The sequence below is a fragment of the Carex rostrata genome, chromosome 2 (assembly GCF_964058835.1).
Source record: "Carex rostrata chromosome 2, lpCarRost1.2, whole genome shotgun sequence".
Lineage (NCBI taxonomy): Eukaryota > Viridiplantae > Streptophyta > Magnoliopsida > Poales > Cyperaceae > Carex > Carex rostrata.
Genome location: NC_135919.1, coordinates 2528593 through 2668824, shown reverse-complemented (window position 1 = coordinate 2668824; position 140232 = coordinate 2528593). Strand labels below are relative to the sequence as shown.

The following is a 140232-nucleotide window of genomic DNA, read 5'->3' as shown; positions in this document are numbered from 1 at the left end:
AGGTATGTGTATGAAAATGCTTCCACTCGAACCGTATCATACCCATTGACGCCCCTAACTCATATTGTAACAAGATATGTTACATATCTTTGCTGTTTCTCTGTCTCACAGCAGAAAAATTACAGCCATTGAGTTGGGATCACTGGCTCAGATAATCAGCACCATGCATGATTGACCCTAATTAAATGATCTGTCCATCGATCCAATCCAAATTCGCAAATCCAAACTCACCTGACAAATCTTGAAAAGTCAAACATGCTAACTCGATCAAACTTAAACCTGAAAGGATCAGCATTGGAAGACCAGAATCCCTAATTGACCTTTTATAAAGAACATACTTAGTTGACCCTATCTGATATGTTCCTGAAATGTTCCATTTCTGCAACACTACCAGTATCTACATTTGTGGTACTTAATCAAATCATTTTATCATTATAGAGCAAAGAGCAAAACTTGCTTAAAAAAAATTGACCTACTTAGTAGAATTTCAAAGAGATACCATAACGCAGAACTAATCCCAACATAAACACCTGATCCAAAATGTTATGGCATGTGTTCACCTTAATCTGACTGGCCCGTTCTACTCTGGAATAATCCAAGCTCTACCTACTTACAACTTGAAAGTGAACTAACCTGAATTCAACTTGATGAACATTTGCTACCTAGTATCCACTCTTTGAATGTGTTTATCCATCAGTTCATTGCAAATGTTGAATCTTTTTCTTCAGTCCTCATCTATGCAAAATTGCAACAGATAAGTAAACAATTGTTATGTGTTGATTATTTCAATCTCACAAATTTCTTCAGGAGGAAGGAGCAGGCGCCTCATTATCATCATCAGTGTATCAGTGGCATTGCTTATAATTGTCTGCTTCATCATCTTTCTGTTAATCAGAAAAATGAGATATGCAGGTTAATTTTGTTCTTTATACAATTGAACAGTACTTGTCAACATGTACATTTGGATGAAAACTTAGCTAACACTTTATATCTTCTTTAATGATTTAGAAACCGAGATTTCTCAAGAAGAAAAAATGCTCACAACTAACAATGAAGCACTGGATCTATGGAGCAGAGAAAGAAGTTCAGATTTTCCACTATTTGATTTCAATCAAATAGCTGATGCTACAGGTAACTTCTCATTAGACAATAAACTCGGCGAAGGTGGATTTGGACCCGTCTATAAGGTGTTATCTATTTCCTTCAGCCTCCATTCTTCTTTCCTTTTTATATTTCTTATTTATGCTAATTATTATCTTTTTAAGAGAAAGAAAAGCCATCAGTATAATGTGGCCATTAAAGTAAAGGAAGACAGTAAAAGAACCTGACAAAATTTTAAATGCATGAAAATACTTTATGATGAGATTCAAAGAAGAATTAGGTTTTATAGTGATTCAAAGTTCTTTTTCTAGGGGGTGCTACAAGATGGTCTTGAGATAGCTGTCAAGAGGCTTTCTTCATATTCAGGTCAAGGTCTAGTTGAATTTAAAAATGAAATCCAGCTTATCGCAAAGTTGCAACACAGAAACTTAGTCCGACTGGTCGGGTGGTGCATCCAAGGAGTGGAGAAAATATTGATTTATGAGTTTATGCCCAACAAGAGCTTAGACTATTTCATTTTCGGTACGTCTCTAGAGACCTATTATGAAAGGATTTTTGTAATATTATATCCATTTTTCTATATGTTTCCATAAATTACAGTACTAGTTCCATTTTACAAAACTCATTTCTATATAGAAAAGTTTGTTTTTTTTTTCTTAGTACTTGCTGAGTCATCTGTAATATATCACCGGGGTTGTTTTTTTTTTTTTTTTTAGGAAAAATAAGGGTCAAGCCCATATTCCATTGATAATTGCGGTTACAGAGTTTGTGTCCACTATTTTGAAAAGAAAAATGCTCAAGACAATTGAGCTTATAAAGAATATATAAGATGAAAACATAGCCAACCAAAAGAATACAGAATATGGTTCTTTCATTGCTCAATTTGGAGACTTGTATTATATCATCAGCTCCATGTGCCTTTCTCTTCGTACCAGTAATGATTTGTATCAGTCTGTTACAGTTTTTTCTCTCCTACTTCGTTAAGCAATTTTACCAGTGATACTTCTCTTCCCTGACACATGGTAGCCTTCCATGCTCACATGGGTTGTAAGTTATCAAACTAATTTTTAATCATGTAGTAATCTGAATTGGGAGGCCTCTCAGATCACAAGATTTCTCTCTCTTCCATTCTAAGAACCTATTCACCAAATAGTTGCTTTATTATAAAAGTAAACAGTTCAATATTTGACTCCTTATGTTTAAAATTTTAATTAAAAACTAACAATTCAAGACCAATACAAAGGTTAATCCAACTCCTTTGTTTATATATTTGTTGTATCACAGATAAAACAAGAGGAGAACTTGTAAATTGGGAAAGGCGTTTTGAGATAATTGAAGGCATTGCTCAAGGACTCTTATATCTGCACAAACACTCGAGGCTAAGAATTGTTCATAGAGATCTGAAAGCAAGCAACATTCTCTTGGACTCTGAAATGAATCCGAAGATATCAGATTTCGGATTGGCTAGGATTTTTAGCACAAAAGAGCTCCAAGCAAATACCAACAGGGTAGTTGGGACTTAGTGAGTATAGCGTCATATGCAAAATAAAAATTTGATAAATTTATTTTATTGTAAACAAAGAGCATAGTTCAAGTAGAAAACAAATCTACTCAAATTAGAAATTTTATTAATTTAAATAATGATGATCTATAACACCGTGTTGTTTTCTTCTTGTTCTTTTATCAGTGGTTACATGGCTCCAGAGTATGCATCCGAGGGTCTTTTCTCAATCAAAACAGATGTATTTAGTTTTGGTGTGCTGCTTCTGGAGATTGTAAGCAGCAAAAGGAATACAAGTTTTCACCAATACGGAGACTTTCTCAACCTACTTGGATATGTAATGAAACATATATATATCCACAAACTCTTAATTATACAATCATATATATGTTACAAATTAACTTAAAAGTGAATTCCTTTTCTGAACTTTAATTTAATGTTGGTACTCGGTATTGATATTCTTCTTTTGTTTTTCTTTTTTCAGGCTTGGGATAGATGGAAAGGAGGAAACATTGCAGAGCTAATTTCTCCTGTATTAACTGAAGTTCCTTATAGACAGATAGAGAGATGCATTCATGTGGCATTACTGTGTGTACAAGAGAATCCAGCCGATCGACCTACCATGTCTGATGTGATCGTGTTTCTTACCACTGCAAGTATAATTCTACCGGATCCCAAGCAGCCAGCATACTTCAATGTAAGAGTAACAGAGAAAGGAGTACTGGAATCATGCTCAATAAATGATGTCACCTTGACCAACCCAGAAGGTAGGTAATTCTGCAATACCTATTAGCTTAGTTAGGTAATTAATTTTTAAATTTTACGTGTTCATATGCACTTAATCTCATTTTTGTTTGTATATGAATGAGATCAATGTTAATTCAGCATATAAATTTGAAGTGTTGGAGCTTCAATTCTAAATTCTAGTTATGATGCTTGTACGATTGTTCAGTTAATTAGGTGTCAACGATATGATCATAATTGATAGCAAATTAAGTGAGTATTTTTTGGAATTTGTTTACTATTTTGTTAGATAGGTACAAAATTATTTTTTTTTAAATGATTCTGGACCATCCAAAACAATGATTGAGTACCTATCTAAAATAATAGTAAAAAAATTTCATGAAATCTAAAATTGGGTTTTCAAACACATTTTAATATGGAGATCATGTGATCTATACTATCGCTTGATTTATATTTTTCATTTGTATTTTAGTATGTTGTGTTCTAAATTATATAATGTTACTTTTTAATTCTAAAAATAATTATGACAATTTGGCATGTTGTGTTCTAAATTATATAATGATATTTTTTAATTCTAAATATTATCAGTCATATATTTTATGTTTACACAATAGTGATATATCACCAACGTTTAAGAATACGTAAGATTAAACTAACATCTATAATTTTTTAATTTTAAATTATTCTATAATTAAAAAAAACTTGCTAATTGTTATCGAATACATGAGGCAAAATATGAAAATTAAAAGATTCAACTAATTCTATCATATAACTTTAAACCACAACAAAACAAAAACATATTGTATCATCTTATCCTGAAATAAACAACCCATTTCATAATAATTTTAACCCACAACCAAACATGGGCTTTATCAGTTGGTTACATGAAATAACTTAAATCTCAATTGATCTATGCTGTTATAACAAAACTAATATAAATTGGATTAAACAACAACGAAAGGAGCCACAATCTCATAAATAGGGAAACTTGCAACCAGAAAAAAGAAGACAAAACGGAAAAATATCAATGAGACTTGGCAAAAATAGCAACTTCCTCTGCAGGTTTACCTGTCATAAAGCATTTCTTGTCGCCTTCAGGCTGCTCAAAAGGAAAGCATCGTAGTGTCGCACTGGTCTCCTTTTTCACCTTCAGCTCCTCAGCAGCACTGGAAAACAAATTTAATATTTTACTGATAATTAATTGCATTTTTTGATAGCGAAAAACTACTCAAAAGTTAATAAAATCATCCCTATCATTGTGCCAGAGCATGTTGTCATGGGTCAGAAGGAAAAATAAAATGTACAGTTAGTTTTTAATCATAAAATTTTGCATCCGAACGTTGAATATGTAATCTGTAACTTCAACAAATAAAGATATGTAAAGCTATTGGCTGCTAATGGCTTGCACCAAAAAACAATTCATGCAACCTGTAAAGCTATTCCTAGTTCAAAAGATATGTGCTCACTTAAAAAAAAATAAAACGGCCTTATTATAACTAATTCATACCTGGCTGACCAAGGGCCTCTTGCCCACTTTCCTTGAGCAATTGCCTCCTTCAGCTCTCCGTACGAGCTAACATCTACTATGTTACTGCAACACAAAAGTGAAAATTAAGAGCATGCACAATGTATGCATATACTGAGTAAAATTATTATAACGATTAATTGTCAGGTGTAAAAAAAGCACATATATAGAACCAGAAAAGTGAAATTTAATTACAGTGATTATATACCTATCTCGGAATGATATGGCCCTTTGCAAAAGCACATCTTGAATTTCTTCTAATCTTGACTTCACATAATTCACTAGAGTAGAAGCCTCCATAGAAACCCCAAATTCCTTACCTGCTTTTCCTGGTACATTTCTTCTAGAAACTACCACGCTCTTGTTGGTCACATCATGCGGTCCGATTTCAAGCCTTAAAGGTACTCCCTGCAAAATATAGAACGGTAACCAAAAGAATTAATTGTATATGCCAACAATTAATGGTGTAGTACTGACAAATATCAAACTCCATCCCTTTGTTCTTTCTTTTCTGTTTTTGTATCATTTGTTTTTTTCTAATTAAATTTTATTACTTGTGTGTAAGTAACTATTGAAACTCATTTTGTTACTGAATTTCCACAAATTCATGCTCGGATGTAGAAGCATGGCACAGTTCATCTTAAGTGCGGCCAAATACAAAGCTCTTAACAATGTTCAAATTAAAATATAATGGGGAAATTAAACATAACAAATTGCTTACTTTCATCTCCCAAAAGTTGAATTTCCAACCAGGTGTTTCCTGATCCCATTTATCTAACTCGACTCGAATACCTGCTTCAGTCAAAATATTCTCAACAGTTGTTGCTGCCTCTAAAAGTGATGTTTCCTCATAACTCTTATTCCAAATCGGCACGATTACCACCTACATGAATCACAGACGAAACTAAAATCAAGTCACAATATATACAATAATTACCAAATCACTAAATAAATTTAAAGAAAAACAATGAATCAATACCCCAATGGACCATCAAATCTATGTTATATACTTGTCACAACAAACAGGATCATAATGAGAGAAAAGTTGCATTTTTGTAATACTTGTAAAACAAATATATGACCATTTATAATCTATTGAGCTTATTGTATATAATATGTAAATGAAAAATGCTGACCAATAGGCAATAGCATCTTCACTGTCAGCAAGGGAAATACAAATTCCGATTAAAATTACTTGTATAGGAGCAATTCTTGGAGGAAGCATGAGACCGGTATCATCTCCATGTGTCATGATAATGCCACCAATAAGGCGACTGCTGACTGCCGATGAAGTCTGCCAAACATGTTCCATATCTCCATTTTTTTTCATGAACTGCAAAATGAATAAAAACAATGACTAAGTTTCCTTTCTCCCCTCCTCTTTCCAGCTTATAGGAACCTTTTTTTTTATTGGACTAGTTTCATTTATGCTCTCATATATATAACGTCAACATATCATCTAAACCCATAGTAGCAAAGAAAACAGATAGCTCAGTTTCACCAAATGCTAAAGAAAACATTCTTCCTTCCCACAGTAGTAAAGAATAAAGATAACGAGGGTGCGTTTATATTAGATAGATTTCAAGTTTTATGATAGCGTGTATAATACTACTTGTGTTCTACAGGGGATTATGTTATCTTTACTTTTGCAGGGGCATGAAGTTTCCTTTTGTAGGCACTGAGGTAGATATAATTAATTGTGATCAACCAAATGAAACAATTTCATATGATAAAAGGCCAAAAAATATGACCCGAGTCTTGAAGGGACGAGAGAACTTCTGTCCAAGGTTATGACTTGTGCCAGACTGCAATGCTCTCTTGTCACCCATCATAGCCTCAATAGTGTATGTACAGGTGGCACCAGCAAAAGTCTCTTGTTCTGATTTTCTACCAGTAATAACTGGTAGTGCGATTTGCTCATATGCAAAATCCTTATATAAATTAATCATTTGCAATGCCTGTGTGAGATTGAAAACAAAAGAAAAAACTAAACAAGTAACTTATTTGAAATAATGAAAACATAACTCATTAGTAAGATAGTGAATACAAGAAATAAAATAAAAAGAAAATCAAACCTTCTTCTCGGCCTCCTCAAAGGTTGCATGGGCTGTGTGATTCTCTTGCCACAGAAATTCTAGATTTCGCAAAAACGGCTTCGTTCTCTTCTCCCACCTTGTGACATTAACCCACTGGAACAATATACTTGAATATAATTACTGAGCACAATGAAGGCAGAAACATAGAAACCTTACAAATTGAGGAGAGAGAATAACCTGATTAATCATGAGAGGAAGGTCACGGTAACTGTGTATCCATCGATTAAAGTAGTAACTTACAATGGTCTCACTTGTTGGCCTCACCTGTCAGACACAAACTGCTATTGTGGGGAAATAACCTCAAAATTTAATTGTCAACGTCTTTTAACTCTTCATGTATACAGAATTCTTTTTTTTTTTTTTTAAAGGTGAAGAAGGAGACATACGTACCGCAAGAGGTTCGTCAAGCTCTTTTCCTCCCCCTCTAGTAACTATGGCAAGCTCAGGCTTGAAGCCCTCAATATGACTGGCTTCCTTCTCTATAAATTTGATTGGAATTAACTGAAAACAAAGGCATCATAAAATTCGAAGTTATATGATTATTATGCAATGATGTCTGACCACTTAATTAATTTTATAAGCACATTCAGTTATCTACTTGAACCAGACCCAAGGTATCCATTTGGTACACTTACCACCACTTAATGGAAGTAAAGCTCAAGAGCTAATATAGATATAGTACATCCAATCAGAAAAAGAAAGCTCAATATCCGCGTGTGTTCGTTTCAAGATTCTTGCTGATCTAACATGCACAAATTTTGAATTAATTCGGACTGTAGAGGAATCTTTTAAATTCAAATTGAAGTCAGACGGATATTTTATGTTTTGTAATAAAAGGGTAAAATTGGTATTTTTATGAATTTAAATGGTGTTTTAATATAAAAGACAATAAAATTGATAAATATGTGAGTTTTTGAAGTTTAGAGGTGAAAACACGTAATTTTAAAATTTAGAGGGAAGAATATGTAATTTTGAAATTTTTTGAGTGGTATACGTGAAATTCCACAAAAAACATGGACATGTTGAAGGTTGAAATGGTTCAAGATCATAAAAGAGAGGAGATAAAGCACACTGCACACCTGAGGCAGATACATGTTTCTGTGTCTAATCTTCTTGAATTTCACATTCAAATAATTCTACAAACCAAAGAAAAATCACCATTAAGAGCATAATTTTAGGTTTCTTTCAATTCATCAAAGATCAAAAATTTCCACCATATCGTTGCTTCTGATCAGAGATCATCTCTTCTCCATTAAATTAGATAGGCTATATATATATATCTACCTGAATTGCTTCCCAAATTTCGTATCCGTAAGGTTCAAAAATCATAGTGCCTTTGACAGGCCCATCATCTGTTAGTTCAGCTTTATCGATCACATCCTGAAACCACGCGTTAAAATCCACCGACCGGGGAGTCACGGCGAACTCCGGCAACGACGGCGAAGTTGAGATCTTTCCAGCGAACTCTGGCAACGACGGCGAAGTTGAGACCTTCCCGCGGACTCCGAAGAGAGGCGGTAGGCGGCGGCGCGGGGAGAACGTCGGAGAGAGAGCGATCGGAGGCGGCGGACAGCTGGCAACATTGGACGGAATTCTTTTAAAAACCAAAAAAAAAAAATTACTAATAAACAAACTCGATTAATTTTATTTTTACAAAAAATTTAAGTCTGGACACCAAACATTTTTTTTTTCTGTATCAATTTTTCACAATTTTTAGAAAATTAATTTTTTCTTTGTACCGAATTAGCAGTTGGACTCATTTCTGATTTTTCCAATTTTAACTAAAACCCTTTCCAAATATTGAACTTTTTATTACATAAATTGCAAAATTAAAGATGAACGGAAAATTATTAATATAGCAAAAACAAACTACAAAATTAAGTTGTTGAAAATCGAAGCCTCGCTGCTGAACGAAGTGGCACAAATGGCCTAAATAATTAAACAAAACAAATGTAATCATATGCTGAAAAGAATATAAATACACAAACAATGTAATGTAAAGGAAACAATAAGACAAGCATAAACAGGAACACCTTCCTCAAGAGGAGCAACAAAATGATTTTTCACAAACAGATGCTAACATTGATATGTTTTAAATGATCTTATATTGTTGTAAGTTTAATTTATAGTCACAACTAAATTTTATGTTTAGAAGTTTGTCAGTAACAATCAAATTTGTAGAGACAATCACATTTTCATTTTTATGTTGTTCCAGTTTTAATTGCTTCAACATTTATTAATTAATGATTTAATTTATATCTTGTTTTTATGTTATTTCAATTTTAATTATAGTTTCCGATCTCAATTTTGTACGTTTTAAATCCCATGTTCCAAACATATTAAAATATTTAAGCAATTAACAAATAAAAATTCTCAAAACATATTCAAACAATCAAAACATCAACAACAACAACAAAAAGTACGCTGAAAAAACAAAAATAAAAACTTTTCCGCTAAATTATTCAAAGGAAAGCAGATTTCCGTATCTGCCAAATAATTCAGCAGAAAAGCAAAAAATTTCTAGTGAATAATTTGGTGTATTGGTTATTTTCTGAATTTTCTTGAAAATGTGTGTATAATCCAAAATGTGAAATATTTTTTGGGTATTAATAAAAATTTCGGCAGCAGCAACTTGTTAATTGATGAAATTGTTAATTTCTCAAACAGATTCTTATCCCAAAAATATGTTCCATATATAATTTAATAGCTAAAAAAAATTGATTCGATGCAAATAGGAAGTATTGCAATCATAACAAGTTATTGGCACCGTTATCCTAAACCCTAAACCCTAAAACCATCTTCAATTCCCATCGAATTTGAATTACTCCTCTTTTAGTAAACCGAAGAGTGACAAATTGGATTTCTCATCGAGTGAATCCATTGCAGGAGAAAGAAGAGAGCTCCTTACTGTTGCAGTACTTCAGACCTGTATTATGTTTTAAAAAATCATACTTTGTTTTAGCTCCAAAATTTAAATTAAAAAAGATGGATAATTAAGTATTCAATCAGAAAAAAATCTATAAACAAATTGAATATTTTGATATTGGACTAACAATGCATGATACAAGGAAAAGTATTGAATTTTAGGTTTATTAATCTAGACTCGGGAATTCTCTTCTCAAGTAGCCTTCATAATCAATGTGATTTTATGTGAGGTACTTGTTACTTGCTGGAACTAGGTTCAGGCCTCGACCAATTAACCAATTATTTCTACTAAATCAAAGGCCTGTTTTGTAAATCAATTCCTTCCATTTGTCAACAGTACTGACTCGTTGATTTTAGTTTATGGAAGAACTGTCATACTGGCACCCTTTGCTAGTGCCATTCACATGTTCACAGGTACATATAAACACTTTACTCTGCTGTTTAGAATCTGGTACACTAGTCAGTAGTAATCTTTACTGGTAATCAGTGGTAATATGCCTAGCAGAGCCATTAAATACCAATTAAAACAGACAAAGGTAACTTCACCAAGAAGTTGGTAAAGAAAAGGAAAAGAAGAAAAATAAGAATTACCACTTTTTTTACCAGTAGAGGGATAGAAAGTTTTGCCGTTTCTTTTTCATCTTTCTACAGAGCCTGGAGCCTGAAGCGCAGAGACAGGTTTCTTGGTAGACCAACATATCAGTGCTAGAAAAAGAAGCTAAAAAAAACATCCTTTGCATTTTAGTATCAGTCTGTTAACACACTGAAAAAGCTCGCAAAGAGCACGCTCATAGAGCATACATCTGACTTCGACATTTAATTGATTTGCTCATCACAATAAATCCTCTCATTTTATGTGTACTTATAATCCTGTCATTTTGGCAGGTAAATGCTCATCATTTTTCTTCAGAAGCAAAGCAAATACAATACCTTTTTTTCTTTATGTACAAACAAACATTTTATATCAAAGAATTTTATAATTACCTTCAGCAAACAATCCAGGAATTAAACACTAGATTCTCATTCTTTCTTTGAAATCTCTATATCCATTTATAAGTAATCTAAGGGCTCAAAATAGAAAATTATACTTCAACTGTTTCTATTAACATCATACTGTTTTATAATTTTATATATACCATGAATTTAGTCGGATGCCATATGCCTACTGCGCATCATCTGTCATAAGTTTCAAAGGAACGGGTTAGGATGCATGCATGCATGCCAGCTTACTGTCTATTGGCAGTCACAGTTCAGTTTACACATCTTGAAGTAATTTTAATGCCCATCCTCTCTTGTTATCTAAGCCAGCCATGTGCACAATAAAGTCTCCATCCGAATATGCTCCTAAGGGGAAAAAAAATAAAAAGGTTACTTCATATTAAAAAAAACAATTGTCAGGTTAGTTTCAAATCTCAACCATAGTAACAAGATTTGCTGACTTTTTGCAAATGAAAATAATTAATCAGGCAGTCTGCAGCTGGTTCAATTGAAAAAAAAAAACAATTGTGGCTAAGGATCTTTATAAGAATCAATCAAACAATAAAAGGAGACAAGGAAACTAAAGCGACAGCACATAAACCACACATGCAGGTAGGGATGTAAAAAAGTCCCGCCGTAACCACATCCGTCATGGCACGGCACAGTTCCGTCACGGCACAGCACACGGACTGATCTGGTCACAACACACGAACTGGTCCAGTCCCGGCACGGCACGAAGATCGTTAGATCTTGATCGAATGATGAATCTTGAATAAACTAACTTGAATAGCGAACAAAACAGATAAATGTGATCAAACGTGACAAATGTGACCAGTCGCGTTTGGACACGAAACGTGTGGTCACAACGTGACTAACGTGCCATGATCATTCACGTGCCGTGATTGTCCCTCCAAATTTGGTCACGGCACGAATTTACATCCCTACATGCAGATATATCCTGGTAGGGGCACATCCATCCTGTATCTACATGCACTCCTTGTAATTACAAATCACAAAAGAAATTACTAAAGTTAAATAGATACCTTGCCAAGTCTTCCAGGGAGAGATGAGCAGATGGTACGACTTCCAGGACGGGTACCAAGGATAAGAATTAAACAAACATTGCATTGGTGAAATGAGAACATGGAGTTGTAATTCCTCTTGGGGAAGATGATCTATTAGGTGACTCAGAGCGGCATTGTCACCGCTCTTTGTTGAACCAAATTGCACGAAAGAAGTTTGATTCCACCACTTTTCTAGAAATCTCTGACTCCAATCTGATTTGCGTACAAAGAAGACCCCTTGAAAGAACAATACAACAATTATAAGTGACCAGCATGTATATATGAAACAAATCTTGGAAATGTAAAACAAAAACTGGGATCTATAAACATGGAATGATCACTACCCAAGTACATAAATTTCTTCTTTGGAGACTGAGAAAATGAAAATGAAACAACAAATTCCCTATCAGATACTAACAACTGAGTTGAAAAGGGGCACTGTGATTTCAATTTAAGTCAATTTAAGATGAATATATGAGATTTACCAGAATTCACCCCATTGAGATCCTCTGTCACAACAAGATCAGGGCTTGATTGGATATCACCATGTCCAATAAGTCCAAACAATATACTCTCCTACAAGAAAACCTGACAAGTGAGAACAACTTCCAAATGAATTTTTTTTCTAAAATTCACTGGTGCAAATGTTGTGCATATTCTTTATTCAAAATAGGAAATATTTAAATATTTAATTGTCTTGCCTATCTAGAACTTACCAGTGATACATCTGAGTTTGTGATCACAGTATCCTAATAACAAAGGAATAAACTGTTAATTAGAAGAACATTACAAAAACAAAGAAAATGAGAATCACTTCATAGAAAGAAGAATGAATTACTCACTGCGTCATTCCAAAATACCCAGTCGTAAAACCTCAGACTCGATTGAACGGCCAGTACTTTACTCCAGTTAGGTGGACGGCTACGATCAACCAAATTTGTAGCATCAACAAAACCATAACCCATTCTCTCGGCGTACCTCCTTTTGTTTCCCCACACGGCGTTCTTCACCCCGACAAACGACCGCCTCTTCCAACCACCAGGGTAGTAGATCTCAGACTCCTTGGACTCGTCGGAGAGAGTTACAATAGCGATTTTAGAACGGGGAAATGAAGATAATAGGGAAGTGGGAGGTAAAGGAGGAGAGCAACAGCGACCGAGGGAGTTAGCGCGGCGGAGTATGGAGGATGCTAAGTGGAGGATGAGGAGGGAGAGGAAGAGTAAGAAGGAGAGGTAGAGAAAGGGACGGAGGTGGCGGCGCTTCGCGATGGTGCGGCGGAGAGAGCATCGAACGGGGAGGCGCGGAGGCATTGGGTTTTGATTCGTTGTAGAGCCACGGAGTGGTCACTGGCGCAGACACTAAATCTACTGGAATTTTTGGAAATAAATCTTCTGTTATTCACAAGGAATAACAGGAAGCTGTTATTCCCATCTGAACTGTTCGAATTTTCCATGCTCGAATCTCAACAAATATCAACGGTTCCAAAAAGCTGTTATCCGATCTCAACTGTTCGAATTTTCCATGCTCGAATCTAAATTAATATTAACGGTTGGGATTATAATAACAGGTTTCTGTTATTAATTGGAATAACAGCAGATTTATTTCCCTTTTTTACGATAAATGGACGTCTCATCTACAGGTCAAACGGTCAATGCATCAATGGTGCCTACGTTTCGGCGAATTTTCAACCTCTAAGATACCTCATATTTTGCGTGACTTTTAGGAAAATCCCAACTGTTCAAATACGGTATGCACGAATCTCAAATCTCAAATAACACTGACCCCTACGTTACTCGAATAGGCACCTGACACGTCGGTCACGCAAAATATGAGATATCTCAGAGGATACCTGCTCCTTTTCGGTCCCCATGACTTTCACGTCAACGACGAATAAACAGTGTGGAAAACTATTTGTTCGGTCTCAAAACGGAAATTAATTTTAATACATTAAATTCATAATTTTTAATTTTTATTTATATATTAAATTTATACTTTTTAGTTAAGATTGGTATGTACTGTGGATTTGTTATTTTTTTTTTAAAGTTCTAATAGTTTATTCGAATCATTCGATTAAATTTTACATTTTCTATAAATTTTTAATATATATTTTGATAGATAGAAAATCATTGTTTTTAGATGGTTCAGAAATTTTAGATCAAGTAATTTTTATCTATCTGAAAATATAATAAAAAAATATATAATTTTATTTGCAAAATAGATTTTTATATGAAGATCATATTAAACGGTCCATATTAACTATTAGAACTTTAAAAATAAAAATATCATTCCATAAGATGAGCCAATATGAACTATAGATACCATAACCTCACTCTACAAAGTATGTGATACAGATGAGATACTCAACAAAAACTGCTCTGTTAATATCTCTACCCCAATCGAAACGACCCTTTGATCATCCTAACTACCCCTATCATTTTTTTTTTTTTTTTTTTTAGAATATCTATCAATTATTACAGGGGATGTATTAATATGTGGAAAAAGACACAAGGGGAATGGGTATGTGTTAATTTGGTTAGCTACGTACCTACTTTTATATGGTTAGCTACGTAGGGATTTTCTGTGGCAAATCATATACAGTCCAACTAAAAAGGGTCGACTCATTTAATATTATTTCCAAAAAAGATCAGGATTTATCACAGTTTATGCCCCCATGTTCCATAATTTGGGTCAAATATTTGCTTATTAATTTGTACCATTTGTTGAGCTGCATGTTGTCCATATTGCTAATTATGTTTCAATTTTTGTTGTAATATATAACACTGAAAATTGAGTCCACAGATTTTATTACAGAGTAGCAAACGTGCATGGGTCTTATTAAATGAAGCATCTATGTGTCTCATTGTATTTAGAGAAGGGTTCAAATGCCTCCATTTTTTGTGCCTTCATCATGCCTTCATTTTTAAAAATTTTAATAACTTAAAATTTAAATCTTAAAATACAAAATAAAACCGTTGGATATGAACTATATCATTTTATCTATACACATGTAAAAAATTATGGCATTTCAACTTTGTTTTGATTATCATCTTGAGCTTGTAAAAATGTATACAAATGTGGATAATTTCTAGACGTTGATTTTTCAACTTATTAATTCATATAAAAGCAAAATCAAAATGTGATCATTTTTTATGGGCATATAGAGAAAATAACATAGATTACATCTAACGGTTTTATTTTAAAGTTTAAGTTTTTAAAAATAGAGGCATGATGGAGGCATAAAAAATAGAGGCATTTGAACCCTCCTCTTCTATTTATACACATCTTGACATATAACTAATCTTGGAGAGTAGAACTAGGGTGTTTTTAAGTTCATCAAGTCTTTTGGTGAATTCAAGTCTAAAACTCATCAAATCAGCTTTAAATTACGAATTCGAACTATTGAGACTCGCCTATTTTACGAGTGATGCATTTACATGTGAAAATTTTAAACATTCGAATTAATTTAGTATAAAGTCAAATGATCAAAATTAGAAGCTTAATAAATTAGTTTTAATGTATTCATTTTTTGAACTTTTTTGACCGCTTGATTTTATACTAAATTAATTCGAATGTTTAAAATTTTCAAATGTAGACGGATTTTAACGGTTCAGATTCATCATTTAAAGCCGATTTAACGGATTTTAATCAAAAGACTTGGTGAACTCAAAGAACACCCTAGTTCTGCTCAACCTTGAAAGCGAGACAAAATGTTGGTGTACGATTAGATCAGATTGACAATTCAGTTCAATTCAATTGGTTAAAATGAACAAGAGGCGTGTTTGAATAAAATCAATTAGGTAACCTCCTATGGTCACATTTGAAGTTAAGACAACCATGTTAGTCATATTTTTTAAGGAATATTTCTGGAAAATAAAAACCATGCAGCACATCTGTCACATCATATCAGCTGTTTTCTTTTCTTTGTTAAGTCAGCATATATATTCATTGTTGCCATGTTGTTTCACGGAATTATACGGAACATATTTTGATTTCAATTCAACACCAGATTTGAGATTTCATTCTCTCTGCAGATTGTAAGGGCCTGTTCGGTAGAATCAAGGGAATGGGAATAGAAATAAGAATGCAAAATTTTTGAACTGATTTTTACTATTTATGTGGGAAAAAAAAATTCAATCTAAGGGCCTGTTCGGCGGAGGCTTGGGAATAGGAATAGGTATAGGAACGGAAAATTTTGAACTGAAAAATTACTATTTTCGTGGGAAAAAAAAAATTCAATTTGAGTGAATTTGTTTTTTCCCACGTGAACAGTAAATGCCGAACAGGCTCTAAGTGAATTTTTTTTTCTCACGTGAACAGTAACTTCCGAAGAGGCCCTACTGGAGTGAATACAAGTAATCTCTTATTTGTCAATAAATATTATAATTAAATAAATTATGGAATGTACTTATGTACTTGAAATTTTGAATATTATAATTAAATAAATCCGGACCAATCTAACCTAAGTTGGAAAGCATGGGCCTGCTTTAGTAATTGTGTTGAGTTCTGATTGGACGGTCTAATTCCAAATAGAAATATTATGTTACCTTACACCTTGTTTGGATGGAGAGTAGAGGGAGGAATGGAAAGGAACAAAAACTTTCCGTTGAATCGTGTTTGGTTGATAAAATTATGTCGAGGTGAAGAGTACAAGAGGTGAAAGGTTTAACCTTGTATCATGATAATTAATAGAATCGGTTTCCCTTCCAAATTGGGGTGTCACGGATGGAAAGAAATTTTATTACAAATATTTTTAGAAAAAATGACACAAATGTCCAACCCTATATCTTACATATATAATTTTCATACAAATTTTTTTCCTCAAACCTACAACAGTCACCGAATTTCTCATTAACCTCCTAAATTTTAATCAACCAAACAAGAAATAAGACGGAAAAGAAAGTTAAATTTATTTTCTCTCATTAATCATCCAAACATGAAGAGGTTAAATATGTTAATCTTCATTTCTATTCCATTCCATTCCCTTCTATTATTTACCTCCCATTCCTTCCTCTACTCTCCATCCAAACAAGGTGTTAGGTGATATTTGTTATCTGTTGTTTTCCGTTGTTATAAATATATATACGTTTACGTAACTTTCATCTCGTTTAATTAATATTAATTATATTTTAATGTAATTAAATGTATTATTTATAAAGTACATAAGTTTGAATGGACAAATAGTACATTTTAAATTTTTGATTGGTTAATATCTATAATTAGGCATTTTTTATGGGGATATAAATAAGTTTTTCAAATTTCATGTACCCATAAATCATCTTGAAATTATGTATTATTTTCCTCAAAAATTTATAATATCATATTTAACCTTCTTAATTTTAAAACTCACAAATTTACTCAATTTATTAACTTTTCTATTAAAACTCATTTTAAATTTAAAAGTACCAACTTATTTTTTATTAAAATAAATAAATATATGTAACATGTTTAAGAGATATTTAGTCTTCTAATTGGCCGATTGTGGAAGTAAATAGTTTATTTTCTTACTTGTGACCCCACACACAATTGTATGTCGAATGCTATTATGTATCCATCAAAAATAGATAAATCAAACCATCTATCCTTGAAAACTGACTAGTTGGAAGAAGACTACATACTTTTAATTTTATCTAAAAGGTAAAATGGTTACTTTATAAATTGAAAATGAGTTTTTAAAATTAAAATAGGGGTACGGCTAGTATGACATAAGTGTCATATGATACTAACTATAAAATTTATTGGATAGACTTCAAACGACTAATCTAAACCGTTCAATCCGATTTAATTTATGAGTGATGCATTTACATGCAAAAAAATTATTTTTTCGAGTTATTTTAGTAACAAGTCAAGCTGTCAAAAATGTTAAAAAAAATAAATGTATTAAAATTAACTTAAAAACTCTCCAATTTGACTGTTTGACTCAATACTAAACAAATCTGAAAAATTATAAATTTTGCATATAAATACACAACTAACAAAGAAGATCGGTTTGAACGGTTTATATTCACCGTTTGAAGTTTATTTAGATTTTGAAGTTAATGTTATATAAACTGAAATAACGCTGATATCATATTAGCCAGACTCATTAAATCCAATTTGTGATGAGTTTTTAAAATTTTAAAGGGTACATAATTTAAAGGTTTTTTAGGGTATACATAAAATTCCCCAAATAAAATCTGCTATAAGGTACTAGTCTACCACCAGTTAGCTTAGCTACCCTCTCTTCCAATTGCATCACAATACAACAAATAAAAAACCAATGCCACCACGCCTGCCGGTTCGATGCTCCCTCCGCCGCACCATCGCCAAGCGCCGCCACCTCCGTCATTTCCTCTACTTCTCCTTCCTACTCTTCCTCTCCTTCCTCATCCTCCACTTAACATCCTCCATTCTTCGCCGCGCTAACTCCCTTGGTCGCTGTTGCTCTCCTCCTTCACCTCCCACTTTCCTATCATCTTCATTTCCCTGTTCTAAAATCGCCATTGTAACTCTCTCCGACGAGTCCAAGGAGTCTGAAATCTACTACCCCGGTGCTTGGAAGAGACGGTCGTTTGTCGGGGTGAGAAACGCCGTGTGGGGAAACAAAAAGACGTACGCCGAGAAAATGGGCTATGGTTTTGTTGATGCTACAACTCTGGTTGATCGTAGCCGTCCACCTAACTGGAGCAAAATACTGGCCATTCAATCGAGTCTGAGGTTTTACGACTGGGTATTTTGGAATGATGCAGTAAGTAATTCATTCATTCTTCTTTCTATGAAGTGATTCTCATAATTTTCTTTGTTTTTTTAATGTTCTTCTAATTAACAGTTTATTCCTTTGTTATTAGGATACAGTGATCACAAACTTGGACGTATCACTGGTAAGTTCTAAATACGCAAGGCAATTATATATTTAAATATTTCTTATTTTGAATAAAGAATATATATGCACAAAACTTGCACCAGTGAATTTTAGAAAAAAAATCATTTGGAAGTTGTTCTCACTTGTGAGGTTTTCTTGTAGGAGAGTATATTGTTTGGACTTATTGGACATGGTGATATCCAATCAAGCCCTGATCTTGTTGTGACAGAGGATCTCAATGGGGTGAATTCTGGTAAATCTCATACGTTCATTTTAAATTGACTGGAAGTGAAATCACAGTGCCCCGTTTCAATTCATGAATTGTTAGTATCTGATAGGAACTTGTTCTTCCATTTTCATTTTCTCAAATTGGGTACTTGGTAGTGACCGTTTCATGCTTAGGGGTCCCACTTTTATTTACATTTCCAAGATTTGTTTCTCGTACTATGCATAGCGTATATTGACCCATACTATGGATCAATAGTTTTATTTTTAAAGTCCAAACAATTGATCTGAACTGTTTCACATGATCTCTATAGATCAAGTTTACATTTTTTTTAGAATTTTATTTTGTATATTTCTATAAAAATAGTAAAATAATTCTAAAAAAATGTAAAACTTTGTTTTCAAGTACATATTCATATATATAGAGATCATGTACATTGAACGGTTCAGATCAACTGTTTGGATTCTATAAACGCAGATATTAATCCATAGTATAGATTAATCTGCGCTATGCATAGTACCATAGTCTTCCTCCATGCCAGTTAATTATAATTGTTGCCTTGTTCTTTCAAGGGGTCTTCTTTATACGCAAATCAGAATGGAGTCAGAGATTTCTAGAAAAGTGGTGGAATCAAACTTCTTTCGTGCAATTTGGTTCAACAAAGAGTGGTGACAATGCTGCTCTGAGTCACCTAATAGATCATCTTCCCCAAGAGGAATTACAACGCCATGTTATCATTTCACCAATGCAATGTTTGTTTAATTCTTACCCTTGGTACCCATCCTGGAAGTCGTACCATCTGCTCCTCTCTCCCATGAAGACTTGGCAAGGTATCTATTTAACTTTTAGTAATTTCTTTTTGTGATTTTGTAATTACAAAGAGTGCATGCATACATGATGGATGTGCTCCTACCAGGAGATACATGTATGTAGGGATGTAAATTTGTGTTGTGCTGTGTCGTACTGTGATGTGATCAAATTAGAAGAGATAATCATGTACGGCATGTGAATAGTCACAGCTTGTTAGTTACGCCACAACCACATGTGTTGTGTCAAACGCAACTGGTCATATATATGTATCTATTTTTTTCGTAATTTAAGTTAGTTTATTCAAGATTCATCATTCGATCAAGATCTAACGGTACTTCTGCCCACGTGTGACCACGTGCAATGACGTGACCAAACCAATTCATGTGATGTGTCGTACCACGTCATTTTTTTAAATAATGATCATGTCATGCGAATGATCACGGCACATGACCGGTATATGTGCCGTGTTGTGACAGATCTGTACTGTATCATGATGTATCCAACTACAGCATGACTTTTTTACATCCCTACCTGCATGTGTGGTTTATGAGCTGTCACTTTATTTTTCTTCTCTCTTTCTATTGTTTGATTGATTCTTATAAACATCTCTAGTCACAATTTTTTTTTTTTTTAAATTGAACTTGTTGCAGATTGGCTAATAAATTATATTCATTTGCAAAAAGTAATTAAATATTGTTACTATGGTTGAGATTTGAAACTAACCTGACAAATTCTTTTTTGCCCCTTTAGGAGTATATTCGGATGGAGACTTCATGGTGCACTTGGCTGGCTTAGATAACAAAAGTGGATGGGCATTAAAATTTCTTCAAAATGTGTAAACTGAACTGTAACTACCAATAGACAGTAAGCTGATCGACATGCATGCATGCATCTATTTTGAGCCCTTCGATTACTTGTAAATGCATATAGATATTTCAACAAATTAAGAATGAGAATCTAGTGTTTAATTCCTGGATTGTTTGCTGAAGGTATTTATAAAATTATTTGATATAAGATGTTTATTTGTACATAAAGAAAAATGGTACTTACTTGGCTTTGCTTCTGAAGAAAAATGATGAGCATTTACTAGACATAAAACGAGTAGCCTCTAAAATAGTGCTATATTTAAATCCAGTATATATATGTTATGTAAATCTTTGATATTTTATTATAAATTAAGATGTACAACAAGAATCATCGTTTTTAATGGCAAGAAATTTTGGGTTAGCGATCGATGCAAAATATTATAAAAAACGTAGTATCCAAATCGTTTTTCATATATAAAAACAAAATTTCAAGAGACGCATATTAAAACACGCTACGTATTTTTTTCCTTTTTCAAAAAAGAATAAAATAGATATTTTGTAAATTTAAATAAGTTTTATATAGAAAAGACAATAAAATGAGTAAATTTGAGAGTTTTTGAAATTTAGAAAAGTAAATATGATATTATAAACTTTAGAAGGGCGAATACGAAAATTTCAAAAAATTTGAAGGGTGTATATACATAAAATCTCCCCAAAAAGTGGAGAACAATTGTTGCTTCCATGAAGTATGCATTGACTATTGACTCTTCTAAAAGAAAAGTGGAACAAAAGGGGAAAAAAAGGGGAAAAAACAAAAAGGACTTTAAATATCACATTGACTCAAACGAGCGACGTATTTTTTTTCCTTTTTCAAAAAAGAATAAAATAAATATTTTGTAAATTTAAATAAGTTTTATATAGAAAAGACAATAAAATGGATAAATTTGAGAGTTTTTTGAAATTTAGAAAAGTAAATATGATATTATAAACTTTAGAAGGGAGAATACGACAATTTCAAAAAAATTGAAGGGTACATATATAAAATTCCCCCAAAAAGTGGTGAACAATTGTTGCTTCCATGAAGTATGCATTGACTATTGACTCTTCTAGAAGAACTTTCCGCATTAAACTTGTACCTTACATTCATCATTAATTGTCAATTCTTCTAGATCAAATATATGAATCACATTTTTCACGCAAACAAAATTAAGGAGAAAAAAAAAACAAAAAGGACTTTAAATATCAAAGAAAAGTGGAACTCTAGGTTCTAGAGAGATCATATATACATTTTCTCTGTCTTTCTATTGACTAATTATATTAGATATTTATTAGAAGATACATCGACGAAAGAATTAATATTGAGAGGCAAAATAATCATTGATGATTGTTGATTATATATACCTAACATACTCGATTTTATGAAAAACAAAACTAAATAGAGCATATATATATATTATTCGCTTTTTAGATAGGTTACAACGAGGGATATGAATCTGTTGTCATCCTTCAATATTATGAAATCTCTGTTTTTCTCAATCCAGCTATCGAATTGTTTCGAGATACGTACGTGCACAGAGAAACCAACTATTTTGAAATATGTGCATAGAAAATATTGAACGGCTCGATTCGGAAAAACAAGAATTTCAGAGTTACTGTTCTCAAATTTCGGATCGTAGCAGATTTATTCCTACAACGAGAATATTGCATTGGATGTTTGTATCAACAAATATTGTAATATTATAAGATTACATTAAGTAAACAAGTTGACGGCACTTATTTGAATCCAATGGTTGAAGCGTGGAAAACCTGAGTAACCCAAAATAAGCTCCAAGCCACACCAAAGAAATTTAAATTCAACAATTCAACTATTTGGTCGGAATATGCTAGCATGCTATGCATAGCATAGAGCCCCTCCATACAATATCTTGGATTTCGACTTTTTAAAATTCTAACGGTCGATCCGAACCGTTCATCTTGTTCTTCATATTAATATGTGTTTGGTAAAAAGTAGTGCGGATTGGTTCATACTATGAATTATTATTTTGTTTTTAAAATTCTAACGGTCGATCCGAATTATTCAGCATGATCTCGATATGAATATGTATTTGCAACCAAATTTTACATTTTTAGAATTTTTTAATTATTTAAATAGATAAAAAAATTCATTATTTTTGAATGATCCAAAATTCTTTAGATCAAGTGATTTTTTAACTATTTAAAAAAAATATATATATTTTTTCATATAAAAATCATATTAAATAATTTAGATTAATCATTAAATTTTTCAAATTAAAAATATCAATCCAGCATGATCTAATATGCACTACGCAGAATAATAATACCATAGCCCGACTCTACAAAATAAAATATGTGAATAACTGAATAGGATAGAAATGACTAAATGAGATAGTTAATCTATGTTACCTCGATACTTCTATATTAGAGTCATACCCGTATCGGACATCGATATGCATCTGATACGGCACCAATACGTATCCGATACGCCAGCTGACGTATAAGCTTACGTGGTGTATCTCTAACTTCTTGATACGTCTCCGATACATGCTAATAACTGTGCGATACGGCTATTTGAGTTCGGAATACGGCAGGGATACGTTTCTGCTAACTGCTTTACTGCTGCGCTGCTTTTTGCAGTAATTTCTATTTTAAAGGACGGCCCAACAGATTGATTGACTTTTCGGTCCAAGATACCCTTCTAAATAAATGAATTAAGCTTGTTTCGTGCGTCATTCGAACTCACACCATCTGATTGAGTGCCACCATACCAAATCCTCTTATGCGGTAAACATCAGTAACAATTATATTTACTTTCTACTTCAAGTTAAGTTTTTAGTTTCTTTTTACAATTTTTATTAAAATTATTATTATGATTAATCTAAATAATATAATTAAAATATTATATATAATAGCCGTATCGTATTCTTAATTTTTAAAAATTGCCGTAACGCAGTATCCGTATCATATCCGATACGATACCCGTACTCGTATTCATGCAACATAGTAGTCAATAAAAAAAACTGCTCTGTCAATATCATGAACCCAATTCGAACGATCACTAGCTATTAAACCGGTTCCGGTTCGCTCCCCCTTGAATCTAAAGCGCCTGATTAGCCAAGTCTAAGTTTCTCCTTCTTCCTAAATCAAAAACCCTGGCAACGCGAGAGAGGCAACTGAGTGAATTTGACAAGGTTTAAAGGAGGCGCTGAAATTTTTGGATACAAACTGGGTTTAGAAAATAGTAGTTGGGTTTAGGAAATAATAAAAGGTGGGCTGAGTTAACGGGCCGAAGATAAGAATTAGAAGTTACAGTAATTAGTATGAATTAGAAGCATAATTTACTTTACTAAATTGCTAGGCGGTGATCCCTGTTTTGGTTTTATATAGAATTGGATACATCTGTTTCTACATGAGAAATATTATTAAAAGGTTTGTCGGTTGTTCTTTTATCTTTCTTCTTTCTCTTCTATTTGTTTTTATTTTCTTTACCTTTGCACTTCTTTTGATCAAAACAAGTTCCACTTAGGTGAGATATTATAGAATTAGGTTCATTTTTGGCAATGATTCCGAACAAGAAGAGTTCCCGAGTGAATTGGGCAGAGTTAAATCCCGATCTGCTGCATATCATCTCCAAAAAGCTTTTCGACATCTCCAGCTTCATCTGCTTTCGTGCCGTTTGCAAGAGGTGGCGTTCAGCCACCAGTCTTTCTGATCCTCCTCTGCAATTCCCATGGCTTATTGATTGGCCTTGTTCTAAAGGCAAACTAGACTTCACTTTCAGATTTTATTCCATTAACACTCAGAAAACTCACACCTTTGAGGTCCCTGATGCTCACATCTATGGACCGTCTGATGGCCGTGTGATGCTTTATGAATGCTATCGATGTTCCCGAGAGTGTCAGTCGTTTCTCAACCCTCTTTCCTGGGAAGAGCAATTTCTTCCAGTTGAGGTGCCAGTGGATTATGTGAGACCCATTTCTCTATCGTGTAAAAACTTAAAACCTTCTGTATTTTATTACCAGGAGGAGAATTCACGTTATAGGTTTTGCTCGTGGCATTCTGAGAAGAGCAAATGGACAAAGACGAGATTTCCCCGTACAAGGATGGTTGCATTCTATGATGACAAGTTCTTCGTTGCTGAGCCTAGCAGTAAGAGAATTACGGTAATTGTCGAAGCAAGTGGAGTTGTGTTACCTGACATACCGCATCCTAGTAGAGATTTTAATCTCTACAATGGGTACCTGATTGCAACTGATGATGGTTTGTTGGCTGTGGAAATCTCCATACTTGTTTCATCGGCTCGAGAACAGTGCGAGTTTGATGTGTACCGGCTCGAGAATTATCCCCAGAATCCGCATTGGAACAAATTGAATGGAATTGGGAACTTGATGGTGTTTGTGGACAAGAACAGTGGGTTCAGCTTGAAAGCCAGTGACTTTGGTGGGGGATGTAGAGGTAATTGCATCTATTTTATCACTAAAGAAAATAAGTCTAATCGGTATGGTAGTGAACATGTGATAGGTAGGTTTGACATAGGGTTAAACAAAACCGAAAAGATGTTAACACCACACTGGTTCGGCAATAGGACCTGGGAAAGACAGGCTGCTTGGTTTATGCCTACACTCAACTAAAGCTTCAAAACATATATCAGTGATGTATTTTGAGTACTGGTGAGTAGTCACTGACTCTCTACTGTTATTATAATGTAATAGGCCATCTAGTTAGTTAGTTGGAGATTTGAGGGTTTTTTGTTCTCTCCAATTTCTGTTTCATATGAACATGTTAGAACATAGAAGAACTATGTTGATGTATGTACTTAATCGTGTTTGCTCATTTGATTTTTGAGATAAGAAGGATGACATTTATGACTAAATTGTACTAGTATTATATTATGGTTGTGCTTGTGCTGTTTTCCAAATTATTTTATTGATCTTGTCTGGAACATTCAATTTGCTAATTTCACAACATTAACATATCTTTATTGGAAACATATCTGGAATGATGGTTAAATTGAAGAGGGAATTGCATACATCTCCCTTAAAAGTTTCAATATTATGCATTTCTTCTCCAAAATCAGTAATTACCTCTTCTTCTTTTTTTCTCTTTTTTTTTAATTTGTGACAACTCACATGTTTGTCTTGTATAACTCTATAGAGGAGGGTTCAAATGCCTCCATGTTTTTGTGCCTCCATCATGCCTCCATCTCTCTCCATCATTTTCAAAGTTCAAACAGTCGATCCGAACTGCTCAACCTAACTTCCATACTAAAATATGTTTGGAGACCAAATTTTATATTTTTAGGAATTTTTTTACTATTTTTTTAGATAGGTACAAAAATACTGTTTTTAGATGGTTCAGATTTACTGATTTTGTACCTATCTAAAAAAATAGTAAAAAAATTTCTAAAAATATAAAATTTGGTCTCCAAATATATTTTAGTATGGAGGTTAGGTTGAGCGGTTCGGATCGACTGTTTGAACTTTGAAAATGATGGAAAGAGATGGAGGCAAGATGGAGGCACAAAAACATGGAGGCATTTGAACCCTCCTCAACTCTATAATATATCAAATATATCCAAAAAGAATTAAACAATGATATTTAAAACTCTAGAATTCACTTATGGACCATTATACTGTTTTCTTTCTTTCTTTCCTCTCTCTTTCTCACCGTTGAGTGGCTGCTCCTGTAATACTATAATTTAATATCATGAAACAAAATCGGAAGGAAACATAATGAATTTGTGATGTCCATTTTCAAGTGTTGCTTGCACTGGTACCCAAAAAAAAAAAAAAAAGTTAGAAAACCACAATTCATAACATAAAACTTGCAACAAGAAAAGGGACACCACACCAATCAGTTGAAGCAGCAGTTTGACGGACACTAATTAAATGGAGCAAGCTGTAATTTTTTTTTTTTTTTTTATAAATGAAGGAAGCAAGTTGTTTTACACATTTGATTACACATATCATTAGACATCAGGGAATAAGAATATAAGCGGAGCAGGCTGTCAAAAGCAAGAAGGGTAAAATGGGAATTTATAAAAAGTATGATGGATAGGATAAATATATTAGTTTTCAAAATTTTAAAAGATAAATATATAATTATTGATTTTGGAAGAAAAAATACGTAATATTGAAACTTTTGAGGGGATACATGAAATCTCCCCTTCTATAAAATATACATAAAATTCCATCTTCAATAAATGGTCCAAAAAGTATATTTGGACGGTCTAGTCCAAAAGGCTTTAGAGCCCAACTTGCATTAAAACCCATAAAGTACAGTGATTAGCAAATATCAAAAGGAAAACCACAAAACAAATGACAAAAATCTTCACTCAAAAATTATGATAAGAACTTTCTTTAACAAATATTTTTTTTGTTAATTAGAAAACGCTATTGCCAGTAGCAAGGTTCAAGTCAGCTATCCATCTTTAGTTTGGAAATATGTTCGCAAAAACATGAAATAAATCTCATCTTATCTAATCAAGAAAATTGATAAGAGCTCTAATCATATGTGGTTTCTGAAGGGCATGCTTCATAAATCATAATCGCCTGCATACAAAGAGAGAATAGAGAAAAAAAAGGAGAAATATAACAGAGCAATTTAACGGAGCTTTTCCTTTTTCTATCTCAGTGTCAACTTTTCTGGATACTATAACGGGTAAATTTGATAGTATCCAACTATCCATTATTGAGAAAGAACTAAATCCATTAACTTCCAAAACAAGAAAAAAGAACTACCGGTGCTATATAGAGCCACCAGTGCTATATTAAAATATGGAAATACAAACAGGAGTTCATATTTAATCTCCTTTTATACCATTAAATGAGGAAAAAGAAAAGAATGAGAAAGAATTGAAAGATACAGCAAAAGACAAATAAACCACAAAATAACAAGCATAACCAAAGTAGATAAAAATTTAAAAATAATAAACACCCTTTTATACAAATCCCCTTCCCAATGTTTATTTTATCCTCAACACTGCTCTTTTGCAAATCTCAACCTTGACGCGTTTAATTAGTCGCTCTATCTACAAAACACAAACATGAAAGATATATAAATAAGCATTGTAGTACTGAACTTGTTATGTGTTGAAATTTGATACTAAAATCCTTGGGTTTTCTTCGTTATGGAAGAAATCATGTGCTGAACATAAAATCTGTAAAATTTGTACAATTTGTGAATGCAATACATGATGCAAATTCGTATCATCTCAATCTGTTTTGACTTTCATATTTGAAAATAAATAATCTGTCCATATTTTTTTTATATAAAGACAGATAGTCATCAATTAAGGTGCTTAGAAAGACCAAATTCTCAGTTTTGTTAAACATCTAACAATTTGTTACATTGTTAATTAAAAAACAAGAATTGCACAAACAAAACATGGCTATTACTTTTCTAATTTTATATAATGTGAAGACAATCAGGTTTCATTAATTCGTAGGAATTAAAAGTTGATTAATGGGCGGGTGGGTGGGTCCCATGTGGATGTGGTGCATTATTTGGAAGTTTTGGGCACGGGATTCTACTATTTATATTTTACTCAATTAATTCTTCATTCACTTCTTTTAGTATTGAATAAGTGACACGCTGTTTGAGGATTGCAAAGGGTTTTTGATAACAAAAAATAAAATAAAAATAAATGACACTCTTGAAAAGACAGTCGCTGAAACTAGAAGTCTTCTCTGCTACAGTATTCAATTGATATATAAGTTTGTTTTGAAACTACAAGTCTTCGCTGCTAACATAAGAGAAAAGGCTCGGAACATTTTATTATAAGTTTGTTTTGATTCAATTGATATACCTTGCTTTTATTTATTTGCCTATTCATAGAAAACAGCTAATTTTATTCATTTGCAGTGTTTATGTTAAGACCTTGAGAGATCACAAATTTCGTGATTTCTCGAGTTTACCAGTTCACCATTCTCTTGAATTTTCACTAAATTGACAGTGATGAAGCACTTACAATGACAATCACATTACTGACTTCCATCTTCAGTCAGTGTAATCACTCTTTATTTGCTGTCAAATGTTAATTTAAATAAAATGCTAAATTACAATGAACATCACTGAATGAAGGTTATGTACAATGACAAGTGGTGCACGATTCAGTAAATGAGCATCTGAAATTTGTTTCCTTGCTCATCTTTTTTTCTAAAAAAAGAAAAAAGTAGAAATAGAAATGTACAGTTGGGACAGCCAATTGACTATCAGTTAACCTGTTCTAGAGATCCGGGTTACCGACAACTTGCTCATCACCCGACTCCGACCTGTCTTCACTCATCTCATCATCGCTCAACTCTTCATCATCAACCGCACCAACGTCTTCAGGTTTTGCATATCTTTGGCAATATTCTAACATAAAAGAAAAAGTGAAACCTGAGTGTTAAATGAAGAACTAAACAAAATTAAGGAGTGATTTACAAAATGACCCTCCTTCTATACAGTAACCACAAAAGTGACCTCTTTAAAACTGATACGCAAAAGTGGGCCCTCTGTCTGATTACAATTTTTTTTTGTGAGGGCCTTTTCAAAAAAAGTTCCTTTGTTCAATGGATGCTAACAGCAGGGGCGGATCTAGGTGTATATTGAAATTTACTTGATTTTTCATTTTTTAATGAACATTTAGTGATTGTGGAGACCTCATCTAAATTTTCTAGTTCTATCCCTGGTTGACAGTAATCAAAAGGACACAAAATATAACATTATTTGTCTTCAAAATTGACAGTGAAAACCTGATCAATAACAAGTAGTTAACGTAAAAATTTTAAAAAAAATCACCTTTCACTTTCTGTTCATATGCAGCTCGATCACGCATCAATAGTGCGGCTGCCTCTCCATTTAACGGGTCTGACGGGTTCGGGTACAGTAGTAGTTGAGGGAGGAAAACTTCGAATACATTCACAAGGTCTAGAACATGTACAGATCAAATTTCATCATAATAACTGTACACTTGAAAAAATGTATGTTTTCTAAAAAGTAAGGCTTCATCACTGGAATCATTTTTTTTTCTGTTCTATAATTTATTTTTTAAATGGCTGTTCTTTAATTGTCTGAAAAAAAAAATTAATCAGATTTCGATGTGTCAACTAAGTTTTCTTAAACCTTAGTTAATCGATTTCCATCATAAATTGGTGCTGTCTGGTCTTCATATAAAATGGTAACATTCATCCGATAAAGTAAAAAATACAGCCATAAAGTAAAAAAAATTAACTAATACCAAACATGGGGCTCCAAGTTTGATTGATAACATCCAAGCAGACAGATCCAGACCTAAGTATTAATTACAGAAAAAAAAAAAGTCAAATAATTAGCATTTATGTAACTTCAACAAGCTAATCAGGGACAAAGAAAACAGCATATACCTTACTGTCTCAATTGACTACACACAGCCTAGATGGTACCAAACCAGCTATACACATTTAATCAAAGAAAAACCAAACTTCAATAAAAACTTGTACCAAACTTATATTTGGTTGAGGTCTAAAGTTATATCCCATGGCTTAATTTATTAAGAAATAGTTTCGACTAACAAAGAGAGGCGAAAAAATTGGATAGTTGGTGACAGTGGGACCGTACCTGGACTAACTCTTAAGCCACTTGGAGAGGTGGTTTAAATTTAGAGACTTAATTTTAGATTACGTCTAGTTAGGCCGGCTTAATTTCATTGTGTTTGGTGGAATAACCGAGGCATAAACCCCTTATTCCGTGGTTTAGCCCTCAACTAAACATCACCTCAGTATAGACCTGGATTTTAGATCCGGACCGTCAGATCTGTTTTGGCACAAATATTTAAGGAATTGGCCCGGGTTCTGATCGGAAGGTCTGGATCTAAACTCAAATTTGAGTTACTTGAAAGGATCCGAACTCCTCAGAAAATGGATACTGAGTACTGACAGAGAAAAGGCCAGCAAAGAAGTACCATATAAAACTTTTCAACCTCTGTATCAATCATTTACAAACAACTACAATAATTTTTGAAAAATTAATAAGAGCTCACATTTCATCGACATTGGGGTGATACATCTTATTTAAAAAACCAATGGATGGAGATTTGTAGGGATAAGCATCTGGCAATTCAACTTTAATTCTCCATACACCCTCTTGGTATAGACCTGGAATTGAAGTTTCAGTAGAAACCAAGGCAAAATTTAAAAATATAATCTATTATTATGACTTCTAAGAGGTCTTGAATTCAAATTTCAGAATTGTGAGCAAACTAAAACAAATTTCTCAGGAACAGAATTGGCACAAATGAATAATATCTACAAAACTGAACATATCAGTAAAGAAAAAAAAATGTAATAAAAACGCACCCAAATTTAGTAAATTGTATTTATCAAAGTATTAAAGTAATTGAAAATTATATATATATATATTTTTTAATATAAAACATACTCTCTTTGGGGCCATGAAAATCTACAATAAATTCGTGTATTCCATCATTCACCATCTCAACTTTATAATCGCTCATCATCCTGAAAATACAAAGAATAAAATAAATAATCAGTAAACTAAAATTCTAAAAAGAAATAAACTTGGAGAAAAAAAAAAAAGATTTTGAGTTTAAACAGCATTTTATTACAGTTTCATAAGATCCATTTCACGACGTTTGCTTGGAGACGACATCTTAAAAAGCTTTTTGCTTTTTCTTCTCTCTATAGATTGGGGAAGATAAGAGGTGAGAAGAAGATAAAAAATAAAAAATGTTCTCTTCTTGTCTCTTCTCTTCCTCCTCTTGTCAGAAAACTTTGAAGAGAAAGCCAGAAAGGTACGTGTAAAGTGGACAAACGCTACAGTATATTAGAACCTTCCCCTCCATTTTACCATAAACTGGAGAGAATTAAGATATGTTACAAGTACTGAATATTCGTTTGATATATTTTGTAAAACTGGAGAAGTCGGTTAAGAAAAGAAGATGCCACAAGCAATCAACCATTGCTCTTATTATATTTAAATTTTGGGCTTCGGTGCATTTGTACCATTGCAATTTGCAAATGCCGCTTGGTTTGGGTGCGTATCCTCTGAGATATCTCAACTTTTGCGTGATCGACGTGTCCGGTGCCTATTTGGGGTGATGTAGGGGTCAGAAATTATGTGTGCTTTGAGATTCGTGCAGAACGTATTTAAACGGTTGGGATTTACCATAAAGTCACGCAAAGTTTGAGATATCTCAGAGAATATGAATTCGCTTGGTTTTGTGGTCCAGGCGTCCAGCTCTCTGACAGTTTACCAAAATGCACCTTCTAAGTTATTATTATTACGAAAGTTTAGAGCCAAAACTGCTAAACACTGAAATCCTACAGGACTGGAGAGATCCTAAGCAACTTGGACGGGAGATGAAATGATTATAGGAAAAATGTAGAGTGAGAGACGGAAAGAAGCGAACCAATGAGCTGACGTCAAAAGTTGCGAATCTGAGTAAAGTGCACGTCTACCTCGTTGAGTTTGGGGATATTGTCTCTTATACCCTCCATAAGATTAACAATATCAACTTCATAATTAACACCTCTTAAAAGACCAAAGACAGATATATTTCTCCGATTTTTTCTTATAGCCTCCATAAATTAAAAAAAAATTCTAAACATGCCCTCCATTTTTTTAATTTGTGGAGGATATTGAAAATAAATAAAAAATTTAATTTGACGGTTGGGGCAGTTTTAAAAATAAAAAAAATTGAGAGCATATTTGGAATTTTTTTATTTGTGGATGATATAAAAAAATCGGTATATTTTTCATACTTATTATTGATTTATAACAATTCACATAATATATTTGCATTGACATGACATGTGAAGTTGTTATGTATACAAATTAATTAAAATTTTCTAATGGTGGAGATTGCTCAAATGTGTTTAAATATTTTGCGTCAAGTTTTCCTTGATCCGAACATAACATAGATTAGAAATATATATATTTAAGTGTAATGGTTCTGATCATTGCCCTCTCTTAGTTCATACTAACTCTTATGTTGCACCACCCCCTCCGATCTTTCGATTTGATCCAATCTGGACTGGACAGGAGGAGTTTGTGAATCTGGTCACTAAATGGTGGCTAGAAACACCACTTAAATTACCTGATATAGCCAAAAGCTGGTCCCATAAGCTGAAAAAGCTTAGGCAAAAAATAAAAGGTTGGGCAAAAAAATTTTATGGACAAAGGAGAAGAGAAAAAATCCTCCTTCAAAATAGATTACATGATCTCCAAAAAATAAAAGAAGAAAGAGAATACACCCCTCAAGAGGAAGTTATTTGGATTCAGAGTAATAATAGATTAGAGGAACTGTTACAAGAAGAGGAGGATCATTGGAGATTGAGATCCAAACAATTATGGTTGGAAGGGGGTGATGCCAATACTAAGTATTTCCATACAATTGCCTCCCATAGATCTAAGAAAAACCACATTAGTAGTTTAGTGATAGACAATACTCTTACTCATAATATGGTTGATATTAGACAGCATATAGTTGCATATTATAAAGATTTATTAGGGTCTTCTGGTCTTAAATATGGTCATTTAGATGCAAATTTTTGGGAGGGGAGGGACAAACTTACTAGTTTAGAACAATGGGAGTTAGAATAGCCTTTTAGTGCATCTGATCTTAAGGAAGCTGTGTTTGCATCTGATCCAAATGGGGCACCGGGCCCTGATGGTTTCACGTTTAAATTCTATCAATTTTTTTGGGATTTAGTAAAGGATGATCTTATGACTCTCACTCATTTTTTCTATGAAAACAACTTAAATCTGCATAGTATTAATAAGTCATGTATATGCCTCATACCAAAGGAAAAAGATGCCAATAATGTTAAGAAATTTAGACCCATTAGTCTAGTTAATTGTAGCTTTAAGATTCTCTCTAAATTACTTACTAATAGATTAGACCTAGTGATGGATAGACTTATAGATAATAGCCAATCTGCCTTTATTAAGAATAGATACATTTTAGATAATGTCATTCTGAGTCAGGAAATCTTGCACTCCTGTCATACTAATAAGCAAGTTGGGGTAGTTATTAAAATAGACTTTGAAAAAGCTTATGATAAGATTAACTGGGAATATCTGTTAGAAATTCTTCATGGTAGAAATTTTGGTAGTCGATGGATCCAATGGATCACTCAATGGTTGCATAGCTCCCAATCATGTCTGGCTATTAATGGGGAACTTAGTCCATATTTCTACTGTAAAAGAGGAGTTCGACAAGGGGACCCCTTATCTCCCTTTTTATATATCTTAGTTGCCGATACATTGAGTAAAATATTCTCTAAAGGTAGAATTGCTAATGTGATACAAGGTTTAGGACCCCAATGTGTCGAAGGTAAAGCCATTACCAATTGTCACTATGCAGATGACACAATTCTTTTTTTGACAGCCCAAGAAACTAATGTGGAAGCTGCATGGTGGGCCATGCTAGCCTTTGAATCCATCTCTGGGATCAAAGTTAACTATGATAAAACAGAAATGTTCCCCTTACATATAGATCGTAATTCAGCTCTTAATTGCTTGTTTAGGTGCTCTTGGGGGGAGTTTCCAATGAAATACTTAGGACTTCCATTACATTATAAAAAATTACAAATTTCTGATTGGTCTTTCCTAGTTGATAAAGTAGAAAGTAGGCTTCAATTGTGGAAAAGCAATATGTTATCTATAGGTGGTAGACTTACATTATTAAATTCAGTTCTTTCTGCTATTCCATTTTATGCTCTCTCAGTTTATAAAATACCTCTTACTATTATTAAAATGATAGACAAAATTAGAAGAAGGTTTATGTGGCAAGGTAACTCAAGGAAGAAAAAATACATCCTTTTAGATTGGTATACATGTAGGTTAGACAAAAATTTTGGAGGATTAGATATTCTAGACCTTAGACAAATGAACATTTCCCTTATGCTTAAGTGGTGGTGGAAACTTAAAAATAATGACTATGTTGCCCTTTGGAAAACCCTTATTCTACACAAATATAATAGTAACCATTCAGTTTCCACTTCCCCTTTCTGGTCTTCTTTGAATAAAATTAGTCATATTGGGGATATGAGTACTACGTATACTCCTGGTTTACAAACTCAAGTTAGGTTTTGGTTAGATCAATGGTACCAAAATTGTTCCCTTTCTATTAAATACTATTCCTTGTTCTCTAAATGCACCAATAAAATAGTATTGTTAGCTGATGTCATACACACTCAAGGTCAGGTTTTGAAATTTCGAATAGAATTGGTAGGCGTAGATTATAGGGAATGGTTAGAATTGCTTGCTATTATTAGCTCTATTTCATTCACTTTGCCGCATGACAAGATAGATTGGAGATGGGAAAATTCAGGTAAGTTCTCCACTCACTCTATTTACACTATTTTAAACTTTGGTGGGTACCAACCAACCAATGCTATGATTTGGTGGCATTTACCAATTCCCCCCAAAATAAGAATATTCATGTGGTTAGTGACACATAATCTCATTTTGACCAAAGATAATCTTAATAAAAAAGGCTGGATCGGTAACACTCAATGTCACATTTGTGGTCAACATGAAACAGTAGATCATTTATTTCTTAATTGTGATTTAGCTCAAAAGGTTTGGTTCTGGTTAGGAAAAAGTCAAGAGGTAATGCATCTCTGGCACAATTGGGATAGTTTGATTCAGTTTGCTTACTCTCTTAGTCTTGCTGATCGCACAGGTTTTCTAATTGTCCTCGGTGCTGTCACTTGGACACTTTGGAAAAATCATAATGACATGTGTTTTAATAATACTCAAGTTAAAACAGCTAGAACATTGATTACTATGATAAAATCTCTTTGTTTGTATTGGATAGGTGTGCTGAAAAAGAAGACCAAGGACTCTGTTGAAGAGTGGTTGCCAGTGGTGGAGGATGCGATTCCTATTAGCCAGTTCATGCCGTTACATATGGTGATACACCAGCACACTGACCCAGCTGAGGGCTCTGAGGCCCCTTGATGGATGATGAAGACAGTCTCACCTTTTTGCTCTGACTACTTAGCTCTGACTACCTAGTCTATCCTAGCCCTTATGAGTGGCTTAGTAGTAGACAATCTATATTACTTTTGGATATAATCTAGATTACTTTTGACTTAGTGGTAGCCCTTATGAGTGGCTTAGTAGTATGAATTTACTACTTTTTCTGGTAGTTTTGATATATTATGGTGCTTTTTCTGGTGGATGATGAGACTAGTGTTTTGTAATTATTCAATTTCAGTAATATGAAATGGGCTAATGCCTCTTTTTAAAAAAATATATATATATTTAAGTGTAATGTCACTATATTTCATTAACATTTTCCAGGTTTTTAATTTTGAAAAATAAAAGAGTATAAAATTCAAGCTCACCGTGGTGTTTTAATTAACCTTATTAATTATTTATAGAGAACGATTACAATATCTTTGAATTTTGTCATTCTTATTAAACTTGTGCTCTCTAAACTTCTAATGTCCTTTGTTTTGTGTCTCTTACAATAACAATAAATATTAAATCATAATGTAATTGATTTTATCATTGGTAATATTGAAAAGCTTCCTTCTTGTTTTAAGAATATTTGAGAAACGAATTATTCCAGAAGGAAAAAAAAATGTACACAAATGAATACTTGTTCAAATTTAGAAATAATAGTTATTGTGCAAGTAATATATTAATTTGAGTCTAAATTTGAAAAACAAATAGTATAAAATGGTAAGAATCGGAATATATATGTTCGAACTACATAAGATTTGTGATGGTTTATCCACAGTTCCACACAAATTTTAAAGTTATTTGTGCACATTTATTTTTTGTGTCATAAGTTCATGTTGTAAATTCGTGAAACTCTTCGGTGCCGAATAGACTCCGAAAAAAAAAGTAAATGGTCAGTGTCAAATAGCCTATTTGTACTTGTGGTTTTTGTAAAAAATCAACCTATCAAATTAGTTCTTTAAAAATCTGTATTTTATTTTATTTATAAGAAAATTTTCCAAAGGTGTCATAGTGTTAGAATGCGTGTTCTCTGAGATGTCTCGTATTTTGCGTGACCAACGTGGTGTCTATTTGAAAATAGCGCAGGGGCCAGTAATATTTGAGCTTTGAGATTTGCACCGAAGGTATTTTAACGGTTGGGATCTTCCAAAAGTTACGCAAAATATGAGATATCTCAGATGATGCGAATTCATAGTTTTACCTTATAAGTCCCAAATGTGAATCGAAATCTCTTTGTTTCAACCAAAAAAAGAAGAAGAGAAAAGTCTCCTGTTTCAATTGTTTGCAGATGTTGGATTACTTTACTTTATAGAATGATAATGATCTTCTGTTAATTCTTTTGTGTGTGTTCTGTGTTGCTCCTTTTTCGAACCTTAATTCCAACTCGCTGTGCAGAAGCGCGCTAGTTCGCGTATCAGTAGTTATGACTGGATATATCCATTCTTTGTGAGTCGCTGACAGAAACGGAGAGGATAGAATTAAAATATGATTCCTTCTGCACTAGATGCGGGTCCAACTAAGATGGATCTTGAAGCCAACAATTGGTTGGTAATTATCTAATTCATTATTCATCTCTCTCTCTTCATCTCTCAATTTCTTTTCATTTATTCGACAACGACTTGAGAAAGCGTCACCAGAAATATATAAATAATAAACTAAACCACACTTACGACAACAAAATTAAAATCTAGTTTCATACTCTTTTTTCTAGAATGCACTAAATTAGCAAAATTAAGGTACCTTTCTGCTTATGCGACTGACATCATTTCCCGGTTGAATAGAAACCATTCATTAATTGAGACATGGTAAGTTGGCTATATATGTTAGTTGGAGCATTGTAATCATCAATCCTTATCAATTATAACAATTAATTAATTCAAAGTAAAAGTCCCACACGATTCCATTTCATATTAAAAGTTAGATACATGAATATCTCTATCTATTCAAAGAAGCAAAATCATGATCCATTACTTCTCTCTAAATATTGTCAAAGTACTAATATTTCTAATTGTTTTTCTTTTTCTTTTGCTCGGTATCCTACAAGAATATTATAAAAATCAAAGATCTAATCAGACAAGTTTGCAAAAAAAAAAAAAAGTAACCGAGTAAATTACACAAATAATCTTTAAGTATCATTTATTTTGTATATATGGTTCTTAAATTTTCAAAATAATCACTTTAGTCCTTAAAAATTTTAATGTATACTGAATTGGTATACTTTTAACATTCATTAAAGTAAGAAAAATTATATTTTAATCAAAAATAGGATCAGTTCATGCCACATTAAAAATGAATTAAAAATAATAGTTAAGTACTGCTAATTATGTAATTAATGTCGTATCGTATTTTTTTATCTTTATTATCTTTTTTAGGAAAAAAAAATGATGTCAATCTCGCCATAAAATATATCTTCTTTTTTTTTTTAATTCTGATAGTGCCTATCAGGTATTACAACTGTATCAACTATTACTGTATTACAAATACATCATTTATACAACAAAATTAAAATATAAATAACAACATAATCCTAATCTAATTCTCAACAAAATAGAAGCCAAAGTTTTGCATCTCAAATAGCACGATCAGCTTGATCCCAAAATAGGATCAATGTTCTTCCCTTCAAGGTTATCATTATATGTTATTAATATTCTAATTAAAATTAATTTTTGGTTTTCTTCAACATTTTATTCATCTTGTAAAACTTTCTATATTTTAATAAAGGTTTTTAAGGAAAGAAATTCTTGAAAAACAAATTAGGTTTTGTTCAAAAGATAAGATGGTATATATAAATGATAAAAATTGTGAATAGCATGATTCAACAATATTTTCACATGAAAGATACTATGAAATGAGCACTTTATATATGAGTCGACAATATTTTTTGTATGAACATTTAATATAATGAGCATGAAAAATATTATGTTTGAGCCAACCTAAACTGTAATGAGCATTTTATACACGAACCAACAATATTTTTTAAATGAAAGGTTTCATGTGCCTCTTTTTTTTTAACGGGTATCTAATTAATTAACTAATAGTTATACAAAAAGTTTTAATTAAACTATCTAATTTACTTGTATGGGACCGAAATTTGGAATTCCATCTCTTTCTATTAATTATGTTCCATACATTATTTTTCTAATATATTTAATAAAAGAATATCTCTTCCTGCTCAAATATGTACAAATAATATCAGTGATATACAATATGCATACTATATATGATGCTTGATTGATCACGAGATTTAAAAAAAAAAATACATATTGTTAAAAAAATTTAAACATTGTTGCTGGGTATTTTCTTTTATAAATGATTACTTGTATTTAATGTTAAGGTTATTTTTTCATGGATGCACCTAGGACTTATTCACTAATAACCTTGAAATTATCACTAAAGAATGGTACAAGTTCTTAATAATTACTAACAAATTTATTCTTTTTTTTTCAAAAAAATAATATATAAATCTAATTAATTGACCTAAGTATAATAAATCTGATTTTTTTTTTTTTTTACTTCTGGGTATCCAATTTGTTAATTTAACAATAGAAAATAAAATAACAATAGAAGAGAGATGAGATGGGAGAAATCAGAATCGAAGAAGAAACATCGACGAAAGACGGAAGGAGATAAGAGAAAAGGCGGAATCGAAAAATATAATGTTAATCACTTTAGTCCTTACAAATTTGAATGTATATTGAATTGGTATACTTTTAACATTAATTAATTGGATAGTTTATTTTTGTACGAGGGGTTTTAAATGCTTTCATTTTTTGTGCCTCCATTATGCCTTCATTTAAAAAAAAAATGTAACTAAAAATTTACTTAAAAGTCAAAATAAAACTGTTGGATATGATTTACATTATGATATCTATGCATGTGTAAAAAATTATGACATTTCAACTTTATTTTGGTTGTCATCAAGAACTTCAAAAAACGTACTAATGTAGATAATTTCTAAGCGTTGATTTTTCAACTTATTGATTCACATATTAACAAAATCGAAATGTGATAATTTTTTATGAGCACATAAAAAAATAAATAGATTACATCTAACGGTTTTATTTTGATGTTTATGATTTAAATTTTGAGTTATTAATGTTTTAAAAATGAAGGCATGGTGGTAGCACAAAAAAATGATATTTGAATCCTCCTTTTTTTTATATGTTTATATTGAGGTATGTGGCATGCCTCATTGTTTATTATTAATTGGAGAAAACGATATAAAACAACACAGTTGAAATCTAAAATCTATCAGCATTATTATTGTACATTTTATTACATTAATGAAGGATGAAACGATAAAACAACACAGTTGGAATAGCCGCAAACTTTACTTAACAAGAAAAACCGCAATAAATAATAACGTCTAGCTACAGTGTCCTGGATTTTACAAATTATAACGTTCTTTCTATTTTTTGAAATCTAACAAAATTGTTCCCCATCCATTATCGATATTTTTGTTTTGTTTTTTTCTATTAATAAAAAAATCAGGCAAACTTTACTTAACAAGAAAAACCACAATAAATAATAACAAGCTGCTATAAAATATAAGAATGAGTTATAAAAAATGTGATTTATAATAATACAATGTTCTATGCACACAGTATAGAAAGATGAAAAATATTTAAGAACTTAAATAATTTGCTAAATTCTTGAGTTTGATTTCAATGCCTTTTAAGTGTAATATTGGTCAGAGATTTTATCTGGTAGACACCAGAGGGCCCATTTTTGCATATCAGTAACCTTTTGTGGTTACTGCATGAAAGGAGGCTCATTCTATAAATCAGTTCTTAGTTTTGTTTAGTTCTTCATTCACTCAGGTTTTACTTTTTTAATGTTAATATTGTCAAAGATATGCAAAACCCGAAGACGGTGGCGCGGTTGACGATGAAGAGTTGAGCGATGATGCGAAGACGGGTCGGAGTCGGGTGATGAGCAAGTTGTCGGTAACCCGGATCTCTAGAACAGTTTAACTGATAGTCAATTGGCTGTCCAACTCCTGTACATTTCTATTTCTACTTTTTCTTTCTTTCTTTTTTTTATAAAAAAGATGAGCAAGGAAACAAATTTCTGGTGCTCATTTGCTGAATCATGCACCACTTGTCATTGTACATAACTTTTATTCAGTGAAGTTCATTATGATTTAGCATTTTATTTAAATCAACAATCATTTGACAGCATATAAAGAGAGATTACAGTACACTGACTAAAGATGGAACTCAGTAATGTGATTGTCAATTTAGTGAAAATTCAGGAGAATGGTGAACTGGTAAACTCAAGAAATTACGAAATTTGTGATCTCTCACGGTCTAACCTAAACACTGCAAATAAATAAAATTAGTTGATTCCTATGAATAGGCAAATAAATAAAAGCAAGTACGTCAATTGAATTAATCCAAACTTACAATAAAATGCGTGTACCAAATTAAAGCAATCAGAAAACAAAGAGAACTTCATGTCATTTAATTAAACATCATTCCAGATATGTTTCCAATAAAGATATGTTAATGTTGTGAAACTAGCAAATTGAACATTCCAGACAAGATAAATAGAATTATCTGGAAAACCGCACAAGCACAACCATATATAATATAAAACTAGTACAATTTAGTCATAAATGCCATCCTGCTTGTCTCAAAAATCAAATAAGTAAACATGATTAAGTACATATATCAACATAGTTCTTCTATGTTCTAACATGTTCATATGAAATAAAAATTGGAGAGAACAAAAACCCGCAAATCTCCAACTAACTAACTAACTAACTAGATAGCCTATTACATTATAATAACGGTAGAGAGTCAGTCACTACTGACTAGTACTCAAAATACATCACTGATACATGTTTTCAAGCTTTAGTTGAGTGTAGGCATAAACCAAGCAGCCTGTCTTTCCCAGGTCCTGTTGCCGAGCCAACGTGGTGTTAACATCTTTTCGGTTTTGTTTAACCCTATGTCAAACCTACCTATCACATGTTCACTACCATACCGATTAGGCTTATTTCCTTTAGTGATAAAATAGATGCAATTACCTCTAAATCCCCCACCAAAGTCACTGGCTTTCAAGCTGAACCCACTATTCTTGTCCACAAACACCATCAAGTCCCCAATTCCATTCAATTTGTTCCAATGCGAATTCTGAGGATAATTCTCGAGCCGGTACACATCAAACTCGCACTTTTGCAAGTCGTCAACCATAAGAAACGGTGAAACAAGTATGGAGATTTCCACAGCTAGCAAACCATCATCAGTTGCAATCAGGTATCCATTATAAAAATCTCTACTAGGATGCGGTATGTCAGGTAACACAACTCCACTTGCTTCATCAATTACCGTAATTCTCTTACTGCTAGGCTCGGCAACGAAGAACTTGTGATCGTAGAATGCAACCGTCCTTGTACGGGGAAATCTCGTCTTTGTCCATTTGTCCTTCTCAGAATTCCACGAGCAAAATATATAACATGAATCCTCCTCCTCCTCCTCCTCCTCCTCCTCCTGGTTATAAACCACAGAAGGGTTTAAGTTTTTACGCCATAGAGAAATGGGTCTCACATAATCCACTGGCACCTCCAATGGAAGAAATTGCTCTTCCCAGGAAAGAGGGTTGAGAAACGACTGACACTCTTCGGAAGATCGATAGCATTCATAAAGCATCACACGGCCATCAGACGGTCCATAGATGTGAGCATCAGGGACCTCAAAGGTGTGAGTTTTGTGAGTGTTAATGGAATAAAATCTGAAAGTGAAATCTAGTTTGCCTTTACAACGAGGCCAATCAATAAGCCATGGGAATTGCAGAGGAGGGTCAGAGAGACTGGTTGCTGAACGCCACCTCTTGCAAACAGCACGAAAGCAGATGAAGCTGGAGATGTCGAAAAGCTTCTTGGAGATGATATGGAGCAAATCGGGATTTAGCTTTGCCCAATTCACTCGGGAACTCTTCTTGTTCGGAATCATTGCCAAAATGAACCTAATTCACTCAGTTGCCTCTCTCGCGTTGCCAGGGTTTTTGATTTGGGAAGGAGAAATTTAGACTTGGTTATGGCGCTTTGGATTCTAGGGGGAGCGAACCGGAACCGGTTTAATAGCTAGTGATCGCTTTGGATCAGGATATTTTTTTTCTATTTACTAACAAATAATTTTCGAATCCGAATCAATAACTTAAATTCAATTTTTTTTTTCCTAATAACATATCAAGAAATATTAAAAAAAAAAATTTAGCCGCAAAAGATTATACTTAAAAAATTTGCTTCGAATTATTTATCGAAGCCTTTTTAGTAAATTTAATTCTTTAGTACTTCATCTATTTTTCAAGAAATATAAAAATATTTCTAATATTTTAATAAAAAATTATAACATCTTCTATTTAATTAAAAATAAAAAATAGAAATATTATTTCCGTTGAATAATCCAACAAAAATAGAAAATTTATTTCTGCTGGATTATCCAGCGAATTGGTTATTTCTGAAAATTTCTAGAAATATATGTATTTTTTGAAATTTGAATTTTTAATAGTTATTAATAAAAAAAATCAGTAAAAACTTTAAACAAACGAAAATTTAATTAATAAGTGAAGCCTTTATTCACCTTTTTTGCACAACCAAAGCCTGTATAATCAAATTAATTTCAAATAATCTCCTGATAGCTACTATCCGGCTTTCAAAAAAAAAAAATTCAAATAATCACTAAGTGACAATTACAACAATGAATATATGTTGCCCATAAAAGAAGAGAAGAAGGTTGGATAATACCTTAATTATGTATGAACATCTCTGTCGCCTTATTTCATTAATTAACAACTTCATTTAATTTCTTGGATAAATCATTGTCGAATTGCTGTAATATATACAAGCTGCAAGAATAAGAGTAGAATCTAGTTAAATATACATCACGCATACACAAAATTCGACAATTTTCCAAAGGATATTTGTCATGAAAATTCGTTAAATTGTCATGAAAATGACCATTTTACCAAGAAACCCAGCATGAAATAAACCTTTATTCAACAAAAATGATGTCTTCTCTAAATAATAATAATTCTCCTATGCAATACCAAAAATTGTTTTTGTTTTTCTGTAAATTAATAAGTTGAAAATCATCACATTCTGATTTTGTTTTTTGTGTAAATTAATAAGTTGAAAAATCAACGTCTAGGAATTATTTACATTGGTACATTTTTATGAGCCCTTAATGAGAATTAAAGCAAAGTTAAAATATAATCACAATTTACAGTATTTGCATATCAAGTTTATAAAATATAATGAGATTTGATGTATGTTAATTTTACATGCGTCAAGTGGTTTAAAATTTTAACGGTCCTTGATACATCATTAAATAGTACACACATTCTATTAAATTTGATTATTTGGCTACTTTTATTTGATGTTTAAAATAAAAATATATATAATCAAAATTGTCAAAATGATCACTATATTATCGAGGGATCCATGGGGGTGTCCGATGGGCATCGGACCAAATTCTGTTCGATGGGCTGCTGGAACCGTCGGATCTGCTTTAAGATTCGTGTATACAGATTTTAAAGCAGACATGAAATTACGGGCACGAATCCTAAAGCAGATCCGACAGTTCTAACAGCCCATCGAACAGGATTTGGTCCGATGCCCATCGGAAACCCCCCTCTCCCATTATCGAGGGATCCATCCTCATGAAAAGAACGGTTGTTAAAAGCTCACATGAGGATTAATTTTCATGCAATGTATTGTATTTTTTATAAGTACTTAATACCTTTTAGTCTCCTTATAAAATAAAAATAATACCAATAATTTTTTATAGTTCTTTTAATCTCAATTTTCTAGTTCAAGTACCCTGTAGACTTCATTGACACTTCATACAATTATCATTTTTTCATGAAATTAAGTTTCCGTCTTTTTTTCTTTTTCTTTTTTATTTAAAACCCAAACTTGCATACTGTATTGAAATCCATTTAATTGTCTTCTCTTCTATTTACCTCAAATGACAATTCAATTCCATATTTCCATGAACTTTTGTGCCTTGTCAATCCATAAAGGCAACACCGTGTTTACATTTATTTTTTATTATTTTATCATTTAATTTGCAAAATATTATCATTTAATTTACTTTTGTGCCTCTTGTCAATCCTATTTTTTATACTATTTTGAATATTTTCTAAAACCAGCGTCCCCTCCTTTAATTAATTAATTAATTAATTAAATCTACAAAGATAGATCCATTACACCGAGGTATGATCTCTCAGTTGGCCTGTTTTCAAAAGGTTATTACTTGGATCATATAATATTATATGGGCTAAAAAATTAATTTACAACTACATGCATGGACTGAAAGAAACCTCAATTGCTCAATCTCTATTTTCCTCTCATGGTCTAAAATAGTAACATCCACCAAATATAGAATGTATATTTAATTTTTGTCATTACACAGCCATGCACTGCAGTAATTATTAGTTCCATATTTTTTACCATTTCAGAATTAGATTTGCACTCCAATAATAAATTTCTATATATGTTATTATTCCACAAATATATTTGCACAAGTCAATTTTATCATTCCACAAATAGATTTGCATATTATAAATATAATGCTGTAAACTCTCCAGAAACAAATACATTTTCAACCATAACCAATCTTCAAACAACAAGTTTTCTGCAATAATCAAACAAGACGAAAATGGAAGGTTGCATTAATTATCTCCCAGAGGGTTGTCTTTATGAAGTGATGCGTCGTACCTTGCCGGATGGTGCTCACAATTTTTCGCTCACCTCCACTAGCTTCCGATCAATGGCAGACTCCGACTTCTTGTGGAAAGATTTTCTCCCATCAGATTATGCCACCATTCTATCTCGAACTGTTGATCCGGTCGTGTTCACCTCTAAGAAGGATCTCTTCTTTCAGCTTTCCAACCGCCATGTGCTTATCGACGGAGGCAAAATGGTACTTTTATTTGATTTTCTTTGACATACGAAAAATTAATATATACTTGTCAAATATGTAGTTTCTAATGAAATAATGATTGATTGCTTACTTTTGTCTGTAGAGTTTTGGACTCGATAGAGGCAATGGAGCCAAATGCTACATGCTATCCACAAGCATGTTAGACATAGATTTTGCTGATGCTCCTCATTTTTATTGGAGGCGCATATCTCTTGACGATTCAAGGTATAATTTTATTTGAATAGGGAAAAATAGTTTCTTTTTGTCAAGAAGAGAGGAAGGTATATCTTTTATAGAATTTATCTCACTGGAGAAGTCATTTTTAACAACTTTTAAGTTGCATGAATTTAGTGCATAGTACTAAGTTAGAAATAATAAATAATCTAATAAATTTCTAAATTCGTAAATATAGTATGATATATTTCGAAAGTTTATTAGGGATTTATTTGGATATTATAAAGTTTACGAATTTATTCGGGTATATTTCCAATCCGGGTAATATAAGGTTTGCGAATTTATTAGGGAATGAATCATAAAAAATACCGATATCATTTATAAAATTTGTAAAATCCTCTAATGTTATGAATATTGTATTAGTATAAATATAAACTAAGTTTTTTGAAAATAGTCGAAATGATGGGGATTAAGGTTACACTTGTTATTTGATATTGTAACATGACATTATTCGATAGTAATTAAAAAAAAAAAGATTTCTCATCGATTTGACAAAATAAGCCACTTTATTTTTCCTTTTTTTCACAGTAGCACAAAATTATTTTATGATAGTAATCTAAGACTTGAAAATGGTAAATTACATAAGTCTTTTTTTAAATCAAAATATCACATCACATACATACATAATAATATAGTAATTAAAATATATGGTTTGCAGACAATATCTTTAAATTATTAAGCTCTAAATTTTTTTATGTCAAATTTTACTCACATCACTTTACTTTTTTTGAGATTTTTTTACTAATCTTTTAGATTTATTGAAAATCACTGTTTTTCCGACAAATCTGGACCATAAAAAGAGCGATTTTCAATAAATATAAAAAATAGTAAAATTTGGTCTCTAAATACATATTAATATGGAGAACAAGATGAACGGTTTGGATCAGTTATTTGGACTTTGAATCCGGTGATTTATAGTCCAATATACAAAAATGCATATACATTGCAATGTACCGTAGCCCATCTCTCTCTATATATATAGTTTTTCAATATTGTTTTTGTTAAAATTTTATCTTATTAGTAAATTTGGTCTAATGATGCAAATCCTTAAATATTTAACTTTATTTATGCATGAAATTAACTCACTTGAATAAATAGGTTTGCTGAGGTGGCGGAGCCAATGTTCCATTGTCAGTTAGGCATTTGTGGTAAGATTGATTGCAAATCACTTTCTCCTAAAACAAAATATGCTGCATATTTAGTGTACAAACTCACTGAAATATTGGATGACCAATATTATCGCCATCCCATCGGTCAAATACGACAACACACGTTTGTGACCGTTGGTAAAAATATTACTAAAAACACAGTGTATCTCGAGCCGGATTATGGCAAATATGTGAGTAAAATATTTAATGAATGGAAGATCGCATATGAGAATCCGGAATTTGATACAATGGGAATAATATCGGCTAAGGAAAGAGCTGACAGGTGGATTGAGGTAGAATTAGGAGAATTTTATATTGAGAAAGATGAAGATGGAGAAGTGCAGATCAAATTGGAAGAGGATAATGCGTCGGGATTAAAAAGTAGAATAGTAATACAAGGAATTGATATCCGGCCGAAGTATTAGAAATTTTATATTTATAATTTTGTGTTGTCGTGAGTTTGAGACATTGATTTTTAATTATACCAAAGAATATGAATGTACTTGTCTTCCAAAGTTAATATGGAATTATTTTGAATTGGTGAGCTTTATGTGATTTTTTTATGGTGACAAATTTTGTCATTTCAATTGACAACCACCTTTAATTTATTGGGAAGTTTAATAATGAATTCATACCTAATTTTATTTTCACCGCGAACTAATATATATTATCTTATTCAACTATCCTTATTAATCCCAATATAGGGCTAGGGATTAAGGATAGTTAAATAAGATAAATGATTTAATTTGGTGAACTTAAGAACACCCTATCTCTTTCCTATGATTCTATGATTTTGATATCTCTGTGATTTAATTTGATTTAGTTTGTATTTGTATTTGCCGATGTACATGTACGAGGAACTCTACATAAGAAAGGCTTCCGGTTTCAGGGGACTTGTCATCTACCATGTACGAATGGAACAGCATTCCTGCACCGTATATTAAACACAAGTTTAAATCATTACCAAAACAAACACTACCAATTTTTATGCTAATTTTGTCCAGTGAACATTCATTTGTAATGAATATAATACTCAGCTTTGCTATAGTATGAAACCATCTTATCTTGATAAAAACCAACACAGATTACAACTTTCAAGTACAACTTTTTTGTTCAACTTTCAAGTATAATACTCAGATTACAACTTTTTTGTTCAACACAGATTACAACTTTCAAGTACACAGATTACAACTTTTTTGTACAACTTTTTGGTAATGATTTAACGGTTTCATTTGTCATGAAATTAAATGACCATTTTACCAAGAAACCCAGCATGAAATCAACCTTTATTCAACAAAAAATGATGTCTCCTCTAAATAATAATAATTCTCCTATGCAATACCAAAAATTGTTTTTTTTTTTCTGTAAATTAATAAGTTGAAAATCATCACATTTTGGTTTTATTTTTCTGTAAATTAATAAGTTGGAAAATCAATGCCTAGAAATTAAATACATTAGTACATTTTTATGAGCCCTTAATGAGAATCAAAGCAAAGTTAAAATGTCATATTTTTTTTACACGTGCATAAATAAAATAATATACATCATATTTAACGGTTTTATTTTGACTTTTAAATTTTAAATTTTAAATAATTAAAGTTTTTAAAAATAGAAGTATGATGAAATCACAAAAAATATAGATATTTGAATCATCCTCAATAACAAAAATACATTACTAGAATTAATGGGATTCGTGCATAACGTATTTGAACGGTTGAGATTTTCCAAAAAGTCGCGCAGAATATGAGATATCTCCTCATTGGAGGTAAAATATAATTATTAGAGGAAAATGTGCAAATAGCTGAATGTAAATTTAACAGAGAGAGAAGGTAAATTTAACAGAGAACTAAAAGATACAGCCTTCAGAACTTGCCAAAACTTGTATGACTGAAGAATAGCTACATTTTTTTTGTATCCCCTTTCTACAACTAGGCATTTACAATAAACAAAAATGTATAAGAAACCAATCACAATTCTAGTTTAGAAATTTAGAACAAGTCACTAATTTCTTCCATGTGCTCTGTCATAGCTGGTCGACCTTCTCGGCCTAACTGCACCTTGATAGTTCTAATTAAAAGGAGGCAAAAGATCTGAATTAGCAAATTAGTAATGCTTACGCCAATTAATAGTCGTTTTCTGAAACTTTCACATGCTATAAACAAAGATCGAAAATTGTGCAAAACCATCAATAATCATACCTGAATGAAACTACTTGCATTTGTAGGATGTTGTGCAGTTCCTGGTTGGTATTGGTATTGGTATTGGTATTGGTATTGGTATTGGTATTGCATGGGTTCCTGCCAAATAGGTTGCACGAGTTGTACCCGAGCCAATTGCGGAGGACAACATGCATAGTAAGGTGATGTACCTGCTCCAGAAGGAAATGCCGGATTGTAAGGATAGTAATTGTAAAAGGGTATGTTCATATAAGGTTGTGCAATGCTCGGTTCATATTGCATCATTTGAGGTTGGTTAATGCTCGATCCGTATTGATACATTTGAGATTGTTGAATTCTCAGTTCATTTTGCATAGGAAGAGGTTGCTGGCCAGTTGTAGGAACCTCGTTGAAAACTCCCGTACCTCTGCCATACCTACAATTTTGCATAGGAAGAGGCTTTGTTTACACTTTATGCCATATACAACCAGTGCCAGTGTATGGAAATATCTCGTGCTCTTCATGTTTGATTAGCATGAGGCACCCACAAAAAAAAAAAAAAAAAGGAGAAACAATAACCAGTGTTACTGGTGCTGGTAAAGCTTCAGTACAGTACCATACGTGAAGTTTGGGGTGACCAGATGATAACAGGTCTTGTTATAAAAAATAAACTTGAGAAAAATTACATCGAATTTGTCAGGCTGTGATTCATATTTGCGCCAGACATATGCACCAGATTCATTTCTGTGTGCATATCACTCAAACCATCTTGACCGACCTCTTCGCCAATTTCACTGTTAGTTGGAGATGCGGATCTTGATACCGACAGAGATCTGAAACTTGAAGCCATACTCGCACCATAATTATGCACCGGATTCATTTCTGCATGCATGTCATTCAAACCATCATCTTGATCGACCTCTTCGGCAATTCCATTGTGAATTGGAGATGCGGATCTTGATACCGACAGAGATCTGAAACTTGAAGCCATACTTGTGCCAGGATTATGCACCGGATTCGTTTCTGCATGCATATCACTCAAACCATCATCTTGATCAACATCTTTGCCAATTCCATTGTGAATTGGAGATGCGGATCTTGATACTGCCCGAGAGCTGGAACTTGAAGCCATACACGTGCCAGGATTATGCACTGGATTAATTTCTGCAAGCATGTCACTCAAACCATCATCTTGATCGACATCTTTGGCAATTCCATTGTGAATTGGAGATGCGGATCTTGATACTGCCCGAGAACTGGAACTTGAAGTTGAAGCCATACTCATGCCAGGATTATGCACTGGATTCATTTCTGCATGCATATCACTCAAACCATCATCTTGATCAACATCTTTGCCAATTCCATTGTGAATTGGAGATGTGGCTCTTGATACCACCAGAGAGCTGGAACTTGAGGCTACTGGAGGTGTGGAACTTGAGACCAGTGGAGCAGTGGAACTTGCGGGCCCCGATTCATTGAAAATTCTCTCTCTGGCCTTGCAGTGCTCTTCCTCCCTCTTCACTGGATCAGTAAATTCTGGTAGAGACAAGGTAGTACTGGATGAAGCGGCGCCATTACTTCTCTTTACCAGAATGCCTGAGAGGGTGACAGATGGGATTTTACTGTCAGGCGTCTTTCTAGCGAATGCTCTACGCTCTTTACAACGGGATTCAAGGCGGTAATGACGTGCAAGTTTATCGGCAAGAGATTTTAGGTGAAAGGTGTGGCATTCCGGAAACTCAACTTTCTCTAAGTTGGGGTCTTCAAAGACTTGATGTATCTTCACTTCCATGCCCAGCACTGCAGTATCAAAATTTTGTTTTCTATGCTAATTTAAATAATTCATTCATTATTTAAAAGGCAGTTCATAGAACTACAGAAAACAACTTTTCTGCATGTGCAATATAGAAATATATATATATATATATATATATATATATATGAACCTTGGTATAATACAAATACAGGAACCAATTTTAAGTTACCTAGCGAGAAAATCTGATAACAAGATTCAAGAACACGTGAGGCAAAGCAGAATGCAAACGAACTTGAGGAAAGAAATGCAAGAAACAATCATGCAGACAGCGCCGCTCTTCTTGTTTCACTAAAAAAAGATACGACAGTTTGGAGAGATGAACACAAACATTTATCGCGAAATTGAGGGTGGAGAACTGCATCGACAAGGCACTGATCAATCGAGGTAGGGGGCTCCTCCTCCTCATCGGCCTCTGAGCTTCTAATCGGCAACGCCATCTCCGCCTCTGCCTCTGCCTCTGCCTCCGATCAGTGTGTGCGAGGGAGCGAAGGGGTGGTGACTGACAACTGACAAGGCGGAAAGAGGGAAAAGAAGAACAGATTACTAGCACGAAATTTAAAGCTAATCGGACAGCTAAAAATTCAATAGCACCAAACGCTCTATGCAATCCATCGCATAGAGCGTAGTTCTCAATTCGGCCGTGTCATCGGGTACGATGCTGATGAATCCGACCGAATCCACCCAGAATTCGCATCTTCTGAGATATCTCACATTTTGCGCGACTTTTTGGAGATTCTCAACCGTTCAAATACATTCTGCACGAATCTCAAAGCTTAAATAATACTGGTCCTTGCGCTATCCCTGAATAGGCACCAGACACGTCGGTCACGCAAAATATATCTCAGAGGATACGCACTCATCCTCCCAGGGATAACCCAATTCGAATCCAGACCAATCGGTCGAGGTGGAGCGTACAAGGCTCCTTTAATTTGATGGTCGATTTGAATTTAACGGTCCGGATTTAAACTAAAAATGAGGAGAGTTCAAATGCCTCTATTTTTCGTGCTTCCATTATGCTTTCATCTTTAAAACATAAATAACTCAAAATTTAAATTATAAATGTCAAAAAAAAAAACCGCTAGATATGATCTATGTTTCTTTCTCTATGTGCTAATGAAAAATATCACATTTTGATTTTGTTTTTCTGTAAATTAATAAGTTAAAAAATCAATGCCTAAAAATTATTTACATTAGTACATTTTTACAAGTCCTTAATAAGAATAAAAAAAAAAAAATGTAATAATTTTTTACATGTATATAAATGAAATAATATACATCATATTCAACTTTTTTTTTTTTTTTACTTTTAAATTTTAAATAATTGAAGTTTTTAAAAATAGAAATATGATGAAATCACAAAAAATAGAGATATTTGAACCATCCTCAGTAACAAAAATACATTACTAATTAGTAATTATTACTTAAATATTATTATATGAAATATTACACATAAAATTTCACCCTTATTAATCTAGCCTGACAACGACTAGAAATTAAGCTCGTTTTATTTTAATTTCCCACTTTATGCAATTATTTTATTTATTTATTTATTTATTGTATTTTCTTTTCAAAAAGGTTGTATATACAACAAATTAAATCCCCTGCTACACAAAACGAACTAGAGCAAATTTGTCAAAGGATAGACATATGAATCACATAATTCACATTGATTATGATTGCTTACAAGTTACAAATCTTTTGAAACTACAATTAATTCTCTGAAGATGTATGAATGCATCTTCTGCAATTGCAGAAAGTAATTATTTCAAATTTTTGCTAAATTCAGAGATGTCAACAAGTTTAATCCTTGATATTTCTCGTGCTTCCTTTCGCTCGTTTTCGGTGTTGTAACCCCATGTTCCTGTTTCAAACAAAACCAGTGTTGTAAATAACAGTATGCGCTTGTTGGACGAATAGAGTACCACCAAATGATTAGTCAAGAATAATCAGTCATAATTGAAAATAGTCGGCCGACTAGTCCGAAAAATCCGTAACGGTTTGATTGCCGCCAACGACTAATCGGCCGATTAATAAGTCTAAACGACCGTTTTTTACCACACTGGTTCAGACAACAAACCAATTTCGAAAGTAATAAACAAGGGGAAATAATGTACCTAGGTACAAGTTCCACTGATTTAGTGCTGGTTCTTTGATCACATTATTAAGTGTTGCCAATCTATCTTCCACAAAGCTATGAAGGCAAATAAAGAATTCAAGTTAGGTTTCAAAAGAGAACTAAATCATGCACAGTATCTAATACTTTATAGGAGTTGCATGATAAACTTACTGAAGTGTCATCCCAATGTGTTGAGGCATTGCTTGGAGCTTCTTTAGCACCTCAACTTTTGGTCTGATAAAGCGCAAAAAATGCATCATACAAAATATTACATTCGAAATACGAGTGAATATGACTATATGAGTTGGGCACTAACCCTGTGCCAAGACCATAAATTTTTTCAGAAGGAATGTTGATTCCTGCCAATTCTCGCAAAAGCGCTTCAGCAAACCTGCTCTGTAAATAGTCAAGAAACAAATTATTAGAAGAGTGTAAGCTACAAGGGCTTGTGTTATTGTTCCAAGCATCATAAAAGAGTTAGTCTTTCAGGTTACTTCAGGTGATGTTATGTTCTAATGGTCAGGACTGGTACCAGTGGTTTAGTACCAGCTGTTCACCTTGTAGGTTTCGTTTCTTGGAATGAAATCAGTGGAGTACTCCACTTTTATCAAAAAAAAAAAAAAAAGATATTATGTTCTAATGGGTCATTCTGTTCACGTGAATCTAATTTCTAGTCATTAGGGTTTAAATTCACTCTAATACTATGTCAGGTTGCAGTCTGACCCAAATTTTCAGGTTCATTCAATTTACAGTTTAGTTTGGTTTCAGGTCATTGAACTCTCATATAATTTGATCCAGATTGGTAACATACCTGCTTTGTTGTAACAATGTAAACTTCAGAGCTTGAAAATCTTAGAGCATCAGCAACCCCGGGATAGAATCTGCATAACGCCATCATATCTAATTTGTTAGTGTATATAAACTAATACAAATCAGCAAGGAAAGCATGGAAACACAAAACTTAAAATATTAAGAAAAGATCCAACCGTACCAGTGTCCAGTACTGAGAAAATAGTATTACTGCACTCCCAATATAAATAATCTATTTTTTTTTCTTCGAAAAATAGATGGAACCAGCAATTTTCGGGCAAATCAGTAGCCAAGATGGGGTTTAACATCTGAAAAACACTGGTCCCAGAAATTTGCACTATTTTTCGAAGAAAAAAAAACAATCATTCTCTTTCCCGAAGATTTTTTATTTTTTTTTAATTCTAAACAAAAATCTACAGATAACGTTCATGATTTGCTGGGTATACACTATACAAGACGGTTTGATATTTTGATAGTACAAACTATAGATGAAGAAATTTCATGTTTCAAGTAGTACCTGTTTGCCTCGATCCAACTCGGCAAATCATTATCCATCCATTCATCTCTCACTCTCCCAAATAAATCAACTAGTGAATCTTTATCTTCATTCCATTCTGACATAATTGTCGGTTTTAATTTCAGCCAGCTCTCTAGTATTGTTTCAACAGTGATCCCTTCTGCAACCTTTGAGAGTTCAAATTTAAAAAAAAAAAAAAAAACTATTTAATTCAAAAGTGTCTAAACCAGAGTTCAGGTTCAATTCAGGTCACATCCTAGACATAAATAAATAAAAAAGAAAATTCCATCCATACCATCGATCTCAGAAAATTTCGATTTATACCAGGACAGCTGTTGAATTATTAAAGTCAAAAGTCAACCTTTTGTTTTAGGTTTTTCAAATTTCAAATGGTTCAGGTACAGTCGGCTTAGGTCCAATAGAATGAGTTCTGCAGATTGTGTGACTAATACCTCAATGAACAGGAAATTTCAAATTTATGCCTTTTGATGTATAAACAGAACTGTTACTGGTATAAGAGAGGTTAGGGACATATAGTCTCTAGAAAACTTCTATGACTTGAAGTTAGCTTTTCTATAGTGTCAAACTGAGCAATTTTTGAACCAAGCCCAGTTAACACTAAACTTAGGTAAAGTACCCTGAATTGCACAATTTAACTTAAATTAACGGAGTAAAAATGAAAATATGAGAAAAAAAATAAATATATAAAGAGCAAACTATTGAGAAAACTACACCGAAGATTTTCTGACAGATGGAATCTTGAGCTCAACCAGCAATCTAACAAGCAAGAGATTTTCATAACCCGTTTCGACCACCGGCCGGAGCTGTCAGAAGAGATGAATTAAGCAAGTTAGAAATATACATGAGTTTAAACAAGTTCTATTGAAAAGCACCGGTAAGGAGCTTACAATGTGCATTTGATCAATTATCCACTTTTCTGTGGCAGTGTCGACTTCACCGAAAATAAAAGGCCATCTTATCTTGGCTGCCTAGTTCATGCAAAATTTTCCAAAAAAAAAGATAAATCAGAATGAGTGAGGCTACGGAACATTGCAAAGCGCGGCTTGGTCTGTGCTATGGATCTATTTCTATTTACAAAGTTTAAACAGTCGATCCAAACAGTTCAACATGATCTCCATATAAATATGTAAATATGTACTTGGAGACCAAATTTTACATTTTTTAGAATTTTTTTATTATTTTTTAGATAGGTAGAAAATCACCTGAACTAAAAATTTTGAACCATCTAAATGTAGTGATTTTATTTCTTTTAAAAATAAATAAATAGAAAGTAAAATCCCATAGGCTTACACACAGCAGGGGTACATATCTAAGCATTTGAGCCAATCTACCAGTATCCCCGAAATTATACCAGAACCCCTGAAATTTTACCAGAACCCCTGAAAATTTATCATAATCCCTGAAAATTACCAGAACCCATGAAAAGTACTGTAGAATTACTAATAAAAGGAGAGGTAAATACAAAATAACTGACAAGATTCAGTCATAAAATTGGTTTATTGAGGCAATATATTAGATGAACTCATTAGATATATATGCAGTAAGAATATATAGTATGTAACATGATTGCAAATTACTAGGAGGATTTATGCAATTATTTTAATGCAGTAGAACAACCCAGAGAGAGAGAGAGAGAGACCTTGAGAGCGGAGAGGGAGCTCTCCCCGCAGCTGTCACAGAGAACGCCATCAAAGTCGAGCGCATAAAGATCGCCGCTTGCCATTAGATCTCTCTCTCTCTCTCTCTCTCTCTCTGAGACTGACGGGTTGGGTTTTGGAGACCAAGTCAAGACCTCCGATGTAACTCAAATTTTGAGTTTAGATCAGGGCCAATAGTTCGAGATTGAATGCGCAGGATTACATTAATGTTCGTGCAAAAACAGATCGGACCATCAGGATTTAAACTCAAAATTTGAGTTAACTCAGGTGATATGAATTCGATCGAGTTTGGTATGTGCGGTCAGTGGCGCGATAGAGCAGATATCGAACTATGGAAGCCAAAATTTCGGTAAAGATATTAACAGAATAGTTTTAGATTCGTTCAGCGCACGAATTATATAGTTTTAGCTTTTAATTCAATAGTCTGTGCGTTGTATGAAGATAAAATTGCTCTATTAAAATATAAAGTCAAATTATTCTGTTAATTTTTTACTCCAAAATTTCTCGAGGGTTAGAAACGTCTTCATTCTTTTGTATCTCTATGGAGTTTTTATTTTGAAAAAATTTAGAAAATAAATTTTAAAATAAAATTATTCGATATATATATTATATTTTCTATGTGCATATAAAGATTATGATATTTTAAATTTTATTTTAATTGTTATCAACAATTTGTAAAAATACATTTGATGAATCAAAATTCATATATTTGATGTCCCTGTTTGATATTTACACAAATAAATATATGCGAATTTAAAGGTTTTGCATTAGGGACTGTTTATTATTTATTATGATCTTAGAATCATAAATATTGTTCAAATTGATTAAACGCTCACTACAAATGTAATATAGAAAAAATTTAGACGTGATATATTTGATAAATATGTTTATTTTTGCATAAATAAATTTATATACATATAAAAGACATATCGTAAATATACTTTTTATTGGAAAAAATTAAAATCCTCAAATTAATTAAGAATATTAATAAACACATTGCACTGTAATAAGACATGCACAAAGCTTTAAAATAAAATAATGAACAAGTGTCCACACGGTCGCACCATTTCTTTCGCCACAAAAAATCCCCCTTCCTCCGCCTCCTGCCCTCCTTTGACTCCAAGTACCAAGTTCAGTTCTTGTTGATCCATCCATTGATCCACCTCTTCTCCGATCGAACCTCCTCCCCTCCCCTCCGATGTCAAACAACCCCATAATAACGCTTAACATAGGAGGTACTCTCTTCCACACAACTCAACAAACTCTCTCTGCCACTGGGCCCACCTCTCCTCTCGCTTCCCTTCCCTTCCCTTCCCCTTCCTCTCCTCCCCCTTTCTTCGACCGTGACCCCGACCTCTTCTCTCACCTCCTTTCCTTCCTCCGTTCCGGTTTTCCCCCTCCCTCTTCTCTCCTCCCTTCCCTCCTTGCCGAAGCTGAATTCTTCTCCTTACCCCCTCCTCTCCTGTTGAAACTCTCCCTTCCTCTCCATTTCAACCCCTTTTCGCTATCCCCTTCTCTCTCACTCCCCCTCAACGGTCGAGAACACATCTCCTCTGTCTCTGTTTCCCCCTCCAGTTCTGTTCTCTCTGTTGCACGTGGCTGTAAAGTCACCACCTTTACCCCTTCTCTCCTTCACAAATCAACTGTTCTCACTCCCCTTCCCTTCATTGATACTGTTCTACCCTTGTCTCCTTCTCTTGCTGCAGCTGGTGCAAAGGATTTTGCTGGACTTCACCTTGTTAACCTTCTAGAAACTTCTCCTGCCAAGGTTCTTCATTGGTCTCCACATCCTTCTCTAGAGAATTCTTCCACCGTTTTGGCAATTGGGTATTCTCCAAATCTCCTCTTTTCCAGCTTTGAATCATGCCGACGTAATTCAAGTGCAATTCTTGCATTTGATTTGGAGAAATTTGAGCCAGTTTTAGAGATTGGGAGGAAGGAAATTTTTGCAGCAGAGATTGATACTGCCATACCTTCTACAAAGCTGAGTTGGATTAACAATTTGGGTCTGTTAATGGCAGCTGGATCGCATGCAGGACCTGCCGGTTTTTCAGGCTATGTCAAATTTTTCGATACCAGATCAAATAGGTTAGCATATGAGATCCAAGAGAAAAATGCTGATTGTTTTGCTGATGTGGCAGTTTCCGATTCACTATTATCCGTTTTCAAAATCGGAGTTAGTTCAGGCGATGTGTATATGGCTGATTTGAGAAAGATACAATCTTTTGAAAATTGGGTTTTTATTGGAGAGGGGGGAAGAAGATCTGGTGATATGAAGAGAAAAGAGGGATTGGGTTGTAAAATAGAGTGTTATGAGAAGAATGTGTTTGTTTCCAGAGAAGGGGAGGTGGAGATGTGGTCTGAGGCAGCCATGGCCGAAGGCGAGGAGAGGGTTATGAAGAGAAATTTCATGGGTAGATGGAAAGAAGGTGAAGAGAAGAAGAAAGTTACTCACTTTGCATTTGGTGGAAATCGGATGATTTTAGCGAGGAAAGGTGAGATGTGTTTAGAGGTATGGCAGAGTTGATATAATGCTTCTTCTTCTTTGATATTATTTAAGTAAAAATGATCCTAGGAATAAATCAAGGAAATTAATTAGGCCGAAATGGTGTTTTGCTGATCTGTTAGAACGATTTATTTTTCGCTATGTAGTCGACCTTTGGTTTGATTTCCTCCTCAAAGATCTTTTAAAAAAGCACTTTGCGGAGGTTTTTGTTGTACTGTAATGTTATTTATTTCACCAAACATTCTTTAGTGTAAATTTTTTGGTGAATTGAATTGATTTTGTATTTTTATTTTCTGTTATTTGAAGCCTTAGTTAAGCAATTAAAAACTATCAGGCTTCCAGTATACTGTACCGGTTGTATCCTTGTCTTTCATGAAAGAAAAGCTTGATTAAGGAAGCTATGATTAGATATAAAACAATAAAGAGATTCATGGACAATTTTCTTGGTTTTTTTATGCTGAAGATTCAAGTTCTCAATTTTGTTACCAAAACTTCCAATAAACAATTAAACATGCATAATCTTTTTCTGAATAAATTGTTGCTCTTTCCTGTATTGTACCAACATGACAAGTACAATCCCTATACTGTTTTATTTTTATTTTTTTTGTTTATGTTTAATTGCTCAATTCTGTATCTGTTATCCAGAAATCATAAATATATTCCAAGAAATCCAAAAGATAGAAATGTCTTATAAATTGTCAGTCAATTACCAGTATGATTGGCCTGGTGCTGCACTGCTCTCAGAATTTTTATTAATGGAAATATTATAAAAGTAATATAGGATAATGGATAAAATCACAGGATGGCATCAACTTTATATTCAATTGCAATGTTTTCAGATTGTTGCAATGATTTCTCATTTACTTCATAGATTCTTTGTTTGAAACTTTGAATCATTAATTTCACCTGGCGATTTTCATTGAAATTGGAAATCTTTAACACAACTGTGCCTTATATGTATCTAAATAGTGTAGCAAACAATCCTTGATTTCCAAAATCAGGTATCATATATAGTTCACATTGCAATATAGAAAATTTTCATGCCTTGCTAATAGAGACCTCAAAATCAGATTTTCTGTACAATAATTAATTGGAATACGAGTAAGGCTATGGTACTAAATATATTTTCATCTTCAAAGTCTAAATGACATAATATATCTTCATTTTCAAAGTTCAAATGAATGATCTTAATTATTCAACATGATTTCCGTATAAAAATATACTTCTACATCAAATTATATATATAGAGAGAGATGGTGAGCTACGGAGTAAAATGAGTTGGTGCTGTATGATACTATATTTTTATTTTGAAAATTCAAACGACCGATCCGAACCTTGTGCTCCATAGCACTACATTTTTTGGGATTTTTTTACTATTTATTAAGCAATTTTGAAAATCGTTGATCCGATGGTCCAGAAATTTTTACTGTTTTTTACTGTTCACAGCAAAACAGCAAACAGTAAAACAACAATTTTCAAAATTGCTTAATAAATAGTAAAAAAATTTCAAAAAAATGTAAAATTTGGTCTCCAAGCACATTTCAATATGAAGATCACATCTAACGGTTCGGATCGGTCCTTCGGACTTTTAAAATAAAAATATAGCGTGGAGTACAAACGCATTTTACTCCATGGCTCATCGTAACTCATCTCTCTCTCTCTCTCTCTCTATATATATATATATATATAGAGAGAGAGAGAGAGATGGGCTATGGTGCATTGCAATGCATAGGCCATGGTGTGCATTGGACCATAAATCACTGATTCAAAGTCCAAATGACCAATCCAAACCGTTCATCTTGTTCTCCATATTAATATGTGCTTGGAGACCAAATTTTATATTTTTTGGAATTTTTTTACTATTTATTAAGCCACTTTGAAAATCGCTGATCCAACGGTGACTGTTTGGAACAGTAAAATCAGAAGCCACCGTTGGATCAGCGATTTTCAAAGTGGCTTAATAAATAGTAAAAAAATTCCAAAAAATATAAAATTTGGTCTCCAAGCACATATTAATATGGAGAACAAGATGAACGGTTTGGATCGGTCATTTGGACTTTGAATCGGTGATTTATGGTCCAATGCACACCATGGCCTATGCATTGCAATGCACCATAGCCCATCTATATATATAGAGTTAGGCTGGGGTGCTATGGATAGCATAGTGGCCTCTATGCTACGGCTCAATATTCGAGTTTTCAAAATTCAAACGGTCGATCCGAACCGTTCATCTTATTCTCCATATTAATATCTGCTTGGAGACCAAATTTTATAATTTTATGAATTTTTTTACTATTTATTAAGCCACTTTGAAAATCGCTAATCCAACGGTTTTACTGTTTTGTGCAGCCACCGTTGGATCAACAATTTTGTAAAATACTTAATAAATAGTAAAAAAATTCAGAAAAATGTAAAATTTGGTCTCCAAGCAGATATTAATATGGAGAATAAGATGAACGGTTCGGATCGACCGTTTGGATTTTGAAAACTCGAATATTGAGCCGTAGCATAGAGGCCACTATGCTATCCATAGCACCCCAGCCTAACTCTATATATATATATTTTTTTTTTTAATTTCTTTACCCTCTTTTTTTAGACATGTAAGAAATGGCTTGATCTCAAAATTCTAGACCATTTAAAATTAGTGATTTTTGACCTATCTAAATAACAGCAAAAAAAATTAAAATTAAAATGTAAAATTTAGTTTGCAAGTACATTTTCATCTGAAAATCATGTTGAAGAGTTCACAATATGTAATACAGATCAATTTGTGCTATGCATAGGGAATTCATATCCTCCCCGGTACCGTAATAGGAAATCTTTAACAATTACTGAATTTGGACCATTCTTTTAACTTGGCACGAATCTCAAAGCCTAATGATACTGCCTCTGTGCTAGTTCGAATCACAAAGCGGTTGAGAGTTAATCTCAAACTGTATGAAGGGAATCTTTTACAATAATGGAGAGGATACTTGTCTATGCATAGGAGCATAGGACCATTGGACCAAAACCTTTAAACAGTTCTTTGCTTCAAGGCAAACAAAACACAAATGCTGCCCAAGGGCTTTGAAAAAAAAAAAAAAAAAACACAAATGCACAGTAAAAAGAACATTTTGCGCTAGTACAAGTAATTATTGTTTTTAGTCAATGCTAGTTGAATTTGTGACATCTTTTCTGTTATCCTTATCCTGACGTATGTAAAAGTTGATGGTTCTTGAACTTATTTCAATTCAATGCATTTTTCCCAGAAAAAAACAAAATCAAGTCGGACATCTGATGAAACTCAGCGACTACTGATTTGTCTTTTAATTAGTTTCCACAATTTTGAATAGTCTCCTGGAGAATAATACAAAAAGTTCTCCAACAAGAAAATGAACATCTGATAAAAATATACACTTTTTGTAATATTTAATATTGGGCTAAAACAAAGATTTGTTTTTTAAAAATCATAATTATTATAAGTAAATTTAGGGAACCAACTTGATTGATTTTTACTTACAAAAAAAAAAAACAACCACAAGTACCAAATAGAGATTATTCAGTATCGAATAGGCTAATTCGGTACCGCTTAAATGTAAATGAGAGATACCAAATAGCATATTTGGTACTTACAGATTTTGTACAAAAAAAAAGAAAAAAAAAACCCAATCAAGTTGGTTCCATAAATTGTCTTTTTCTGATTATGTTTTTTAAAAATAAATTCTATAACTAACACTTATGTGAAAATAATAGATTTTAATCAAAGAAAAATAATAGATAAGGCTAGCTGTGAGTTTATTGTATGCACACGCTTAATCAAGTTCCTATTAAGATAATTGTGTTTATTGAAAGTTGAAACCACATTGATCACATCCTGTACCTGTTTAGTTGACTTGATTAATTTAATCAAATGCAATTTCTAATGGCAATGTTTACTTACAAGTCTAGAACTCTAGCAATACTTTGCATTACTTGAACGTTTCTCAAGTATTAATTAATGGAACTTATATACAAAGAAGACATGCTTAAAGGAAGATAAAACTAGGTAAGAATCGTATAAAAAAGGATAATCACAATCGATTGATTAATATCCACCCAATAATCCCATCTAATCATAATTACATTACTTAGTTTTATAAACAAATGCAAGGTGCGACTGAATCTAAGAGAGGAACAGAAAAGCTTCTACCAACAGTGCAAATCTTAAAGTCTGATACTTGATCTGTCCCTGACTAGTGGGCTCCAGCATGTAACCATTCCAAAGTCAATACCAATGCTCGAGCTATGACAGTAACATTTAACACGGTAACACACCAAAATTAGTTGGTTTGTATAATTTTGTAACCAAAGAAAACATAAACAAGTTAATATTTCATGAATAATGGGGGAAAAAAAGATAAGAAAGAGGATGCAATTTGGTAAATCCAATCCCCTTCACCGCTTTCTTGTTCTATAAATCACCGGGGAATTGAGAGAATATAATTTGGGCAATTTCAAAAATGAAAAGGAATATCTACACATTTCTCATTCTAAAGTGGCATCAGGAAGGTTTTGAAGTATACACAACAAAATTTTGCAAATTAAGGTAAAAATAAACAAATTTACCATAGTACTAAACACGCTATCATGAATTCTCCTCTTCAGACCTCGATCTGACAAATCGCCGTCTCCTCCTCCTTGTGGAGTTGTCCTCTTCTTCTCTTACTGGTGGCAATCTCCTTGCCTCCTCCAAACCCCTTCCCGGGCTCCGTGTCATGCTGAACAACATGTATGGGGCCAACCACTGACCCTGCCCGTCATTATCCCGCCCATCCCTTTCCCGTCCCCTTGAAACCCTAGAATCATCAACCCCCGTTTCAATCACATAATCCCCAAACACAATAGCACCCGGTATGGCCGATCTAATTGCACTTAGAACGTCACCATACTCTTGCCTACGCTCAAGCCTACGCCAGGCACGTTGTCTCAATGGGTCCACCACACCAGGTCTAGTGAGCGGGTGGGCCCGCCTCGCATGCCTCCTCAACTCTCTATAATTCCCGATAAACGCGCATTCCTCCCGAGAACATGACCGTACTTTCTCATCAAGATACAACCTCGCGTCTTCTACCACCATCATTCCCAAAACATCCCCCCGACACAAGGGGCACTTCAATGATTTTTCAGGGGCATCATCGTCATTTTCTTTAAAGAGCTTCTTAAACCGGTCAAGACAGTTGGAGTGGCGATAACTCGTGTCACACACATAGCAACAACATCCCTTGTCTCGGGAGCTGCAAATGAGAAGGACAGAGTTGTGCGGGTGGTCCATGCATATGGGGCACCTCGCATCGTCCCATTCCTTGTGTAAGGTTGCTAGATCAACCGATTCCTTTGTGCCGAGTAATTGGTTTTTCGATTCTGTTGTCATCTTGATCAACTAGAACTGTTTTTTTCGCAACAATCAATCTTTTTAAGTATTGGGTTTTTTCTTTTTTTTTTTGGTTCCTAGTTGTACCCAATAAATTAGAAAAAAAAGGGAAAATTGACATCACTTACCAGAAAAGAAGCTTTGGAAGCTTGGAAATCCAAGTTAGTGTTAATCCCTTTTGAAATCTACTGAAAGTGTTTATATCTGATTGAACAAATTATCTGGAATCCTTTCTTCTGGCAAATAAATTCTTCTAAAGCATGCAAAGAATCCAATTTCCTAGAAATCTCAACTGGTACACAAACCTCTAAAGCTTAATCAATCAATCAATCAATCAATGATCCACAATTCGCACGGCTACTCCTGCACTGGAATTGTGGAGAACAACAACCAGAAAACAAAGTCATCTAGAGCAGATTCAACCGTTTCAAAACAAACAAAAATCAGATGTGAAAACCAAATATTTTTTAGTATTTAGCAGATCTAAATTGATACTTGTTCTAACAAAAAAAAATCCAAAAACCTTTAAATCGGACCCTTTTACGCCAAATTTCCATCTCAATTGAACTAAGAATTTTACCAAAAGTTAGATGCATCAAAAGAAAAATATAAAAAGTTGAAAGAAATCTGAAAATTTTCAATTAGTACTTGTTTTTTTTAACCAAAAGAATAAAAATAGGTCCAGATATTACAAGGTATAACACAGGAGGGATCCGATCTCTCGCTGGAAACGATCCGATCTGATCTCTTTCTTTTGCTTGTGTTCTCTATTTTTAGATTTTTCTGGGTATAAATGATAAAGGCGGTCATATAAAAGAGGCGGTCTTGTGAGGTAACTATATATATAGCTGTAATGGCAACATCAACAAGGTACAGGTTTTATGTGTCTCTTTCTATGTGACTCAAGTTGAAACGAGTCAATAAAATTCAAATTATGTTTCATCTTTTTATTAAATTTTAAGGTGGAATCTATTGGAAAATATTTTAACTTACTAGTTTTGATAATAGTAGGAGTAGGTGCGATTATTATTGGACATACTTTTGAGTTCAATGAGTTCTAAGACCGTCCGATCCGTTTTTAGATCTGTGCGTACGAAAGTTGAAGTAGATACGTATGAATTTTAAAGTGAAATGCACATATCTTAAAGCAAATTGAACATCTATTGAACCCATCGAACTAAAGTATCTCCGATGGCCATCGGACCTACTCTCTCAAGTCTTTTGATAATAGTAGGAGATAAATTTAAATTTAATAACTTGACAATTAAGACATAATCTATAAAATGAGAAAATTTTAAAAAAAATTATATTGTTCATAAAAAAAATTGAAATTTGTAGGAGTTTATATCTGATGATTTGTAATAGAATGTCATTTGACATTAAAATAGTGTAAAATATAAAACAAAATTGATTTACAAGGCTAACAAATATTTTTATTTTATTTCTTATTTTTATATAATTAGATTTTTTTTAATTGTCAAGTTAACTAATTATCAATTTATTATAACTCAAATTAGTAGAGTATATCTTAACATTTCCATAATTAAGAAGCAGCTTATAAAAAAAGGCTGCATATCTCACAAATTTTGAACGGTTTATGACATAATTAAGATTTAAGAATTATTCAATGATTCCTAGAATCATAATTAATATTTTATTTGAAAATGAAATAAAAAAAGAAGATAAAATTGTGAATGGCATTCAAAAAATTATCCTATGAGGAACTCAAATGGCTTTCAAACTAACTCCTAAAAAATAATAAAAAGTGAAAATTTTAACTCCTAAAAAATAATAAAAGGTAATTAATTTTTGTTTATTTGTCAACAGTTCTTGATGAACACCAACCAAAAATTACATTACAATTTTTGTTGGTTAATTGTGTATAGTCGATAATGAGGAGGGTCCCAAAAAGAGAAACAAGTGACCTTTTAAAAAAAAGAAACTTTTAAGATAGCAAGTGACCTTTCCAAAAAAAAAAAGAAAAAGAAAGAAGAGCAACTTTTAAGAAATTGACTCGCTGCACAAATGTCTAGTAAGAAATGTACACAGAGAAATCTCGCCGAGGAAAATGAAAACATACGGCACATCCATATTGTTGAATTCATAACCTCAGAGATATCTCAAACTTTGCGTGACTTTATGGAAAATCTCACATATTGTTAAATACGTTATGCACGAAGCTCAAATCACACATAATACTGAGCCCCTGCATCATCCCCCGAATAGGTACCGGACACGTCGGTCACGCAAAAGTTGAGATATCTCAGAGGATACAGATTATTGAAATTTGTATCCTCTGAGATATCTCAAACTTTGCGTGACTTTATGGGAAATTCTAACCGTTTAAAGACGTTATGCACGAATCTCAAAGCCCACATGACAATTATTGAGGGTTGACGATGTTTCGCAAAAGTAGGTCCACTGTACAAATCTTCGTGTAGCCATATGTGTAATCCAGTCCTCACAAGGTCATCACTGCTGCACCGCATCTACTTGTACACTGCCAAGAACCGGTACCAGCACTGCATGGACAACCAGATATGCAGGTCTGGCGATGGTCCTCTTCTAGTGAAACGGACTCTGCTGCTTTTCTATAAGAAAAACCGGATTTTGCTTTTTCGATCTCAATCATTTAAATTTGTTAAAATTCGTACATAAAAAAACTTCTTTATAGAGATACGTGAATGAAAAATTTTGAACAAATGGGATCAGAAAAGCAGGACTCTACTCTGCTTTTCCCTCTTCTAGTAAGTACACAGTAGCATCATTCTACAGAGTGATGATTTATGGGGGCAAGGAGCGATGGGGTTAAATGGAGATTTGGCAAGCTTGGGCTCCACAAAAGGTCAAGATCTTCACATTATCACATACCTGTTAATTCAAAACAGGATCCTCCTCACCCATGAGATTCTGGTACAGAGGCGAATCATGTGTGAAACACGGTGTGTAATGTGCAATGACAGTCAAATGGAGGCAACCTTCCATTTGCTAGTTCAGTGTACATACGCTAAGCAGGTTTGAGACCTAGTAGGATGAGCTCTTGTCTATATGGCTGATTCGGTACAGCCTAGTTCGGTACAGTGTACATCCTCCCCGGTACCGTAATAGAGAATCTTTTATAATTACTGGATCCTAACCGTTTTTTAACTTGGCACGAATCTCAAAGTCCAATAATAATGCCCCTGAGATAGCCCGAATCCCGGAACAGCTGGGAGTTAATCTCAAACCGTAAAGTGAAGGGAATCTTTTACAGCAATGGAGATGATACTTGTTCCTTAGATCGTGCTCCATCACATAACTGCGCAACATAGTGACAAATAAATAATTCGAAGTCAAAAATTCATGATTCGGATATAATTCGGAAATGATTCGGTACAACAACAAAAAATACCAATTTTTTTTTTAATTATGTAAAAATAAAAAAAAACTTTTTTTTTTCCATTTTTGCTCGAATAATTCGTTAACTCGCGTTTTATATACATTTTTTGTGTTTTATTCGGAGTTTAGTTCAAAAACGTCAAAAAAACAAATTAAATGTGAATTATTCGCGTATTGTTACTATGCTGCGGAGAGCGGTAGAAGGAAGAAATAGAAGAGAAAAAGAAAGTTGTGATAAAAATTATTCTCTAAATCTTTGAAAATAATTAATTAGGTTTAGAAAAAAAAATCAGGAAAACATTAATTAGAGACAAAATGATATGGAGGTGAAAAAATTGAATTGTGCTCTGAATATTTTAAAACAAGCCTGAGAATCGCGTAATGCTTTCTTGATTTTTTTTGTTTAAAACTTAATTATTTCCAAAGATAACTATGTAATTAATAGGATAGCTGTCTAGCTGTTTAGCCCCTTTTATATGGAAATAAATAAATTGTGTTTTTTTTTTTGTCGAATTTAATTTTTTATGATTTACATTCATATAGTGTTAACTATAATCTATTATGAAAACTGATATAATACTATCAAATTATTCTAGAACATTTATAACAAACAAATCATCATACGCTTGCTTGCGTAGTATGAAGTATTTTAAAACGTATATCTAATTGATATTATAACAAAATATCAGACATTAGTCAAATTAGAAAACTAAATTTGTAAATGTATTTTTTATTTCCTAAATGTCAAATGTATCATATTATAACCAATTTGAATGATGTTTACCACTCCATCTAATCTAACCATTTTAAATTCCCAATGGTGTAATTTTAACGACTTTTGTGATAAACTACTAACTAAATTTTAAATTGATTCAAATATCAAAATGATTTTAATTTTTTAGTTTAAACATTTCATTTTTTTTTTCAAAATATCAAATGAATGTAGTTACTTCAATATATTAGAAAAATCAATTTTGTTGTATCATAACAATTTGGTTGCTATGGAGATTTATTTGATAATGGTATATTATCTTTGCAAAAAAAAAATAATGAAAATTTTAGAAGAGCAAAATATACTACTTTTATTATCAAGGATTTATTTTAATTAATTATGCCAAGTCGTGAATTGTTTTGACCAAAAAAAAAAATTGGATGCATGAGATCACAAATTGTTGCAGATAAGTTTCTCAAATTTTGTTCCTTCTATTTTTCATTATTCTTGATATTAAATTATATTCTTCGTATATGTTTTTTCTCTTTCGATCATAAAAATAATCAAAAATTTATATGCGCTTCCAATAATATACATAATATTGTGTAATAATATTTACTTTTATCAATTTTATTTGTTGTGTGTTGATTTCTGTTTCCTTCTTAAAATTATATAATAGTTTAACTATTAAGTATTTTATAATGTTGGAGTTTACTAGAAGAAAATGACCACAAATAAATTTTTATATATATGCGGTGGTACAATTGATCAATGTATTTATTGACAAAACTTGTAGTGCTACTATAAAATTATAAGAAAGAATAATGTGTATTTATCTCATGTGTGAATGTGTGATACAGTTTTTATATTAGTGCTTGTATAGTTATATTCATATTTTTTTTTCAGCGAGTTACAAGTTCCAATTTTATTCAATTTTTTTTTTGTTTTTTTAGAGAATTAAGATTTAACTAATTTGTGTATGCTTTACTAAATTTAATATTTTTTTATGATTTATTAACAGATGAACAAATTATTGCTGAAGAAATAAACAAATGAAAAAGTTGAGTTTAAACACATAAAATATAAGTAAATAATATCACATGTCAAAGGTTCTAAAAGTTTCATTTAGAATGTGTATAAAAAATTTACTAAATCTGTTAACTTTTTCAATTTGCAACAAAGATTTAGTTAGAGGTAAAAATAAAAAAAAATATTTATTAAGAACAAAACTCATATTAAAAATTATAGTCCTGAATATTAAAAATTATGACCTCAAAATGGCGAATTCGTATCCTATGCATTAACTCAAAAATGAATCTTTTGAGTTAATGTATATGGACCATCAGATCAGCTTTAAGATTCGTGCAGATTAAATCCGCACTAATATTGAAAACCCCTAGGCCAGAGCCGGACTCAATATATAGCACCGCTACTACAGTCGGCAATAGCGTTGTATATAAAGGACAACCTTGTGATCAAATAAATCATTTATTCTTTCCCTCCCTCCCTCCCGTCGGCCGTTTCTTTTGGAAGCGCAATTTCTCAGGCGGTCAGGCCAGGTAATTTCGCGATTTTATCTTTTTCTCTTTCTTTCTGTGTCCCTTGATTTATAGATCTATATATATACCCTTTTCTGCAGAGGCATCTCTGGTCTTCGTTCTCATCCTTCAATTCAATTTTCAATTTGACGGTAATTTCGCTATATATCTGATTGATTAGATAGATTATTGGGTCAAGTTCGCTCTTTTTCTTTGCTTTCATGCTTTGCATTCAATCAGCTAACGGGATACATACATACAATCTTTGTTAGGGTTGGAGGAGATAATATAATAGTACTATATAGTGTTAATATTTTATATTTTTTTTAATCCTGTGTTGTGTATGTGGCACTGGCACACACAGATGGAAATCAACACAGACACGACAGTCAAAGCAAGTTCAAGTAGCGGCGTGCAAATGCAAATGCAAATGCAATTGAACGAGCAGGAGGAGCAGATCAACTTTATTCAGAGAAAGACCGACAAACTTTCAATTACAAAAAATCCATATCAAGAAATTGAGACCCACAAACAGTTCATCAACAAAGCAAAAAAGGAAATTAATTATTTCACCCAACTCATAAGAGAGGTGAGGTCATTTCATTTCTTCTATGCTTTGCTTTCTCTCTCTCTAATCTGTATGTATTAACTAACATAATTAATTAATTATCTGTTTGTAAACTTTTACAATTTCTTTCTTGTAAAATCTAATCTCGATTGCATGCACTGCAGTTCTTAAAGGGTTCCCTCAACATTGAGAGCATTGCACCATTTGACGTTGAAATATTAGACATTCACTGGAACAGACTTATTATTCTGCATCTGACAGATATTAATGATGATGTTACCTATATAAACCTAGACATGGATGAGGTACTAAGTTTTCAATTGTAACAATATTATATTACTTCTGTTCTGACGTCAGTCAACGGGATGGGACCACACGGGATTTCAACTTAATTCTACTGGTAATGGTATCTGTCCTCCTCAAAACTCAAAACTCAAAACTCAAAAGGCTGCTGGTAATGCTGTCTGTCCTCCTCAAAACTCAAAACCCAAAACCCAAAACTCAAAAGGCTGCTCTGCTGGTAATGCTATCCTGAGGTATACCAGGTTCCCTGATTTGGTCACTTGAGGTATCCTGAGGTACCCCCAATTCTGCCATTCTGCCTCAATCCAACTAAATATAAATATCATCTTACCTTACCTAACTTTGGTCTCTCATGTTATCTTGATCTAGAGGTTTGACCCATTAATTTCATAAGGAGAAACGAGACAAGCAACTGAATATCATCATTTCTAAAGACGTTAATGTTTTAATTATTCTATATAGGAAACTCAATTAGAGGGAGAATTCGAGGACTTGATCAGGAAATCAATGCGAACTGTACGACGGCTTATACTGTCAGATGAATACTCCTCCCTTCATGATGATTTGAAGGTTAATTCTCTGTCTCATCATGTGTGCTTGATGTGTGTGTTTTTCAGTGGGATACTAATGCGAGGTTTGGTCAGGTGAATTGGAGGTGAGGTTAGGTGTCATATCAGCCCTGTCTGGTACACGGTGTTACTATTTCAGTTGCTTTCTAACCAAGTGCCAGGTGAATTGCAGATCACCTTTAGATAGCATTCAAGACCTGTCCGCCTTGTCTTGTACTTTCTTTTCAATGTGTTGCATTGTTTAGTTAGTTTTTAGGCGAGTGACACGGGGTGAATTGGAGGTCAGGTTAGTTGTCATATATACAACTCAGTCCTCACTTACACTTGTTTTTCAGTGTTTGAGATGATAATGTTTTCAAACCCTTTTTTTTTTTTTTTTTAATTTGTATGCAGGCTCTTGAAAAAGAGCAGTACAATTGGCTGATGCTTGACATGGGCATCAACTCTGAACCTGACTCTGACTCAGAGGATAACGGAATGTTGCTCGACTAAGAACCCTAGAAGATGCGAGAGGGAGATCCTTGTTATTTACTTTAGTAAAGAGCATGTAAACTTATTTATGGTTTGGTATATTTTGATCCTTGTTTATTTCCAAGTTGACGGTCATAAAACTTCAAATTTGTCGAGTTACTGCATGAATGAAGATGATACTTATTATTCTAGGTTTATAATATCATGTAGATAGTCGATACTCATCGTATCTCATACGTGTTTACAGTAGCCAAGTATTTGATATACTTTTGAATTTAAAATGCGTGTTTCCAGTAGTCATAATCAATTGTAATTAATGCAGTACCAGTAACCAATTTAAAATGCATGTTTACAGTACCTGTAATACACAAACCAGACAAACCAGCGTTCTATGAAGACTAATTTAAAATATGAGATTACATGTTGATTGTAATCCGTGCAATACCAATAACAACCCAAACCAGCAGAGCATTTAGATCTGGTACAACTTTTAGTTTGCAACAATAGAAGAAAAATCCATCCTTAATTACACCAAAACATAAAATGAGTTAATCATAATAATAGATTTTTTATAAATGAACAAATGATTTGCAAATAATTTATTAAAATTTTAGTTCCAGTCTTAATTACTGTTCACTGTGCTATAAATTCACTATACTGACACTTTATATGCTCATGAAATTCATGGTAGGCATGATATATTACCAAATTAATTCAGCAAATTAGATGTCATAATTGTCTTCTCTGCATCAATTTTCATTTTAGTGTGTTTGTGTGCACATGCAGCTAGGTGCTTTTTTTTGTTTTTTAGGCTTTTTTCTAATTAGAAGAAACATTATTTTTATTTTATATAAGAAAGTATGATAATTTTTAATCAATTTTTCCACTAACATTAACATTGTAGAGTTATCTGCAAGATAATTCCTAGCAGGTAAGGACAATTTGTAACAGATACGGGTACGAAAATACTTCCACCCGATTCTTATTAATTGTATCCATTGACATGATCTCTAATATCATGTTTGATGGTTTCAAAATTCAATATGATGTTCTAGCTTTACAAAGCACTAAAACCTAATCTTATAATGAAAGTTACCGGAGGAAGAATCTTATAACATCGACCCTCATAGTCTTATTGGACTCCAACTAAGTCGTAAGTTGTCATCGCTATCGCACCTATGCTGCCTACCTACTAATAGCAAACAAATTCTCACGTTTCAATTCACACTCCACACCTAAGGAACATCCGTAGCAAGCCCCCTTAAGAGAGTGCAACATAGTGCCAGTTCATTTTCTCCGATTCGATTCTCCTCCCAAATCCCAACTACAATTAGAATAAAAACTTCTAATCTCCATTAGTGTTTCTAGTTACTTGATGTTTTCTGAGACTTTTTCCTGTTTGGATGGTAGACTCTCAACAACAGACCATATAGCGAGGAATCGGATGGTTTTAATTCCTCGAAAAGTACGATCTATCTGATATTAGATTTTTTTATGGTTACTCATCAACAGCAAAAAAGGGCACAAGTAAATTTTTTTTTTTGTTAACGGTTCTTGATGAACACCAGCCAAACCTCAAATTATATAAATTTTGTTGGTCAACCGTGTATAGTTGATGATACATACATCCATAAATTTATTATTCAAGTTTTCAAAATTTGATCGAATTGATTCAAAAAACTGGAGATTATATCATGGGGATTATATCACTACTTAAATTATAAGTATTGAATAAAATCCATAGTATATATATAAATATCATACTAGATAAAAGTAAAACGGTGAAATTTTCATATACATATATTGTTTATCAAATAATTTGAAAATTGCAACGATCAATAATTTTGACTACTGCATCAAAAGCGGTTTTTTTACAAATTTTGGAATGTCTAACTTCAACTCGGTATTTTAGTACACGGTTGACAATTAATGCCTAATTGCATCAAAAGCGGTTTTTTTACTTTGTCCTATTATTTCCAACAACTCATCATACAAATACTGAAATTAACTAAATTTATGAAATTAAAACAATTTAAATTATTGAAAATGAAATGTTAATTATATGAGATAATTGTCTCAAATTTTTTTAGTGCTTTTGCAAACGAGTGCGCTCTAATATTATGCATGTGTATATAATTTTGACAACTGCATCAAAAGTCGTTTTTCAAGTCTTTCTATAAATTAGCAAAATTCTAATTAGATTTAGGATTTTAAAAGCTTGTTGATTTAAGTAAGAGCAATGTTGTTAAGTAAATATAATAAATCAATTGAAAGGAAAAAAAATAAAATAGTATTACATTTTTCTTTGTGAGCCTAGCCCACTTTATTTGATCCTTTCTATATTTCCCAAAAAAACATCTCTATCAAAGTATCGCATTTGTTACAACAAAAACCTTCACCTTCTGCATGATTATCTAGATCATGTGTAGATCTGTCATTTCGTATCTAAAATAAAACAAAGTAAAAATATTAAGGGGAGATAGAGAGGGCAACTGGTATCAAAAGCTCCTGGTATCGCTCTACTGGTCAAATGTCTAATATTTTATATTATTATTATGCGTGATTGATTTTCTCTTATATCTAATATCTAATATCTAAATATTATATGAGTTATTTTAAATTCATTGGCGATTTAATATAATTTAAATTATTTTAGTTAGAATGCTTGTTTAAACTTACTTGCAATTATTTTTTCTCATTTGATATTTATAATAGTTAAACTAGTTAGTGATACAGGAGTGAAAATTGTGCAATTAAATAAAAAGTGCATGTAGGAGGAAAATAAGTGTGTGATTATTCATTATATATGTATGACGGATAATCTTTTTTTACTAAATGTACTTAACACAACATTATCATGAATGAATTGTAGCTGAAAAAAAATTAATTTTGTACCTAATTAATAGAAAATATTTATACATTTATAAATAAAATTTTGATAGCATTACTTTTTTAGCTTCAAAGCATGTATTTTTTTTGCTTGTAAAAAAAAAAAAAATAATAATTTTAGTATACATGCAACTATATTAATATCTAATTTTACGGTACATTTGGCTAGAGTTTTAATTATGAGGAATATAATAAATTTTCTCGTGATAATAGAGCTATACCCGGTAGTTCAATGGGATTGGGAATGAAAAAGGAAACTTTTGTATTAAATGTACAAAATTGATAGATAAACAGAAATATGTAGCTGAGAAGATTTTTAAGGCATAATTCATATTGTATTGGTTTGCGTGTTAATTAGAATAATTTCATTAATAAAATCAAAGATAAGGTCTCGTTTGTCTGGATTCATGTTGGAATAGTTGTTATGCTGAATCAATTATCCATAAGAGTTATACTCGATAGTAATACGAGGTTTGATAAGGTGAATTTAAAAATTAGAGTTCAGATTATACAAGTAGAACTAAAGTTTTTCTAAGTTTATTAAGTTTCTTTGTGAACTCAACTCTAAAATTTATTGGATTGACTTCAAATTATGAATCCAAACTGTTAAAATCCTTCAGCCTTATGAGGTGTCAACATGTGAAATTTTTAAAATTTTAAATTAATTTTGTATATAGTCAAGTGGTCAAAATGCATCCAAAAAATGAATGTATTAAAATTAATTTACAGACCTTCTAATTTTGACTACTTGATTTTATACTAAATTAATTCGAAAGTTTAAAATTTTCACATGTAGATACATTACTCGTAAGGTAGAATGATTTCAATGATTTAGATTTATCGTTTGAAGCCAGTTTGATAGATTTTAGAGTTGAGTTAACAAAGATGTTTGGTGAACTTTGGAACACCCTAGTTCTACTCCAGATTATACAACATATCAGCCCTGTCTGGTACATGGTTTTACTATTTCAGTTGGTTTCTAACCAAGTGCCAGGTGAATTGCAGATCACCTTCAGATAGCATTCAAGAGCTGTATGTCTTGTACTTTGTTTTCAATGTGTTGCATTGTTTGTTTAGTTTGTTTTCAAGGTGAATTGGAGGCCAGGTTAGGTGTCATATATACAACTTAGTCCTCCCTTACACTTGTTTTTCAGTCTTTGAGATGATAATGTTTTGAAACCTTTATTTTATTTGTATGCAGGCTCTTGAAAAAGAGCAGTACAATTGACTGATGCTTGACTTGGACATCAGCTCTGAATCTGACTCTGACTCTGACTCTGAATTAGTTTCACCTTGTGAGTCAATAAAATAAAAAGAAATTGTATGTTAATTCCAAAGGAAATTCTCATTTTGGTTGTTACTTGTGCTTGGAAATGATGTTTTGAGCTTCATACTGATTGACTTTATAGACTAATGGTGAATTGATTGGAAATTGTTGTAGATAATTTGGGCCTCCACTGTGGATGTTAGTACCGGAACTGGTTTATGAAGTCTGGTACAATATTTTTGCTGGGGTTTTGATAGATATATTTGTTGTAGAGCTCCTTGGTTGCAATTTGGGTATATCTTTTACTGTAAAATATGGAGGCTTTAACAACTATTTTTCTGAAATTAAAACTGTTATCCCCATTTAAGGGATACTTTTCCCAAATTTTTGATAGATTATATATCATTGAATTTTGTCTTTTGATTTTCCTTTACTAATAGAAGGGTTGCTATATTTCATTATATCCAAATTGCTGCACCGCAGCTATAGTAAGATAGAGCAGAATCTCATTGCAGCAAAGAAGAAATTTACCAACTTTTGGTACCAATCATACCAGTACCGGTACCAAACACAAAAAGCTGACAACCTAAACTCCGGTAATCATAAATTCGTCATTGCATCAAAACAATCAACTTTACAATAATTATATAAAAAAATGACATGTTTAGTCCTCCACATTTGCCCCATTAAAATATAAAAAATGGATATCGTCCACTAAACCTCCTCCAAAAGAATTTGCTGGTTCCTGATCAGTGTTCCAGCTTTTTTGTTGCAAGTGGCATGGTAGTATCTTGAAGATGCACAAATAAATGTGGTACTCAAAGAACCTCCATTTTATATACTTTTCAAGAGAGCAGATAATTAAATGTTGATTGATTTCCATTTATCTTTTGTTTTTGGTTGTTATATGCTGTTATGGAATCTTAAATGTAATTTTGGGAATCAAGTTGTTGTTATCCTACGACTTAAATACGAGTCACACATTGTATTGTCATTTATATAATTCGACGGTCGTTTTGTTCAATTTTCAATTTTATCCTATCTCATCCTCTAGTGAAGCACAATTATATATCCATGCAAGGTTCTTTCATGCGGTTAGTTGAAACCAAACAATTGTTCTTGCATGAGAATCAGAATAGTCGCCAAACTAACCAATCTCACAGTAAAAACTAGCCAATAAAATCACAAAACTAAGGTATCACATAAGTTTAATTAACATAAACCAATAGCAATATTACAAAAAACAGTAAAACACCAAATTCAAAAGATAAACATATTCAGATAAATCAATCTTTCACCAAAATTTTGAGTCGATTGTGTTTTGTCCACATCATACCTAGGTGCCAGCATGCCTTATGAACCAAACACCTCTCCATCCAAACCTGCTTACACCTGAGATGGCAAGACATTAACATCAAAAGGAAGCATGAGAGAGTTTAAACAAGGATTCATGTTGTTTGAAATAGCTTCAACTCGAAGTCATTGCTTTACTTCCATTATTTATTTACTCTAAGAAGCTTGAACATAAGGTGGGACACAGACTTAATTACATTTTCTTATGGTAGACAAAAGGTAATTTTACATTATAGTAAATGAAGCCAAAAGAAGAATGTGTATTAAATCATTAATTACAAATATTTTCCGTAATAGTTAGTACGCAGATGAAGTGAAATCGAATATAAATTTTTAATATTTTTATGTATTATATCAGCAAGTAAATAGTTTTATACCCCTCTTTGTGATGATTTGGTGGCTCTAACTATCTCAGATTATTATTCTAATTATTGGAGAAAAAAACCCGCTGATGATGAGCAACCTGCAAAAAAAAAAAAATTAGTTTACATAATGATATTCTAACCTTGTGATACTAAAGTTAAGAATTGAAAAGTAAATTTACATACTTGGGTCTTATTATTTCAACTCGATATTCCAGTACACAATTGACAATACTCGATTGCTCCGAGAAATCTACAAGACCTGGCTGCCTCCATCTTTTACTCCATTCTATCCTTTCCAACAAATCATCGTACAAATGCTGAAATTAACTAAATTTCAGAAGTTGAAACAATTTAAATTATTGAAAAATGAAATGTTAATTATATGAGATAACCATCTCAAATTCTTGGAGTGCTTCCGCAAATGAGTGCTTTAATATTATGCATGTGTCTACAATTCTGGCCAATTCATCAAAAGCGGCCTTCAAGCCTTTCTATAAATTAGAAAACTCTAATTAGATTTAGAATTATAAAAGCGTGTTGGTTTAAATAAGAGCAGAGGTCTTAAGTAAATATAATAAATTAATTGAAAGGAAAAAAAGGAAACAATATTACCTTTCTTATCAATATTGAGTTAATGAAAGATAATATGTTGGTTGAATTTCTAATATTTTAATTGATTTTCTCTAATACCTAATATCGAAATATTATATGAGTTGTTTTAAATTCACTGTGGATTCAATATTATTTAAATTATTTTAGTTAGAGAATGCTTGTTTAAACTTACAAGCAATTAATTTTTCTCATTTGATATTTATAGTAGTTAAACTAGTTAGTGGAAGAGTGAAAATTGTGCAATAAATAAAAAGTGCATGTAGGAGGAAAGTAAGTGTGTGATTATTCATTGTATATGTGTGACGGATAATATTTTTTAACTAAATGCACTTAATGCAGCATTATCTTGAATGAATTGTAGACAAAAAAAAATGTACCTAATTAATTGAAAATATTTATAAATTTATAAATAAAATTAATAGCATTATTTTTTAGCTTCAACGCATGTATTTTTTTTCTGCTTGTAAAAAAAAAAAAAAAAAAAATTTTAGGATACATGCAACTATATTAATATATAATTTTATGGTACATTTGGCTAGATTTTTTAATTATGAGGAATATAATAAATTTTCTCGTGATAATAGAGCTATACCCCATCTGATTTTTTACTTCAGCTCTGAATCTGACTCAGACTCAGACTCAGACTCAGACTCAGAGGATAAGTGAATGATGCTCGCCTAAGAACCCTAGAAGATGCGAGAGAGAGATCCTGTTATTTACTTTTAGTAAAGAGCATGTAAATTTATTTATGATTTGATATATTTTTATCTTGATTGGCGCTGATCATTGTTTATTTCACTTGTCTTTAAATTTTCACTTCAAATCTTCAACATTAACTTTCACAAGTAATTATTATTTTTCATTTGTTAACGGTTCTTGATAGACATCAACCAAAACTCAAATTATATATAAAGTTTGTTGGTTAGGCGCTGTGTATAGTCGATAATACATACATCCATAAATTTATTATTTCAAATTTTCAAAGTTTAATCGAATTGATTCAAAAAATATTACTGAAATTATTAAGATAACAATTGTATCGTCTTATTTAATTATGAGCTACCTGAAAAAAAAAATTAGTTTACATATAATCTTCTAACCTTGTGATACTAAAATTAAAAATTTTAAAATAAATTGACATATACTTAGGTTTTATGTTATTTCAACTTGGTATTCTAGTACACGGTTAACAATGCCTAATTGCTCCTAAAAATCTACAAGACCTGATTTTCTCAATCTTATATTACGTTCTATTCTTTCAAACAACTCATTATACAAATGCTAAAATTAACTAAATTTTAGAAATTGAAACAAATTAAATTATTGGAAAATGAAATGTTATTATATGAAATAATAATCTCAAGTTATTCAAATGCTTCCGCAAACGAGTGCTCTAACATTATGCCTGTGTCTATAATTATGGCTACTGCATCAAAAGCGGCTTTCAAGACTTTCTATAAATTAGAAAACTCTAATTAGTTTTAGGATTTTAAAGTTGTGTTGATTTAAGTAAGAGCAGAGTTGTTAAGTAAATAAAATAAATTAATTGAAAGGGAAAAATGAAACAATATTACCTTTTTCTTTTTGAGTCTAGCCCACTTTTTGTTATCCTTCTCATGTTTCCTAAAAAGCATTTTGATCAAAGTACCGCATTTGTTACAACAAAAACTTTAATATTCCACATTATTAACTAGACAATGAAGATCCGTTATTTCGCATCTAAAATAAAACAAAATAAAAATATTAAGGGGGGAGAGGGAGAGGGCAATTGGTATAGGAAGTTCCTGGTATCTCTCTACTGGTACGAGTAGGTCTATGACAAAGATAGAGGAACTAGTATATGATGTTAGGACATGATGCTGGTGTCATGATTGCCATATGTGTGCAATGGTAGTGCTAAATAAAGTGCCTACTTTCTAAAGATGATGTACGACAAAGTTATTTTATATAAATTTACTTGGCAGAGAGAAATAAATATACCTTATACTACAGGGCGAACACTTGTAGAAAACATTTCTCTCGATCAATTGAATTCAATGGCGATTGTCATATTATGGATAATTGATTTTCTCTTATATCTAATATCTAAATAGTATATGAGTTATTTTGAATTCACTGGCGATTCAATATTATTCAACTTATTTTAGTTAGAATACTTGTTTAAACGTACAAGCAATTAATTTTTTCCATTTGATATTTATAGTTAAACTAGTTGGTGAGAAGAGAGTGAAAATTGTGCAATGAAATAAAAGGTGCATGTAGGAGGAAAGTAAGTGTGTGATTATTCATTATATATGTGTGATGGTTAATCTTTTTTTACTAAATGCACTTAATGAAACATTATCTTGAATGAATTGTAGACGGAAAAAAATTAATTTTGTACCTAATTAATAGAACATATTTATACATTTATAAATAAAATTTTGATAGCATTATTTTTTTAGCTTCACATGTTCAATATTAACTTTCAAAAGTAATTATTATTTTTCATTTGTTAATAGTTCTTGATGAACACCAACTAAAACTCAAATTATATAAATTTTGTTAGTTTGTCTATAGTTGATAATACATACATCCATAAATTTATTATTTCAAGTTTTCAAAGTTTGATCGAATTGATTCAAAAAATATTACTGAAATTATTAAGATAATAAGTGTATTGTCTTATTAATAGTGGGAAAAATGGCACGACGGAACCAACTCCGTCACGAAACAGCACAGTTACAGCACGTGTTACTGTTCTGTGTCAAAACTCGCGTGTCCCGTGCCGTGACCAACTTGTAGAAAATTTGGTATGACACATTACGTCACGTCACGCGAAAGACCCGGTCATGGCTCGTAATCACATGAGTCACGTGTAATTAGAATTGTTAGGTCTTAATCAAATGATAAATCTTAAATAAACTAATTTAAATAATGAAAAATAATTAAACGTGAGAAACGTGACCAGTTACGTTTGGACACGGCACGCGAGTCACGCTGTGACTCGCGTGCTGTGACCACCCCTCAACATTTTGGTCACAAAACAGCACAGCACGAATCACTATTCACTAGATCACGACACGTCACATCACGTTTTTTCCACTCTACTTATTAATCACATCACAAGTATTGAATAAAATCCATAGTATATGAATATCATACAGATAAAAATAAAAAAGGGTGAAATTTTCATATACATATATTGTTTATCAAATAATTTGAAAATTGCAACGATTAATGAATCCAACCCAAAAAAAAAAAATAAAGAAAACCAAATTTGGAGCCAACATTTAATGGCTTGATTTTTTTACATTAAAATGTACATTCCACAAAGGATACCCCAAGAAAGAAATTTCCTTCCAAATAAGTCCAGCTTGTAGTTAATATTTCAAGCAAAAGCATCACAAATTCTACAGAAAAGTGAAAAAAAAAAATAGTAATGAGAAACAACACCTTTCCTCAAGGTACAAAAAAATTGCTTTTAAATTACACCTGGAAGTGCACCAAATGTTTTAATCCAACCATTTTTGCAACAATAAAATCTCTCACTGCTTCGATCCTAGAATTTTGCTTGTCATCTGTCATGAAAAAAGAAGAAGAGTAAATCATGTTTTGATTCGATCAAAACTCTCCATTGGTAAATGAAATGCACAATGTTTACAAATATATTTGCTTTTTTTTGCACGTATTTTTATATCTTTTATTCACTTGAATAAGCAAACGTGAAATCCATGATTTCTTGTCTCCATTTCTTTTTGTTCTATTTGAAACATAGATTGCACAAATAACATAGGTATTGAAATATTTTTTAAAACTTCTAGGATTCTTTTTGTTCAATTTTTATGGGCACTTCAGTTTTGTTTTGGTAGATGGAGGGAAAAGGGATGCTAAGCACTCCCTATAAAATGAAAATTTTCAGTTTTGTGCATTAAAGTTTTATAAAAAATTATACTATTAGGCCCCCTTATAAAATAAAATTACATAACACTTATTTATCTAGGCCCCCCCTACCATACTAAGAAGAACCCAATACAGAAAACCACTATAGCAAACAAGAAACATGATTACATTTCAAAGCCAAATCAAAGCAAAGTACAACACTGAAATATTTTGATGCTTATCGAGACTCAATTATTAACCTCTATGCACAAAATATGAACTAACCTAATTAGCAGTACGGTGCATATCAATACTTGGCAGTATGATAATATTGCGAAAAACTAGAAAAGCCACAAGAAGAGTGAACTCAACTAACTAATGGTTGCGCATACCGTTGCAAAGAAGATTTTATGGACCTAGTTTGGAAAGAGGACATTTAAGGAATTTTATCACCACTTCTCACATGGTATAATATTTTACTGAGCACAGGTTTAACTTGATGCAGAATATTGAAAATAAAGGAGAGCAAAAGCTATGAAAAAAAAAAATAGAGTGAGGCTATGGTATTATGCATAGCACGGATTGGTCCGCACTATGGATTGATATCTCTATTTTCAAAGTTCAAACAGTCGATATGAACCGTTCAACATGATCCCCATATGCAAATGTACTTGTAGATCAAATTCTAGACCATTCAAAAGTAGTGATTTTCTACCTATCTAAAAAAATAGTAAAAAAAATTCTAAAAACTGTAAAATGTAGTATGCCAATACATTTTCATATTGAGATCATGTTGAACGGTTCAGATCGACTATTTGAACTTTGAAAACAAAGATATCGATCCATAGTATGGAGCAATCCGCACTATACATAGTACCATAGCCTCACTCAAAATAAACTGATTAACAAACCTCATTGTTGATATGAAATCTCCATCTAGAATTCATTTGCCACTTCTCTTTATGCCATCTTTGGCCCAGAACAACGAGCCCCATTAGAGCAGTAGCTACAAGCACTGACCAAATTGTGTTAGCCTCCTTCACGTTTTTATATAAACAAACGGCATGTCTCTTCCACCAGGCCCCACATGGCAGTGCCTTCTCCTCATTTCCATCGTTCTTCGTGCCATTATCATCAACTAACGAATTGCCTATTAAAAAAAACAAACAAGTTTGCTTAGATAACAGGAAATATCATAAATACCCTCCAAAACATTGCAAACATCACATCTACCCCTTCTTGCATAAGTTTTCCGCAAGTACCCAAAATAACTTGCACTGGTTCTGTAAATTACGCGTGAAAAAAAGGAGTAATGGCACTTTGTTGCATCATTTGAAATTAAAGCGGCATGGATCCCTAGAAACATACATGGCATTTCATGTTTTATATCTTCTTCTTATCATCATCATTTAATCACTATCCTATACCTATTGCAGATAATTTAATCAACTTAAAGCAAGCTTGTATCATTTAAATATTTGGAGCAGAATTTTTTTCTTTCATTCTTTTTTATCGTTCATTGCCTCCAAATGCTGGAATAACTTTTTGAACCGCTATACACTTTCAAGAATGGCCTGCTAACGATCGTTAGAGAAGATTTTACCCTCAACTTGCCCAAAAATACACAATGTACGAAATTAAGTACAAACCTATACAAATTATAGACTGATACGTGTGAACCTATAAAAATTGAATTTGCTCACGGTTCACACTTTTTGGCCTATTGTCGATCGGAATGCTGTGCTCTCATTGGCCGGAGAGCCCGGTACAATTTGCAAACAAACTGAATGCTCTTTTAAGAATATCATCGTATCACTCCCTCCCTAATTTCTTTTTCATATACTATATCAGAATTAGTTTACATTTGTTCATATACTATTTCGAAAATTGAACCTCCATCTCTCTGTAAAGATATATTAAAATGGGGTTAATTAATCCTTTCCTTTGTCTCAAATAATCTTGAAATAAACAAATTTATGTATTGTGCACGCAACCTGACAAATTCTGGTACTAGTACTGCTCGACAAAATCTGGTACTGTTAAATCAGAAGAAAACAACTAACAAATACCTGTCTCTTCTTCATCAGAATCATGAATAGTAACACGTTGACCCTCTTCAAAAAACTTAATTCCTTCTGGCGAGGATTGGTACTCGATACTCTCTCTAGGTTGCTCTTCTTCTGGTGCAATTACAGATTCCTGTTCCAGCTCGGATTCGGGTTCAGTCGATTCGGGTTCAATTGGCAAGTTTTCATGCTCACTTGGAGGGAACACAAAATGACCCGACATGAAAAGGGACTCGGTTGCGGGTTCCTTGTCAGTGTATGTAGAAGAAGAGAGCGAAAGCATGTCCCAATCGGGTTCTTTAGAGGTTGATCCTTCAACCCCTTTTTCATTGTCAGACATTCTAATTATATGATGAAAATCTTGAATTTTCCTGAACAGTAATAATTTATAACGAGAAATTAGCATTATATGGTGAAGAGGGCAACCTTGACGCAAAATATACAAAATTTGTGAGAAATAGATCCAGAGATTACCGGAAAAGGTATCGAACGATTGTTCGCTTGAATGGAAAGAGATTTACGCCGATTTTGCTTCTAGTTTGACTGATTCTTCAAAGGTGAAGGTGGATCTGAACTAATTGATTGATTGATGATTGGAATTTGGAAGAGATAAATTTGGGGATGGCGTGGAGAATGGAGATGGGTATCTCGGTGTATTTCAGTATCCTTGCACCGGTTATTATTATTTTTATTATTAAATTAGACCATTTAAAAATTGTGATATTCTACACAAGTAAAACAGATAGTAAAAAAATTCTACTAAAATTGTAAAATTTAATTTACAAATATATCATAAGGAGATAAGAATGGATCTTGTTGCCTTCGCATAATATCATATGGTTGGGAGCGGATACAAAATTAAATCTATTAAACAATCGAATATTAGATAAAACATGAAAAAAAATTAAGACTATTTATTTAATTTGTTGAGGTTGGACTATGTCTTAAATTGTTGGGCTATTAAAAATGAGGAGGGTTCAAATGCCTCCATGTTTTTGTGTCTCCATCTCTCTTCATCATTTTCAAAGTTCAAACAGTCGATCCGAACCGCTCAATCTAACCTCCATACTAAAATATATTTGGAGACCAAATTTTATATTTTTAGGAATTTTTTTACTATTTTTTTAGATAGGTACAAAATCAGTAAATCTGAACCATCTAAAAATAGTATTTTTGTACCTATCTAAAAAAATAGTAAAAAAATTCCTAAAAATATAAAATTTGGTCTCCAAACATATTTTAGTACGGAGGTTAGGTTGAGCGGTTCGGATCGACTATTTGAACTTTGAAAATGATAGAAAGAGATGGAGACACAAAAACATGGAGGCATTTGAACCCTCCTCATTAAAAATATATTCAAATGTTGGGCTATTTGTTTAATTTAGTGGGTTATTAAAAATATATTGAATTGTTAGACTCATATAACATGCTAGGTAGGACAATATCATTTTTTAAAGTAAGACAGGTTGAAAGTGAGTTTGTATAAATTAATTTTGGATTTTCAAAGTAAAATAGTTACTCTACTATGTAATGAGTTGCATCTAACTCTAATGCTATGATGATAGTTTAATGGGAATTGTATCATATCGAAAGAAAATGTAAATTATAAAGTCTAACTTTACTGAGACTTGTGCATTATTAAGTTATTTATAATTAATCCAAATGTGTGAGGAATAACGATTTGAGTTTGGGTGCTATGAATAACATAAGGCCTTTCATGCTATGGCTGCGAATTAAGTTGCAGATTAGTCTGGACAAACCTCTGAGTGACACTGTTCCTCTAAGGCACCCTACTATGGGGCTGCTAGATGTCTTTGTTGTGTATGAGAGGCTTGGTAGGGTTTGCCTGTTCTGTGGAGAAATCAGGCATGTGTTAACGGGTTGCTCGGATAGAATCCGACTTACTAGAATCAAAAAACAGCTACAGGGGACTGATAGACCTGAAATGGATGACATACTGAAGCCTACTAGAGGTCCTTGGGTGGTGGACCAGATGCTAATTCCTACTCAGGGGGCTCAGCCAGAAGAGGGGAGCGTGCGAAGTGCAACAGGTCAGAAAAGAAACCTGGAAGAGACGTTGAATGAATCTGAAAACTGGGGTAGTATGCCTCAAAATAACCTGTCTGAGTTGTGTGATGGAGAACAAGGTTCGGCAAATGGTGAAGTTGAGGGGTCAGTCCTGACCTACAATAAGAAGGCAAAGGCGGCGAGGCCTCACTCCGCTGGAAATATGAGTACTGTATTCTCATGGAATTGTCGCGGTAGCGGAGGACCCGCGACAATTCCTACACTCCGGCGGTACCTCCGGTGCACAGGGGCTGATTTGGCGTTCATATCTGAGACCAAATGTTCAAAACAACAAGCAATAAAGCGAATTGTCGATCTACCCCTTGCAAATAGTGAGATTGTTGCCTCTAACGGCCGGGGAGGCGGGTTATGGCTCCTTTGGAGTGATGCAATCTCAGTGAAAATTTTGGAGGTCTCGGAATTTTTTATTATTGCAATTATACAAAAGGATCCAAGCAGCCCACAGTGGATGTTTATTGGTGTCTATGGAGACTGTGCGGATCACCAAAATCAGAATATCTGGACTAGAATTGAATTCCATATTGTCAACTCGGGATACCCGGTTTGTACTCTGGGGGATTTCAATGCTCTAGTGCAGAGCAGTGAGAAGAAAGGGGGCAGTCAGGAGTTTAGGGCAAAAAACAGAATGTTTAGGCAGTTTGTGCAACAAGCGGGGTTGATCGATCTGGGGTATGGGGGGCCTGCCTACACTTGGGCAAACAACCAGAAGGGGAGAAAATTGATTCTTGAAAGGTTAGACAGAGGAATGGCAACCACAGAATGGATCCACCTATTCCCAAATTCGAAAATCCTGCATCTGCCAAACTTCCAGAGCGATCATTTGCCTATACTCTTGAGAACCCAGCAGAGAGAAAAGCGAACACCTAAACCTTTTCCTGTAGAGCAATGGTGGTTGCAGGAACCCGAGTTCAAAGAAATTTGTACTAAGGCAACTGAAGGAGGAGAACTCGAGTGGAGTAAGGTCTGTACAAAGCTGAGAAAGGAGGTTAAGTGTTGGTCTGAAGGGTCAAAGGATCCAAACAGGGAGCTAAAGATCATTGAGGAGGAGATGCAAGCGCTGTTAATGGCTCAGCAGAATGACCAAGTGAGGAGTCAAATTGCTATGCTACAGGAAAAGTTTGCAAGATACATAGTGGCGCAGGAGCTTTACTGGCTACAAAGATCGAAACAAAATTGGGCTCTCAGGGGCGACTCAAACACCCGATTTTTCCATGCAAGCACGGTGGTTAGAAGGAGAAGGAATTCTATCACGGCTATCCTAAAGCCGGATGGGGAATGGGCGGTAGAGGAGAAGGAGGTACGGCAGCAATTTGTTAACCATTTTAAGTATGTTTTTCTTGTAGGTACACAAAGGCAGCCGACGGCACGGGTTCACATCCCAAATCATGTAACTCAGGAGGTCAAGCCCATCCCGCTGGAGGCATGGAGTGAATTGGACCGGAAGCCCAGTAATACGGAAATCCAGAAAACAGTTTTTGAACTTGGCCCGCTAAAGGCGCCGGGCCCAGATGGTGTTACGGCCGCCTTAGTGCAGAAAGCTTGGAGCGAGTTTGGGCCTACTGTGTGTAGTGAAGTTCAGAGGTTTTTTGACACAGCTCAGATGAGGCAGGAGATCGCACACTCGAACCTAGTTTTGATCCCTAAGATAACGGGCCCGACAAAAGTTACTGACTACCGCCCGATAAGTGTCTGCATCCTGCTTTACAAGGTCATCTCAAAACTTCTGGCACGCAAGATGCAGCCATGGATGGACTATCTAATTTCCAAGTCACAAACTGCATTTGTTCCGGGGAGGGAGATATCTGAAAACATCATCCTTCTTCGAGAGATCATTCATAGCTTCAAAATGGCTAAGAATGGGGAGGGGGAATTCGTCCTCAAAGCCGATCTCGCGAAGGCCTTTGACAGGGTTGATTGGTCCTATCTCTTCTCATTGCTGCCGGTATATGGCTTCTCTCCTACTATGTGCATGTGGATCGAGGCATGCGTCACCTCATCTAAGTTCACAATCCTTTTTGATGGTAAGGGAGATGGGTTTATTAAGCCAACGAGGGGATTGAGGCAAGGATGTGCGATGTCTCCGTACTTGTTTATAATTGCAATGGACCCTCTGTCAAGAATGCTTGAGGCTTCTAGAAAAAGTGGAGTAATCAGGGGTATTAGATTGGCCAGAACAGCAGTGCCTCTCACGAATTCCATGTTCGCAGATGATCTTTTACTAATGGGTTCTTTGGCTCAACAGGAGGTCACTCAGTTAAAGGGTGTCTTACATGAATTCTGTACCATCTCAGGTATGGAAATCAATCCGAGCAAGTCCAAAGTGTGGTTCAGCAAGGTTGCTCACCAGCACGAGAGGGACCTGTTTGTTCAGGAATTCCAAGTCAAGATTGCGGATGAGACTGAAAAATATCTGGGGTGCCCAGTTAAGAATATTGTTGAATCTGATTTTGACTACATCATAGAGAAATTCCAAACCCGTCTCAATTCCTGGAAGTCTAGGCTTCTCTCGCAAGCAGGCAGACTTGTTCTCATTAAATCGGTCATGGAAAGTCTGCCAATCTATGCAATGAGAACAATTCTTTTCCCGGCTAAGGTAATAAAGAAACTCAATGCAATCATGCGGGAGTTCTTTTGGGGGTCCACGGAGGACAGGAAGCGCATGCCTTACGTATCCTGGGACAAAATCACTAGACCTAAAGGAATGTGAGGTTTAGGGCTGAGGAATTTGCATGATTTAAACAAGGCTCTTTTAATGAAAAATGTGTGGAAGGTGGTCTTGGGGCAGGACTGTTTGTGGATTCAAATCATAGGTGCAAAATACTATCCTAGAGGCTCCTATTGGGTAACAGGGAGAAGGGCGAACTGTTCCAAGTTGTGGAGGCAACTTCTTGATCTGCGACCGATCATTCAGCTGCATGTGGCTTGGTCAATCGGGGATGGTACTAGGATCCGGGCCTTGGCTCAACCTTGGTTCCCCCAGTGGCAGGCTTTTCAGCCGACAACAACAGCGCACAGGGAGTTAACGGTTCAAAATCTCATCAATCCAGAAACGCATGAATGGGTTTTTCAAGAATTGCAAAGCTTGTTCGGGTTCTCAGTGGCCCTAAATATAGCAACAAATGATGTAATCCGTCCAATTCGAGCACCAGCACAGGACCGACTCTTGTTCACCTATGCAAGGGATGGTAAGTTCTCAACTAAAAAAGCTTACCAATTAATCAGAAGGGATCAACCATTGTTGGGTGACAAGGAGTTCTGGGACTGGGTTTGGGGGCACAAGGGGTTGTTACCAAAGTTCAAATTGTTTATTTGGAGGTGCTTATTTAATGCGATTCCTGTGCTAGAGGTAATTGCGAGACGCATTGCTCTGGTACAGCCCTTGTGTAAGATATGTGCAATGGAGGATGAAACGGTAACCCATGCGCTGTTTGGATGTCATTTTGCAAGAGCAGCCTGGCTCGCGTCACCCTTGGGGATTAGGTCTGACAGGCTGGTGGGTGACTTCCTTCAAATCATCAGATCAGTCAGAACGGATATAGGAGATCATCAGTTTCCTAAATTCATGTCTATTGCTTGGGCGGTGTGGCGAAGCAGGAATGAAGCCATGTATGCGGGTAAGAAGCAATCCATTCGAGTGTGTCAAAGTTACTGGGAAAGGGCCCTAGAGGATTCAGCAATCCTGGCATGCGGTATGGGTTTCTTGTCTAAGGAGATAGGGATGGATCGGGGTAGCTGCCCTAGTCTCCAGCAGGATCACAGGGAACAAGGGCTTTATTGTTATGTGGATGGATCCTGGGATCCGTTAGGGAGAGCGGGAATAAGGGTGGTGCTGGTACGAGATGGTACGATGCTTAAGATGGAGAAGTGGCCGGTACAGGCTATAAATGCAACTCATGCTGAGGTTCTAGCAATATGCAAAGGACTGCAGATCGTTGCCAATCAACCAGGTGAAGGGGGGACTGTGTGCTCCGATTCACTGGAGCTGGTCAATGCTCTATCTCAAGGCTTACCGGTTGTACCGGATTGGAGAGTTAGTAAGGAGATGTGGGAAGCATGGAGAATTCAAAACCAAGCTCCAAGCGCTGTCAGAACAATGCACAAATCGAGACAGGATGGATGCATCAGACTGGCTCATCGTCTGGCAAATGAGAGTAGATTAGCGGGTGCAAATGTGCAGGGGGATGTTTCTACTTTTGATTTACAGGAGAGTTCATGTTTGTAATAGGCCTACGGGCCGTCAGGAAAGCAAAAAAAAAAAAAAATCTATTATATAAACTTTAAACTTTGATTTAAGTAGTTCAGTAAATTTATTATATAATGAACTTGTAGAATATTAATTTTTATTATTTTTAAATTTTTTTACTATTGTTTATAATTTATGAAAAATAATAAAAAATGACTTAAAAAAAAATACATTCCCAACATTTTAGGTTATTTTTATCATCTTTCATGAATCATACAAAATAGTAAAAAGAATTCCAAAAATAATTAAAATTGATATTCTATAAGTTCATTATATAATCAAACTAAGCTACTTAAATTGAAATTTGAAGTTTATATAATATAATTTTGAGGATTTATATAATAGAGTTTTGAAACCGTAACACGAATTACTTATGCTAACAATTTAATTCTCTGCTATGCTCCAACCAAACTTTCTAAAAATTCACAATTAAAATTAAAATTATCATCAAAACGCTTAACTATTTTATAAACCTACTAATGTTAAAATTTACTATTAAGTAACATTTAATAAGCAGTAAAATAAAATAAACCGTTAAATAACATCTCACTGTTAATTTTTGTTAAACGTTTCTTAAACCTCACTAAATCTAAATCATAACATGCTCTGTGGTGAAACAAATTACAATTGCAAAACAACCGGACAAGTAAAAAATCCTCTACACTATTTTTCATTCCTTTTCCTTACAAAATGTAAAAAAATAAAAAAAACACTGGAAGTTACAAAACAAGAATATATTACACCAGAAATTACAAACTCAGCCTGTCATTACAATTAAATATCTTCTATTTCTCTCGACTTCGCCACTGTACTCTACCCAAATCGTAAACAACAAAACCATGAGGTGGGTAACAAATGGATACAAATTACAGCTGCAGCTTTTTTTCGCATGAGAAAACAATCAAGAGCAAGCCACAAATCTCTTCAAGGAGTCGAGAACACGATCCATGTAACTGGGATCAGGCTCGGATGGCTGAGATGGCAGTGCTGGAGGGAGATGTTTCAAAAATGCTCTCACTGCACCATTTATGCCATCTTCAGATTTCATTGCCTCGGCCAATTCAACTGCTCTCTCCTTCACCTGAGCATATTTTCAAAGTTAAGAAAAAGTAACTCGAGGGGGGGGGGGGGGGGGGGGGGGTGAAATGAACTAGTGGTAGCAGTACCTGTGGATCCAACATGAATTTGATCGCATCAACCAATTTCTCTAAAGAAAACTGATCTATAGGTATAGGTGCAGGTCCCACGCCTCTAGCATGTACTCGATCACCCCAAAACGGTTGGTCTCCAAAGAACGGCACAATTGTAGTTGGACACTACACAGATTGACGAAGCAACTTTAGAAATTTAGAACCAAATTTAGCGGGAGGTACTTCAAGAGTGAGAGAGAGAGAGAGTACCGCAGCTTTAAGCCCAGCAGCTGTTGTTCCGGCTCCACCGTGATGTACCTAGAAGCAAATAACCATATTAAAAAATTGACATGTAAAAATATCAGCGAAGAGAAAATTTTAAAGGGAAAAAACAACAAACCACAGCTTTGCATTGCAAGAAAAGCCAATCATGGGGCACATTGTCAAGTAGATACACAGAATCCTTTGGTTTTTTCACTGCCAAAACATATACAACTCTGTATAATTAATCCATTTTGAGTGCAGGATAGCTGTTTCATAAAACCGAAACGAAACAAAACCAATAGAGCTAAAATCTCGTGTCAGTGTCATTTGTCAACTTAAGGGTACAACAAATCCCTTGAGCTTAAATTGAATTTTTAAATTGAAAAGAGTGCATACAGTTGCCAATACCACCCCAGCCCTTGTTAATGATGCCCCTCTGTCCTGTCGATTCAAGTGCTTGTACAATTATCTCCGTCATTTTTTCTGGTTCTTGAACAGGCTAATTAAGCACCACAAGAAAAAAAAAGTAAAAAACTATAAGAAGAAATATGTCTAGTTGACATTACTATGAGAAAGATGTATAGAATATACAAAAATAAAAAGCCAAACATGTACACTTAAACAGTTATAAGGGCATGTAGAGGACATATATGAAAATTTCATATTACTGGATTTACACAATTCATATCAAACTACTTGACAGAAAGAGAGAAAATTTATTAGGACAAGAGAAACCAGAAAATGGAACATTTTAGGCGGAGAACAAAAAAAATACATATCATCTAGGAGAAAGGAAGGTGTACTTACAAGACTACCAAAGCCTATATAAATAGGTTTTTCACCGGCCTCGAGCCATTTCGTCAGTTCCTCAGGAGGTTCATAGTTGGATGCAAGGTCAAGGAAGCAAAACCCTACCACATCTATTTTTGGTCCCCAGTCTGAATTATTTTCACATAATAATAAAATAATAATAATCAAAATCATTAGCATTATAAATGTTACTCAGAATTTCACAATTTAAAATTTAGTGAAACTTTGTCAACAGAGCAAACATTATATTGAAATAAATCATTTTTTTATTAATATTATTCTTCATTCTTTCTGTCTTTCTTGATTTTTTCTCTGGTTTATTTATTGTTATTCTTTTTCATCGAATTGAGAAGAGACCTTTTGGTTTAGGTACGAGATGAGGGCTCCAGATGTAGCCATGAGGCACGTCAGAGGTAGAACCCTGTGCACCACTCAGGTACGTGACCGGTCGTAGCTTCAGTTTCTTTTTCCGAAAGTCGTTTATCATGCCTCTTATCCCCAGCCATATCATCGAATCCACAATTTGATATGAAAGCTGAAGAATGAACATAAAAAATTCACCATTGCAAACAGTATATCAGTATATCTACATCATAACATTAGAAAGCCTCCCTACCCATTAGCAATGCCTAAACTAGGGCCATTACATATGGCTACTACCCAGAGGAGGTCATATTAAATCTTCTTATTTCTCTAATAGATTCTCTTTACTAAAATGGTAAGTGCAATGAAGGTAAATTTCTAGTTGCCAGTTGCAAATGAAGCATTCTCATTGGTTGTAACGAAGGTACAATATTTTAGTTGGCATGGACAAATATTTCAAACTACATAATATGTAGAAATAATTCAACTTCTAAAAAGAATAAGATGAAAGAATGCTTTACTCACTCTGTAACCAGCAGGTTGCTTAACACGAGAAAGAGGGTGAGGAAATTCACTGGTGGGTCTGCTCAAGTAAAAGTATACAAATCGTAAGATATGATCTCAGTTAATAATTCAGAAAGAAAAAGAATAGAGAAAGAGAAACCTACGTCCAAGGCATTGTAAAGAATATGTGAATGGGAACTTTAAGTGCCTCGGCAACATGTACATGTCCTGCAAAAGTATTTGCATAGTGAAATGATTTTCAACTCATAAATCCCAAAATTCAGTTATAAAAAATTATGTTGACACTCCCTCAGTAGGCCCAGGGAGTAAGGTGATGTTTGGTTGAGGACTAAAGGAGGTCTAAGTTGGTTATTCCGATTTAGGTGAGCCTAAATCATTCATTTTTGGTTGAGGTCTAAAGAAGAGAGAGAGAGAGAGAGAGAGAGGCGTTGAAATTTGCAAATAGTCTGGTCCAGGATGCAACACAAAATTAAGTCACTTGGGAGGTGGTTTAGTTCAGGCCAGTTTAGGCCAGCCTAAATTTAGCCTTATGCCTAGTTAAACCAGCCTATTTAATGCTCTTTTGGTGGAATAACTAAGGCCTAAACTTCTTATTCCATGATTTAGGTCTCAACAAAACATGATGTAAGTGAACAATAAATGAGTTGTTTTTTGTGTCCTTGGGAAGACTTTCAATACCAGATCTCACACCAGTCAGGTGTTAGGGGTTCTCAGCATGACATACCAGTAAATACTGCAAAAATATAGCTATGGTGTACTGTTTATTGGTGCTCAGCGCAATAATTATAAAACAAGATACCCACGTGCAGGTCTCTGAATTTGGTACCATAAAAGAAATAGTATATCAAAATTACCATACGCTGGTGGATTAGCAATTATAGCATCAGCCTTAAAAGGGATACCGGTCTCTGCATCTGCATCGCTACAAGCAGCGAGCAAAGAGAATATAATTTCCTTTATCTGTTTCCTTTGAACTGGTATTTCCGAAGCAGCTGACGGCAGAAAACCTTTGTTTTTCACCATGTCTGCTCAAATTTACCAAACCTTCTCGTCGTTAAAATAATGGCCGATGCACAAAACAAAGATGTATATATTCTTTAACCATAATTGATGTCTAAGCTTAAAATGAATTAAATCTAAGCAACCCAAGTTCATAATCATTAGAGTACTTCACGCAGGTAGTGCAATTCCTAAGAATAAAGAGTTTGCATGCCGTTTAGTATTACTAAGGTTTAAGGATCAATTAAAGCACCACAACAAATAAATGGATATCAATAATAACAAAAAAAATAAAAAATAAAAAATTGCATGACATACATTCAGCAAGAATTTTTGGATCTCCACCAAGAGGGTAAAACTCTAGACCAGCGGTCAGAACAAACTCCTTGAAATTTGCATGTGTCGCTAATCTCACACGATGCCCATAATCCTGTTCAATAAAAAACATGAAAAAGCTCCTTGAAGTTGGCATGACCATGTATACAGCACCTGACTGGTACATGAGTTGTACTAGGTAACAGGGGCGGAGCTAGACTTTCAAGCTATAGGGGTCAAACACACATTGGGGATTCAACCACAAACTTTTCATGCTGAGTATGAGGTCAATTTTACAGTACTCATCGTATTTTACTCTTAACTTAAAAGAAAATCATGTACAAGCACAAATGTTTTGAAAATGAATTCATAAACACTGAATCCGCCCCTGCTAGGCAACTTCGGTCTCTGGGTGTTTTCTCATTTTTTGGGGTCAAGAACTCGGATATTATTTTCTAAAGTTTAACCTATTCACAGAAACCAATAAACACAGAAATGAGACATAATGGTTATTTCAAAAGCAGATATGCAAAAGAAATAAAACCTGTAGGCGTTTTCCAATGGCAACAAATGGTTGAACATCCCCGCGTGTACCGACAATAAGTATGACTACATTCATTGGTGGCCGATATTGTATATCTCCAGCCTCAGAATCCTCATCCGCCATATCAGCATAGAGATCCTCGGCAGCGATATCAAGAGAGGGGATATCAAGAGATGAAGGTTTCAGATTGCTCGGTATGTCTACAACCACTGTACCGTCATCCTTCACTGTTGCTAATCGGTTTAACATTTTTAGCTGTGAGAGAGGGAAGGTGAGAGAGAGATTATAGTGACAATCAAGGGTCCGGATCCCCTAAAATAACCCAAATTCCGAGCTTAGATCCAGTCCAATCCGGTCTTGAGGTGAATTTGGGTTATTTTTAGCTGTGTTTAATATTCGTGCAAAAGCAGATCGGATGGCCCAGATCCAAACTCATAATTTGGGTTCCTTTAGGGGATCCGAATTCGACAATCAAGGAGGTACATATAGAATTTTGGTCATTGTTTATGTGCAGTCAAATTGTTGAGACAAATTTTTTACCTGGACCACGAGGAACTTGCTAATAGGTCTCGAGAATTGTTTTTTACTCTTTGAAATCAATTCTAAAATACCTTTAGAGCTCTGAATATCGCTCTCAGAAATTTAAAAAAGTGACACCAGTACCAGTAGGTATTGACCCAAATTTCTTGCAGACACTCTGATCCAAATTTAAGTTCAAGTTCCTTTTTTATGCATTGTACTAAACAAGGCTTAAACATTGAGGTATACCCAAGTTATTAAAATGCCAAAAAGCATTACATCACAACACCTGTATCATAACAGGATTCACCCATTGAAATTAGCATAGTTGGTCGAACCTTTTTCTTGGTAGAAATTTTATCATCAAACAGTTGAGTGGCATTTTTATCTCGTGGACTGGTATTAGCCTTGCGTCTCTCTGTCTTTGACCTCTCGAAATTGGCTGGATTTGAAGTCTTTATTCCTTTCTCATTATTGTCAATTCCTCCTGGCATAGTGTTTGACCTAGGTAAAACTGGGCTTAAAAGGGAAAAATAATCAAACATTAACAATATACTCAAATATTTGTTTTCACTGCTATCAAATTTTAATTTTTATTTCTATTTTCCCGGGGCCTAAAAGTTGCCCCTGAACTGTTTTGTTTTGTCTGAAACTTGTTTTGCTCACTATTAGTCCAAGAGAACCAATTACTTCAAACAATTATAATTAATTCAACAAAAAATATAAATGATTCAAGTTTATTAGTCTGGTTATAACAAAAGCAAGAGTTCGGAGGCCAATTTAAATATTCTCCAGTGTCTTTGTATGGCATTTTCCTTGAATTCAATCTGTATAACACATTTAATTTCCAATAAAAACAAATTTACCAGCCTACATAGTTAACTAAGTTCATATAAACACAATTAAAAAGCAGTGCCTTAGAAAACTCCAAGCTTGATCAAGTCTGGCCATTATAATTGAGACCTCCAAATACTGTCATAAATTTCCTTATACAAATCATAAAACTAAGAAATAGGGCAGGAAAATGGAAAGTCCAAAAGCTAGCATTACAATTTTTTACCAAACTATTCTGGGTCTTAAATAATCAGAGATGAACAGTGTATTCAAATCTGAATCAAACAACATCAAAGACAATGAAATTTGCATAAATTTTGCAAGCGATTGAAAGTATCCTATGATTCAAGGGATCAAATCGAATAATGAGAGAGACAAGGAGGAGAAAGGGACCCACCAGGAGGTGAGGAGGTGCCAGCGTCGCAACTGCTCCCCTCCATCCCGCTACTCGTCTCCTCCATGAGCAAGAAGAGAGAAAGAGAAGAGAGAAGAAAGGAGAGGGAAAGGCGATACGAGAAAGGGTTCTGTCCGAGTCTCGGAGAGAACTGTGAACCCGTACCAGAGAGATTTTTTACTGTTCCTGAACCCGGTCTTCGCGAATGTTTTCTAACAATTATCGCAAAGAACCCCCGAAACTTTATATTTTCCACTCTTTTAACCGTAAAAGAAGACACTGGATTGAGAATCAGGGTAAATATTTTAACAGATTAAGTTTCACTTTATGCAGCGCATCAATCATATGCAATTCTGTTTTGATTCTATAGTTCATGCGCTACATGAAGCCAAAACTACTCTGTTAAAATCTTTACCCGAGAATCACGGGGCTTTTAACTTACAAGGTGAGAATCAAATTATTCGGTAGTCGGGGGAGAGACAGGTTAATTTCTACAGGCAAAAAAGTGTCCTGATCCTCTGAAGTAACTAAAATTGTGAGTTTAGATCCGGACCAATCCAGTCCTGCACAGGACCCTCAATGTTCGTGCCAAAACAGATCTGACGGTTGACATATAAAATCAAAATTTCAGTTACTTTAGGTGATTTGAGTTGGGCAAACAAACCACCGCAACAGCCAACAGCATGTGGTGTTGAGATTATTAGAGGAGCCAGCGCATGCACCGTATTCTAGAACTAATTAGTAATCGAAAAGGCGGTTGAATCCTCTCCAGTTTTTACATAAAAGGAGATGCCCAAATTCCACGATCTAAGATAACTTGGGTTCGTGGGCAAGCTGTCAGTTATGAACAAGTTCCAACACTTAAATTTTAACAGTGATTAATTAATTTTAATTTAAAATGGTACGTAAATTTATGGGATTATGGCCATTTTTTAATTCGATTTTTGGGTGTGATCATATAAGAGGATGGCATGCGTAGATTCAACTCTTTTTTAATGATTTTTTTTTTTTGCGCCATAAGAACAAGAGTCTGATGTGGAGAATTTCCTGGAGACGTCAAACAAAACCTGGTGCATATTTTGGAGTTCACACTTCACACAATCACACCTGAGAAAGCTTCACTTCCCGCCCGCCGCAAGTCCCCGACAAATAGTTCAGATCCAGTACGGTACCCTACTTGTAGAATTAAAATCTATATCGTCCGTTTTAATCGTGTACGAATCTCAAAGAGGATCTCTGTAATCATAGGAACCGAAATTATTTTGCTTCGGCTGAGTCTCTACACGGTAGTAGGGTACCCAAGAGGCGCTATCAGTCACCTAAAGTAACTCAAATTTTGTGTTTAATCCATACCGTCAGATCTTCTTTGGCACGAATATTAAAGGAATCCGTGCATTCCATCCCTGACCGGATTGGTCCGGATTTTGATCGGACGGTAGAATCTAAACTCAAAATTGAGTTGCTTCAGAGGATCCGGACTCGAGAGAGATAGTGTTCCTCCGTATTCGTATCACCTAAGGTAACACAAAATTTCTGTTTGGATCTAGACCGTCGAATCAGAATATGCACGACTACTAAATCCACCCTGTTCGTCCACCTAGGACCTGATTAGCGCGGATACCAATCGGACAGTCGTGATTCCAACAGAATTATTCTGTTACCTCAGAAGATATGGATTCCTCTTCCCCCAGAGGCTCAGACATGGGATAAACTTCGTAAACCCTCTTCCCGCCAATCTCCCTTCCCACCCCGCTCGCGTCTTTCCACTTTCCCTTTTTAACTTCTTTTCTCCCCCCACACGAGCGCAGCGAGCGCGCGAACGAGAGAGAAAGAACCTTTTCTCGTTTCTTTCTTCTTCTTCTTCTTCTTCTTGTTGTTGTTGGAGGCAATTGAGTCGCGATGGAAGAGCCTCTTGATTTCGAACAGGAAGACGACCTCCTCTCCCATGCACCTCGCTTTCCCTCCAAAAGGTACGCTTCCTGCGAGAAAATATTTTTTTTGTATTAGATTGCTTTCTAATTGTGTCATTTGTATTCATCTGTGGAACTGTATAGGAAAAAAGCGATTGGCTTGGATGATCTATTAAGTGATTTCTATGGAGGAAAAAAGAAAACAGTGGAAAAGTTCTCTAGGCATTTCGAAGTGTCAAACGGGTATGACTCAGATGAGGATGACAAGCGGGTTGTGCAAAATGAAACTTATTTGCGCAAGTTTGTCGAGGACTGCGAGAAACAAGCAAGTGTCAATTTCTTACCTTTCTTTTCTCATAATCGTTCCTTATACAGGATTTCTGATACAACTCAATTTGGTTTTTTACTGGTAGTGCTGTGGTTTTTTACTGGTAGCCATGCTGACACATAGGTACCAGAATTGAGTAGTATCTACCATTACAGTCTGTATTGGTGTCAAACAAGGCCAATTTTTTGTTTATTATATGAGCACTTTTTATATGTCCAGTTATATAATAGAACACTTAATTAAGGTTGTACAAAGTAAATTGATGGGCAAAACTTCATGTAGCTTAGTTTTAAATTCACAGGTGAATGAGATTGGTTCTGAGGATGAATACCCAATTTGGGGTCGTAGAGCTTTTGGTACGCAGGTACCATTTTTTCTCTAAATAAAATTTTGAGATAGGAATATTTATATATTATCAATTAGTACTGAAAAGTCATCGCTAATTACAGAAAGCTTTTCCGCAATTGGAGAAACCAGTGATTGCAAACAGCGACCTTTTTCGGCATTTTCCTGAAACTGGCTTCGCCTCCATTTTCAATTCGAATGGTGAAAGTGGTTTGTATCCTCAAATATTTGTACTAGCTTTGAACTGTTGGCAAGTTAATTTTCATTTTTATATTACTAATTTACAATATTTTTTGTTATTGATGTAGTTGAAATTTTTATGGAAGGTCTGTTAACAAATGGGTGGCTGTCACACTTGGTTGCTGCAACAGGTTCTCTAGAAGATTCTATTGCTTCTTGGACATTTCACACAAGTCGGTGATTTATTCCTAAATGATGCAAATTTTTTTTATATGGTTGTTAATTGTTGACTTGACCCAATCCAAAAAGGTTGACTTGATGGGCCACTGTTTAGGTTAGAGCTAGGGTTCTTGATTTTCTGCTCAGCTAAGTTTGGCCTGACGTTATGCTTGTTTAGCTTTATGTAAATGAAATTTGAACTTCCCGTTAACCAGATATGTTTTCCTCAATACCTAGTGGTTAGAATTTCATTTAGTGGTTGTGGAGACTTGTGTTCAAATCCCAGTAACTCCACACTTTATGTATTTTCACATATACATTTTGCATATCAACACCCCCCCCTCCCCACCCACCACCACCACCACCCATAAAATCAAAGTTTTCTAGTTCTGCCCCTCCCCACTTGCATGTAGGTGCCAATCCTGATCTGATGCATTAATAAATAGCACACAATATCAAATCTAGTTTTCTCAAATTATGTTTAATTATTTTTCGTCATCTTGGTTCCAGTGCTTTACTCTTCAGCGGAAGACTTGCATGTCTCAGCATGTGATTTCTGGTGCAGCATTCTCAGATCTGAAAATAAGGTAGTTCTGATTTAATAAAATTTCAGTTATAATTTCTTTCAATCAAACATTTGAGTGATGCAGTCCGACTAATTAGGGTTATATAGAGTAATCGTGCTGCATTGTTTGGTTTTATCTATGCAAATCACCCAAAAAAATAATACAAAAGCAGAATTTACAGAAATAGTTGAAGGACAACTATAGATCTTTAATAGTAAAATAGTAAGAAATATAAAAGGAGGGAAAGTAAAAAAGCAAAATAAAAATTGTAATTCGGGATACTTCAGACCCAAAAGGACAGGTGTTTTGGTTGAAAGTCTCATTCCAATAACATAAGTATTTGAACTATAAACATTTTATGAAACATGCACTTAGCATGATGGCAATATGCAAGGCTACTGGGTATTTTATTTGTTATTATTGTATTATTATTATTACTATTATTATTTTTTTTTTGGGTGGGTAGTAGGGTGTCATGGCCCATGCTGCTGCATATAATTGGAAATTGGAAAAGTATAAAGAGGACCTTGCTTTTTAATTTAACTTTCAGGGTGATCAACCACTGGCAAAACTTGGTTGGATACCTTCTTATTCTGTACTAAAGGATGCTATCACAAACTATGGTTATCTATGCCCCACATTCAATGGCACTGATTGTGAGATCTCTGAAGGTCAGTGTAGGCACTGGTATACACCAGCAAAAGTTCTTTTTTTGTTCTTGTTCATATTTGTTTGTTGTTCACTAATAAAAATGTTTCTTTCCCTTCTTTATGGTCCGCTTGCACCAGTTCAGTTGATCTTGGGTGCTTAAGTGAACCTTCAGGGTCAATTATTTTCAGAAACTATTTGTTTTTAGGTTGCTTTTTTCCAAAAAAAAAAAATGGTTCAAATTGGTTTTTCTTGAAATTGTATGCCTATTCAAAGTTATTGCACTATCTGGAAATGTTTGAGATCACATGATTAATTTTTTGGTTTTCAGATGGCGCATGTGAAGGGCCACCTCTGAATATTTGTTCATGGATCAGGGCTCTTTCAGCCTGTTGTCAAATTAGGTAAATTTTGCAATACTGATAGGAGAGACGGATACCTTACTCGATAACTATTGTATAGTGAGGTGTTGTCCTGCTACACTTGCTTTTTGTCTTCTTCTTGTTTTTTTTTTTTAAAAAAAGTTGTAGGCGAAGTGCCTTGGTCCTATATTTTCTTATATTAGCAAGTCCTAAACTGAAAGGGAAATGAAACTTAATACCCACATTCCTTATTAACAATCTGTTATCGTATCAGCATGCATTTTTTCTTTCTTTCAGAAACAGGTACCAGATTTTCTCATCTACTGAAATTCAAGAGTTGCTGGAAGTGGTCATCTGGTTCTATTTGGATCGGCATCTCCTCGGATTGGCGTTGGAATTAAATGGATGTTTCCATTCCATTGTTCATTACTTTTTGGATGCTGAATGGGAAGACAGCTGTGCAAAAGTAGCTGCGTCTATTGCTCTCAGGTAATAGGTTTGCCTCACTATTTTTGTATTGTTAAGGTTGCCAGTTCATAGCAGGTTCAATAACCAAATTTCTTGGTGATGATTTATAGTTCTTATTCAAGTGCAGGGTACCAAAGGATCTGAACTGTTTACGGATTGTTGAATGTATCACCGGATCAGATAATCGAACCAAGTATCTTAAAAGTCAGCTTGCACTTCATTTACTGATTGTTTGTTTTGACAACAAAGTAAGTTCAATTCTTCTTCTTTCTTCAAAATTGATTCTTTTTGACGTATATATAACTCTGCAGACCTGTCTTACACTTTGAAGCAATTATATATATATTCTTTAATTTCATTTGAGTTCAATGTTAGTTTTTTGTTTCCATGGAATTTGTTGGTCTTGAATTGAGATTTTAGGAAGGTATTAAATCTTAATTGAGGCCAAGGTCTTAACTTGCAAGCAGAAAAACTAGTATTTGATAATCAAATAGGATTGAGGCCATGGTACTATGCATAGCGCATATTGGTCCGTACTATGGATCAATATCTGTGTTTTTAAAGTTTAAACAATCAATTTGAACTGTTCAACCTGATCTCCGTGTGAAAATGTACTTGCAGACTAAATTATATATTTTCTAGAATTTGTATTTTTTTTTTAGATCTTCAAGTATATTTCCATATTTTCATCTGGAGATCTTGAACAGTTAAAATCACTGTTTGGAATTTGAAAATGGAATTATTGCTCCATATTATGGGGGACCAATATGCGTTATGCATAGTGCCGTAACCCCACTCATCAAATAGTTATTCGTGGTTCTCTTCACTTCGGACTCTTCTAAATTCATCTTATTATATTAGGCAAAAAGTGCTGAGGAAATACTAAAGCTGCTTGCTTCAGTGAACTTGAAAGGAAATAGCTGTGATTTCTTCAAGCTCTATATTTACTTGGTTTTAACAGAGAACCTTCTCTTGCTTTACCACCCATTCCAAGAGAAATCTAAAGTAGTCGACTTGTGGTGCCAGTATCTTCGCAATTGTTCTACTCAAATTACAAGCACCGACTGGAGATCTTATGCGTCCAAGGTACGTCTTTTGCTATTCTATTTCGTTACATTTTGGTATTACTATCCTATTTATTTCTTGTATTCAGGATCATAAAAACCTTATTTAGTACTGATTTATTTTTCTTTATTATATTTTATAGGTCCGGAACAAGGCATCATACCTTCTACAAAATATGGCACTGAAAAGTAGTAGCTGATTACATTTGTATCTCACCCTTTTGATTAGTACTTAATTATAGGAGACTTTATTTTATCTTATGTAGATGCCCCACTCGTGTGGGTGATTTTGTTACGGGCATGTTTGGTTGTGACAGAATTATGTGGGATAGAATGTTAGGTTGTATTGTTGTAATAGTTGAGAAAGATATTATGAAAAGAGGAGGGTTCAAATGTCTTTATTTTTTGGTGCCTTTATTATGTCTTTATTTTAAAAAAAATTAAAAACTCAAAATTTAAGACTTAAAAGTCAAAATAAAATCGTTCGATATGATTTACATCATTTTATCTATTCATATGTAAAAAATTATGACATTTCAATTTTGTTTTGATTGTTATCAAGAGCTTGTAAAAACCGTACTAATGTAGATAATTTCTAGACGTTGATTTTTTAACTCATTGATTCACATTAAAACAAAATTGAAATGTGATAATTTTTTATGAGCACATAAAGTAATATAGATCATATCTAATGGTTTTATTTTGACTTTTAATTTTTAAATTTTGAGTTATTAAAGTTTTAAAAAATGGAGACATGATGGGGGCACAAAAAATGAAGGCAATTGAATCCTCCTCTAATTATTATTAATAGATATTTGATCAATTATAATAATCTAAAGTCTAACAATTAAAAATATGATCATATTTCAAATTTAATTTTTTTATGTTTTCCGGATATAAATCACATCCGGTATATGTACATGTAGAGCATACTACCAATAATTATAATTTCTCCAGTTCTTGATTGCATAGCTTTTTGCTTATGCTGTAAGAAATTTGCATCGGCCAATTAAAACAAGGATCAATTGCATTTGGTAATGGTTTTTGTGAAGCCACAAATACTTGCATATGAATTTGACATAGCAACACCCAATGAAGGAACTAGACTTTCCAACTATTTGGTCAAATGTGAATAACAGTAAAAATTATGTAAAATTTTCATGTTATGTATAATTCAATTTTATAGCACCCATAATATTTGAATGTGGGTCCATTTTTAGTAACACGAGACAACATCATAAACTAATTAAATTTGATCGCAAATGTAAAAACTATCTGATCTAAGAAAACTGTTATTTTTTTATAAATCGGATGGTTGGAATATTGCATATGTTATTGATATAGGACTGCAGAGTATATTTAATGGACATCAGATTTATTTTAGGTTGTATGGACTCTAAAATTATCTGATTTGCTTTAAAATCTGTGTGAGTTGCATCAATTTTATGCGTGTTTGTGTCAATTTTCGTGCACACAGATCTTAAAGTGTATCGGATGGTCTTGAAACCTATCATACCCAAAAACAGGTCTAATATCTATCGAACTAGGGGTGTCAATGGGTACAATACGGATAGGGTTGGAATCATTTTCACACCCATACCCACTAAGAATTGACCTTATCCATACCCTACCTATACCCATTAAGAATTTTCTTTACACTACCCTACCCATACCCGTTAAGATTAGCGGATAACAAAACGGTAGTGAGCGAATAACGAATAACGAATAATACAAATATAATAATTTTATTAATTTTTCAAATAAACTATCAAAACTTATCTTGTCATACATATGCAATCACAATTACTAATATAAAATTAAAATATAAATATGCAATTAATTCTAAGTAATAGTTTTTTATTAAGTAAAAAAAATCAAAATCACAAATATCTCTTCTAACAAATTCAATTCCTTAACTAAATAATAAAACATTCAAATAAAAAAGTAAAATGTTTAGCATAATATTCTTCTTATGATATAATTTATTTTATATAATTACATGTTACCCAACGGGTACGAAATAATTTTTACTTGTACCCATACCCGCTTATCTAACAAAAAAAATCCTTACCCATACCCATATCCAATAAGTTAAAGAAAAAAAATCTTACCTATACCCGTCTTATCAAATACGATACAGGTAGGATAAACGGGTAAACGGGTGTCATTGACACCCCTATATCGAAACTACTCCGTTGTTTATACATAAAACGTATAGAATATGGACTCCAGAGCTTTAGCCTTTTAGGTGGGTCCCTTGTGCATGTGCATGAACTCATTTGTTTCCTAATGTACACACAAGTGCTGCGGACATTTTTATTAAAACTCTAAAAAAAAAATATTTTTACAAAAGTGCCCTCGGATTTAGATTTTTTTCAAAATTGCCCCAATCGCCTGTCCTATGGGCGGTCCACTATTCTACCTGACCGCCCGGGGCAGGGGCGGTCCTCTATTTTTTTTTAAAGATTTTAATATTTTCATTTAAATAATTTTAGTTTTTTTTTTTGTTTAGGGCCAGTGTATATCAAAAAATAAGACATTTGATTACGAGTGAGATGTCGTAACTCTTTATAACTTTGATTTAATTTGTCAGTTGGACAATCTAAATATAACACTAATTAAGGACTTGGCCTTGATTCAAAAATTTCCAAGCTCTGACAGCTTGTTAATATTTCAAAATTTTTGATTAAATGATGTCTTGGAGCTTTGATCTTCATCTCTTTATTTCTGGTACTAAAACAGTAGTTTAGAGCTATTAAATATGTTCAAACCTCAAATTAGATCTATGTCCATACAAAAAGCACCCTAGACTAACCTCTGGTATGGTACCAAGTCGAAACTCAGCAGCCAAGCACTAAGCAAAGTTTATTGGCATAGTGCAATGCACTAAAAACATCAAATTTGACCTCTGCTTATAAATCAACAAGTCTGGACTAATACAGGGACCAAACTAAAAAAATGATTACACCAGCATGTAGAGCATTAAAAAATACACATAATTGACACAAATTTCAATTTATTTGGATTTTTCTGCAGTTAGTTATGAATTTTTGAAGTTCAGCTTTTGAAAAAACTTTAAACAGCTATAACTTTGGCTATGAAAGTCGGATTTGCGCGTATGACCACTTTTCAGAAAGGGGGGGACGAGACGGATCCAAATTTTGCATTGGGGAGAACCTCCGAGTATCCGAAGTATCAGAATTATAAAAAAATATCGTTTAGTGCCTCAAAAATTCAGTTTAAGTTTTCGTTCAACGGTAGACATGCAACGATTAGTATTTTGTTTAGTCAAAAGTCTAAGAGATTATTCAAGAATTATTCATATAATTATTTTAAAATGCATTTACTATTTATTGTGTTCGTTTGCCTATCAACGAGCAAATGGTATATGTTGACAATAATCAAATAATTCAATTGTTCTCCCTCTCGCTCTCCAATTATTCTCTAAAAAAAAAAAAGTTTACATCATTGATGCAATCTAACCATATTTCCTTGTGCATATTTGAATAAAATAAATTATTAAGAATCAAGGCCAAGTCCTTAAAGTTATAAAGAGTCACGATATCTCACTCATAAATATATCAAATGTTTTATTTTTTGGCATACATCCTAAACAAAAAAAAACTAAAATTATTTAAATTAAAATATTAATATCTCTAAAAAAAAAATAGAGGACCGCCCAGCAGAGGGGCAGTCTGGTCCCTAGTGGACTGCCCCTGTCCCAGGCGGTCAAGTAGAATAGTGGACCGCCCATAGGACGGGCGGTTGGGGCAGTTTTGAAAAAAAATCTGAATCCATAGACATTTTTGTAAATTTTTTTTTTTTTTTAGGTTTTTAATTAATAAAAATGTCCGCAAGTGCTGGTTTTGCCACAATAAATAATATTTTATTGAGGAATTGCTTTTGGATTATAATGAGTACGTAATTATTTGTCATATGTTCGTCACCATTATAAGTTTATAACTGTACCACATATTGTTTGGATAATGTCTATATATAATTAAGTATCAACTTAATTTGTTTTAATTAATTTAAATGTGTACTTGCAGATAATGCGACGTACTTTTATTAATTGACGAATTGAAAGCGAAACTTAATTATGCATAGGATTAATTGCTAAATCAATTTTCTTTAATGGTATACAAGTATGTTTTGTGACATACTGACGTGGATATATTTTAATAATTTCACTATTCTTTTAAAAGCCTGATACAAGTGTCACAAGTATGTTTTGTGACATACTATACTGACATGGATATATTTTAATAATTTCACTATTATTTTAAAAGCCTGATACAAGTGTCACTGTAGAGGATCTTTGCCATTATTGTTCAGCCCCATGCATGCATGAAGCAATTAGCAATGTCTCTCTAACAGCACTAGTAAACTAGTAATATATATATATATATAGAGTTAGGCTGGGTGCTATGGATAGCATAGTGGCCTCTATGCTACGGCTCAATATTCGAGTTTTCAAAATCCAAACGGTCGATCCGAACCGTTCATCTTATTCTCCATATTAATATCTGCTTGGAGACAAAATTTTACATTTTTCTGAATTTTTTTACTATTTATTAAGTATTTTACAAAATTGTTGATCCAACGGTGGCTGCACAAAACAGTAAAACCGTTGGATTAGCGATTTTCAAAGTGGCTTAATAAATAGTAAAAAAATTCAGAAAATTATAAAATTTGGTCTCCAAGCAGATATTAATATGGAGAATAAGATGAACGGTTCGGATCGACCGTTTGGATTTTGAAAACTCGAATATTGAGCCGTAGCATAGAGGCCACTATGCTATCCATAGCACCCCAGCCTAACTCTCTATATATATATATATATATATACACACACACTGTTAATCGAAGCATTATATATATATATATTTCATAATAAAAGATGCGTCAATATATATAAATAAGTGTAGTGTTAATTCGATATGGAATATTATATTTACATTCAAGTCCCCACTTTTCTAAATATTTCCTGACTACTTTTTATCAAATATTTTTGAACAAAAAAAATTGTATACAAGTTAATTAAATGTGTATTTGAATGTTCCAGACAATTGAAAGTTCAAATTAATTAGCAAGTGCATGTGCATTATGCAATAGTCAAATGTGCATTAATTGTATAATAGTTGAGTATATGTCCTTACATATTAGAATATTCAAATATGTAATTTAATTATTCTGATAATGACTTGGCTGCATGCATTGCCAAGCAACTTAAACAAAAAAAAAAAAAAAAAAAAAGAAGAAGAAGAAGAAGGTTGTTCTCAAAATGGGTACGTCCGAAATAATATAATAAAAGATGTTAACATGCATCGGTCAATATAGATTTTGACTTGATACTTATCAACAATTATTTCATGAGGAGGGTTCAAATGCCTCTATGTTTTTGTGCCTCCATCATGCCTCCATCTCTCTCCATCATTTTCAAAGTTCAAACAGTCGATCCGAACCGCTCAACCTAACCTCCATACTAAAATATGTTTGGAGACCAAATTTTATATTTTTAGGAATTTGTTTACTATTTTTTTAGATAGGTACAAAAATACTGTTTTTAGATGGTTCAGATTTACTGATTTTATACCTATCTAAACAAATAGTAAAAAAATTCCTAAAAATATAAAATTTGGTCTCCAAACATATTTTAGGATGGAGGTTAGGTTGAGCGGTTCGGATCGACTGTTTGAACTTTGAAAATGATAGAGAGAGATGGAGGCATGATGGAGGCACAAAAACATGGAGGCATTTGAACCCTCCTCTTATTTCATATATATTGAAGTAGATAAGTACTGTTCATTATACGATAGACAAATATTATTCTATAGTAGACGAATATATATATGCGTTATCCAACTTTTTCAAATATTTATTTAAAGACATACTAAACAATATATCAAAATATGGGGAGGGTTAAAATGCACTCTCTTTTTGTGCTTCTAACGTGCACCTTCTCCTCATATCTTTATTTTCAAAGAACAAATAGTCTATTTGAACATTTTAACGTGTTCTTCATATTAAAATGTGGTTGGAGACCAAATTTTACATTTTTTGAAATTTTTTTATTATTTTTTCAGAATTTTTGAAAATGATCACTTTGCTGAATTTTTTATTATTGTTTAGTTTAATCAAAAATTCTGAAAATTCTAAAAAATGTAAAATTTGGTCTCCAAGCACATTTTAATATGAATAACATGTTGGAATGTTCAAATCGACTATTTGAACTTTGAAAATGAAGATATGAGAGGAGGGTGCACATTAGGAGCACAAAAGAGAGGGTGCATTTTAACCCTCCTCATCAAATATATAGGAGATATTTAAGAACGAGTTTATGGTTGTGATTAATTATTAATTAGGTGGTATATATGGATACAAATATGTTTTTTCAAATTCAGCCCGTTCAACTATTTTGAAATTTTTTAACAGAAAAATCAGCTGCTTTGAAATTTTCATACATGAAAAAAATAAACGATTGAATTTGAAAAGACAGAAATTTCAAAGATACTGTTCACTCACATAAAATTTCAACGGATCCTATCCGGTGCATTATATATTTCAAAGTGCTACGTGTACATTACAACTTTACAATGTAAAAAAGTAAACAAATTCTATGATGAATATTGATCGATGATGTTTGCTTAGTACGTACTGTATGACATATATAATAGCTGCACTGTACGTAAGACTGACAACCCAGCAATAGCATGTCTGCATGCATGCAAGCACTTTTTTTTTTTTTAAGGAAAAGCATGTATGCACTTTTTTTGGGGAAATAAATATGCTGTGATTCTTTGAGAATCACAGAACTGTTATATATTTAACAGGGACGGAGCCATGGTGTAATGTATGAATGAGAGTCAATTGATTTTATTTATGTTTTTCAATTTTTTTGATTTAAAACTTATTTTTCATATAATTTATAGTAAAATGTTACGAGTAGTATAAAATGATCCTCAATCACAATAAGAAAATTTTATGTAATTGACTCTCATTAATATTTGATCCTCATAACATGAATGTCTGGTTCTGCCCCTGATTATTTCAAATACATCCCTCTATTTTTTGGAATGTACCAATATCAAAAGCTATGGTTTTCTTTGCACAAATCTCAAAATAAATGAATGGTAGGTATGAAATATCAGGATCCTGTAATTCTTAAAGAATCACATGCAGCAGATTTGTTTCGTAATTTTGGAGATATCTAGATAGAAATCTGTAACAAATTAAGTCTGTATAAATTAATGCCAGTGCAATCCATCGATCATGTCGGATAACAGTACTACTGCCACAGATGCACAGATCCAAGATTTCAATGCATGTTGCTGCTGACTAGCTAGCTATAGCTAGTAAGTAATTAATTAGTAGTACAGTTAAACACTTAATTAAACACTCAAATTAAATAAATGATAGAATAATCATGAGCAATTAATCTGTATTTTGTCAGAATAATTAATTAAGGCAATCGACAGCTCTGACGGTTTAATAAATCTTTCCAGCTGCCACTTTTTCGGACCACCCAAATGGTGCCCCCAGCAGCAATTGTTTTTCCTGTTTCCTCCTTTAATTCTATATATCCATTAAAGGATACAATACAAATTCAAATTAAGAGATGAAATGCATGAGTACGTTAGCATGAGTATAATTATATATATAACTGTATAATTTCCCTGTTTATACATACGTACGTAATATTATGCATGCGGTCCTGCCAGGAATGCATGTGAATTGTTTTTCATAAACAGTACTATATATATATATATATATATATATATATAGATATATATAGATATATTTCTACTTGATATATTATAAGTATATAACTAATATATATACCACATCCTGATCATACCTAGCTAGCTAGGTCAATTAGAAGAGCTTCAAATTAATGCAACAACTATATATATGTACTTGTACTGTTGTACAGCAATGTATATTCATTACAATTAAAATCTCTAAACATTATTGAATTATGGATATGTATGGATATTTAAGAGCTCATCTACATAATTCTACTTGATATATAAGTATATATATAACTGATACCACATCCTGATCGTACCTAGGTCAAAAGAGCTTCAAATGCAACAACTATATATTGTAAGTACTGCTGCAATGCATAATTCATTTCAATTAAAATCTCTAAACATTACCAGAAATATTATGAAAATAAATATACTGATAGGCATGAAATGAATTAATATATACTTTGATTAGAATTTTATTCATGAATTGGATCAAATCCCTTACTTCCAGTTAAAGCGTAGTTTGTAGTATTTATGTGCATATATAAACGATGAAAATAAAGTATTTTGAAGAAGTACAAATCAAGAACAAGTAAGAACAAGACAACTTCTATAATTTTATAGACGTTATACATTCCGATTCGGAGAAAACTCAAAACATGGAATGACAAGTTATATATGATAAATCCAACATGTTTCATTCTGTTGCAGATCGCAATAAGCGCATTGCGCGGGTCGTAGCATAAACCATAAAAGGCGATTTTGAGCAGTTCTTGCATGATTAGCAAGATCTCCACTTCCCCACTTTTTTTAACCTTGTCCAACACTGACAAAACATGCTGATCTTTTCAATTAAAAAAATTAGGAGGAATTGGAAGCAAAACTTGGAATAATTGAAGTCTGAAGGTGATGCAATATGAAGGAAACATGCAACACTTGTAATTAATGCATGTGAAGGCTCCAACTATATATTTACTTTTACTATGCAAGATGTTACATTTTTTTGGAAATAAATCTGCTGCGATCCAAAGGAATTGCAGGACCCTGTTATTCCAAATCCAACCTTTAATTTATTTGTTTTGAGATTTGTGCATAAAAACACCTCCTATTGAGATTCGTGCATTCCAAATCCAACCTTTAATTTATTTGTTTTGAGATTTGTGCTTTACTATATTTTAGTCATCCATGAGAGTCTAATTTTACTCTCACATGGCTATGGTTGTAAAACCCAATAGTCGATGCAGTGCTTAATTTTGTTGTGTACTTGATTAATATTTTATGCACTTATTTTGAATATGTATATTAAAATTACCAACAAAAAATTAAGTAAAGAGTAGATTAACTTTAGTTGTTATTAACCCTAAAAATGTCTTAATTTAATCTAACTTCTTTGAATCTATTTCAGCAAAATAATTTCGATTGATAATCATAATTGTTCATGTATATTGTGAGTTTGCAACTCAGGATTTAATTTTATTAGCACTTGAAATATCCTAAATAGGCAAAAACCTCTCACGATCGAGACTTAACACGGAGATCCCGACCAATAGGAAGTTAGGAACACATCATATAACATCACTTGTGCTCATAGCATAACCAATATCAATAACAATTTTTCCCTGTATGCATTTAATTTTGCCTCCTCTATATCTAGGTTCTCCTAATTTGAAATGCCTTTGAATATCCTATTCTTTCACTATATTTCTGTCAAGATTCTGTACTGGCAGGTCTGAAACATCAGTTGGTAAAATAAGATGTAATTTAAAGAATGTATAATTTTTCTTTACCTGACACTAATATGTAGCTATGTTAATAAGTGATGCATCTAAACTTCTAATTGTTTTACACTTATTCTATTCCTTAATTTTCTATCAAACTATCCACAAGACTGCACCTCATTCTATCATTTTTTTTTATTCTTTTAAAGGAATAAATGATCAATATTTCACAGTTGATCAAATACAATCGGTACAATAAAAAAAAATTATAATGTGTTCTTCAACACCATATGCACTGAACAACGGAGCAAGAAACAAATAGATAATATGTTGCTTTCGATCAGTTCATTATTACAAACAAATAATTGAGGATCACCTGACTAACCTCTTTTCACAAGATTGTTTCTGATTAGAGTTTCTGGCTTGGAGACACCTCGTGCGTAGGGTTGGTATATATATATACAAGGTGACACAATATAAGATAAACTTCTTATTTATTTATTTCTTTATTATTATTATTTTTTGAAGTAGGTGAAGGACCTACCTAGGAACTTCTATTAAAAATTTAAAAGAATTTCTCCCAGGATGGAGAAGAATATATACAATTGATGCACGATTCATGTAAATTTTTTCTTAAGGTTGATTCATCTCAATTTATATACTCCTACTCACATAATCTTCATCCATGCATAGACTAAAATCCCCAAGTACTAATGATAATTAGTACTTGATTGACTTTCAAAAGGATAATTAGTACTTGATTAAAGAATTCTCTTAATTTTAATATTGTAACTGATGCAACCATGATAATTAACTATTAGAAGTTTTAAAGAAATCTTTGTAAGCTAATAGAGAATGAACAATTAGTATACACAGTAACCAATTACCCCTATACAAGGATGTAATACTAATTAATTAAGTGAATAAGAGCAAGCAATTGAACAACATATAAGGGCAAAGTAAAACATCACTCATTGTTACTCAAGTCATTAATTTAGCAACAATATAATAATCAACAATGGAAATTAGAGAATATTTAGTTAAAAAAAAAGAAAAAAAGAAAAGAAAAGAAAAGCATAATGCTACAAAAGGCCAGGAACAAAGAACATCAAAGAATTAAGAAACACGAGATGTCTGGCCTTTGCCTGCTAACATACATCAGATAGATCAATTTGTGAAGAAGAAAGTATTAATTTATATAGGTACCTAGTAACTGAATTGTACCAAGGTTTAATTATGGGTATTGATCTAAAGCAAATGGAACATCTCCTATATATCTCTCTTAAATGATGCGATATTTTATCGATCTTCATTTCGTAATCATATATCGGCCTTAATTACAGCATTGCTGTGAACTGTGGCATATCATTCCAACCAGAATTAGATCCTGCACCATTCCAGTAGTTTGGGTTATTGCTATTATTGACTGTGTTGTTCATACCATCATCAGCGCCAATTCTACTCACATCGGTACTGTTAGATGCACTGGTTGGTAAAGCAAAAGAGTTCTCCGAAAACCATGCCTTTTGAAGCCCGCTGCATTCGCCAAAATCGGGTGACATAGGCTGCTGCATCTGACCTTGATCTGCAACAGGAGCATCTGACTCTTTAGCTTCTCCTCCAAAGAGCATAGCCATCCTCTGGTGTTGTAGCTTCAAATGGAGGTCTTGGTTTATGAAACTCAAGGATTCTATTGAGGAAGCTATGGTACCGACTGCTCCATGCGAAGATCCATTACTCGTCATTGATTTACCATAAGCCGGCCCGGGAGAGGATGCCGGGTAACCTAGATTATTGGTTGATAAGATATTTGGAGGAGAGAAGGCAGACCCATGGGAAGGAATCTCGCCACCCGACATGTACTTGTTTGTTGTAGACACACTATTATATGAAGTCGGAGAATGCAACCGAGAGAAAGGGAGAACCCCTAACTGGAAATCTGACGCAGCCGCTACCAGCTGAGATGGACCTGAGAGCAGGTTCTGTAGACCAACTCCAGCATCAGAAAAGTTACCGACAAAATGATCAGTCGGGACGAGAGAGAGCCGAGAAAGAGAAGACGACTTGGATTTCTTGTTCTTGCGACACCCACCGCCTACCGGGACATTACGTAGGGCCCCACCCTTGGTCCAATAGCGGCGGCATGTTTTACAGAAGTGGCGCGGCTGAGAGAGGCTGTAGTTGTTGTAGTAGCAAAATTTGGTGTTCGGGGAGTCGCATCGGGGACACTTAAGGCTTTGTTCGGGAGGCGGAAGCGGCATGTTAGCAGCAGCTGGAGCCGAGTTCTGGGGCGCTGTTTCTGTAGGCGGTTCTGATCCATCTGACGCCATCGATCCTAATCCTATGGTTACTTACTCTTGTTATAAGTTATAACTAGTAAGTAAGAGTAAGGTTAATTTAATATAAGAGGAGAGAGGGTGAGAGGTGGATATGCATATGATAATCTAGCTGGAGAAAGATGAGGGGGGAGAGAGAGAGATGTAGTGCATGAAATGAAGAAATGAGGTGAGAGGGGATTGGATGTGATTGGATGGTGGAGGTGGTTTTCCTAAGGAGAAGGGAAGGAGCAGCTGGAACAAAGGGCTAATTGGCTATTCATTCATTCATTCAATGGGGTGTCATGCATGGGTTTTCTGAGATGTTAAAAAGGACGTCTTACATTGCTGCTTGTGATCTTCATCAAGGCATCAAGTCTTCTTACTCTCTACTCTACAATTATATATATATAATTCTAAGCTCAAATCCATCACAACTTCATTTTTAGGTCGGTTTTAATAGAACAAAATCACGAGATTCCCCTGGTTTAGTGGTTTATGAATATACTAACATATATAATCCTTCATGTCTAGCTTGAACATATATATATATATATATATAGATATAGATATATATAGAGAGAGAGTTGGCTACTCTACTTATATGCTTATAAGTCATTTCTTCATTTTCAAAATCCAAAAAGTCAATCTGAACCGTTAGATGTGATCTCTATATTGAAATGTAGTTGGAGACCAAATTTTACATTTTTCTGAATTTTTTTACTATTTATTAAGCCACTTTGAAAATCACTGATCTAACGGTTGCTTCTGATTTTACTGTTTTGTTAAGTCATCATTGGATCAGTGATTTTCAAAGTGGCTTAATAAATAGTAAAAAAATTCAGAAAAATGTAAAATTTGGTCTCCAATTACATTTCAATATAGAGATCACATCTAATGGTTCAGATTGACTTTTTGGATTTTGAAAATAGAAAAATAAATTATAAACATATATCCTCATGTGCTTATGTAAGTAGAGTAGCCAATCTCCTCTCTCTCTCTCTATATATATATATATATATATATGAAGTCAAACGGTAATATTTTCTGTGTAAGACATGAAGGTCGTTAGTTTAAAATCTGGATGGAAGTCTTTAATTAATTTATGAATATTAAATAGAAATTGAAATAATAGACTTCTATATTTTTATTTAAAAAAATAATAATATGTCAAAAGTGTGTCAAAAGTCAACCATATGTTCAAAAATTGAATTCTTTTATATATAAAAAAGAACAGAAAATTGACATTCTTATTATTAACCCTAAAATTTAATAACCGAACCAAATGCGGCAGTTTGTATTATGTCAGTAATAGTGGGCCCACAGAAAAAAATGATAGACCGTCAAAAAATGATCACCAAGAAAAGTAAAGGGTGGTAGCCCACAATGTCAGTGACTTGCCACAAAGCATGACATCGTCTCAGCCACAGAAGATCCCCATTCTGTGTTCCTGTAGAAGGTAAGAATTGACCAATCTTCTAAAATAATAATTAAACAAATAGTGTTACAGTTGGGTTGGATGCATGGTCTAATAAGTTGTGGGTCTTTATTTACTGATTCGTCATAAGTGAAGTCTTTATTGAGCACTCAGAGAAGGAGAGAGAGAGAGAATAGAGAGAGAAATGGTTTACTGGTACTAGTGCCAGAGAGGAATGTGAAACATAGCAAAGTGCTGCTGAGGTACTAGGAAGAGAAGAAAAAAGAGAATCAAAGGAGAAGCAACTGTTTCAGACAGGAAGAACTGAACTCTCTGATTCATTCTGACACCACATACGAACAAAAAATTGTAATTATTGAAGCTTTGGTGGGGTCCTAGTTAATTAATTACTCCATTATTAGTTTTATCTTTTCTTTGGAGTATATTCAATCCAGTTTATCAGAATATAATTTATACTTTCCATTTTGATAATAAAAAATAGTTTTTTTTTTTTTTTTAAATTTAGTAAAGATTGGAAGTCAAGATAATCAACTATTTAATATTCACATATGATTTAATTCGAACCTGCGACCTCACATACATAATATATTATCTTTGTCACTACTGGTTCTCATATAATAAAAATATAGTTGATAAATGCTTGATCTCTTACTTCCCTAAACAAAATAATGAAATTGGTGATTTTTATTTCTTAATTAATACTTTCTTCAACAGGGAAAAATATTCACTTTGTATTGAAAGGATATATATATATATATATATTTATATATATATATATATAGGATTTGGCTAATATGCTATGGGTAGCTAAGAGGCCTCCCGTGCTACGGCTCAATATTCGACTTTTTAAAATCCTAACGGTCGATCCGAACCGTTCATCTTGTTCTCCATATTAATATGTGCTTGGAAACCAAATTTTACATTTTTTTGGAAATTTTTTACTATTTTTTTAGATTTATTGAATATCGCTGTTTTTTATGGTCCAGATTTGTCTGAGAAACAGCGATTTTCAATAAATCTAAAAAAATAGTAAAAAATTTCCAAAAAATGTAAAATTTGGTCTCCAAGCACATATTAATATGGAGAACAAAATGAACGGTTCGGATCGACCGTTAGAATTTTGAAAAGTTGAATATTGAGCCGTAGCACGGGAGACCTCTTAGCTACCCATAGCACCGTAGCCAAGTCCTATATATATATATATATATATATATATATATATATATATATATACTTGCTCCAGTAATATTTGTGGTTAAAACCCAAATTATTACTCAAGTATTACCATCATGACATTGGTTACTCAAGCATAGCAAATATCAATTTTTGATCCAATAATAATAAAATAGGTAAAACTATTTTAAATATAGTTTGTTGTAGTAGGGCTTGTTTAGCCACTAAGAGAATCATAACAAGTGTGTGTGTATATATATATGATAATAAGAGAACAAACGGTCTGGTTGTACTATGAAAATTGTGATAAAAATATTGTTGAATTTTTTTAGAATACGTCATCTAAATAGAACTGTAAGTCAACAATAATATTTTGACATCAATTTAGTGCTATCTAGATAATTTTAAGCCAGCAATATTACGATAGAAATACCAAAAAAAAAAAAAATTTGAAAATAAATGAGGATCAATTGACCCCATTCACCACATATGGCTTCCCTGAGCTAATGGATTTGAACATGATAAGTTATGTAAACCCAATTTGCTATTTTTTTTTATCTCCTCACCAAATTCATGAATCTGGCCTACAATACATTTTTATATAAAAATAATATTGAACAATTCAGATTAATTATTTAGATTTTAAAAATAGAAATATTGATCCATAATATATACATAATACGAACAAAATATATATATGTGTTATGCATAATATTATAATCTCACTCCAATAAATTATCAAAGCCCCTCAATTCTTATTTGTGGGAACTAAATTAATGAATAATCGTTGTAATTTCTGAAACTTTTTAATTACCATGTTAATATTAATTTCAAAATTACTATCGATTCCTTTGAAATTCAGAAGATACTATATATATATATATATCCATGTAGATCCAAAACGAGCACAGAACTTGAGCCTCATGCACAGACTGAAATTGTGTATGAGCTAGCTTACCTCATGCACAGACTGAAGTTGTGTATGAGCTTACCTCAAATTGCCCGGTCATGAATTGAATTGGAGGTGTTCAGTTGGTGGGACCCACCATATGAATCAAATAGAAAATAGATGATAAGAAATAATGAGTCTTTGATTTTAGTGGCAAAGACATATGACTCTTATGAAAGGTTATGGGTTCGAAACTCACAAATTGAAAAAAATTATCTGTAATATATACAAAGGCAGATCTACATTCACCCGTACGGTTGCTAATTCACTTTATAATTTTAAAATTTTAACTATGTATATTTATATTTAATTGAATCTTATTTTTTCAGAACTCTTTATATAATCTAGCCCTTCCTCCAAAAAAAATATCGCATATCTACTTATAGTGTACTGGTTAGAGCTTTCTTTGTAGTTGTGAAAAGCTTGAGTTCAAATTTCACTAACAACATATATATTATTCATTTAAATTTTAGCACCCCTTATCATAAATTTCTAATTCCGCTTCTGAATATATACAGAACTTTGAAGAAAGCGGGTAGGCTAGATTTCTATCTTTCATTTCAAAAATATTGATAATGATGTAAGAACTTTGAAATATTACGATGGTAACTAAAGAATTTGGGATGTAATTAATTTTGGTGGGCCTACGAAAGTTGATTTTTCGCTCGTGTGCGGCCTATAAAACGAGAGAAGCCAGCGACGAGTCACGAGTGTGGGGTTTTTGAAGCGGTTGTTACCCAATGAAATGAAGTGCCTAAAATGTATCCAATAATGATTGAAGAAAATAACAAAATGTCTCTATATATTTATAGTGCCACCATTTAATGTTTTATTTCTATATCTATCTTTTTTTTTATATATATTTACCATTATCTTTTAACAAATTACAGATCGATCTGAATTCTGATACTTGTCACCTCTTAGCTTAAATTAATAAAGTTTAAAAATATATATATTTTACTATAATTATTAATTTCTAGAAAAATAGAAACACATGTTAAAATAATTAAAAAAAAATACATGTTTCATTCAAAAAATTTTGTCCCATATATATTGTCATATTTCAATGAGAACAAAATGATTGATCAATAAAATAGAGTCACTGTTAATTAATATTAAAATATTTGTTCTGAATTTGTGGTGCAACCAATTCATTTTTAAATTTTCAAAGTTCAAACAGTTAATTCAAACTATTAGATGTGACTTCTGTATATAATGTTAGAAAGCTGACGAAATGGTATTACTTTGCAAATTTAGGGACTAAATGGATATATATTACTTTCGGAAATAAATCGGCTACAATCCTCATGAGTGAATAGTAACCTACAATTCCTCCTTTGAATCCAACCGTCTATTTTTTTTGGAGAAGGAATCTCAAAGTAACATTTTTCAGAACTTTTATATGCACACATCTCGAAACAATTTAACAGTTGGATTCGAAAAAAGAGAGATTGTAGAATTACTGTTCTGAAGGATTGTAGCAGATTCATTTCCTATTACTTTCATGAGCCATTTGCAAATTGAATTTCTATTCAACTAATTTAATGTAGTGGGCCGAGAGACTATTGAATGATGGGCCTTCTGTACACGGTTGAATGAGGTGCACCGAATCAAATTGTAGACTATTTGATGCCAGATCAGAGACACGTATTGCTTATAGAAAATAATAAAAAGAGAGAGAGAGAGAGAGTTTGTGTGATTCTTGAGTAAGGCTTGGGTGCTATGGATAGCATAGAAGGTTACGGTGCTACGGCTCAATATTCGAGTTTTCAAAATTCTAACGGTCGATTCGAACCGTTCATCTTGTTCTCCATATTAATATGTGTTTGGAGACCAAATTTTACATTTTTTGGAAATTTTTTACTATTTTTTTAGCTAGATAGAAAATTAAATATCTGAATGGTGCAGAATTTTTTAGATCAAGTGATTTTCTACCTAGCTAAAAAAAATTTTCAAAAAATATAAAATTTGGTCTCCAAACAAATATTAATATGGAGAACAAGATGAACGATTTGGATCGACCGTTAAAATTTTGAAAACTCGAATATTGAGCCGTAGCACCGTAGCCCTCTATGCTATCCATAACACCCAAGCCTTACTCGTGATTCTTTATCACTAGAATGATCGAAGGAGAGACTGATTAATTTGACACGAATCTCAAAGCACAAATAATATTGGCCCTGCGCTATCCGCATAGGCACCAGATGATAGTAAATTTGAACCGTTCGTTGATTAATTCGACACGAATCTCAAAGCACAAATAATATTGGACTTGCGCTATCCGAATAGGCACCAGATGATAGTAAATCTGGACCGTCCGTTTCAATTGTCTTTGGTTAGGTAACTGGGATGATACATATTTAGGGTCGGTAGGAGATACACCGATTCTAACCCACAGTTCTGTTTTTTGTTTTTTATTTTCTCTATTAAAATATAAAACGTTTTTAAGAAAATAGATAGAATAGTTTTTAACAAAATAAATTAAATATCTTACAATTTAGATATAATAGAAAGACTTCTATTTTCTTAAAAACATTTTATATTTTAATAGAGAAAATTAAAAAAAGAAGAAAGAAATGGATTAGAATCAGTATCTCATTTTTTGTGCCTTCATCGATCATGCCTCTATTTTTAGAAATTTAATAACTCAAAATTTAAAACTTAAAAGTCAATATAAAATCGTTGGATATGATCTACATCATTTATCTATGCACGTGTAGAAAATTATGATATTTTAACTTTGTTTTGGTTGTCATCAAGAGCTTGTAAAAATGTACTAATGTGGATAATTTCTAGACGTTAATTTTTCAAATAATTAATTCACATAACAACAAAATCAAAATATGATATATTTTTTTATGAGCACATAAATAAAACAACATAAATCACATCCAACGATTTTAATTTGACTTTTAAGCTTTAAATTTTGAGTTATTAAAGTTCTTAAAAATAGAGACGTGATGGAGGCACAAAAAATAAAGCCATTTGAACCTCCTTCTTTATTAATATCTCTATTTATTAATTTAATTAATGAAAAATACAGATAGTTATATATAAATAAGAAGTCAGAATTCAACATGATTCCTCTGAATGTACCAGATTTCTTTCATTAAATTACTTGGCTCTGGCACAGATGCTCCTGTTAATTGGCCAAACAATGATATATTTTTTATGTTTTGTGTTTGAAACAATTCAGACAAATTTCAGAATGTCCTCTAGCCTATTCAAACACCTTACTATTCATCATTAATTCATTCAATGTGGTCAAATTTACAAAGCTGGAAAAAAAAAAAATTGGGTCAAATTTGTCAAGCTTTGCACTGGCCGGGCCCCATTTTTTCATGTTAAAATTGGCGTTTTGTATTTTATCCTTGGATCTATATACTATATATATATAGTGGTCAAGATTAACACATGAGTCATGGTTTTTTTATTCATGTACACTTAATAGGATAGATGAGATATATACTATTGGATCTAACATCTTTTAATGTTTTGGATCTAGGAACAATTCAACTTGTAAGTGAAACAGCAAAATTAATTATTTTTTACTTAATTTTCTAAAAAGGGTTAAAAAATATATATATAAAATGGGTAGACATCGATCCGAAGTTTTTGCTAATAACATTAAAATAATCAAATTAAAGAACATGACATCACTTTTCTGAAATTTTTTCATAAATAACACTTCTGCTGAATAATTCAGTGGAATCACAAAGTTATGAACAAATTGAATAAAATTGCAGAAGTTAGAATCCAATTCCATTGGATTGGAATAGCAATTCTAGCTCCAATTTTACTGGATTATCCAGCGGAAATGTTATTTCTAAAAATTGGTGAAAACCTTGTTATTTAATTTAATTTATTTATTTTGTATATTATTTATAAAAATTTGGGGACATGGATCATAGGTAGCTTGTGATTTAACTGTGTATTTGTCTGATAACAGTTTGAAATGGAAAAAAATGGAATAAGAAACGGGATTTGAGGGGGGTAAATGAGCTGGATTGGATTGGAAGAAACGGTTAATGAATGAATAGTTTAGTTAGTTTTCCTTTGAACAAGGGAAAGAGAAAGAGAGAGAAAGAAGCTCATTCAATGGTATCATGCATAGCATAGGTTTAGATTGCTCATTAAGTTTTACAAACTCTGCATGTGATCTCATTAATTTTATTATTTGGTAAATGTACAACATATATATAATACCCACCAAATTAAAAATTAAGAAGTACAAATTATGAGTGTGAGATTATTAATTTGTGAGCCTTATCAAAGAGGCTGATAAATATAATCCCAGTACAGCAGAACTAAGGTGTTTTTGAGATAGTTAAAATAATTTCTGGCATGACCTTTATTTTTTTTCACATTTTTTTATGAGCTCAACAGTACCAGAACCTATTATATTGACTTTCAAAAATAAATTAAAACCAATCTACTTCGAATTGATATATTTATATGCAAAAGTTATAAAAAATTTAAATTAATTCAATATAAAGTCAATCGGTTAAAAAAATAAAGCTTACAATTAGGTCAATTTCAGTACATTTAAGTTTCATATATCAATTGTTTTATCATATATCAATAGATTTATGAGTTAAAAGTCACCAAAATTTTAGTAACAGACCACAAGCAAAAGCTAGTGTGCTATACTCACCAAGAGGGTTTTGTGAGTATAACTTCAAAATCAATCGAATTAATTTCAGACAATATATCAAAACTGTCGAAATTGATCTACTTCACGATTGATGTGTGTACATGCAATTTTTAAATTTTTTTTGAATTCTACAATGTTAAGCAGTAAAAAAATGATTAAAAATGAATGCATTAAATAATTTATAAAACTTCATTTTTGTACCACTTAACTTTATACGAAATAAATTAGAAAGTTTAAATTTTGCATGCACATGTATCACTCATAAAGCATATCGGTTTCAATAGTTTCGTTTCATCGTTTGAAACCAATTCAATAAAATTTGATGTTATACTCGTCAAACTCTCTTTATAAACATAACACACACTAGCTTTACTAATATCTCATAACACTATTGATCTTAGGAAAAGGAGATAAGCTGCTAACATTCCAAATTAAAAAGAGAAAACATTATAGAACATTATTACAAACATTTCAGTCAATATTTTTCGTTTGGCGAACGAATAAAATAATACAAATGTGAGAGTTTACTTTTGTAAAAAAAAGAAAAGGTAAAGTTTGATTTTATTTGCTTGCTTAATAAGTTTTAATGGGCCTTGTCGTATTAAAATTATCAGCTCCGGTTAATGTACCATAAAAGGATCCGGTTCTATAAATCTATTATTGGACCATTTTGGGCCTCGGCCCAAACTAGAATGCGATCCATGAACTTGCTGGGTATATAATAAAACGCGTAGCAGAACCATCGAGTATGACAAATGACAAAATTAAAAGTTATTCACAGCCTTAAAAATCGTTTGATAATTCCACAAATCGTTTTTTATCCACATATTTATTCGAGTCATTTGATAATTCAACAATTCAAATCGAATTGGCTTGGGTTGGGTTTGATTTCCAACAGTTGAACTTCAAATCGCTTTTAATTTTAGATGGGTAAGACTAAAGTGCTATGGGTTGCATAGAGGGCTACAGCTTAACATTTGAGTTTTCAAAATCAAAACGGTCGATCCGAACTATTAATCTTGTTCTTCATTAATATGTTTTTGGAGATCAAATTTTATATTTTTTGAAAATTTTATATATTTTTTTAAATAGGTAGAAAATCAAATATCTGAATGGACAATAGTGCTGTGGACTCGCATTCTACACAAAAAAACCTCCCCAGTCACATTATTATTTACAAAAAAAATCTTCATTGTACCTCTGAGATCTTTGTACCTAGATATCTGATAAATCTTGAACAAAGATAAACAGGTGCTTGCTGATTTTAATTAGAAAATTAAGCTAGCTAGGATGTATGTATGTGTATATATATATATAAAACATGCTTTCAATTGAAAAGCTAATTATTGGTCATTAGAGGAATTAACAAGGCATCAGAAGCAAATCGAACAGCAGCCCGTCACTTAACGGGCAAGAATAAAGAACTTTTTTTTTTTATTATTTGAAAGCCTGATAGGGTGGTTACAACATTTTAATTAATTTACATCATGAAAATTACAACAAGAATACAATATCTCAAACAAAGCAACCTATACATCATATACATCATCCAAATCTCATATAATTCCCTTAACAGTATTGGATCCAGAGCCCGCCATGACTGATTAATTTGTTACATTTTTCAGATCAGTCCCTCTACCTTTAAAAATTGCACAATTTCTATTCTTCCAAATACCAGAACTTAATTACAATTACTCAAGGAGCCAAGATAATTCCTAATGAAAGGGAACGCCTTTCTAACAATGAAGGCTGTTTGTAAGCTAGCCCTGTTAATTTAATTATACAACTTTGTGGTAGGTATATAATTAATTTCTTGGCGCACATAAATTTTGACATTTTTTTGGCGTGGAGGTGGAGATTACCATTTCTAATTGACATTAACACTTGTTGACTAGAAATTTCTCCGGAAGTGCTTGTCGAAGTTTCTACGATGTAAACCAAACCATTAATATATATTTTTCTAAACGATATTAGCTTTTATTGATAGGAAATTTCCGGAGTTGGTTACGGTGCTACGCGTAGCATAGAGGGCCTCTATGCAACGGCTTAATATTTGAGTTTTTAAAATCTTAACGGTTGATCTGAACAATCCAACATGATCTCCATATAAATATGTACTTGCAAACTAAATTTTACATTTTTTAGAAGTTTTTTACTATTTTTTTAAATAAGTAGAAAATCACTTGATCTATTCAAAATATGCTAGCTTCTCCAAGTTTTAGGATATAAACTTAACCATTAATATATTTCTGTTGCACATTAATATTAATACAGGAGTGTGCAGTTTTTTTGAATCCACAAAATATTCCGTTAAATTAATATGCCTTCATAATTTAATACTCAATTCAAAATCCAATTCAACTAAACAAAATAAAACACAAATTATAGAGAACTTTAGTTATCTGATAGTAATCAATTCAGAAATTCAAATCAGATTGTAACAACTGCACAAAATCAACGTGACGTAATCAAAATTTCAATCGGACGAATTATCAATATCATAATATATCTTTTTATAATTTTTTTTCTCTTTCTTTCTCTCTCTGTTTCTTTTATTTTCTTATAATTTCATTTTGAATGTTAATGGAGAGATTAAATATATTTAAGGAATTTACTAAATGAAGGTTGGTTAGGAGGAGCATGTGGTTTAGACGTTTAGTTTGTCTTCCACGGGCCGGGCCCACATGCTTAGTTTGTCTTCCACGTCTCTCTCTTTTATAAATAAACCTTTAAATTTTCATATTTATAAATAAGTACAAAATAAGTTCATAAGAATTAAAAAGAAAATACAGGATGTTACATATACATTCACCCTTATTGTTAATACATGAAAGAGGAACTTGTAAAATTTTAGTTTGTCTTCAAAACTTCATTGATTTTAAATTTTTGTTAACAACAATTTGACTTTAAACCTTGCATATTGTGTCTTCATACTTAGCATATCAAGTTAAGTCTTTACACATAATATATATCAATTTTTTTAAATATTCAAAGTGCAAGTATTTATATCTAGTATATCAAGCTAGTCTAGACCTATATACTTCTAAATCTCACACTAAAACTTTTGTAGCTTTTATACATAGCATATAAAAAAAGAATTGAAAAGGAGCAAATAGAATCAACAAGTACTTCAATATATAGATCTCATTTAATAAAGAAAATCGAGTATAAGAAATTTGTAGTTTTAAATTTGCAAGATACATTACTTACATACCTTTAGAAAAATGGACACAATTCAGAGGAAAAAACTCCCTGAAAACATGTAAAAGAGAGGGGTGAGTATGTGATGAGAGATCAATGAATAATTTTTTTTTACAGGAGAGAAAAAATAGAAAGTTCAAAAAAAGAAATAGCATGCAAAAAAGGCCCGAAGTTCAAAAAATGGAAAAAGACAGTTAACGACTTAACTGGACTTGAGGATTATTTGGGGGATTAAGATCAGGGAGGGTGTTCGGCAAGAGTCACAAGTTTAAAATTTAAGCTGTATTAAGGAGTACCCGTTCGGCAATAAAGTTGAAGAATCACTTTCTTAAGAAGACTTAAGCTTGACAAATTGCTTAAGCCATGTAGAACTATGGCTTAAAATCTTGGACAAACTTAAGAAAAGTGGACAAAATGAGTACTAAGAAAGTAGCTTTAAGCTTGACAAAGGAGCACCCGTTCGGCAAGCTTAAAACTCCTTAGAGCACTAAGGAGCACTAAGGAGCTCTAAGCCATAGTTGCCGAACACTACCAGAAAGATCCGAAATTTTTATTGTTAATTACCATATTGAAAAAAAATAAAATAAATCAAAACACTCTCGTTTTGAGAAAATTCTATCAATATCAAAACCGCAGAGTCAATTTGTAATCCAATTTAATAGAAACCGCACAGCCGATCCACGGCCCCATATTTAATTTTACCATGATGCAGTCATTGTCTTGTCCAACTTCACCGTTCTTCTATGTACATGTATTAAAATATGATGCGCTTCTTTGCAACTGTGAGAATTGTATTGTTTACCCTTTCTTTTTTACTTGAAAATTGTGTCAAAGACTCAAATTTGCGCCGATTGACTGAGATATATCATAGTTTGGAATATTTTTTATAAATCAAAATTAATTAAATTAATTTTAGCAAAAGTAACATGATTATTTTTTTTTACAAAAATCATAAGGACCGAATTCCTAATTCAGTCACCACATTTTACTTTTTTCTAGACCGAATTGGGGATTCGGTCTCCCTTTATTTTGAAACAGGGGCTGTCCTTGCCAGACACAGCTTGTTCCTGAAAGAAACAGGGGCTGTCCCTGGAAGAAACAACTTGTTCCTGAAAGAAATAGGGGCTGTCCCTGGCAGAAACATAATCACAAAAATACCGGGTGTTCATGAAAAGCCAAAACAGGAGCCGAAACAGAGAAAAATGTGGAGTCCGAATCCCCAATTCGGTATCTCAAAAAAGTAAAATGTGGAGACCAAATTGGGGATTTGGTCCCTATGATTTTTGTAAAAAAAAGAAAATTAATCATGTTGCTTTACTAAAATTAATTTAATTAATTATGATTTATAAATTCTTTTTCATAGTTTGTGCCTTTTTTAATAAAAAAAATTGTGGGGTCGTAGATGCGGACCTCTGTTTTGGTCTACGGATTAGTTGTGCGGTCCTATTAAATGGGTTCAGGAATTGGCTCTGCGGCCTGAGTAGTTTTCAAATTCTGACGAAACGAGAGTGTTCTGGTTTTTTTTTTTTTTAATATGGTAACAATAAAAATTTCGGCAGGAGGACCAAATAATTTCTCTATTTTTTATTTGTGGCAATCACCAGGAGAAGAGAAAGATCGGAAATAGGGGAAGAGACTGATTTGTAAAATTGAAACACTGGATTATGCTAATTAAGTGCCGAAAACCAAAGAAAAAAAAATACAACATCCCTATTTAGTGGGATTTCAAATTTTACTTAGGCCGTAGAATGATTTGGCGGTTCCAAAAACTAAGAGCTGCCATTATGTCCTGCGGCTTCAGTCGTGGAGCTTCCAAACCGTTTAGCGGCCCCTTCCTTTTTTTTTTTTTGTGAACGGCGCATGTGGCCCCTCCAAATCCGCTTCCCCTACTAGTATTAAGCATTTGTATTGAGGGGACGCGTGGCAAGCAACTGGTTAATAAAATTTCTATAAAAAAAAATAAGGGGCCGCTAAACGGTTTTGGAGGCCCCAAAGCTAGGATCGTATGGCCAATTAGCGGCTCCCAGTCTTTGAGGCCGCCAAACTGTTCTGCAGCCTGAGTAAAATTCGAATAAGAATGATTTTGTTTATTATTATTTTAATTATGGTACAAATAAAAAAATTGGTGCTAAGTGTATCCACTGTTGTCATCTCTAACAACATATTTAGAGAACATGATCAACATTCTAATCTTTGTCATAATTATTGTTCTTTTCTAATTAGTTCGATTAAGAATATTTATAGTTTATATCCTATATAATGATAGTAGTTCACAATTGAAAGTCCTCACAAATGAACTATTAGTAGTCTAGGGTTTTAGAACCGAGAGTGAGAATTATGACTTACGAGTTATGACTTATGGTTAGGCAGCCTTATATTCTAACTTTTAAGTCATCAACGAACATAAGTCAGTGGACATCAACGGTTCACGTTACTTTGAGATTCGAACTAGAATAGTTCGCGAACCTATTTCAAATCAAAATTTTTACAAACTTTTTCGAATCAAACTTGAATCGAATCACGAACTATGAATTTTTTGTGTAACCCTACTCATAACGTATCAGACAGAAATTTGTATATGAAGGGTCGCCTGTGCTACTTATTCTTCCAAAAAAAATGTCAACCCAGTCATTTCCCAAGGTTTTGTGAGTCCTTGCACTGCAACGAATAATTGTGCCCACCATGTCTTTTAGGTGAGTCAACAGGTATGGTAAGAATCAGGTGGAAACTTTTTTATATCCATAATTGTTACAAATTGTTTTTATTCGTATTTTATTTTATCTGTTATGGTTGTTGAATTACAAAATGGTAGTGGGTAATGGATAAATAACGAATAATGCTATTATAATAAAAAAAATTATTATTTACTACATAATAAATAAAAACACATTCATTTCACAAATACATACACACGTGTTTAAAAGATGTAAACTTTATTGAGATTGGCTGAAATTTATTTACGTGTTTAAGTTAATTAAGCGTAACACAACCATCAATAATAGTTGAAGAATTAATATTCATTTCTCATTAATATATATAATATATATAATTTTTTTTATAATTATCCGATCAGGTAACAAGTACGGAATAGGCATTACCTATATCCTTATCCATTTAGATAACGAAAAAATAATTTACCTGTACTTGTCCCCAATAATTTAAAAAAAAAAAACCATACCCATACCGGCCCGTTTTATCGATACGATACGGATCGGATAAACAGATAAAAGAGTGTCATTGACACCCCCAATGGCTTTGCTGTTTGCAACTATTTTCACATAATTTTTGTTGTAATATATGCTAGATCTATTCAGTATGTCATTATTTAAATATTAAGTATTTTTTTAAAAAATTTTTCTGAAAAATCATAGAAATAGAAGTATATTTAGGAGAAAAGTTTGGGAGGTAGGCAAAATTTTATAATTTTTTGAAGATTAAGTATATATTTATTATTTTTATTTTTTTGAAAAAAGGAAAAATTAGAAGTAATTTTAAAAACTATGTTTGAGTCAAGGGTAAGCAACTTCTAAGAACCTAATTAAGGTCATATTATTTATTCCGTCCCTCTCATACACAACAATTATTGATTTCGCTGAGAGGAGGAATGACAAGAGACAATTATTGATTCATGTGAAGAGTTTTGCAATTTTTGCACTTTAAACCCTGCTTTTTGACAATTTGTTGTGTTTGTTTTTTCTGTTTTTATCTTTCAATTTTTGGTTTTCTTCATATTCAACTAAGTTGAATAACACTGTGTTTTTGTACTTGGTTTCATGTTGAAACCTTTTATGATCAATAAAGCAAATAAGGGCTAGATCCTTATTTTTTCTCAAAAAAAAAATTATATAAATGGGCTCTCTTCACCTAATACCAATCTCAAGTAATTAAAGGACGATGGTATACCAATCTCAATTATTGATTCTGTGCCGATCAAAACCATTTATTCTTTTTTTTTAGGAAAATAGATTAATTTCTTCTAGTACATCTAAACTTTAAAATACTCTATCTATTTTTCTAAAAACTCTATATTTTATTAGATAAAAAAGAATTTTGATCGGAAAGAATTCTACCAATTCAAAAATTGGAATCAGTAAAATTCCTATCAATCTTTGTATCTAGCTATGAGCTTGAATCGGTAAAATTCTTACTAATCTTTATATCGATGAAAATAAATTTTCATCAGTAAAATTCTTACCAATCTTTCTACCATAAATATTTTATAGAGACAAAATTGACGACAGCAACAGGCAAGAAAAGAAAACAAAGGGTACAACATTTACCACTATATATATATAGTTATATACTCAGATCTCTAATAAAGCTGCACCTCTAAAGTGGGGCTCTATCTCTTCAGCGTCTGTCTAGACTCTTATTTCTCTTCTTCTTCTTTTAGAATGGTTCCTCTCTATCTCTTCATTCTTTCTTGTGAAATTCCATGGGAGCCTCTTCTTTCGAGTCCGTGTCCCCTCCCGGTACCTGAGGCGCAATTGAAGAAAAATGGATGGTCCAGATTAATTCTATCTAGACCAAACTCAATCCAGTACCTACTGCTTTGAGATTCATACCAAGTGAAATGAATGGTTCGGATTTAACACTTGCACCTCAGGTACCTCAAGTAATACGAATTCTCTTCTTTTTGCATAGTTTTAAATGATTTCTCTCTCTCTCTCTCTCTTTCTTTTGTTCTTCTGGAATGGTTACTCTGTTTTTTTTTTTTCTCTCTCACTTTAATTTGCTCCCTCCCTGAACTGTTTTATTTAGGAAAAATAAGGGTCATACCCATATATACGTTGGTTTAGCTATACAAGGGTTTTGTAACTGTCCCATGGGTACAAAATAAGAAATTGGAAAATGCTCATAACAGTTCAACATAAAATATGAAGAGTTTTAAGAAAAACAGGAAGGTAATGAAAGCAAATAATGTCAAAAATTAAAACCGCCAGGCCTGCTATTGTGTCTCCATGAATTTGAGCGTTCTTCCGAGCTGTTGAAAATTGTTCTGAACTTGGTATAAGGAAGTTGAGACACGGAGATAGAAACTACTATATATTCATGATATGTATCCTTTTGAATATAATCTTCAAAATTTACAAATTTTGTCTGGTTGTTGAAAATCTTATTTGATTTAGAATAAAAGCAAAAAAAGAAGTGAAAATATAATTGGTATAATGGTACTTCTCATGATCATCTTAATCTGACAATCTCTGTGTATATATACATATGCATATATTTGTATGTACACATACAAATTAACATACATACATACATACATACATGTATATGTATGCATGCAATATATTCATATGTATATATAAACACATATATATATGTAGGTAGATAGGTAGGTATGTATATATCTTCTGGTTCCACCTTTGATGCAAGCTAAATGTCTTATGCTAGCAAAAGGTGAATATATCAGAAGGGAGAGCTGGATGACAACTTTCATTAATTTGAAACTGAAGCTGCATACATGTTTTTTGTAACTTAATTAGAAATCGACATTTTAGCATGATAGTTACATTTGAACGGTTTTTGTCATCCTTCTTTTTTTTTTTTTTTTTTTCTTTTTTTTAGGCTGCCCCACAGATGAAGATATATTTTTTATTTATTATATGATTATTCCCTCAAGCAGTCCAGGTACATAAATTCTGCAGTAGAAAAATTGACATTTTGCATTAGAAATATTTGTTATATTTGTTAAAGCATTTGGCATTTTCAGGAATGATGGTGCTTTTACAACATCACTGATCTGTACATATAATCATGCATTGTCATAGCACAAGTCATGTTTTGATAATTTCAACTAGCAATAAGATTAATCATGCAATCATTCTCCACCTAAGAAAGCTGTTTAATTGCAGGAGAAGAACTCGGTGATAGACTGGCATGATGGTAACAGAAAACAAAGAGACAAAGAGATTGTCCCACAGCTGATAACCACCACTTCTAAACCCCAGGTTGTAACTATATATATATTAGTAAAAACATTTGTTCCTAGGTCATTGAACAAAGGCTTCAGTTTTTACATTTTCAAAGTTCAAATAGTCGATTCAAATAGTTCAACATTCAATGTATAATAAAATCTTCTTGAAGACCAAATTTTATATTTTTTCGATTTTTTTTTTTACTATTTATTAAGTCAGTTTTAAAGTCGCTATTTTCAATGATCCAGAAAATTTTCATAGTTTATTAAAATCAGCGGTTTTAAAACCGACTTAATAAATAGTAAAAAATTCCAAAAAATGTAAAATCTGATCTCCAAGCATATTTTAATATAGATATCACATATAACGTTTGGATCTACCGTTTAAATTTTCAAAATTGGAAAACCAATTGGTAATGAAAAATGACAGAACTAGTGATTGCATGTTTCTATCCTTCCATTGAACCATAAGGAAATTTCATGTTAAGAGACTGGTGGTTTAGTAAATCTTTTTGTTCTTCTTGCTGGAAGTAACCTCACCTGGTTGGCCATAGAGACACTCACTCAGGAATCTTCTATGCGATTGATGATAAAAACAAATCTGAACTGGTAAGTTTAAAGTTGAAAATATGCTTATATTCTTTATGAGGAGGGATCAAGTTACAACAATTTTTGAGTTACAACAAGTTACAACAAACATTTTCTACATTTTCAAAGTTCAAATCGTCGATCCAAACCGTTAGATGTGATCTCTACAATAAAATGTGATTGGAGACCAAATTTTACATTTTTTATAATTTCTTTACTATTTATTAAGATGGGTACAAAATTCAATGGTCTGAATTTGACTAGTTTTTGTACCCATCTTAATAAATAGTAAAAAAAATTAAAAAAAAATATAAAATTTGGTCTCCAATCACATTTTATTGTAGAGATCACATCTAACGGTTTGGATCGACGATTTGGACTTTGAAAATGTAGAAAATGCTTGTTGTAACTCAAAATTTGTTGTAACTTGATCCCTCCTCATTCCTTGTAGCTTAGGTGCAATACATATTGGGTATTTCACATAATTGTTATTAAATCATTGTCTTCATTGGTAGAGTTTGTTTTAGTATACCAATATTTAGTAATATCGAGTTCATCATTCATGTTTCATATGAAAAAAAAATGACTGAAGATGCATCTTAATCTGTAGTCATCTCTAGTTAACTGAGTTTGCGCTACAAATATAATCTGGATTTTGATGCGAAAAGTATAGAAATTTATTGGTCTAGTTGCATTGATAAATTTAGTTAGAGGCACTTATGGTTTGAAAGACAATTAATATAATTAAACTTCACATTCTGATTTAATTATTTATCATTCTTTGAAAAGTCATGGCCTTATCTTCTTAGAAAGACTTTGACTATTGACTTTAACAATTGAACAAGAATAGCTAGCCAAACTTTAATTGTGGAAGAATATTGAGGGAGCTATATAAAAAATCAATATTAACATATTTCGGCTGAGAAATTTCTTGATGAACACGCCTATATACAGTTCATGTTTTAGTGGATACATTGTACTTCAGTTCCTAAAGGGCAACATTATATTTTGTGGTTAAAATCCAATTTCTGAAGGATATAAAATAAAAATATAGATTTCATTTATGACAATATTTCCAATGGTTGGAAGCTGGATGACAACATTTCTCCACGTACTCCATTGCAAAAATAGATCACTATCCGTAAAGGTAAAAAATGATTATTCACGAGATTACATTCTTATTTATGTTTTCAAAGTTCAGACAATTGATCAGAATCATATCACTTAAGTTTTACAAATTGCCATAACTTTTTTATATAAATATTTTAATATATATTTTGTATAGTTGAGGATCAAATTATCTAAATTAAACTTTTTAATATTTTAAATCCAATATGGCAATAAAAACTTAATATTATTTTTTCTATCCTCTTTTATTTATTTTATTTTAAAAATTGAAATTATAAATATGCCCTTGCTTTTTTTTTTTGAGAAAAAAATATGCCCTTGCTTTAAATGGAGGTGTCCCTTTATTTTAAATGGAGGCTTATTTCTCTAACTATCTTCCTTCTCGTGTTCGTCTTTGCATTTCAACTGATACCTTGTCCTTATGAAAGGAATCCTCTCTGAGAAATGAGTGAATATAGATCCTGGCAAACGCTGTAGTTATCCCACCCCTGTGGATCCTATATACCAACCTTAGCAAAGCAAAAGGAGAGAATTTTACAGTACACACCGTAAATCGTACCAACAAAGTGAATAATCAGAGTTCAATTCACGATAACTTGCATCAGAAGTAATGGACGACGATCGCCAGCTGGTACGTATTATATCCTATTGTAATTGATAATCAAATCGATTTTCTCTTTTTTCATGCTCTTCCTTTCTTTTTCTTTCAAAAAAGTAAGGATGAGAACAGTAATGGAAAATAAACAGTGATCATGCCCTGTACCAGTCCACTAACAGAATGACAAAGTTCTTCTCTCTCTCTCTCTCTCTCTCTCTCTAGCTCTGAACTCCCGTTACTAGCTAGGTTATAAACTTATAAATTATAATCATGCAATCATTCTTCACCTAGAAAATCTGTTTAATTGCAGGACGAGAATTCATCTGGTAGAGATCTAGATCTAGAGAGTGGCTCACCAACAAACAAAGCGAGTCAACTCCAAACTGATGGAAACCCTAATCAAACTGCTCAGGATGTCATTCCTGTTGAGAACCCTAACCACCAGGTGCAACACCAGGTTTTTAATTTCTTATATCTATGCATGAAAACCCTAATCAAAATTATCAGGATGTCACTGCTGCCGATTTAAAATCCAGTATATGATCCAACCATTAGTCCAAACCTTTATAGGATTGGAAATAATATACTATTAAATGAACTTTTATTGTTTAGTATAGTACTTGGTAGTCTATTAATTAGATAGCTCATGGCGTGTCGCCGTGACTCCTCCCTTTGTGACTTGACCGAGTCGGAGGTTAGGAAGGAACTCGGTGTTGGTTTTAATTCTTTGTTTGATTGGTTGAGACATGTTTGTGTTTAAGGATTTTACTGGTATTTGAGTGGTAACCATTTTTGGGTTTGAACTTGCACGTGGGAGTTGAGATACATACCATTTTTGGGTCAAGGAAATTAGATTCATATGTATATGATATACATATATATGAATCTAATTTCCCAAAACCAATATTTTTATATTACACAAGAGAGGTTAGGAGAAGGTACTCGCATTTTGACTTAACCTAAATATAGTGCTCAGGAGATTTCATCGGGAAAACAAATTTTCATCCGGAAAAAGAATATGGGCTAGACTATCAGCAGTAATGATTTGATTTCCTTAGAGATGAAACTCAAAAGACAATAGAAAATGAGTGAACCAGTAATTTCATGTTTCTATTCTTCCATTGAACCATAAGGAAATTTGACATTTCTTGTTGTGAGACCAAAAGTTTAATTAATCTCTTTGTTCTTCTAGCAGCACAACAAGAATGAGACACTTTTCGCGAGGATAGCGAGGATAAAAAGTGACTTTTTGCAATGGTCTCCTTTCAATGTTCTGTTTTTTCTTTTTGCGACGGTCTACCAGAACTTTGTTGCCCTGTGGGGAGTGGCCACACTTGGAGGAGCAGAAGAGCCAGTACCTCAAGGATCAGCATCTCCTTCAACTGATGAAACTAATCACAAAAAAATGGTTAGCCTTCAAAATTAAAAATATGTTATTTCTTACAAACTCAGGGTCTTCATTGGTAATGAGGGTTTTATTTTAGTATACCAATATATTTGGCTAGCTCAGGTCCCCCTCTTTTTATGAAGATGAATATTTGCAAGTAGCATGATAAATTTGGCTGGGTGTAAAAGAAAATGGATCTAAATTTCTGAGCCCTGTCGGTTTATACGAATCTAATAGGTTTTCAATCTAAACGATCAACAATATTCCATGCTCGGATACTATGTTGATTTTTGAGATGTAATTGCAATTAATAGTGATGAATTTGCTTGTATTGCAATTCTAATTCTTTACAGAGGAGCTAATTAGTTTAATTTGTTTTTATACACTCACACCCCCAACGGTATTATTTGATCTAATATCTAACGGTACAATACTGTTTTTAGGAAAAAGGTTGAGCTATTTTTGTAGCTCCCTTTTTCCATATTAGCCAATGCTGATAAATAGCCCTATGACTTTAAAGCTATTTACAATTTTATCTAATTAATTAATTGTATTTCTCTACAGTTCTACTCCCAATATTATTCTCTAGTGATATATCTCAATTAATCTGACAGATCGAAGAAGAAATCCACAAAGCAAAGGGGAAATTCAAGTTAGAGTTTGCTTCCTTTGCATTGATGTTAGGTTGTTCTGAATTTTTATGCATGATGTTCTTTCCTAAGAACTCTGCCAATGAAAACATTCTTAAAGCCATATCTATCCTTGGCTTTTTGGTTATCATTACTGCCTTCTGCTTGCTGATCCATACATCGTTCATGCTTGCACGGAGTAACACATTTCCTCGTGCAATCCATGAGACTATCTCAAAAGGTCTCCTTATCATCTCGTGCATGGCTCTTCTGTCATCACTTATTCCCTTGTTGATGCAGCTTCCTAGCCCTTATAACCTTCTAATACCAATTGTCTTGGCCGTAGTACACCCTATGTATTAATTTGTATCTCAGATCAAAAACCAATGACAAAAATACAGAGAAAGACCCAACTGAATATGAAGAGCCAATGAAGGAAATACAGCGCCTTTCCGAGCTAAACCAAGCTCTTGTATCTTTATCAGCAGGTGGATTGATTGGAATCCTCTTTGGTATCCAAAAAAATGCTTCAAACCATGCTCACCACCCTCTTGTCTCTGCCTCAGTTTTGCTGCTACTCGCATCTTTCTTATTGAGCGTTTGCCTTATGCATCTTTGCCAAATGAGATTGATACATTTGAGCCCAAACACTAGGAAAAACTTCCTTAGAGTTGGGGAGGGATTGTGCAAGTTCCTAGTAGTTATGTTGGCACTATCTGCAATAGCAATTGCTTTCATGTTCTTGAAATGGTATACTGTGATGGTTTTCATACCAGTTTTGATTGTTTGTGCCGTTTGGATAATTGAGTCATGTACAATGGACCTCCATAAAATCCGAGATGCCTCAGAAGAAGAGGATCTTTCAATCAAGAAAAAAAAAGATGAGGATCTTTCAATCAAGAAAAAAGAAGAAGAAGAGGATCTCAAGTTGACTTACACTAAGGCAAACAAGGTAAGATTATTATTTATATTTAGGGTAAATTTCGTTGTAGGTCACTGAACTTTGTTATTTGTCACGAATTGGTCACTCAAGTTTGATTTGTCCCTTTTGAGTCACTCAACTTTGTTATTTGTTCCAATCAAGTCTCTCTACACTTTTTCATTCAAAATTTTAATGGAATATTCCTATTCCGTCCAAAAAATTAACGGAATATACTCATTCCATCCAAAATATTAACGGAATGAGCATATTCCTTCCAAAATACTAACGGAATTAACATATTCCGTTAAAATTTTGGATGGAAAAAATAAAGGAACTTGATTGGGACAAATAACAAAGTTGAGTGACTCAAAAGGGACAAATCAAACTTGAGTGACCAATTCGTGACAAATAACAAAGTTTAGTGACTTACAGTGAAATTTACACTTATATTTATAGATCATCATTAATGAATTTAGCAGGTAGGTTATACTTATATATCCCTGAAATTATTTTTTCTTCATTTTAAATAGGAAAACATTTGAATTATGAAATTAATAATTACCTTTTTACATAGGTTACATCAATATCCTTTGGGGGAATAACTGCTATTTTTAGTGGTTACCTTGGAACTGACGAGAAAAACATGCACCTGAACATTTGCATGGTATTATTAGCCTCTGCTTTTGTTTGTGGGCAAAGCCTGATGCTGTTATCCTACAAGCCTTCCACGAGGCCACATAATATTGCTTCTTCTGTTACCATTCTTACCTTCTTTTCGATAAGCCTGCTCCTATTTAGTGCATTCACAATCTTTATCATAGAGTATATGCGACTCTAGTTCAACATCTCCAAGAGGTACTTGCTAGTTTATGTAACATATATATATATCAAATCTCATGGAACATAATATATATAATTAAAATTAGTGGCGGACTTCAATTAAAATGGACTTCTAATTATTTCTCTAAGATTAACATATTTAAATATTGTCTTAGTATTCTACTTCATAATTTCTAATTATTTACATATCAAAATTTTCAGATGGCATAAAATCCACACCTACAAGTACTCATGCTGAGTTGTTCCAACTTCCAACCTCTCTTGGTTGGATTTGGACGGGATTAATTTTTTTTGAGTAAAGATTGGAGGTCAATCCACCTAACTATTTAGTACCATTGTTATTACAATGAAATAATTTTTCTCATTTGGATGTCGAATTCATGACCTCTCATATAGAGACCATGTGTATTTGTCATTATACCAAAAACTAATTCTTATTTGGACTGATTTTTTTTTTTTCTTTTTTGCTCGAATAAAATATTTTATTTAGAGAGATTATTGGATGTGGACTGGTTTGGATTGTGAATCTTAAGCTTTGGTTATGCATCGATTCGTGCTACCATCAGCTAGCGCATCTCTCTCTCTCTCATTCAATTACAATTTCAATAATTTGAGTATGTAAAGGCAGAGGCGAAGCTGATGTATAACCGGGGTCGACACTTGCCTACCCCTGAAAAAAAAAAAAAAATTGGACCGGGATTTTCTTTGAATCAACGAGAAAAAATAAAAATTGGAGGACCGTCGCCTCCGCCTACTCTTGCGCGAAGAAGAAGGCTTGTCGTCTGTGCTGATCACTGCACTGCCTGTGCCTGCTAGCCCTAGCCACCTCTACTGCTGTTCGGTAAATCCCCTTCTACTATTGTTACCAAGCTTAGTCGATGAATTCAGGATTTGGGCGTTTTTCCAGTTGATGGGGTTCTGATAGCGAGTGGTGTATGCCATGCTGTTTTTCTGTTTTTTTCTTGAATTTTTCTGGTACGATGTTTACTGGTACGTTGTAACCCTATTTCTGTGTTTAATACAATCAGCCACTGCCCGATTTAAAAAAAAAAAAAAACAATATATGGAAGTATTTGTATTATATATTGTATATTTGAGACTTTGGCTTAAGCTTGCTTTCTATGTTGCATATAGATTGAATTAATTATTTGAGAGCTTTCATGGGTACAGAGATGAATTAGATTGAACTAATTATTTGATAGAGAAACAGAGATGATTAAGCACTTGTTATTTTTGTGCATTGCTATAGCTCTCGTTTTAATTTTAACTTGTATTCTTGTCTTAATTTTATTTACATGGAAATGCTTCAATTGTTTGAATGGAATTGCTTCAATTATTCAAAGGAGGACTAATCAGTTCTTAAACCCAATTGATTATGGCTTTAAGAGAATTTTGATAGGTTCGAATTGTTTAAATTGCTTGCATATATAGCTTGAATTGTTTAGATGAGGACTAAGCTTATTTTTTTGTCCTCAACTTTAATTTTTTTCTTTAAATTTTTTTTTTTTTTTTGCAATTATATATATTCGCCTATCTCTAACAAAATTTCTAACTTCGCTACTGTGTAAAAGCCATTAGAAGATGGGATCCGTCCAATAAAAAACGAACTGGAGATGATCTAAAGACATATCAGCCTTTGGCCATGGTGTCGCCTTGTAATTAATTTGATAAATCTAAAGAGTGATCAGACTATGGTTAAACATTGATCTCCACGTGAAGATGTACTTGATATTAAATTTTATATTTATTTAAAAAGATTTTTGTTTTATTATTTTAGTTAAGTAAAAAATTATTGTTTTTGAATAGTACATAATTTCAAATCAAATGATTTTCTATATATAAAAATATATAATTTGATATGCAATTATATATTTATATGAAGATCGTGTTTAATGAATTAATTAGGTCGATTATAATGTTTGGACTTTAAAACAAAAATATAATTCTATAGTTCAGGTTACTGTACGTGTGATATGCATATCATCATAGCCTCATTCAAATCTAATGTGTTTACATGTTAAATTTATAAAAAATAATAATTAATTTAGTATAAAGTCA

The 140232-nt window shown here is 33.0% G+C and overlaps 20 protein-coding genes across 36 annotated transcripts in view; 10 read left to right on the top strand and 10 right to left on the bottom strand.

The window, feature by feature from the left end:
- LOC144568872 (cysteine-rich receptor-like protein kinase 10) overlaps nucleotides 1-3605 on the top strand; it is a 7162-nt gene extending 3557 nt beyond the window's left edge. Inside the window, exons 4-9 of the mRNA XM_078319225.1 lie at nucleotides 808-912; nucleotides 1009-1187; nucleotides 1413-1623; nucleotides 2386-2623; nucleotides 2789-2939; nucleotides 3087-3605. Coding sequence (XP_078175351.1) covers nucleotides 808-912; nucleotides 1009-1187; nucleotides 1413-1623; nucleotides 2386-2623; nucleotides 2789-2939; nucleotides 3087-3377 — 1175 coding nt within the window. The 3' untranslated portion in view covers nucleotides 3378-3605. The remainder of the gene's footprint in view (nucleotides 1-807; nucleotides 913-1008; nucleotides 1188-1412; nucleotides 1624-2385; nucleotides 2624-2788; nucleotides 2940-3086) is intronic.
- A 565-nt stretch (nucleotides 3606-4170) lies between these two features.
- LOC144550691 (proline--tRNA ligase, chloroplastic/mitochondrial-like) lies at nucleotides 4171-9848 on the bottom strand. The gene is made up of 12 exons (XM_078298667.1): nucleotides 9793-9848; nucleotides 8252-8561; nucleotides 8047-8103; nucleotides 7358-7468; nucleotides 7145-7231; nucleotides 6947-7060; nucleotides 6623-6829; nucleotides 6067-6204; nucleotides 5593-5754; nucleotides 5080-5279; nucleotides 4854-4937; nucleotides 4171-4512 (listed from the first exon to the last, which is right to left on the bottom strand). Exons 1-12 carry the CDS (start codon nucleotides 9846-9848, stop codon nucleotides 4371-4373), a joined length of 1668 nt encoding a protein of 555 aa, XP_078154793.1. The 3' UTR covers nucleotides 4171-4370.
- On the bottom strand, nucleotides 9656-13270 carry LOC144568850 (alpha-1,2-galactosyltransferase gmh3-like). 2 transcript variants are annotated; one of them, XR_013515776.1, is made up of 7 exons: nucleotides 12777-13270; nucleotides 12651-12683; nucleotides 12420-12510; nucleotides 11914-12171; nucleotides 11100-11236; nucleotides 10484-10971; nucleotides 9656-9893 (listed from the first exon to the last, which is right to left on the bottom strand). XR_013515776.1 is itself a non-coding variant. In XM_078319224.1 (5 exons), exons 1-5 carry the CDS (start codon nucleotides 13242-13244, stop codon nucleotides 11148-11150), a joined length of 939 nt encoding a protein of 312 aa, XP_078175350.1. In that variant the 5' UTR covers nucleotides 13245-13270; the 3' UTR covers nucleotides 11098-11147. The 2 variants fall into 2 exon arrangements, 1 of the variants encoding a protein (XP_078175350.1); XM_078319224.1 differs by lacking the exons at nucleotides 9656-9893; nucleotides 10484-10971 and having other exon boundaries at nucleotides 11098-11236.
- Nucleotides 13271-18150: 4880 nt separating this feature from the next.
- LOC144548772 (alpha-1,2-galactosyltransferase gmh3-like) lies at nucleotides 18151-20715 on the top strand. Its single transcript, XM_078297487.1, has 5 exons — nucleotides 18151-18658; nucleotides 18759-18791; nucleotides 18935-19025; nucleotides 19571-19828; nucleotides 20559-20715. Exons 1-5 carry the CDS (start codon nucleotides 18191-18193, stop codon nucleotides 20645-20647), a joined length of 939 nt encoding a protein of 312 aa, XP_078153613.1. The 5' UTR covers nucleotides 18151-18190; the 3' UTR covers nucleotides 20648-20715.
- A 3233-nt stretch (nucleotides 20716-23948) lies between these two features.
- LOC144548763 (uncharacterized) lies at nucleotides 23949-25544 on the top strand. Its single transcript, XM_078297481.1, has one exon. It carries the CDS (start codon nucleotides 24193-24195, stop codon nucleotides 25261-25263), a length of 1071 nt encoding a protein of 356 aa, XP_078153607.1. The 5' UTR covers nucleotides 23949-24192; the 3' UTR covers nucleotides 25264-25544.
- Nucleotides 25545-28603: 3059 nt separating this feature from the next.
- On the bottom strand, nucleotides 28604-31313 carry LOC144568834 (ubiquitin-conjugating enzyme E2-23 kDa-like). Its single transcript, XM_078319223.1, has 6 exons — nucleotides 31221-31313; nucleotides 31034-31113; nucleotides 30636-30750; nucleotides 29856-29908; nucleotides 29417-29545; nucleotides 28604-28990 (listed from the first exon to the last, which is right to left on the bottom strand). Exons 1-6 carry the CDS (start codon nucleotides 31262-31264, stop codon nucleotides 28860-28862), a joined length of 552 nt encoding a protein of 183 aa, XP_078175349.1. The 5' UTR covers nucleotides 31265-31313; the 3' UTR covers nucleotides 28604-28859.
- Nucleotides 31314-41445: 10132 nt separating this feature from the next.
- LOC144550690 (putative F-box/kelch-repeat protein At5g24040) lies at nucleotides 41446-42546 on the bottom strand. The gene is made up of 2 exons (XM_078298666.1): nucleotides 42142-42546; nucleotides 41446-42018 (listed from the first exon to the last, which is right to left on the bottom strand). Exons 1-2 carry the CDS (start codon nucleotides 42544-42546, stop codon nucleotides 41446-41448), a joined length of 978 nt encoding a protein of 325 aa, XP_078154792.1.
- A 2820-nt stretch (nucleotides 42547-45366) lies between these two features.
- Nucleotides 45367-47326, top strand: LOC144550689 (F-box protein PP2-B1-like). The gene is made up of 3 exons (XM_078298665.1): nucleotides 45367-45519; nucleotides 45623-45744; nucleotides 46852-47326. Exons 1-3 carry the CDS (start codon nucleotides 45367-45369, stop codon nucleotides 47324-47326), a joined length of 750 nt encoding a protein of 249 aa, XP_078154791.1.
- Nucleotides 47327-48765: 1439 nt separating this feature from the next.
- LOC144548746 (uncharacterized) lies at nucleotides 48766-51373 on the bottom strand. 2 transcript variants are annotated; one of them, XM_078297467.1, is made up of 4 exons: nucleotides 51202-51373; nucleotides 49744-50857; nucleotides 49100-49493; nucleotides 48766-48968 (listed from the first exon to the last, which is right to left on the bottom strand). In XM_078297467.1, the coding sequence occupies exons 1-4, from the start codon at nucleotides 51308-51310 to the stop codon at nucleotides 48903-48905; spliced, it is 1683 nt and encodes a 560-aa protein (XP_078153593.1). In that variant the 5' UTR covers nucleotides 51311-51373; the 3' UTR covers nucleotides 48766-48902. The 2 variants fall into 2 exon arrangements, with proteins under 2 accessions (XP_078153593.1, XP_078153599.1); XM_078297473.1 differs by having other exon boundaries at nucleotides 51043-51328.
- Nucleotides 51374-52512: 1139 nt separating this feature from the next.
- LOC144568930 (ribosomal RNA small subunit methyltransferase G) lies at nucleotides 52513-56132 on the bottom strand. 2 transcript variants are annotated; one of them, XM_078319230.1, is made up of 10 exons: nucleotides 55977-56132; nucleotides 55225-55305; nucleotides 55049-55140; nucleotides 54612-54648; nucleotides 54317-54483; nucleotides 53801-53870; nucleotides 53306-53385; nucleotides 53161-53223; nucleotides 52988-53064; nucleotides 52513-52734 (listed from the first exon to the last, which is right to left on the bottom strand). In XM_078319230.1, exons 1-10 carry the CDS (start codon nucleotides 56058-56060, stop codon nucleotides 52634-52636), a joined length of 852 nt encoding a protein of 283 aa, XP_078175356.1. In that variant the 5' UTR covers nucleotides 56061-56132; the 3' UTR covers nucleotides 52513-52633. The 2 variants fall into 2 exon arrangements, with proteins under 2 accessions (XP_078175356.1, XP_078175357.1); XM_078319231.1 differs by lacking the exon at nucleotides 54612-54648 and having other exon boundaries at nucleotides 55051-55140.
- Nucleotides 56133-57109: 977 nt separating this feature from the next.
- On the top strand, nucleotides 57110-58787 carry LOC144568822 (BTB/POZ domain with WD40/YVTN repeat-like protein). The gene has a single exon (XM_078319221.1). It carries the CDS (start codon nucleotides 57194-57196, stop codon nucleotides 58520-58522), a length of 1329 nt encoding a protein of 442 aa, XP_078175347.1. The 5' UTR covers nucleotides 57110-57193; the 3' UTR covers nucleotides 58523-58787.
- A 3718-nt stretch (nucleotides 58788-62505) lies between these two features.
- On the bottom strand, nucleotides 62506-64702 carry LOC144568798 (uncharacterized). 4 transcript variants are annotated; one of them, XM_078319198.1, is made up of 4 exons: nucleotides 64583-64702; nucleotides 64019-64297; nucleotides 63086-63905; nucleotides 62506-62762 (listed from the first exon to the last, which is right to left on the bottom strand). In XM_078319198.1, exon 3 carries the CDS (start codon nucleotides 63888-63890, stop codon nucleotides 63105-63107), a length of 786 nt encoding a protein of 261 aa, XP_078175324.1. In that variant the 5' UTR covers nucleotides 63891-63905; nucleotides 64019-64297; nucleotides 64583-64702; the 3' UTR covers nucleotides 62506-62762; nucleotides 63086-63104. The 4 variants fall into 4 exon arrangements, with proteins under 4 accessions (XP_078175324.1, XP_078175328.1, XP_078175319.1 ...); XM_078319202.1 differs by having other exon boundaries at nucleotides 64019-64258; XM_078319193.1 differs by having other exon boundaries at nucleotides 64019-64702.
- A 4902-nt stretch (nucleotides 64703-69604) lies between these two features.
- LOC144548737 (uncharacterized) lies at nucleotides 69605-71804 on the top strand. The gene is made up of 5 exons (XM_078297460.1): nucleotides 69605-69670; nucleotides 69883-70107; nucleotides 70251-70391; nucleotides 70852-70959; nucleotides 71352-71804. The coding sequence occupies exons 2-5, from the start codon at nucleotides 69883-69885 to the stop codon at nucleotides 71448-71450; spliced, it is 573 nt and encodes a 190-aa protein (XP_078153586.1). The 5' UTR covers nucleotides 69605-69670; the 3' UTR covers nucleotides 71451-71804.
- A 9453-nt stretch (nucleotides 71805-81257) lies between these two features.
- Nucleotides 81258-84497, bottom strand: ATI1 (mesoderm induction early response protein). Its single transcript, XM_078319229.1, has 4 exons — nucleotides 84317-84497; nucleotides 83846-84213; nucleotides 82688-82926; nucleotides 81258-81475 (listed from the first exon to the last, which is right to left on the bottom strand). Exons 2-4 carry the CDS (start codon nucleotides 84180-84182, stop codon nucleotides 81443-81445), a joined length of 609 nt encoding a protein of 202 aa, XP_078175355.1. The 5' UTR covers nucleotides 84183-84213; nucleotides 84317-84497; the 3' UTR covers nucleotides 81258-81442.
- Nucleotides 84498-85538: 1041 nt separating this feature from the next.
- On the top strand, nucleotides 85539-88637 carry LOC144550688 (uncharacterized). Its single transcript, XM_078298664.1, has one exon. The coding sequence runs from the start codon at nucleotides 85539-85541 to the stop codon at nucleotides 88635-88637; it is 3099 nt and encodes a 1032-aa protein (XP_078154790.1).
- Nucleotides 88638-88682: 45 nt separating this feature from the next.
- On the top strand, nucleotides 88683-90152 carry LOC144550687 (uncharacterized). Its single transcript, XM_078298662.1, has one exon. The coding sequence runs from the start codon at nucleotides 88683-88685 to the stop codon at nucleotides 90150-90152; it is 1470 nt and encodes a 489-aa protein (XP_078154788.1).
- Nucleotides 90153-90817: 665 nt separating this feature from the next.
- LOC144568888 (sterol 3-beta-glucosyltransferase UGT80A2-like) lies at nucleotides 90818-97044 on the bottom strand. Of its 2 annotated transcripts, none has more exons than XM_078319227.1 (14): nucleotides 96874-97044; nucleotides 95981-96156; nucleotides 95124-95378; nucleotides 94583-94694; nucleotides 94120-94290; nucleotides 93409-93472; nucleotides 93266-93323; nucleotides 92735-92912; nucleotides 92375-92505; nucleotides 91964-92066; nucleotides 91704-91780; nucleotides 91574-91621; nucleotides 91340-91489; nucleotides 90818-91254 (listed from the first exon to the last, which is right to left on the bottom strand). In XM_078319227.1, exons 1-14 carry the CDS (start codon nucleotides 96935-96937, stop codon nucleotides 91075-91077), a joined length of 1767 nt encoding a protein of 588 aa, XP_078175353.1. In that variant the 5' UTR covers nucleotides 96938-97044; the 3' UTR covers nucleotides 90818-91074. The 2 variants fall into 2 exon arrangements, with proteins under 2 accessions (XP_078175353.1, XP_078175352.1); XM_078319226.1 differs by having other exon boundaries at nucleotides 95981-96162; nucleotides 96874-97022.
- A 1551-nt stretch (nucleotides 97045-98595) lies between these two features.
- Nucleotides 98596-103361, top strand: LOC144568782 (uncharacterized). Of its 2 annotated transcripts, none has more exons than XM_078319182.1 (12): nucleotides 98596-98840; nucleotides 98925-99105; nucleotides 99410-99472; nucleotides 99558-99654; nucleotides 99762-99866; nucleotides 100363-100439; nucleotides 100969-101089; nucleotides 101398-101470; nucleotides 101726-101917; nucleotides 102024-102144; nucleotides 102758-102982; nucleotides 103104-103361. In XM_078319182.1, the coding sequence occupies exons 1-12, from the start codon at nucleotides 98770-98772 to the stop codon at nucleotides 103158-103160; spliced, it is 1383 nt and encodes a 460-aa protein (XP_078175308.1). In that variant the 5' UTR covers nucleotides 98596-98769; the 3' UTR covers nucleotides 103161-103361. The 2 variants fall into 2 exon arrangements, with proteins under 2 accessions (XP_078175308.1, XP_078175300.1); XM_078319174.1 differs by having other exon boundaries at nucleotides 98597-98840; nucleotides 99558-99663.
- Nucleotides 103362-113387: 10026 nt separating this feature from the next.
- On the bottom strand, nucleotides 113388-115022 carry LOC144548716 (dof zinc finger protein DOF5.7-like). Its single transcript, XM_078297445.1, has one exon. The coding sequence runs from the start codon at nucleotides 114757-114759 to the stop codon at nucleotides 113767-113769; it is 993 nt and encodes a 330-aa protein (XP_078153571.1). The 5' UTR covers nucleotides 114760-115022; the 3' UTR covers nucleotides 113388-113766.
- Nucleotides 115023-130500: 15478 nt separating this feature from the next.
- Nucleotides 130501-138672, top strand: LOC144568729 (uncharacterized). 9 transcript variants are annotated; one of them, XM_078319133.1, is made up of 8 exons: nucleotides 130501-130765; nucleotides 132021-132691; nucleotides 134227-134429; nucleotides 134707-134841; nucleotides 135589-135804; nucleotides 136398-137364; nucleotides 137909-138189; nucleotides 138376-138672. In XM_078319133.1, exons 6-7 carry the CDS (start codon nucleotides 136843-136845, stop codon nucleotides 138170-138172), a joined length of 786 nt encoding a protein of 261 aa, XP_078175259.1. In that variant the 5' UTR covers nucleotides 130501-130765; nucleotides 132021-132691; nucleotides 134227-134429; nucleotides 134707-134841; nucleotides 135589-135804; nucleotides 136398-136842; the 3' UTR covers nucleotides 138173-138189; nucleotides 138376-138672. The 9 variants fall into 9 exon arrangements, with proteins under 9 accessions (XP_078175259.1, XP_078175275.1, XP_078175268.1 ...); XM_078319149.1 differs by lacking the exons at nucleotides 130501-130765; nucleotides 132021-132691 and having other exon boundaries at nucleotides 132961-134429; nucleotides 134707-134853; nucleotides 135592-135804; XM_078319142.1 differs by lacking the exons at nucleotides 130501-130765; nucleotides 132021-132691 and having other exon boundaries at nucleotides 132961-134429; nucleotides 134707-134853.
- Nucleotides 138673-140232: the final 1560 nt, after the last annotated feature.

Bases quoted from the DNA above. Each gene is read 5' to 3' on its own strand.
- LOC144550691 (XM_078298667.1), bottom strand. From the start codon at position 9,848: ATGGATTCACTCGATGAGAAATCCAATTTGTCACTCTTCGGTTTACTA. The intron at 7,469-8,046 runs GTGTGCAGTGTG...CTTTGTTTTCAG, and splicing joins GAAACATGTATCTGCCTCAG to TTAATTCCAATCAAATTTAT. The intron at 6,205-6,622 runs GTCATATTTTTT...TTCATTTTGCAG, and splicing joins CTCGTCCCTTCAAGACTCGG to TTCATGAAAAAAAATGGAGA.
- LOC144568850 (XM_078319224.1), bottom strand. From the start codon at position 13,244: ATGCCTCCGCGCCTCCCCGTTCGATGCTCTCTCCGCCGCACCATCGCG. The intron at 12,684-12,776 runs GTGAGTAATTCA...CTTTGTTATTAG, and splicing joins GGGTATTTTGGAATGACGCA to GATACTGTGATCACAAACTC. The intron at 12,511-12,650 runs GTAAGTTCTAGA...GTTTTCTTGTAG, and splicing joins CAAACTCAGATGTATCACTG to GAGAGTATATTGTTTGGACT.
- LOC144548772 (XM_078297487.1), top strand. From the start codon at position 18,191: ATGCCACCACGCCTGCCGGTTCGATGCTCCCTCCGCCGCACCATCGCC. The intron at 18,659-18,758 runs GTAAGTAATTCA...CTTTGTTATTAG, and splicing joins GGGTATTTTGGAATGATGCA to GATACAGTGATCACAAACTT. The intron at 18,792-18,934 runs GTAAGTTCTAAA...GTTTTCTTGTAG, and splicing joins CAAACTTGGACGTATCACTG to GAGAGTATATTGTTTGGACT.
- LOC144548763 (XM_078297481.1), top strand. From the start codon at position 24,193: ATGATTCCGAACAAGAAGAGTTCCCGAGTGAATTGGGCAGAGTTAAAT.
- LOC144568834 (XM_078319223.1), bottom strand. From the start codon at position 31,264: ATGTCGTCTCCAAGCAAACGTCGTGAAATGGATCTTATGAAACT. The intron at 31,114-31,220 runs GTAATAAAATGC...TTGTATTTTCAG, and splicing joins GAAATGGATCTTATGAAACT to GATGATGAGCGATTATAAAG. The intron at 29,546-29,855 runs GTATTAGTTAAT...TACATGTTCTAG, and splicing joins AACTTGGAGCCCCATGTTTG to ACCTTGTGAATGTATTCGAA.
- LOC144550690 (XM_078298666.1), bottom strand. From the start codon at position 42,546: ATGATTCCGAACAAGAAGAGTTCCCGAGTGAATTGGGCAAAGCTAAAT. The intron at 42,019-42,141 runs GTGAGACCCATT...AATTCTGAGAAG, and splicing joins TGGAGGTGCCAGTGGATTAT to GACAAATGGACAAAGACGAG.
- LOC144550689 (XM_078298665.1), top strand. From the start codon at position 45,367: ATGGCAGACTCCGACTTCTTGTGGAAAGATTTTCTCCCATCAGATTAT. The intron at 45,520-45,622 runs GTACTTTTATTT...TTTTGTCTGTAG, and splicing joins TTATCGACGGAGGCAAAATG to AGTTTTGGACTCGATAGAGG. The intron at 45,745-46,851 runs GTATAATTTTAT...TTGAATAAATAG, and splicing joins ATATCTCTTGACGATTCAAG to GTTTGCTGAGGTGGCGGAGC.
- LOC144548746 (XM_078297467.1), bottom strand. From the start codon at position 51,310: ATGGCGTTGCCGATTAGAAGCTCAGAGGCCGATGAGGAGGAGGAGCCC. The intron at 50,858-51,201 runs GTTTGTGTTCAT...TTGATACTGCAG, and splicing joins CCCTCAATTTCGCGATAAAT to TGCTGGGCATGGAAGTGAAG. The intron at 48,969-49,099 runs GTATGATTATTG...CCTTTTAATTAG, and splicing joins ATGCAAGTAGTTTCATTCAG to AACTATCAAGGTGCAGTTAG.
- LOC144568930 (XM_078319230.1), bottom strand. From the start codon at position 56,060: ATGGCAAGCGGCGATCTTTATGCGCTCGACTTTGATGGCGTTCTCTGT. The intron at 55,306-55,976 runs GTCTCTCTCTCT...TGCATGAACTAG, and splicing joins GCTCCCTCTCCGCTCTCAAG to GCAGCCAAGATAAGATGGCC. The intron at 52,735-52,987 runs GTACATTATTTC...TGTTTGAAACAG, and splicing joins TCAGTGGAACTTGTACCTAG to GAACATGGGGTTACAACACC.
- LOC144568822 (XM_078319221.1), top strand. From the start codon at position 57,194: ATGTCAAACAACCCCATAATAACGCTTAACATAGGAGGTACTCTCTTC.
- LOC144568798 (XM_078319193.1), bottom strand. From the start codon at position 63,890: ATGACAACAGAATCGAAAAACCAATTACTCGGCACAAAGGAATCGGTT.
- LOC144548737 (XM_078297460.1), top strand. From the start codon at position 69,883: ATGGAAATCAACACAGACACGACAGTCAAAGCAAGTTCAAGTAGCGGC. The intron at 70,392-70,851 runs GTACTAAGTTTT...TATTCTATATAG, and splicing joins TAAACCTAGACATGGATGAG to GAAACTCAATTAGAGGGAGA. The intron at 70,960-71,351 runs GTTAATTCTCTG...ATTTGTATGCAG, and splicing joins CCCTTCATGATGATTTGAAG to GCTCTTGAAAAAGAGCAGTA.
- ATI1 (XM_078319229.1), bottom strand. From the start codon at position 84,182: ATGTCTGACAATGAAAAAGGGGTTGAAGGATCAACCTCTAAAGAACCC. The intron at 82,927-83,845 runs GTATTTGTTAGT...TTTTTTTAATAG, and splicing joins TTCTGATGAAGAAGAGACAG to GCAATTCGTTAGTTGATGAT. The intron at 81,476-82,687 runs GTTTGTTAATCA...TTTTCATGACAG, and splicing joins GATTTCATATCAACAATGAG to ATGACAAGCAAAATTCTAGG.
- LOC144550688 (XM_078298664.1), top strand. From the start codon at position 85,539: ATGAATAACATAAGGCCTTTCATGCTATGGCTGCGAATTAAGTTGCAG.
- LOC144550687 (XM_078298662.1), top strand. From the start codon at position 88,683: ATGAAAAATGTGTGGAAGGTGGTCTTGGGGCAGGACTGTTTGTGGATT.
- LOC144568888 (XM_078319226.1), bottom strand. From the start codon at position 96,937: ATGGAGGAGACGAGTAGCGGGATGGAGGGGAGCAGTTGCGACGCTGGC. The intron at 94,695-95,123 runs GTTTTATTTCTT...TTTATTGAACAG, and splicing joins CCATTGGAAAACGCCTACAG to GATTATGGGCATCGTGTGAG. The intron at 91,622-91,703 runs GTTTGTTGTTTT...ATTTGCTTCTAG, and splicing joins TCTTGCAATGCAAAGCTGTG to GTACATCACGGTGGAGCCGG.
- LOC144568782 (XM_078319174.1), top strand. From the start codon at position 98,770: ATGGAAGAGCCTCTTGATTTCGAACAGGAAGACGACCTCCTCTCCCAT. The intron at 99,473-99,557 runs GTACCATTTTTT...CGCTAATTACAG, and splicing joins GTAGAGCTTTTGGTACGCAG to AAAGCTTTTCCGCAATTGGA. The intron at 101,918-102,023 runs GTAATAGGTTTG...ATTCAAGTGCAG, and splicing joins GCTGCGTCTATTGCTCTCAG to GGTACCAAAGGATCTGAACT.
- LOC144548716 (XM_078297445.1), bottom strand. From the start codon at position 114,759: ATGGCGTCAGATGGATCAGAACCGCCTACAGAAACAGCGCCCCAGAAC.
- LOC144568729 (XM_078319133.1), top strand. From the start codon at position 136,843: ATGAAGGAAATACAGCGCCTTTCCGAGCTAAACCAAGCTCTTGTATCT. The intron at 137,365-137,908 runs GTAAGATTATTA...CTTTTTACATAG, and splicing joins CTTACACTAAGGCAAACAAG to GTTACATCAATATCCTTTGG.